The sequence below is a fragment of the Haemaphysalis longicornis genome, unplaced genomic scaffold (assembly GCF_048455015.1).
Source record: "Haemaphysalis longicornis isolate Haplotype H1 unplaced genomic scaffold, Haemaphysalis longicornis Haplotype H1 scaffold_2, whole genome shotgun sequence".
NCBI classification, from domain to species: Eukaryota; Metazoa; Arthropoda; class Arachnida; order Ixodida; family Ixodidae; genus Haemaphysalis; species Haemaphysalis longicornis.
Window position 1 is genome coordinate 100,427,341 of NW_027526295.1, and position 144,179 is coordinate 100,571,519.

Genomic DNA, 144,179 nt, shown 5'->3' on the forward strand with positions numbered 1-144,179 from the left:
CCAGCCGACAAATACACTACCAACACTGGCACGGCTTTATTTTGCGTTTCCAAGCTGTGTCAGGTTATTACAAAATTTCATCACGACTTACTTGCAACAAATGTTACCCACAAGAAAACTGACCCGCTTCGGGCACCAGGCAAAACATTTCACTACTCTATTGTGCGGGAAAAATATACTGTGTTTGAATGTATACGTTAGGGCAAATAATGGTGCAGGATTAAGATTGTGATGGCTTCACATTGGGGATAGCCTGGAAATCGGGAAGCAGGTATGTGTGCGTGAGTGATATGGGGAGTGTACGGTAGAATGTAAAAATTTTAATGACTCTAGACGTCGGCCTGAGGTAACGAAGGTTAGATTCAGGGACAAAAAACAGACGTGGGTGAAATGTCTGTCGGAACGACGGCATATAAATCGATAAGGTTTTCTTTAGACCAATTCGTTTTGGTTATTTGGAACTGCCTGTGCGGGTTCCACAGGGGTGAGGTGTATTGAATAATTCGAAGGATTATTGACTTGTGCATGAGTTTATGATTTGGACATCAGCGTGTTATGTGCATGCATAAAGCAAACCTAAACAATTTTATCGTGCATTCATGAGATAAGGTCAATTCACACTCTATACAGAATTGATAACAAACTACGTGTGCCAGCATGTCAGTACCGTTTCCTGGAGCTGTACATTTATGGTCTTTTGTTTGCGGAAAGTACAAGAGAAATGTTAGAATCAAAGGTAATGCTACGGCGGGAAAATCGTACTTTGAGGAAAACGCTAATCCCCTAGCAAGGCCAGGCACGTGCCGCAGTAATCCTTTTTCGAGACGAACGTCTCTTTTCCTTGGATCTTCACCTCAGAGTGTTCTGTGATAGACAGAACGATCGTATACCCACAGGCATTCATCACCACATCGTCCGAGCAAAGGTAAGTGTTTTCGAAACGTCATACTTGGTTTCATTAGTGCTGTTGGTCTGCAAATAACTATTACCTACTGTAACGACGCAAAAGAAAACGAGCTCTGAATTTACTACCTGAAGCATAAGTTTGTAACTGGCGTCTTTACAATCGTTCTCTTTATTAACACCAGGAAGGAAATATTGTGGCTTCGTCTGCGAAGGCGACGTATAGTGAAAGCGCGAGGTTTGTAGATGTGCTGTGCTGTGTGCCATCTAATTGGACCGACGTAATATACTACATTCACAAGCGCAAACCTTAAAGACGCACGGTAATGACCTAACTTCACGTTTTATTCTCATGCGAGCTTCGCAAAGCGGTTCGGAAGTAAGATTTTGTAAAAGCAGTTGAAAGTCTGCTGGTAGCCTTGAGTGGTGGTTACCTGTGATGCCTGAGATAATAGTGAACGCCGTAGTCGTTTCCGAGAAGTTATATCATTGTCTTACGTGTGCGCACCATTGCTAACCAGGGCCCTCGGTGCAGATTCACAGAACTGTCTGCCGGTAGTCTTACAAAAAAAGGGCAGCAAGAGCGTATGTACGATGCAGCAAAGAGCAACGTCATTTGCAATTTCAGTTGCGCTCTATAGGCTTTGTGCGGTGCGTCCAAGCTTTTATGACTTTCGTGCAACAACGAAAAAATATTTTCACTTTTTTCTATCAGTGTAGAGCTACAGAGTTAGATTTTAATGATATCTCTACTCCTTATCTCGACTCTGCCATATAAATATTCCCTTGATTTTTTTCGCCTATTTTGTTTTGATAGTGTAGAATCCAGATCCAGAGGTAAGGGTTCGCAAGCTCCGTGAAGGTGTTCATTACGCGCTGTTTGCCCATTAAGTTCCCCCTGCTGTGTTGGATAAAATATAATACATTTGAATTGAAAATATCATACAGTTGAATTGAAAAAAGTAATGCCTTTCTACGCCGACTACAATGATTGTCGCAAAACATGTTGGGATCTCTGTGGATGACGCCTAACCAGTGTTTTTATAATAAAAATAGCAGCAGTCTGGAAGGGAATCCTGATTTCAGTCCACTGTGCGCTGAGCTATTGCCGGTCTTTCCTCCCTGCCTTTGCCAAGTGCACCCCGTCTTGACAGGTTACCTTAAAGGGGTCATGAAGACAAGATACAAATTTGTTTTATTCCAAAGATTAGTTTTTTATACTGCCCCCAGCACTTGCCTGGCCGCAAACGGTGTTCTATTCACTGAGAAACTAAACAAGCTAAGCCATACTTCTGATTCTCCCGCTGAATCATGTGTTTCTGGACGTCTGCGATGACGTATCTAGCGCAGGTGCGTGAGTGAACGTATCTCGCTGACTACGACTGCAGCGAACGGAGAAACGCCTTGTTTACGTTTCAGTCATCCTAGATGGCGATACGATACTGGTCAGGACCGCTGTAGGCTCTCGCTGCTTTTTTGGCGGGCTTTTACCGGGCTGCTTTTTGTTTCGCTTAATAGTAATCGTCTGCGTGAAAGGTTAGGCACGCTCGGCATACAAAGTCACAGAACACAATGCCGCTTATGCCAGCTGGCCAGTGCAAGCTCAACGTGCAGTACGCCTCTGCAGCTCTAACTTTATCTGTGACTCTTGAACTTCCATCATTTACACCACCATTTTCGCTGCTATAAAAAGAATATGCATTTATTTAAGCGCACGTAGCTCGCTCTGCAAGCTTATAAACCCCGCGTAACTTGTGTTTGCTGTGTTCAGCCTCGCCGAATCGCACAGCTGTCCATAATACGTCAGTGGTTGTAGTTCCGAAAATGAGGTAGTGGATCGCATGGTCATTTTTTTCACTAATTATGTAATTATATAGCTTATTTGAGTAACGTTTGCATTAAAGTGGTGTCAGTGTTATTTTAACGACGCAATCTTTCGAATGAATGAAACTCTCATTTGGTCTTCATGGTACATTTAAACAGCTACTATTTTTTCATTTCACTATTTCTCCCTATCCTCCATAGGGAGAGCAGTAAAATACCTATAAGGAAGGGTGTCATACAAGGAGACACAATCTCTCCAATGTTATTCACAGCATGCTTACAAGAAGTATTCAGAACGTTGGATTGGGAACAGGTGGGAGTAAGGGTTAATGGAGAATACCTCAGTATTCTCAGATTTGCGGATGACGTTGCCTTGCTAAGTAACTCGGGGGACGAATTTCAAAGCATGCTTTCCGCACTGGGCGAACAGAGTAGAACCGTGGGCCTGAAAATTAATATGCAGAAAACTAAAGTAATGATCAATAACCTCGGGACAGCACAGCAGTTTGAGATAGGTGGCGAGGCAGTGGAAGTGGTAAGCGAATATATCTACTTAGGCCAAGTTGTGACCCCAGATCCCAACCATGAGGCAGAGATAATTAGAAGGATCAGAATGGGGTGGGGTGCATATGGCAGACATTCTCAGATAATGAATAGCAGCCTACCATTGTCGCTGAAGAAGAAAGTGTATGACAGCTGCATCTTACCGGTACTCACCTACGGGGCAGAAACTTGGAGGCTCACTAAGAGGGTTCAACTTAAATTGAGAACGACTCAGCGGGCAATGGAACGGAAAATGATAGGTGTAACATTAAGGGACAAGAAGAGAGCGGAGTGGGTCAGGGAGCAAACTGGTGTTAAAGACATATTAGTAGAAATTAAGAAAAAGAAATGGACGTGGGCAGGGCATGTAATGCGAAGGCAAGATAACCGCTGGTCATTAAGGGCAACAGAGTGGATCCCTAGAGAAGGCAAGCGTTGCAGGGGGCGGCAGAACGTTAGATGGGCAGATGAGATCAAGAAGTTTGCGGGGATAAATTGGTCACAGTTGGCACAGGACCGAGATAATTGGAGAATAATGGGAGAGGCATTTGCCCTGCAGTGGGCGTAGATAGGCTGGTGATGATGATGATGATGATTTTTTCATTTAACCCGTAGATTCAGAATGCAGCGCAGGAAACATTTTTACTGTATATTGCCCTTATCCCTGTCCGTTTTAAAAATCCAACACATATTCGTCTGCCATCTCCAATCGACGTTTCGATCTACCACGTAAGCACAGGTTTAGACACCAAGCATCTGCATTTCGCCAATCCAACTGCTTTAAATACATTTCTGCAGTTCTTTCAAAATATCTCAAACATTGCAATCCTTCCTGCTCAAAAAAGCTTGTTAGATGATTTATTTTATTTTCTGTCCAGCTCGTACTTGGTGGGAAACCTTGTTCGTTAACTTTTCTCAGGAAAGATTTTATTCATTTATTGCCATTTTCGAGTTTCTGAGGAACTACAACCGCCAGTGGAGACGCCGCTTCTTCTAGTTGCGCAAACGTGTTACAAATGTCTTTTATCAATATGAGCTACTTCTTATTCCGTTAGTATGCATGCTGTGGCTTTGAGAACATCGGGCGAAGAGGTTTTCGGTGCGTTGTTGGATCAAAGGTTCGCGTTATATCGCCAAAAAGAACCTTCACCTCCCAAAGATTTCGCTCAGAACGGCTTTGGTAACTCGGTGATCAAACAGGGGATGCGGTGACGCAGAAAGGACATCTTTAGCTCGTGCAGACACTGTCTCCGACAGCTATTTGTAGATCTTGCTCACGCGCTGCCCGGGTAGAACATGCGCATTTCATGGGGTAAATGACACATTGCACTATGTAAGGGCACGTCTAAACATATATCTACGCAGTTGTTTGTTTTCTTTACGTACTTTAAGTGAACCGGGTCGGATGCTCTCTTTGTGAAAAAGTACACCTTCTGGGTAGCCATCTTGTCAAGAACCGCGTTCAAATTTTCTAGGCAGCGACTATATTTTTAAATGTTTTGCTTCAGACAATTTTCTTATCACAGGTGTTTTGAATTAATAGAAGTATTGTACTTCAGAAAATATTCTTTCAATTTGTCCAGTTTATTTAATTTCAGCTCTTGTTTCCGCACGTTTTAGTGTAGTTGAATATTTTTAGACGCTACTGCAGTTTAATATTTTTGTACAATTCGCAGTTTTTTTTAGTGGAAGGTCGTTTTTGGTTCAGAATTCCTAGATTGGGTGGTTTTGACTTTCAGGTCGACTCAACTGTTCATAGCCAGTCCATCGACGGCCAGCTTCTCGGCAAGCCTTAAATGCCGGATTCTTCAAACTGGGTTTTCGCTATTTAGGAGTTATTTGGACTGTTCTTATTTGACATGGGATGCTTTGTATCTCATTTACGTTGGTAATCATTGTCAGACACGCCTCAAGCAGGCGCGTGCCTGTACAGTGTATGGATTGCGACTACGTCCTTCGGTAGGGGTCGCAGTGCATCGGTTGAAAGCATTGTAACGCCATGTGCTTTGTTGGGCCAGTAATAGTATACCGCCAGTAGTAGTAGAGAGGGTTAAGGTAAGGCGTTCTCGACACGTCGATCCTCCGAGGGACAGGACGTGTCATTGCAGGTGCGAGGTTGGGTGGGCTAGAATGGCTTGCTGTACGGTTGGGTTTCTTGACGACAGCATACTTCAGGACGAAGTAGACGAATGGCAGCAGCGGGGGAAATGGCCTCCAGTTCTGAAAGTGGCCTTAGCCGCGTAAGCCCGCCTGCTGCCGCTGGAACTTTCTTTCAGATTTGGTTGCCTACGAAGGAAAGCTGCGATTCAGTCAGTGCGGGAAACGCCTCATAAGCTGCTTCGTTATTGCTGCAATATTGTTCTATCGCAGGATTCTATGCTATATTCTATAATACATATTTGATATTCTTTATTCTAATAATTCATGCCCGAACCGGCTAGCCTGTTCCGGATGTTTTCGGTAACGACCATGTTAATGGGCGGTTGTAGTATCTCTCAAGCATATTAATGGCCTTTCCTGCCTAGGTGTTTCACCGAAAAGCTCGGCAACTGCATCCCGAAGATTCCTAACTAATCTAGCAAAGTGCGACTGTATCCGACAACAAGCGCGAAAACCATAGAGCCTTTCTTTTCGGCATGCGATAGTGGGTGTTGAAACAGCCCCTTTTTTAATCGACAGACGCGAGATTATTCATTATAATTTGCACGAATATACTGGCCCGTTTTTTTTTTTTTTTCGTGGCTATACTAAGAACTGTCGCAGATGTCATCTAAAAATCACGCCTTTTTGGTGGGATGTCTCATTGCCCTCAAAAGCCAGTTCTAATAACTGTGCGGGGTAAAAATGACTGCGTTTTAAAGATTCGACGCTCTTTAAGGGCCTTTACCCGATATTTCTTCTTTTAAATTTCTTTCCCTAGTAATCAGCGAAAAGATTTGGGCTCACAGTGGCACTGCCGAGACACGAAAAGGTGTCACTCGCAGCGTTAATTCCCGTTGCTTCTTCCCGCAGAGCTTGAGAATTAGCTGAAAGACCTTTATCTTCGGCTACCTCTTTTTGTCTGTTTTGTGTGCTTACCGTGGAATAATTAAGGGTATGTAAAACAAATCATCAGTACCTGCACCAAAGCTGAAGTTAGGGATGATGAAAGGTTCGCTAGTAACTAGGCGTTTGTCGCGCGTCCTGACCAGCAGAGAAGATGGAAATGGGAAAGCGAGAGGAGCTTGGCAAAGGATATTTATCGTAAAGCAAACCTCGAACAAACCAAAGCACAGCAAACAAAACAATTCACACACGAACAAAAGTTAATGAAAAAAAGTAGAATTACGTGCCGAGGAAAATTGAGTAGTCTCCTACTATATCTCCAAGGTCTCCCAAAGAGTCCGTAAAGAGGCCTACCCAGTGACCGACGCTGATGTGGAAACGTTTCGTGGCTTTGAAGATGTCATGACGAGGTAGATGTCCTGAAGACGTAGCGTTGTCGTCGTGGTCTTGTGGCTTGATTCTCGGCGTCGCCGTTGTGGGGGCCCGTCGTGTCCTAGGACGACGGTTCGATGTCGCTGACCGAGGACACGCACCCGTCGCCGATGGAGCCACCAAGGCGTGGGTTGGCGGAGCGTCGGGAGACCAGAGCCGAAGCGTCGTGGGCCCGCTCCCGTCCAGGCTTGTGTGGCGACGTCGGTGCCTTGGGACGTGGCCCCCCAGGCTTCGCTCTTCGGAAGCCCGATGTCGTTGCTGTTGCTGTTGTGGTTGTTCCACTTCTAGTGGCACATACCCACTTGGGGGATTGGCCAAGAAACAGATGTCTTCCTCAGCCTCGATCCCTCGTCTTCCATGTTCCTTCTTCCACCTTGTTCTCTTGGGTGTCATTGCGGGGGTTTGACCTTGACTCATGACAGCGTTATTGAGTTGAGCTGGGTACTAAACAATGATGATGAAATACGAACCGACAACATGCCCTGCAACAAGAGTTCTAACTCTTGAATTTATTCTCGGCCTAGTTACGCGTGCTAGAGGGTTAAGGCCTTTCCCTATATAAAAGTCGTACCAGCCTTATACTCCAGCAGGATGGTCACACACTGTTGTTGTTAGGGAGATGTATCCTACGTTCAGGAGTGCTGTAGTGCCACTTCGGCAAATTGAAAAGAAGAGGCTTCGCTTTCTGTTTAACCCATGGTCCGTGACTCTAGCTTCTAAATTCTTTTAAGGCAGTTGACAAACTGGAAACCCTGTTATGCTCCCTGCACCAAGCCTGCTAGAACCGAGGCCCTCGATATGCATATTCATCCATATTCTCATTATTTTGTCAACCAGTTTACGCCTATTGCAGGACAAACGCATTTTCGACGTAAAAGGGTTCAGCCGAATACTACACAAGGATTGCCAAATCATGTTTTGCTCAGAGTTCTGTGTTTGTGCCTAGCTTTATCTCCAATATTCTCGCACAATCTTATATCATAACATCTCGATTTTATCCACCTGTGTGTTTTCCCTTCATCTTCCTTCCACGATAAATGGAACAGCACCGGACCCAATCTACAATGACCCGGCACTGCAGCATCACAATTGCAATAGCCATGCTCGTCGGGGGAGGAGTGCTGGTATCGACAGATCTGCCAGAGAGAAAGCCCTACCTGTCGCCTTTTCAGGACGCATGGAAGGTATATTTGCTCATAGGACTAACCGCTTGTTATTGAGGATTTTGAGAGAAGACCAGAAATAAAGAGAAAACACAACTGCCAACACTACGGAGACTAGCGCAGCGAAAGTGGGCATATTACCCTTCACCTCACCTTGGCTTCATTTCCCCCTCCGACTCAAGCCGAACCAGCCGTCATTTAGAGTGTTTACGTGGAGATGTTTTACAACATGGCGGGTGGAAATGCTTAGGGGAGGCGCCGAAAGGCATGCCCGCGGAGTGTCGACGTTAGGACACGACCCAGGCGGTATTTCATTGTAGGTGGGAGTAGATGGGAGAGCTGAAGTGAGAAGCAAAAAAGGGCGGGAGACCTCGCGAGCGTGAGCATATAGGACAAAAACTAACCCCGCCAAAATAAAACTTCCTGCTTTTGGGAAGCGGTTTTCGATTTGTTTTTCTTTTGGTGGGATGAGTATTGTTTGTGTTATTTTGTTTTTAGTTTTATTTTTGGCTCTCAGAAACGCCTTAGGATAATTACCTTCATTTAGACCGCTATGACTTCTAAATGTAGTAACTTGAGCAATTACGGAGTTTTGTGCAGAGGGGCGGCTGCAACACGCTTCTTGTTTTCCACAAATTTTGTTTGTAATAAAGTGAAATTCTTCATCATTTTTATACTTGTTTTCGTCGTGCTAGGCCCCAAAAATGTTTTTTTTTATTTACGATGCTGAAAAAGTATGAGCGCTAACCTTGCCAATTATGCATTTCAGTGCGGATACAAGGCTGAGTCTTCATGTTCCTATACGGCTCTACTCTACAGCAGTACTCAACACGGGTGGACCTGTAGAGTACTCGGCCATAAACTCCTTAAAGAATCAGAAGCGCTTAAGTTCAATAGGACATCGAAAGTCAAGCATGCCTTTGGTTGCAAGTTTTTTTTGTATTAACATTTACGACCTCATCTGTTTAGACGCGGTGTGGCAGAACAAAAAATGATGACGATTTCTGTGATATGCCGAAAGCAAAAACAAAAAGCCAAAGCAGGCGTGCCGTTGCTGCTTACGATGCGTACTGTATTTGCACGCGACATATATGATTTGTGATTAAGTTACATGACCGCTTGAAATGACCGAATTCAAAATATCGGAACGATCGGCCAGTGCATATACCCGCACTAAAGTGTTTTGCTTACTTTGAAGCGACAAATCTACGCCTTCCCTACATAATACTGACCTTGTGGAATCTACATTACAGTATGGCCGTCTGCCAACCACGGTAGATGTAGGCGAAATCACTTCTGGGTTATTGTTTGTGAAATATTTTTAGGTGCACACCGGAAAATTTTACCGGTTAAAAGCATCATCATTCCTTTTTTTCTAAAGTACACTTACGTAGAGGCACACACATCCGTCTTTGCTTCTTGAGCGTTCATTCGAAAAGTCTTTACCAAGACGTTTGCAAAAGTATAAAACATTTTGAATTCTTTTGCTTGTATTCTTACAAAAAAGCGGGTAGACAGCTATAGAGAATTGTGCCATTTCTGTACAGATATCTCGTTTGGCCAACTGTTAGGTGGCTCTCTTGCACCCACTTTGATCTTACTTGGATGGTACAACATCAGTTGCCTTATCATCGTCCTCTATTATTGTAGGAACTAGATTAACAACAAAATCATTTACAAACAGCTAGTCGTCAACCAAAAATATAAACCAACATTCTGCAAAGAAACAGAGGGTGTAATCGATGCGTGTGCTTCGATAAAAACCGCAATATTCTATTTTTTTATATTGCGCACCTTATATTACTATATATGGTAAACCCTTATTTCTAAGTTCCCCTTCGGCGCCGTCGACGTGGGTTGTGGCCAATAATTTCGGCCGCACCACACCCTCCCTGCCGTTTAGCAGGACTGCTGCAGATTCTTGCTCTTTCTGAGCGGCAACTTAGTGCGGGCCCAACGCACAGCGAAACGTTTTTAGGTATTATTGGCTTATGAAAATTTTCTAGTGTTTAGTTCTGCTGAACTGCAATGCCGTCTTTCTTTCTTGTTACAGACTTTCCGCCAAAATTCTACTTTCGTCATCTACCAGCGGACTTTTGAACACGACCCAGTCTACGATTTGACAGGCCGGTGTGTGCACGGAGCCGTGATTGGTTGGGACGAGGAAAGAAAAGTGGCAAACACAATTATGCGGTTCTGGTCCAAGAATAACCAAAAATTGTGAGTGCGACATGTGAACGCAACGGCCCGATTTTCTTTTGTGCGCAAAGATACAAGCGCTAACGTATGAAATCCGAGTTAAAGCGCAGGGCAATGGACTTATGGGTATGTGTCTGGCTGTGTAACACTGTGATGGTAAAATCCAGAGGGCAACCGTTGGCTAATACAGCTCTGTGGTCACGTGCCATCACTCCCTCAGTTGGTCCTTGAAGAAAAAATACAACTTTGTTCAATTTTGTAACAATTAGCCTTTGGTAACTCACTCACGTCCATTCCAGCCACGAAAGTTGTTCTTTTAACTCAGAAAAGCCAGCAATATTTAAACTTTTCAAGTTTCGTGCAACAGAAGTGTGTTATGGCATCGGACACTTCATGTGGGCCAGCATTAAAACATAATTATCGGCGTGTCATTGCACCCCAGTGCTCAAGTGAGGCGATAGAGCGGAATTAGAGGCCCCACTACAACCACCCAGTCGAGGTTTTTGGTGGTCGCTTGGGTGAGTGGCCGCCAATCGCAAAAAGAAAATTCTGTGACGTCATAGCGAAATTGCGGGAAATCGTCTGTGCAGTCTCCAATGCTGCATCTGTTTTCATTAATATCTCCTTTATTTCTCTGGAGTTCGCGATAAAATTGGTATCAGTTCTTCAAGACCAACCAGCCTTCTTAATGACCCGATCTTGTATGTTGCCTTCAGGGCCTCTTTAAACAAGGATTGTTTCAGTTAGATCTTCTCTGATTATTAAAAAATACCGGGAGTCCTAAAAGTCATTGTGGGGAACCATACATACTCACTGCATTCCTAAATTCACAGCGCAAAAACCAATTCCTTTGGACCATAGCGTCTCCGAGAACCTTCGTGATGATAATAAATGGCTCACACTTTTGTGACCCGAACGAAACAACAAAACCTTATGGTGTGAGCCGTGCACAGCTACTGCGCTAAAACCAACCTGCTAAAGTGGGAGAACGTCAAGCTATCAGAGCTGTGCCCCGAATCTTGAGAACTGCAGTGGTGTGGTCTGGTAAATGCACATGTCCAGGTACCGTTCACAAATTCCGCGAACATGAATAAAATTAATGCCCGCTATTTGTTCGTTCCCAGCAAGTACGTTTTGGCATTCATGGCCACTATTTTTTCCTAAATAAAACTTTTGTCATGAATTCCACCTTCTTCCCAAACGACAAAGCACCCATTCATAATTTTCGGCACAAATACAGAAACTCCGCAGGAAAAACGTGACCTGCAGCTAGTAATTTAATAGTTCCCGTGACGTTTCTGTTCGAAAACGCAAAGCCGTTAAGGTGTGCCTGCTATTAAGTGCGAATGCACTTCTTAAGCGACCCTGAATCACGCGTCCACCGCCGTCCGTCCATCCGCACCACATACCCACTTAGGGCGATTGGCCAAGAAGAGTTTTTAAGTGCGAAAGCGACCCCACCACATACCCACTTAGGGCGATTGGCCAAGAAGAGTTCCTTCGCTACCCATTCGGCATATCTTCGTGATACTAACCACTTCCTACGGGAAATTAACAACATAAAAATCCCTGATGGCGCCTTCCTTGTAACTATAGATGTAACTTCTCTGTACACAAATATACCTCACCGAGATGGGATTGAAGCCCTGGTTGAATCCTATAGCATACATCGGGATCACGAGGCGCCAAGCCCACAAGTCATTGAAACTTTGACCAGGCCAGTGTGGTATAAATAGCTTTTATTTCCACAATCAGTATTATCTTAAGCGACCCTGAATCACGCGTCCACCGCCGTCCGTCCGTCCGCACCACATACCCACTTAGGGCGATTGGCCAAGAAGAATTTTTAAGTGCGAAAGCGACCCCACCACATACCCACTTAGGGCGATTGGCCAAGAAGAGTTCCTTCGCATCACCCGTGCATTCGCACTTCCCCATGCTCCCCTTCGGGGAAATGCGGGTGAATTTTTTTTCTTTATCACAAGTGTCACCGCCCTATCGTTACTGCTGAAGAAATCCTCTACACTGCCGGCTATTTTTGTAGATTGAGAGCCCTACCCGAGCTCTTTCTTTACTCAACGACCATAGTAGTTCTTTAGCCAGCGATTCAACGGTTTTTATCCCTCACCTATTTTTGGTATTTTTTTATTAGTTATGCTATTTAATGCTTGAGAGCTGCAGCTACGCTTCATTCGCTCACGACAGTTCTAGTTTTACATTTTGCCAGGTTCAACTTCCAGCTGGCGGTTTGTCTCGAAGCAGTGATTCATATCAACCCTAGCGGTATCATTGCTCTGTTCAATGCCTTGTTCAGCTGCTAGTGAGTACACGGTCATGAGTTTAGTCGTCGATTAAGAGGATGTTCTGTAAACAAAGCAGCCCGTTCCCGGTGAGCCCTATCTCAATAGCACTTAGGGCGTTTTGATAATTACTTTTAATCCATTGTTTATGCCGTACCATGCATGAAAATATATCCAAAAGATGAATTATATTTTTTGCAGAACGCCAGATTATGTTAGCTAAATTTGAACATTGACATTGGTTCTGGCGCATTAAAAATATCGGCCTCATGTGCAAATTTCCTGGTGTCATCCGAATTTTTACATTACATGACAAGCAATTTTACCTTCTTCGTTACTCACCAGCATCAGGCGGAAGAAGAAGAATCTTCCACTGAATGTCGCCATAAAAATTTCACAGAATATGAATGTACCTAATTATACACGTTACATGCATCGAACAATAGGAAATACCTAACCGCGGTAGTGGCAAACCTCTCCACATTGGAGTCGAAATGCTTCCCAACAGAACGTTACTTCTCAGTTAAATTCATAGAAAGACAGCTTGGTACAGCAGCCGAATAATTTATTAAATGGGATGGCGCGAGGAATTATTGGGAAGAGAAGGTTGGGAGGGGTGAAGTGTGGCTCATTATGAAAGCATCGTAGGCGAAACTGCGAAACTCTTTACTGAGCTGAGTGATTTTTTGGTGTCAGTTCTTGCCCGTATCCAGTGGTCGTAGGACACTACCGACACGGGCGGATGCTTGCCACGAATAGACTTGAGACCCTTACACTCCCTTACAAACGAACGAGGTGGCGCATGTCAGGAGTCGCTTCATTGGCACATCCGTCACACCGCGTTGGAGATGGGGGCTGTCGGCGCTTTATTGACGAAAACTTCGGCTCTCAAAGATAGCGCTCGGAGTAACTTGTCGTCGGTTTTGTGTATGCTAGCTAGAAGGTTGTATCGGAGACGTTTCATTTTCCGCCTTTCGGTTGAGCCCGTGGGTGGGGTGAGAGAATTAAGTTGTGCCTGCCTCGCCAGCCCGTGTGCCCGCTGGTTACCGGGGTTACCTGCGTGACCTACCACCCACTTGATCTAGAAATGGCGGAATGTGGTTGTTTCGCTTTTTTTACCCCTACACTGCAGAAAACGCAACATTTTGAAGTAATTGTTACTTTATACCTGATTAACCAAAAATAGCAATCGAACCCGTCAAAATAAGTGTTTTAAACGACGTCATCATGAAATCTAGTTCGCCAGAGCAATTTGTTACAGGCTTCTGAAGTGACCTAGTTTAAAACTGACACTATTTTTGACATCGCCATTGTGACTCTTGTATGGGCTATAAAATATATACGCCCTTCTGCAGTTGTAGAAGCGCACACGAAGATTTACCTTATACAAGACTGCTGCTCCTAATGCTTCCTTATTTATAGTTTTTTCGGCAGAACGCTTCCGCGCCACACTCGTCTTATAAATAAGACACCACACTCGTTTTTATAAATAAAAACAACTTTCCACTAAGAAACGCTACAGGACTACAAATTCGATTATTTACGATCTGCGTATTTGCAATGTGAAACATTGGATCTTTCGTAAAACATGCTTTCCGCTTTAGCATTTGCTTTCCCTAACTTCTTGCTCTTTTTTTGTTTCTCACGATCATCTTCTTGGTCTCCGGTAATAAAGAGGTTAATATTTTTACATACTCTACACTGGAAAAGCTGAATTACTACATCAGTTAGTGAGCCTCATTTCTTGCGAAAATTATTGTTCGACGGTGGCCTTTTTTACAGCGCGAACCGAAGCGTGCCCATGACCCTGCACACTACAGACGGATACACAGTGCCCAATGGCTTGTTTGCAAATCTGGATGACGGTAAGGTAGTCAAGGCGACAGCCCCTTTGCGGCCATCTCTGGCACCCCGCTCCAACGCACCTCACCCGCATGTCGATCATTGTTTTAGGACTAGTTTGCCCCTTTGGATTTCACGCTAGAGAACAGACGTAAATAGTGAAACTTTTCTTTCTGTAATTATTATTGTAAAACTTGATTTGATGGCGCAAGGGGACTGTGGCCGAAAAACTCCATGTCAGGTGCCGTAACACGAACCAGCGCGATAAGACGGCAGAAAAAGCTACCGTTAACAGTTGTGTATCAACACAAATCTTAAGAACTCTGGGCGAAGTGCAGCGAGCCTGTCATATCGAAAAAAAAATTGTTATAGAATAGGTGTTGCATCAATTGTATTTCCAGAAAGGTTTAGAAAAAGCCGTAATAACAAAGTTCGCAGTCACCCAGACCTCTATGGAAGTAAATCTGCGGCCATCGTCCAGGCGCTACCAAATTTTCTAGCACACATTATAGCGGCGTAGAAACTTTAAAGCTCTTTAGCTGGCTTATTTGCTGGTGTTCACTGAAAGAGAAACATAAAGTGTAGACGCGTGTTCGAAACAGTTTACAAATCGTGCGCCAGTAGGATAAGCCAAAAAAATCTGGCGACTCGCTGTACGTGGCTAGGGGCAAAGCCGACACTCACTGTTTTCCCCAAAGACAATTTTTTTGCCAAGACCGGGCCCTGTTTTTTATTTGGCTAGTACAACTTTGAAACATTTTTTGTTTTGCCTACTTACCCTTACCACACAATAAGAAATACCTATTTATGTCGGTTTTAAGCTAAAAACCTTACATCTCTCATCAAATGCTAAAGTTCATCCTTTTCGACGTCGACATGAGTGGTACCAAAATTGCCACAGCATCAAAGAGAAAATAAACAGCTTTTGGGTAATTGTGGGGTTTGGTTTCCACACTGGTCACAAGCGCGTGGGCCGGGAGAGCTACTACTACAAACTACTCTCTCTCGGCACCCTGATAGAGGGTGTACCAAATCAACCTGATTGTGTACCACGTTGCAGGTGGACGTAGCGGCACGTGAGTAATCCGAACCGCAGAGAGCTTTGATTCTGGAGGTGGTGCCGCACGAAGTGTGGCCATTCTGCCTGGTAAAGTAATTGGCGCAAGAACGGAGAAACGAAGACGAAGGAAGAGATGCAAGCATGATGTAGCTGTAAAAAATTATTTGACAATCGCTAAACCTTCACAACACATAAGCAGACTTGAGTACCGGAGCAATTTTGTGCCACTCCTCGTTCTTTTCAGCCTTCTAATGCACAAGGGCATTGTTTAGCCTTGTCTATAATGCATATTAATTTTGCCATGCAATTTTTTTGGTATGTTCATGCGACACTGTCGCGAAAAGCGCGTGCGTCGCGACTATAAAGGCAATTTTCCTCGCCAGTGGTTGCGTAGCCAATTGAATGGTGCTTTCCCGTGATCCCATGAATTCGGAAGCGGATTGGATTTTATGTTCTCTAAAGTGCGAAATTGGTGTGTACGCATAACCTTCGTTCAATTCTCAGCCGCTTCCAGCGAAACTACATTGCAGTGTTTGCATAACAAGCCGAGCGTACAGTATTTTTTCTTTGCAGATATGATATTTTCTATTGAATACACATTTGTTGTGTCCGAGTACGAAAACTGCGACCTACTGCGGGTGCCCCATCGCTCCAATGGTGAGTTCCGGGTCACTGAACAAGCTGGGCGTCCCTGCTACAGGGGCTGCACTGTGTAATAATTATTTATTTATTTATCATAGTACCCACGGCGCCTTTTCAAGGCATTACAGGAGGGGGGGGGGGGGTGGAAGTAGAAATTTGTACAAAAATTCAGGCAAAACCGAAATATCACCTAAAAGACAATGACAAGCCAAAAACCAGCATGTTCAACGAAGGTACACTACAAAGAACACGAAAATACGTCATTACACATACTTGTCGCTACATTTTTTGATAACTTGTTTCATTCGCAATTAGGTTTGTGGAAATAGCATGCTTAAACAATGTGGTTCTACAATGTATTTCTTTTATTTTACAGGAGTAGTCTGTCCTTAGTGAAACGTAGTCTGGACTCATACATAGCAACTTCTTTCTATCTCTGTTTATTGTGAAATATATTGTGAAACATTTTTAGTCTGGGTACTCTCCTACGATGATGAAGTGAATCCCAACCTAGACTACACTTAGCAGCAGACACACTGAAGTTCCTTGAGTAATCTCGAACAACAAAGCTAGTAGCCAAGTTTTGAACACTTCCTAGTTTCTTGATATAAGATTTGATACGTGGATCCCGTACCGTACAAGCAAATTTTCGCAGCTGACTCCGAGTTTCTGCACAAGTTTGGCATATCATTCTGAGATGCTGCTAGGCGAGCTATTTACTTTGTATTATCCATCATGCGCACTACACAAGAGCTCCCATGCACCACTGCACGTTTAGTCACGTAACCTGGTTTCAAGCAGCTGTGGCAAGCCTATCGTGAAGCTGGTTCTTTGTGTTCAAACAGACAAGAGTGCCTCTGAGGTATCGAAATACATATTTCCAGCTAGGAAATTTGGGAGAAACGTTGACATCAGCCTTAAATATGATCTGTTCTTTCGCGGAGCGTTGTGTTAACTTTTCATGAAGTAACCACTGAGGAGTTCACAAGCAATCAAGTTAGGCGATTAGGTTATCGCGGTTTCTGTTTACCCTATTCCCGATTGCTGCACTTCGCTGAGGGAATCTAAAATTTCTGGATACTAAGGAGGGGCGGGGATTAGAAGCAAAATCATCTCTAAGAGGTTTTTTTCAATTCATGACGCGAAACTCGTCACTGCCTTTTCATGTCATACTTGTGTGAAAGCACCAACCATTACCATTTTACTGCCGTATTACAAGAGCCAATTGATTATTAAGAGCGTTAGCAGTTTTTAGGCCTAAGGACGGGAAGCTGGAAAGGTGATGATGAATCAAGCAAATTTGCTTCCATCGTTACTGTGGTTGAAAATGCGGAGAGAATTATAACTTTTCATAGTTTGAATTAAAAAAACTCGATATGTACGTTTAAATTTATATGACATTACTGTTCATTTGCTTCAAATACAGGCTGTGAAATGTGGGTCCTGATTGATCGAATGCACGAGGTCAGCAGCCTTTGCCACTTCATATACGATTTGCTCTGCGGCATGAAGAAGTATCGCAAGTATGAAGAAGAATTCTGCAACGAGAAGATGAGGATATCACAATAAACAAAATTTTCCCAAAAACATATTTGTAAGGGCGAGTAAGAATTTTGTTCTATAAAGTAATTTCTACGTAGCACGTGCGCAACAAGTGGTCCTGCTCGAAAATAGTCTATCATAAATCAACACAAAGCGACAATAGGGGAAATTCAGCCACTATGCAGGGGACAACCTTCCGGTTTAGTTAAACAGACAGAAGATCTGTTAACTGTACTGCTACAGATCTGGGTGTTGATACCGTAGCCTCTTCCTTGCTCACAGGCACGTTTTCTTATAATCAAAGTTTAGGTTTCAGCGAATAGTAAAAAAATGCGTCGTTTTCAGTAGATGGCCCAGAACTAAAACCATTAAGCGGCACAGGCGCCATGTTCCCGCTTCAGACGCCGATTTCCCAAAGCCAGCTGCTGCTGGTTCAACCGCGTACTAACGTGGTCCACTTTGTTAGGGATCTGAAAGCTAGCAGACGAAACGATCGAGCCAGTTACTAGGTACGGAGAACTCCCAGCGGCAAGTTCCGCAATCTGTGAGGTGCAAGAGCCAGGTCCCCGACGAAGGGAGAGGAACCTCCGGCTCTGCTGTTTCTCCAACCTTACACTACAAGAGCAAGTTGCACCAATTTGTGTAACGTAAGATATATAATGCGCTGCTATTGTAGATGGCCTGTCAATTTATCTTTGACGGGTAGTTTTCCGTGTAATAAAACAAGTAATAACACCGTTGGTGGAGCATTGGGCTGCTACAGTGCAGACAGGGGTTCAAATCCCATTGATTTACGCCGACGTTTTTCATTGATTTACTATTTGCTGTACCGGCCATTTCCTTGACCGAACTGCAATGATAAAAAACACTAGTACAACAAGAACAGCCGCGCTATTTCGCCGAATGAGGCAATATAGTTTTCGACTTCAGAAGCATGTGCTTGTTTTACGCTATCGGCATGCGCCGGCGGTAACTCTCGCCAGAAACAAATAAAGAGTGTGGCCTTGCAATGCCGTGTTGTTTATGAATTTTCGAACAAGGTCTCGGAAAGAAGAGAGCTGCATGAAGAAAACTTGTCGCGATGAAGCATCTACGAGAACGTTGGAAGCGCGACGATCCTCTGCTATTGTGCATCGCCAAGCCACCTTTGAGAAACGAATTTTGATGTCACGTGGGAGCATTGAGGCCCTAACGCTGAAGATTCGCTTCGCGGAGCTATGGAGCGTGGCGAAATCAGTTGGCACAGCTCCAAGAATGAAATCTACGGCAACCCTATCACCGCGGTATAAGGTACGATACGCTTGCCTAGAGTGCGTCAAATTCAGGACAAAAACTGAGTGAATGATGACAAGACGACGAGTGGAAGAAATGCTGTGCCCGAGGACGCGGGTTCGATTCCCGCCAGCGGTAGCCGTTTTCCTGATGGAAGAAACATCCCCCTCGCGAGGTGCACGATCAAATGCAGAGCATTTCCGGGGGCGCACGACGTTAAATAGTTTGCGTTACGGTAATGTTGTTGCACTTGTGGCAACTGCTGACGAGAGAGCGCGGCGATGAGTGCATTCCAGCCTCGCCGACAGCCGCCTTTATCACGCCACGATCGCGCCACGCGCGCGCGATGCTGACGTCACGATTACGCCACAGATGTTGTTGATCCCGCGACGCGCGCGCCCCCACCTGTTGGGCGCGAACCGACCGTGGAGAGAGCGCGCGATGCGAGGGGAGAGTAGGCGAGGAGGAGCGGGGCTGACGAGATAGCGCGGCGATGAGCGCGTTCCAGCCTCGCCGACAACCGCCTTTAGCACGCCACGATCGCGCCGACAGGGCGCACCTGCGAGCAATGCAGACAACTACGGACGCCAAGAACGGGTGACATGGTGAGTTAAAGAAATTCTCTGCATTTAAAATAAACACTTAGTCAGTAAAAACAAAAATATGGTCGACATCCCGCCCTGCGAAAGTGGATGTCCCCAAAGCTGTTGTAAACTACTACAAATGGTGGTGGAGGGGGGTATGAAATAGTTCTCTTCGTCTCGGCGTACTTGTGGCTTGCCCTCGCTAGTGTAACTAGACACGTTTGACGCCGAAACCTTGAAACAAACATATTTTCCGTGCCGCCACCGCCATCATTGGCCAGTTCGCATTACGTCACATGTTTACACTTCGACCGTTCATGGGCGCCATGTTTATGCGTTTTAGTCGGTCAACTCTGGTGGCTCAACTTCTCCTCCATGCTAAGCTGCTGCGCCCGACCGACGTCGTTCCGAAAGCCAGTCAAAGGTAACGCGTGTAGCAGCATTTCAGTAGCAGAAGTGGGTTCAAAGATGCCGTTATGATGCATCTTCAGTAGTTAACGAACGACCCGGTCAAATTTTACGGCGTGGCCGTAGATGCAGTAATCTAGCAACATTATCGAACAAAATGGCCGCGGTTGCTAACTTGCGTGCCTCAATGGCGGTTCCAAAGTACCTTATTGCGCTCCGCTGAGCCCGGCTTCTCTGGCGACAAATTCTGGGTCCTGCCTACCCTAAAGTATGCGCTCGGCGTCTTGGGCAAGAACTGCTCTGTCTAGTGATACTAGTCCTGCCTCACCTTCAAAGTTAATCTGCAAACTTAATCTTTACCAAACTCACAAGGTGCGGGGGTCACATTGTTCACAGGCGCATTATCATTCATAATGCGGTTTTGATGATTCTTATGTGGTTTCCTTAAATGAATCCGGCGCTATATGTTGTATGCCTGATTTGCCTGACACATGCGATTGGCGTCATAGGCGTTGGCGTTTTTCCCCAAGGAGACGAAACAGCTGGGGGATAGAAGTATAAAGGTGTGCCTGAAAATACGATGCAATTACTGCCGTGAAGGTCGATGACGAGCGCGGCTGCATAGCCGCGTAAGAGAGCTGTGCAGGGGGTACACGTACGTCTACGTTTGTCGCATATGGCCGTGGGACAGCACCGTGCAGAAACGCATGATTATACCTTCCGCACTTCGAGATGCCCACGTCAGCCCTTCTGTGAAAGGCACGAAGAAACGCGTCATTTTGTATATGTGCGTGCGTGTGTGTGTGTGTGTGTGTGTGTGTGTGTGTGTGTGTGTGTGTGTGTGTGTGTGTGTGTGTGTGTGTGTGTGTGTGTGTGTGTGTGTGTGCGTGTGCGCGTGTGCGCGCGTGCGTGTGTGCGTGTGCGCGTGCGCGCGCGTGCGTGTCCGTTCATGTGCGTGCGTGTGCGTGTGTGTGTGTCAGAGAGAGAGAGAGAGAGAGAGGGGATAGAAAGAGAAAGAGCCTTTTTTTCGTGCTGCTATTACATCTTCGCCAGGTTTCGATAGTCAGTGTTCTAATTGCTTCAATAATTCTCGCAGTCTCGCTGTGCCCGCCGCCTGTTCGTGTTCGGCGGCCTCGCCTAAAACGCCATCGATACTGTCCCCATAAATTACTGAGGCAATGTTACTTGTCGTGATAACGCTACCATTGCGTCACTTCAAGTTATAAGGGGCATCACTGCGCAGAATTCAGGGATTAGTCAAACGGATTGCTTTACATTTGAGACGCTTTCCAGGTTTCCTAGTAGTCTGACGCCAAAACCTTAAAGCAATCCAGCAGCGCTGGTTTTAAGATAGTGATAAACACGCCGCTCGTAGAGACGTCCGTCGTCCGCATTCATTCGTTCGATGCAGTTCTATACACCCTTATGAAAATTTCTTTGTCCAGTAAAAAGACAGTCTACGTCCCGAAGGAAATAGACTCTGTACGCTCTGTGTGTCCTCTGTATTTGAATCTGGCCTCAAACTTTCTGCGACCTCCAATAATACTCTATATTTCCGTCCTCTACGTGTCCCACAAGATTCCACCTTTTGAGTGCCCTTTGCCTGCAGTCGATTACAGCGCCCTACAGCCAGCTGCATGTAGAAAACGTCAGGCGGCGCAACAGTCACTGGTTCATGCTGCAGTTATTTCTGTAAGAGCAGGCTGACGAAAATCACATGAAACACATATGGCTCTTGGAAACTCACGATTTTATTCAGGTTGGATCCATACGTGCTACTGCCGCCTGCCGCACCAGGTGTCTCCTTATCTTTACCCCTCACAGGATGGAATGGTCACTCCCACACTTGAACTTGAAATGACAAACGCAGTAATCGCATATGAAGGGGTTTAAACAAATATGTCTCTGGAACATTTGCTGGTTATGCTTATAAACATGAGAGAGTGTTTCCATAAAAAACTGAACCAAGAATCCTCAAGGACAAAATACAGCTTCTAGGCAACATAACCCAGAAATAAATAATGTTTAGATTCATGACCTCCTCATGAGTGGCATTCATACAGCCTCGCAAGAACATTTGAGAGATGAGATTTTTGCGGTGGCACTGTGGGAACAAAGCAATACAAGGGGGTCGGGGAGATAGCAAGAATAAGACAAGGTGTTGATCAGTCGTCATCACAAGTAGCTTGTATTTACGTGTTCGTTAGGAACCTATAAAGGCAGCAGTTCTATGATGAATTTCCATTAGGAGACAGTGCTTGCATTGTCTAGTTTGTTTTTCGTGCCCACTGTGCTTGCTGTCAAAAAGTAAAATGTTCGGATTTGAGGAAACACACATCACCATGAACTAACCAACCACTAGGTTGGCTCCTGACTTTTCATATTCCGTTATCTTCGAAAAATGGGTGAACCAAAACATGGGTAAATAAAGCAGAAGGAAGTGTACCCCCCCCCCGCCTTTTGAATTCCTTAATTATTGCTAGATGCAAATACAAATTCCGCCTTCAGGTGTTCAGAAGGTGCACATGTACACCTGAGATCTAACTAAGGGGGGGGGGTGCTCTTTAATAATTAAATAATTATGTATTTACAGATATGTCAGCGGTATTATCTCTTGCACTGTTAGGGGTTTCTGGCCATGACACACAGTTAGGGTCGGATTGGTTTCCGGAATATCAGGGAAGGAACATAGTGATTTATTTTACTACGATAGCGTCTGGAACATAACGCGTCGAAAGGAAAGAGCCTGGGTGAGAAATCGCCTTTCCGGATATTTTCAGTTTGCCATGCACGCTTCCGAGACGACGACCCTATCGTTTCAACATCAGAATCTGACGCTGTGTAACTCACACCCTTTCCTCAGATGGTAAACTCTCAGAATGCAAATTCGAGCTCAGCTTGTATTCGAATCGCAATCGAAGAAACATCGCTCCTCTCCGCAGTCGAAGGCCCCGCGCGGTCAGCCATCAGAAAGTAACCGCGCGCATAGAGGGAACCCTTTCAGCAGCCCGCACAAGGCATAGAAATGGGCTGAAATCATGATGGTAGATAGAGATAAAAAAGGGGATACAACCTTGATGCAACAACCTCGTGTGCTTGTGAAACACGAGGTTGTTGCTGACACGAGGTGTGCGCTGGGATAACCTGGCGCGTCGTAGCAGACCCAGAAACAGAAATAAAAAACCACCCTAGAAACCCGTGGTGGATGGCACAACAACCCTTGCACCCGTAATCGCACGCGTGCCACGTGGTCACTCATCCAGACAGATGTACACCGCACGGAGCAACGAAAGCTGGGCGCGGTCGCTGTGTACTTTGTGAAAATACACGCTACCAGAAAGATTCGACAGACGGCCCCAACAGTGCAGGTGTACCAACTTTGCGCCATGGCGCGAATTTTTCAACGCGCAACAGAAAACGCACCGGTACGTCAGTGACACAGCGGAGGGGAAATGAGAAAACGTACTAATACGTCAGTGACAGCGAAAGATTTAAAGCGGTCGAATACACCAAATTTAATTTCACTGTTTATGCTTCTCGGCCATGAGGAAAGCTACCGCGGTGAGTAAGTGGAGCTGACTACTCTGTAACGTACACTCGAATGCTAAAAACACACAAGCGTGTTTGCATACGTTTCCACGCAAAAACTTCATACTGTTCGATAATCATACAGGTTTTTCCTACTATATCCATCATAATATTGCCCCCAACCGTGCCTTTTGATTTGTTTACATATAGTTTTGTTAAAAGAAGCTGGCCACACCGTGCAATATTATCCCCTCTTAAGCGAACCGTCTTTTTCCCCTTTTTCCTTTGTATGCTGCAACAGCAGTGTTGTTTGATATGGAAAGGGTGTTGCTTTTCGATCCCTATCCTAGCTTTTCCTGCTTTATTGAAAATGTTCTCGATCTAAATGGATGAGTGCAAAAGAAACCCTGCGGCATTCAACTCGCCAACGCCCATCCGTGCACGTCCCTTTGCTGACTCATTCAAGGCTTGTGTTTTTTAAAGTTCACTGCGGAGCACAAGCTTGCTCCAATAAACTATATTTCTACAAAAACCCTGCATTGTCCGTGGCTACATGACAACATTCCAAAGAAAGTCTGACACACAAACCAGAACCCCTCCACAGCTTTTTCTTCAATTGCCGAGTATCCTTCTAAAATTAGGACCATCATCAAATTTGCTAGAGTAATTAAATGTCGGGGGGTGGGGGGGACGATGGCCAGTGAGACGCATTACACTACAAGAAACAAAGTGACAGAAAGGCACGCAATACACCCCTTACCCTGCTAGGTACAGGTTGCGTCTAGGGCATTGAAGTGAATTCGCCTAAATTTTATTTCTGGGTCCATGGAATTGTTTCACTCATGTAATGTAATCCATAATATCACTGTCCAGTAGAAGTCTAAAGATCTAGTTCATCTGTACTAAGCGGTAGAAGAAAAATCCCCACACACTCTTTGTGGCCACCACGCAACTACCACAGTGAACAAAGCTGACAAAGTTGTTATTAAATCATGGAGTAAAAACACTGCCCTGATAGGACAGAAAAATGATAAAGGCATCAGGAAGTTCATCACCCTCATCTGTTACTTATTTTTTTATCCCACTTCCGCAATGTTCGTATATCTTAATATCCCTAAGGTACCACAAGGATGCCACAATGGTTTTCCACGTTTTCATTTTCTCTCAGCCTTCAAAATAGAGATTCTCATGCATTTTACAGTCGTAATGAACTCCACTTACTGGTCGCACAGGACAGATCGGAACAGGAGGCAACCCATTCTTTTTGTAGCTCACAACGTACATCCTCCATATGAAACACCTGACCCTGTAAAAAAATTAAGTTCAAGTAGTAAATAAGCCGCAAAAATACAGTGTTATAACGCCGTGAAATACTCGCTCTGACGCTCTGACAGGACACGACACAATTTCTTTTTTGGTAGGTTCAAAAAAGGCACCTTCAGTTGTTTCAGGCTAAAAAATAAGTACATGCATGACAATCCTTACAAGGCTTTTAGCCATACTTTAAAAGAACAGAAGCAGCCTTACACTAAAATAATGTTACACTAAGCCCATTAAAATCCCTAGGCGGTAGAAATCTGTGGCCCCAGATTTCAACTGTACAAGCATATTCTCTGGTTCAGACGGTGCGAAAGGTGGTTAAGGCTTTTAAAATGCTCTCATATGCACATGGTGAACGTATGAGCGTGCCAATACCACCAAGGGGTAGGCAAGTTTAAATGCTGACGAAACGAAAAAACGGGATGGCGAAGGAGCACAGGGCCAAGCCCACACCGTGTTTGATCTTTTTCGCACCGTGATTGTACCCCAATCACAAGTAAGAATCAGCATGTTGAACCCATGCTCTACACGTTACAGTTAACACAGTTTATGCGAGCCAGCTACAAATAACGTGAAACCACACAAAGCATTTCTGTCCGATCATGAAAGTGCTGGATGGGCTTAGGAAGGTGGGAAAATTTGTTGCATTTAAACAGGGAAAGCTTCCCTGTGACTGCACCAGCAATGCAGGCTGGAAGAGTATGTTTTCATGCTGCGACGTCTAATTAAACATCCGGTCAAATGTTCACTGCCTAAAGAACTTCAGTGCATACGGTACTACTTATTAAGTTGCAAGCAATGCTCAAATGTTCAAAATTCAATGTATGTACAACTCTCACCTATTATAACTACAAATTTAATGCAGCATCCTTGCGTTTCCTTGCCCGTAAAGGAGAACTCGCTGTCAGAACTATGCTGAGCTGCCTATGTGCTGTAAAAAGTATAGGCACGTTGCAGCGGACAGAGGCCGCTGTGAGCTCAGCACTTTTCATATTAAAGTTGTCTGTAGCGCACGCTAGGGCATCGGTAAAGGAGTTGCGATTCCTTAACACATTATCGCTCACTCCCTGCAGCATGCCGTGCCAACTATCTATAGGGTTCACACTGAAACACGGTGTACAGAACGACGGCCGCGACGAGTGCATAGGTTCCTCCGTGCCATTTGTTTTATCTGCAATCTGACTGGTCGGCTACAATATCAACAGCTGACGCATTTTCGTCTGCACCACTTAAACTGTTCGTTCTTCCCGGCCTTGTTATCATGACATTATCTTAAATGCCTTTTTTGTGTGGGTCCCCGTGCGTGACTGGTGACTATCCCGGCTGTTTCTGTCTAGGACAGGGCGCCGACACTTAAGTTATATGAAAGCTACGAACCGAGCCCGTGATATGCGTGGCATATTTCCTACAACAAATGAAATATAAAAAACGGCGCTGCTGCTGGCAAGGCAAACATGAGCGCAACGTGCCTATACTGCGGGTAAACTGCCTCCACAAAAAAAAAAGAAATCGGGGAGTGGGCACCTTGTTTTACAACTATTCACGCAGTTTTCTTTCTTTTTTTTTCCATGCAACAAGCTTTATCGGCCAAATCAACCGAAGCGGCGACCGCTAGGTTGTAAGCATGATAACATTCTCGTTGCCGGCAACTGCAAGGGGTCGATCACTCCCACAGCATAATGCCCGCCGCTTCTAGAAAACCATTCATGTGACCGCGCCGGCGCAGCCGGTAATTTACGACAAAAAAAGCGGGACGAGCAGAACACCAAGCAAAATACTAAACACGTTTAACAAAACGGCGCTGCGGCAACACTGACGAAAATTTTAACATGCATCACAATAAACAATCACTTACGGCAGAACACGAAGCAATTTTCACACGTCGCGCTGACAGCCTGGAACTTGCAGTAGAGGCTCTTGATTCAAGCAGGCACACACAACTTGTCAGGTAGTTTTGTCAAATGGCGACCTCGATGTGCGTCTGCTACCGCAGCGCAGTACGGTGACGACAAAGGCGCTTTGCCAGCACTCACGACGTTTCAGGTGGCACAACAGCACTAACAGGTAATATTACGGTAATAGATGCACGTAGCAATTCACGTAACACCAGCAAATCGAAATCAAACCACTGAAACCATGAACAGCTAACCAGCCACGTTTCTTTTGCACACCGTACTGACTGCATATACGCTAGTCTATACTAGACTTATTACTACAGTCGGCTTTATAGAAGGTATTCTATGATCGCCCTTGAATCAAACTAGGCAGACGCTATTATATTATTTTGTTAAAGTTGATAATAGCAACCATATATACATAACGGCAGTATATATTCTAATAGCGAGCAACGTCTTTTGTTGTCGTAAGTTGCTGTTACGAAAAAGCAAATAAAAATCGATTAAGATAGTTATTATCATCGTCATCTACACCATGAGTGACTGTTTTGTGTTTTGTTCTGCGTACAAGCATACACTTCTTTATTTTTCCTAAGCAGAAGGGGGCGCATAAAAAAATTATTCCCCGCACAACCATCACGTGCTCCTTTCTTCCCGTTCAATGGCAGCAATAAACGTTTTTCCTGCTTCTCCTCCTCCCCACAGAAATACGCACACACACACACACACACACACACACACACACACACACACACACACACACACGCACACACACACACGAGCACACGCACGTCACAAAAGCACCGTGCGTCAAGTTATTTACGCAGGCAAACAGTACACTAAAACTGAGGCTTAGCAAGGCTGTGCACTCTGATATATTTCAACCTACGTTTACTCGTCGCTCGCTTTCTGCTTCTATGCCGTTGAGGATTAATTCTCGCTCACTGATCCAAAGGGCCATGGTTCGAATCAAGCCAGATGAACCCTTTTATTTTCAATCGGTGTTTGAATTGAGGTTTTCTTCCCTTAGGTTGCATTTTGATGTTTTAAATTATTGCTCTCCTCTGGCTGTGTCCCTTGCTTTTTCTGCCACAACATTTTTCTACAACAAGCTCTACCCCGATAAACAGTACATGGCTTCAGCATTTCGCTGCAAGGATAAGCTATTTTACAATGACCTTGAAGGAAAACACAAAGACTAGGGCAATCGGAAGACACATTTTAGGTTGTTTTTGTTTTCATTGCTTTGTTTTCTATTCAGCTTTTTGTTTGTTGCTTTTTCTGCTTTATATATTCTTCTCCATCCCATTTTTTCGTAGGAAGAGAGAGGAGGCACTTCGAATACCCTCGCTCAATATGTATACTGCTTGCGCCACTGTTTCGAACAAACGTCCCAGTTGGCAATATTAATTCTACGAACTTAATACACCTCACTAGCACGAAATAACATATACAGTGCTGCAACAATTTCCACAAGTCATCGGAATTGTTTTTTACCATCTCTAGACAAGCTAAAAAACTTAACCTTTCGGGTATCATTAAGGCTTACATGCTCGACTTCATATTTGCTTCTGTAAACACAACAGGATTGCTTAGTTTACGGTACTTCAGAAAAAAGAATGTAAGGCAACAAATAGTTCTATCTTCCACCCAATGTCCTAGAGACAACACAAAAGACATAAGTCAGTCTTTTGACTTTATTTTGCCTTCAGTACACCCATGGGCGACAGCATTACGGCACACAGGAAAAGAATTAATACAGCAAATTTAAGTTCTACTTTCCACCCAATGTTCTAGAGGCAACACAGAGGAAATAGGCCAAATTCTTTTTACTTCAATTTGCCTTGAGTACACACATGGGCAATAGCATTGCGGAACTCGGAAAGAGAAGAAAGCCAGTCAGTATTAAATTTTTATACTTTTCGTCAGTAATAAAATCTTCGTATAGCGATTTAAACTTCCTTTTCACCCTAGTACATATAAAGGTAAAATACCATGGCTGTTTGTCCGGCAGTCTATTGAAATTACACAGCCTGCTGATGCCCTAGAGGTAACACAAAGGAAAAGTCAAAAGAAAGGCCACATAGTCCACATGCAAGAGACACAAAGTAAACAGACAGGAAAAATTCATTTTCATGACCGCACGAGCAAGTGTATCCAGGAAAAGTAAACTCCGAGAGTTTTCCTATTTACCAATGCTACAGAACAAGCAGCTGCCTGTTTCCGTCGCGATTCCGGCCGAAAAGCACAACCAGAACAAGACTAGCCGTGTTTCCTACCGCTAGCTTGTTCGAAGCTTTCGAGTGAACGCCGCTTTTCTCCTTCAAGACAGAAATAAAACGACTACTTTTGTATTGCGAACCCTTGGCTCTGTGCCTTCTCGCAATTGTTTTCATTAGGTTATAACACAGGACTAATGATTGCCATGGGGCAAAGGGTGAGTGCGCCGCTACTGCGCAGTTACAAACAAGCAAAAACCACATCTTCCGAGTCTTCTCAATAACTCTCACAGTTCAACTTGAACCGGGTCACCGGTTGCGTGCGCGCAAAGAATAGGTAGTTTTAGAATAGGGGAAGTCGGCGCTGGGGGCCCCCACGAAGTTAGGGGAAGCCGAACGCAACGCGCTCGCGCGCGCTGAGTTTTACAAGAGGGGCGTCCCTAAACAGCCCGCTACTGGCTCGCGTTGGTCGGGTCGGCTCAAGTGATGGAAACTTCAGGCTTAGCATCGTGGCGGATATCGCCGCTATTTGTGCAACTGCAAACGACTCTCCCTAACACAACTTTTCACCACACATCATCCGCTTTCTCGCATGTGGAAATAATTGTGGTTTGAGCGTTTGGTGACCAAGACATCTGCGTAGCGTGTTTCAACGCTTCCGCGCAGGTAGCGCCATCTTTCGCCCTGTGGCCGCACCGCGCGCCGCGATGCCCAATCGGCGCCGAACATCCGCGGCCGGTAAGCATAGGCTTAGCATCGCGGCAGATATCTGATCCCCGCATTTAAAATCAGCGCTCATAACAATCCCTAGCACTATGTTTCACCACAGTAATATCTACTTTCTCGCATGTGGAACTTCTTTTCGGCCATCAGATTGATAGGAAGAGTGGCGACAAGCTGCTGCTACCGTGGTCTGCAGTTGTTCGAGCCGCTTAACGGGCTGAGCGGGCAGGCGCGGCCAACGTGATCGCGGACCGTTTCAGAGGGCAGAAAACACTCCACGATTGCCTGCTTTATCCATTTCTTGCGAAGAACGCGCGGAATCTGTAAACTCAGCTCAGCGGTCGTAGTTGATTGGGTGGATCGGGAAACGAGCCGCAGGTTTCGCTTCAACCATGGTCACAGGCAGTCTCGCTGGCTACGAGAACGGCGCAAGAACACAAGCTCCCGCTTTTGGGCGCCCGCTATTTCGGTAAAATAGTGTGCGTACTAAACGCAAACCCCAACGACGGCTTGGGTTCTGCGCACGCGCATTACGGCGCTCCAAACCGCTTGGGGACCCCAAAGCGTTGGGAACCTCTATTCTAAAACTCCCTATTGATGCATCAAATACACAATCATGCGAACAACCCATCATCGTCATCAGTCTTTTTATGTCCGCTGCAGGACGAAGGCCTCTCCCAAATTTACATTCCCTTCTACGCTGTGTTTGTGAAGTGCATTCTTTTTCCACAAATGTTCTTACTCCTTCTTAAAATCGGATTCCGTGCCTGCAGCTGTTCCGTTTACCGTCCGTTGGTAAACGCAAGCTATGCCCCCGTAATGAGAGCGGCATAATTCCCATTTAAGCGCTAAGTGCATATACCTCTCAAGCAAGTGCAGTGGCTTTCTTCATCAAAGTTATCGCAGTATATTTCCTGGGCGGAAAGAAATCCCCGATTGCGTGTATTCTACGAACCTGGCAAAAGAGAGTACGAGATTTCTTTCTGGTTAACAAATGCGCATATGCGACGCAACTTTTCCTTGCGTCTCGACGAACGGTACTATGAATGATAAAATAAGTGTAGACGAAAAGAATCGCCAGTCCCAGAGAAACGCGCCAACCGCAGCTAGACATAAACAGCGTAGCGTGCCCGCGACCGCGTTACTTCCTCATACGAACAGAGGTTTTCCTCGAAGTAACGGACTCGGTTATCCCTGAGACGCTACGGAGACCTGAACACCGGTCGGCTGAACAGCATGTTCAGGAGTGCCCCGTGCAGGTGAGTCCACATACTGCGTTAAAGTTCTTTGTTCAGCCAGTTCCGATTTTTGAAATGAGGAGCTGCACCCCACAGTATTTTCATCAAGAAAATTGTGCACCGTAACATTTCCAACGTCGAAAAAACAACAGGCTGAAAACTAGCGTTTTTATCTAGGCCAATTTTTTTTTAAACACGGAAATATGTATTTTTGCTAGTATAACTCTTGATGTGTGAGCGTTTAACTGCATACGAAATGATTATCATAAGTGGCGGAAGGGGAATACTTTCCCAATAACGCATTTATGTATTGTTTTCAAGAAGACATAAGTGCACCGGGTGTATAGCGCTTGTTTCAGACGGAGGTAATGAATGATTATATGGCTTTTATTTGTGTGTACCAGCAATGATTCGGTGTGTGACAGTGAAGCCAACTTTAACCAGACTCATTTTGTACTGGAGGGACATTATTATTCGCATTTATATAACAACCCTCACCCAGATATTTCTTTCTAGGTGAGGTGACGCAAGCCCATTTTATTGTGTGGAGTGAAAGTTCTATCCGTATATTATATTTTATTATGTTATCTATCATGCCAATTATTTGGCATCAACATCAGCAAATGGCTATCTACGACTATGTAAGACATATGAAGGTTCGATTCCGTTTCAACAGCAAGGATCTCAAGCTCCCGCTGTTTTCTTTCTCGTTAAGGCGTATTGAACAAGCCGATCCCCATAGTGAATGCACACGGAATACTTCAGACACCCGAGGGACGCAGGGAGGGGGGTTGTAATTGAAGTGCGCAAAATTTTTACATGCAGCTTTATTTAGTTTTTGTCGCTCCAACAGATAAATAAAAAGATGAGGCACGACATCATGCTCAGTACACCAGGGCCTTAGTGACTGAGCCGCCCACTTCCTTATACACATATTCAGCGCATATCAAGGACCTGCATACCTACGACCCTTTTTCAAAAAAAAAAACTCAAAAAGTAAGCAAGATTGCTGCAGTGCTTTCTTCTGTTACCGAGCTCACGTGACAGTGGACCTCGTGAGGAGCGCCCGGCGTCAACCAGGTCCGCGGGTTCTATCACGTGCTAACGTGCCCCGCTGTGGGAGAGATTAGAAAGCCTGCGAACAAAACGATCCGGGCCTGCCAGTCATGGAGAACGTTCAGTTGCAAGCTCGAAAATCCAGAAGGTGCAACAGCCAGGATTGAGATGAAGGGAGAGAGGCCGCCATCTCTGCCATTTCTCCGGCTTTACGCCATTAGTGCAAGTTGAGCCAATGTTTTTCCTTAAGGCGTTTGATGTGACTTTGCTTATCATCATCATCGCTTTGTCAAACCCATTGTGCGAATTTGGCTTTGCTGCATGTGCTTTACTTGGACGCCGACGCCATCAGTAGAGCATCGAAAGCTTCGCTTTAATAAACATTTTAGAGGTTACCAACTGCTAAATACCGAAGCGCTTAACTCGAGTGAATTTAGCCTAATAAGCTGTATGTAAGGGCGAGGCCGTATTTCCTAGTGAACGTTCGCTTGCAAAGAAAGATACGCGAACAGAGATGAGGCCCACGGCCCAATGCGCATGAATGGTATAGATATAGAAAAATAATTGTATTTGCTGATGTTTCTGTTGTTATCAATGACCCCATGCTACTCCCAAGACCGCTACTAGCAGTGCTTGCGTATTAGGACGGGAATAAAAACACTTGCGAAGCACCGGGCATATACATATATCTATCAGTATTTACCTTCACAATTACGCAATAGGCAACTCTACTATACACTTTGCACCGTGGTGGGCACACTAGAACTACAGTAATACTTTACTTTCCCTTTTTATATTCTACGAATTCAGACCCGTCTACAATAAACGCTTTCTAGCACTTACGGGCGTGACATTTTGCTTCGCTTTACCGTGCATGGTGTTAGTTTTCCCGTGCCGCAAGTTGACCTGTTTAGCAACCCATGCAGTGTTTATTTTCGGATCGAAAGATAGCAAACAAAAAAATTACGGTGCCAGTTTTCCATCATGCCGCGTCCATGTTAATTAAGGTAATTGTTGTCGTCGCCTGTAAGTATTTCCTGCCATTCGTAATTACTTTTTCACTTTACTAACACAACACGTTGTTAATAAAGAATTTATTCCGGTGTTGACAACGATAGGCAAAAAGGCCACCCTGCTTTCCAACCACTATGAACCTGCTGCAAAGCACGATCTTCTGCTCTGCGGTCATCGTTGTCTTCGCAAGGTTGTGTGGGGCCTTAGGGGAGCTACCAGAAAGGCAATTGTACTTGTCCCCTTTTCAAGATGCCTGGAAGGTAAACAAATTACTGACGCTGTTATGTTGTCTGCGCGTAGTGGACAATTAATTTGCAGGACAAATAAATAAATAAACGGAAGGCAAATCTTTTCGCTTGAGGCATTGTGTCTCAAGGATTGTACCAAGAGTAATGAGCAGATACCATAGCGATATCGGGCCATTTATTCATCATTTATGTCAATCATTTATGTCAATCTCGAATAACAGCTTTTACTAGCTCATTCGAGAGAAAAAAATCGCAGCAGATAAATAAGCCCGAACAAATGCGCTGATCCCAGCTCTGTCGTTTGCGCCCTTGTACGAATTGTCTCATCTTCACGTTGTTCTCTTAACTATCATATAACAACGATGCACGGCCACGTTATAAAAAACCCCCTTTCTGTTGACGTCGTTCGTTTCTTTTTCTGCTTTTATAGGTGTTAAAATGTTAACCAAAGTAGGTCCGGTGTCAAACAAGTAATGCAGCATCGTACGTAATGTCTATTGCTATCGAGCAGCCGTTGGAGAAAGCGGTGCAAGTTGTAACGACGTTGGCTGTGAATTCACTCTCTTCCGGCTCTTTTGAGTTCGAACAAACTGGAATGCATCCAGAAGTTTTCATTGGTGAAACGTTTAAGAGAATATGCACTAAAATAAATGTAATTGTTAGGCATTTTGTGAAAGCCATAGCATCTCTTGCTGTAATAGGCGCATTTTGTGCAGTTAGAGCTAACAGATGCCGTTCTAGCAGCGAAATGACCGAGCGTCCGCAGCGACCGAAACTCTGACCGACAAAGAAATCACTACAGCGAAAACGACGGACGGAGAAGCTGCAATTTCATAATAACGTTGTTTTCATTGGGTTCTTCTTACACCACTAGCGAGAGTTCCTTTCACTATCATTCGTCTTTGTTCCGCATGTAGTACGCGGATTATTGACGATTTTTTTTCTTGCGCTCTACCCTTCACCCTCTAACTAATCACTTGTTTACCCGCACACCAGCCATCTCGCCTCCTCCCATCTCCCTCCTTCTCCGGCTATTCTCTCCCAAAATTCTCTCTCTCACTCACTCTCTCTCTCCCTTCTGGTACCGACCTTGGCGGCTCCCAACAAAATCCCGCCGATTTCACAGACGAGGCACTTACACTTCAAAGAAGAAAGACGCTGGTGTTGCATGGAATACCCAATCTTGAAAAAAACGGGCCGATTTCTCCCAAGTGTTCGAAGGACCTGTGCAGCCTAATTTTTTGTTCGAAGCAGCCACCACAATAAGCTCTCCGACATAAATAATTTACAGGTAGGATCAAAAACAAACGGCCACACTACGCCAATTTCGCTCGGCTCTAGGCTAGATGGTTTGTGTACACTGTGCCTTTGCTTTTGTCATCAGAAATATAAGTAGCGCTACTGAAGGGGCCAGTTTGAGCTCGCAAAAAATCCCGGCCCTGCATGTTTAATGGCAGTTAATCTTGAGTTGTAATTCCACTTTAAAATTTCAGGATTTTTCCCTCGCATGAAATAGATGTTGTTTCCTACCTCCATTTAAAAAAATAGCTTGTCTGAAAATCATTGGTTTTTTGTTTTATTTAGTCAGGTGTTAAGACATTACTACACCATTTATTATTTTTACAGAATCGGAGCGCACCAAACCTGTTTTACTTCATTCAGCCTGTATTCAAACCATACATCAGCGATAAGGACCAACTAAATCCGATTGTGCTTGACAACAGAGGTTAATTTTCCTGTCATTAAACACGCCTCAAACCTAATTTCTGAACAATTGTTGGTAATCTTTAGCGTACTCAGCTTGGCAACATAGACATAATTTTCTCCCTTTAACCACACCTCGAAACTAACTCGTGGACTAGTGGTAGTTTTGTCGCACGCAACTTAGCTCACTTAGATATGTTTACTGCTGTAAAGAAAATCATGTTTTTGTAAGCTTTCTCGCTACAAAATTGGGTCCTGTGTTTATGCGCTGGCATAAAGAAACGTATTTTCATTTTACCTCTGTCCTCGCGGCCGCGTAATCGGAATGTCGCACAGTTTGAATATCGGAGTCAGTGTGGCCTTTATGTAACCACCGCTTTATCAAATAAGCCCCCATGTGGGTTGCGTAGCGCGTTGCCTGGAGGGCTCACAGCCGTCTTAAGTCCTGTTTTCCGCCCGGACGGCTGCCAGAACCGGGGACACGTTCGGCAGTGACAGCCTGTGTATGATATTTGAGCGCTCCTGAAGCAAGTGCATTTTGCCCGATACCACATCCTTTCACGATGGAAACAGTGAAGGATCACGTGGTGAGAGTATCTGTTGGCCCATACTTGATTATTTGTCCACTAATAAAGCACCCCTTTCAGAGTTTTCTTCAAAATTCGACGTTCGTACTCTACCAGCGTTCGTTCGAACACGACCCCGTCCACAACTGGAATGGCCGGTGCATCCACGGACAAGTGGAGGAGTGGGACCACGAAAAGAAAATAGTGTCGTCAACAGTGCGGTACTGGGATAACGTTGACGAAAGATTGTGAGTAACGTAACGTGCGAATAACAGCTTGTTTAGAGAGCCTCATTGTTGCAAAGTGTGCGGTGTGGGGCCAGAACCACTGACACAGCAACCCGTCGCAAAACGTAGTCGTAAAAAGACAGTACCGGAGCATTACTTCGCAGAGCTGAAAATCACCCGCATGGCCCTTGCAATTCAAATATTGCCGACTTCGTAAGAGCTCCTGCCAATGGTTCCATTTTATATCCTTGTGCGGAGTTACAGCTGCAACTATACTCGATCACAACTTTCAGTGTCTGGAGACCTGTAGCTGTAAGTTCTTCATCAAAAAGGCGTTGGATATTTAAAAAATGTTTGCGGCTCACGTTCCAGCCAACATTTCAACGCCATTTGTCGACTGGGGTGCCAATATCCAGGTAAGCAGGTAAGGGATGGAGGACGTATGAGCCTCAACCCCTACAAGTCGCGAACTGCATTGCAACCAGTGACGGGTGGAGCAACTAAATTAAAAGTGGAGACCTCATCAAACAGGAGTAATCTCAGTGAACTGCACCAAGCGCTTCACAAGTCTTTGAAGTAATACTGAAACTGTGTTACGCAATATCTCACTCCGAATAGCACCATGGGTGGAAACTTCGTGCGGCGGGTCAACAATTTGAGGGTATGTAAAAGCAAAAATCATAAAGGTAGACCGGAACCGCCATCTACAGTGTGCAAAACGATTGTCTACAACACTCGAGCGGCCTGCTGCTCGCTGCACCAGGACATCTCTTGACAGCGCCTGGTTTGAGACTTGAAGCACCTGAATATGCGGGGCACGATATACACAGTTGCCGTCTCTTTTTTCGCTTCGCCGATCACTTTTCTTCGGCAGGTACTTTCGCCGTAAGAAACGCAGTCTGCGGTTTCGTGCCGGGAGACCAAATATAAAATAACCCGCCTCAGCGCACGCTGCGCTGCACAAATTCTTTGAGTGCATTGTTTTTGCTGGGCAGCCTATAGTTGCGTCATCATTCAGCCAATCCAGTGCACGTGGATTTGCGTGCTACAAGTTTCAGCGTATATCGTTACAAGTCTATGCTTGAAATGTCTTCGATCGGAGAGGCCTCCGCACCCTTTCTCTCACGCCTTTCCCCAGCCACGAGCAGTGGGCAGGAATGCTAGGAAGCACGGACCCGTACGAGCAGCTTCGGCTAGTCGAAATGGCCCGCAAGGCAGCGGCCACCCAAGGATATCTCGACAAAGAAAACTCCGATCGCCATGGGTCTAGAAATCTAACCAATCTTTGGTGCAAATGAAGCTTACTCTTCCTGCTGCAGCTCCTTATTTTCTGCTCCTTTTCTGTCAATCTATTTAACGTACGTGGCTACATGCATACTGCACGGACAGCCGTCTTTATTGCATAAATTAATAAACTGAATGGTTCACATATAACGCGGTCGGTCAATGATCAATGTAGTTTTACTCTCAATAGTATCGTGGTATATGAAGCAAAGAAGTCATAAAGTTTGTCTGCACAGAAGAATTTAATGACAGGGGATGCCAACATTCGCCAAATAATTCAATCGAGCACTAAGCGCATCCTAGTGAGCAGCTGACAGCGACAATGTGGCTTCTTATGTAAAGTTAGTGTGTTTTAACAGCAGAGGTGGTTAAGATACCTCCAAGGAACAGGCAAAATACCAGAAAATGCCCAGCGCACGTGACTGAGAGCCTCGTGACGTTCCTTGTAACGTGACACGCACTCAAGTGAGAGATTCGACCGGAATCGGGCATAAGTAGGGCTAATGCGCCCGCTACACAAAACTGTAAATTATAAAGATAAGCACTTGAATGAAGAACGGCCATATAATCACAAGCGAAAATTTATTGCGCCGTGAATGAACAGAAACACGTGCGCTACCTGTCGTCTGCTCTTGACGTCACATTCCACCCTATAATGCCGAAACTTCGCAAATTGGTACCACCGCCAAGCGGATCTCTGCGTTTAAAATGCGAGCGGACCGGTCTGCTTAGGGATGCGGGCTTCCTCTTCTTCGTTCTGGTTCTTCTACGTGCAGCTTTGCTTTTAAAGAAGCTCATTCAACAACGAAAGGCCTTTTTCTTGTGACATTTCGTGGCAGCAGAACTCTCTCCGACGCTGTGCCGCGCACAAGGGAGATGGGGCGACCAAAGAAAATCCGGACGCCCGAAGGTGACGGGCCCTAAAGAACAAGAAGAAGTAGTGCTGGCCTTCAATGGCGAGGGAGCATTCGACAAAGACTTTTCGGCGCGGACGACGAAGAGGGCACTATACAAATAAGGCACTTATATACTTTATTTTTCGTTCGATTTTGTCTTCTGGTGACGAGTGCCATATGCACAGGGCAAATGGTTTTCAATTACGTATATGGCGCTCGCCGAGTTTACCTTAACGAGACGAACACAACTCTGTTATGACATCAAGCTTGCAGCAATGTGCGAGCTGGCTTACATTTTAGGTGCAGAATACCTTAGGACCGCACAATGTCCGTCCGCGTCGGTGCGCATAGCATTTGCAATCGCAAGAAATCACACAGGCACCGGCACGATTCGAGCCTATGTCTGACAGAGTTAGTGTCAGTCGTCTTACCCTGGGCTACGACCATGAGTTAGTATCCGAGAGTCAAACGGCTTACTCCCTCGCCTGTAACGGTGCGGAGTACCTTAGGACCTCCCAATGTCCGCCCGTGTCCATCCCTGCGCACACCACCATCAAGCGAAAATCAAGCGAAATTAGATTTGAGCCGTGAGTTGCTGTTTAATTTAGGAAATAATCAAGGTGCAACTCATGGCTCAAATCGAATGACGGTCGGGGCGCAAATCGGATGTCACTAAGGGGGCAACTTGGATGTCATTTCAAGTCCCCGTACTCCGCACCCTCGCCATCATCAATGGGGTGAAGATGCTGCAATTTTTCTATAGTATTTTGTTAACTTTCTGCGCTATTGGTTTATTACCTCCAGTTTTGTGTTTCGTACGAAAATATTTATGAGTCTTATGCCATGCGTGTACTTACCAAGGCATGTCATACCAGTCCTGAAGTCACTCAGCCTTACACAGAAACTTACTCACTTCGGCCAAACTTAAAAGCTTTCTGCCAGCGGTTGGACTCCATTCCCGTTGGACTAACGTAACATGCAAAGTTCACTTACAGCGTCAACAGGACCGTGTACCTGGTTCCTGGCACCACCGAAGGATACTTGGTTCCCAACGTCCAGGTTTCGTTTCTTGAAAAGGGTAAAGTGGTTAAATTTATCATGGTCATTCCTTTGTAATTCATGAGTTAAGGTTTTATTGCGTGTGCTAAGTAATTATTTTTGCTCTCTATTTTTATTATAGTGAAAACCTAAAAATAATAAATTGAGTCCCTCCTTGTCGCCCAGTGCGGGCAATGGTAGGTGAAGCCCTTCGCATTGCGACATTCTTCCCAGATGAAAAGTACATATGGCGCGAGCAACCATATTTTACCTGGGAATTTGTAAGAACAGCAAGGCCTTATTCCTGCTGGAATTTTCTGAAGCATAAACCACTTGGTACTCTTTCAAATCAAACACAGCCAGTTCTCAAGCCACCTTCTTATTGTTTCTTTATACATATCTCAACCAACAGAGAATTTATGCGGTGCCAATGTGTCTCATTTAAAGCAAGCTATCAAGGACAATTTCATAATAAATGCAAAATGAAGGCCTCCTGTTAGAGACATGCGTTTTACCGCTTTGTTTCTCGAAAGTCAGGGAATGATCTGATGCATCGCGCATGGTAAATATATTAGGCTACCATAAGCCTAGTCTGTTTCGTCTAGAGAATCAACTCGACTCGTGCGGTAAAACAGTCATTATTTTGGGGCGCAGCTATTGCTGTTTCAACATTTTTAATGGTACCTAAACGTTTGCGAGAAACATGGATAATTTAGTGGGGCGGGAATTTTAGTGATTGCTGCTTAGCCAAGACGAAGAAAATTAAAGTTACTGAAGGATGACAGCTACCCACGAATTGTAGTTTACCTGTAAAAGCCAGATGAAAATATGGACAAACTCTCTACTCATAATTACATGGTTTCTCTCGCTTTCAAAGCCCGCAAGTCGTCTTAGTGTTAGGTTGTTGTCAAGTTCCCCATGGTCATCGAACACATATCCCTGAGGTTTCCACCACTGTTTTTGAGTACATCCATCCAACTACTCTTTAATTGCTTGCTTCATTGCATTCTCTCCATTCCTTCTTCTAAATTGCTCTCAGAACTAACTTTGGGCGCCATAAAGCGTGTCTTCATGTAAAGTCAACAGGAGACGATGCGCTAACAACATTTTGATTGTTTCGACGTGTTGTTTTTCTTACAGATAAGCTGTTTTACCTCGATCACCCCCTCTTGGTGTCAGAGTACGACAACTGCGACATACTGCGTGTGGCTCACCGATCAAACGGTGAGTTTACGTGCAGTTTTTTATGCGGTTTATAGTTTTTTTCTGGCCACTGTAGGAGTAGTTCAATGTGTTATAATAGAGCCGACATTTCACGCATACCATCAAGATAGTTCTGCGCATGGATTATTAGGCTAAAAGTTTTACCACACGATCTTTACGAGCTACAGAATGTTAACACGGTGGAGTCACCTCCTCTTGGCGATGACAATAAAATGCGAGAACGGAATATAACGAGGTGTTACAGACTAAATGGGAGTAAATGCTGGTTTGCTCGATTTCAAAGTAAATCCTCACTTGGCTTAAACAACAAAATGAGCTCCCTTTTTACATAGACGTAATGGTACGGAGGTGTCGAATCAACCTCCCCAAACAACATAAATCTGCAAAAAATATATAGGATGGCAGGATAATCTCGCTTCACTTCAGCAGTCTCAACCCAAAGAAATTATAACGGTGTGATTGTGTGACCAAAGGGCGCGTCCATCTACGTGATGCCTGATGAGCTGGGCACCACATGTGTGCAAGTAGCCAAGTATCCCACGTATACGCGGTTCTTGGAAGAGTCAAGGATGTTTTATGCCAAATCGAGTGTTCAAATTACCGTGTTTGTACTTACTTACTGCAACGGAAAATGGAAATCAAGCTATTTCGTTTTACATATCAGAATGAAAATTTGCCATCCCTTCCTGTAAAAAGTTCAGCGAAGCGCGAAAGCTAAAAAGCCCGTACACCCGTCGCTGAAGGTGCGTTCAATCGATCGTTAAATATTAAAAGAACAAATCACAAACGATGAACAAACTTACACATGGTAAAAAGCGCACTAGAGGGGGACAGAAGAAAAGACAGTGACACGCGACGAGCGCTAAACATCAACTGGGGCTTTATTGACAAGTGTTTCTGGGCATTTGTGTGTATGTATATAGCCTTTCTTGCCACTAAAGCCTCAGTTGATGTTTAGCGCTCGTCCCGTGTCACTGTCTTTTCTTCTGTCCCCGTCTAGTGCGCTTCTTACCATGTCGAAGTCGTATCACCGACTAGCCCAAATTTCTGCGTTGAAGAACAAACCCATGCGACGATTTCGACGATTTTTCGCGCACTGAGCAACACATTTACAAAATAAGACGAAAGTATGCTATTGTACCCCTTCTTCATGATCGGTGTGCGTATAGCCTTATCTAGAAGCGTTCCTTCTTCGAGATTTTCAAGTAGCCGCTTTGAGACAATGAAAACCATGTTTAACGTGCTTCTTTACACTTGCCCGATGTGTCTAATGCCGGCACACACGTTTGCTCTTACGCTTGAGCGCAAACCTGCCCTCATTGTTTCGGCAGCTCAGCTGCTTGCACAATTTTGGAAGGCCAGTTTTCAAACGTTTGTTCTTTCCGTGCCCTTCGGACTTCCTCCTCCTCCGGGGCAGCTCCGACGTAAGGGCCGCAGTTTCTAATTAACGGAAATGTGCCGGCTTCGCTTTTGCCGGTGCTCGTGTTACGACGAGCACGGCTTCGCCTCTAGAGATCGGAGGCATCGAATCGGGGTGCCCTGATAACTGGCTTTTCTTTCGTGACGGCGGGTGGTTTCTCTTCCACCGTCGAAGTCACAGGATCGTCGCCGACGCTTATTTACGGCGAGCTCTCTATGTGGTGTGCGGCCCTGCTTCGCACGTGGACTTCAACCTTAACCATAGAGTCGGTCGCTTTGCTGCTCGAGCTGTCAGCTACGCACACAGCGCTATTTTGCCCAGCGAGTTCGCAGTCTTGAACTGGGTCTTTCTGCATAATAAGCGAACTTCTACCCGTGTCTTTCGGAAAGACAACGGTTTCCTCAAACAGTCTCCACGAAATATCGGCTACAGTTTCGTCTAGGGCGTTCGGCCCCGACGTCATGATGGTATCCACAACCGGGATGTTATCACCACGCTCCAGCTTCGCATCACCTGTAGAATCATCGTCCTTCGAGGTCTGAAGTGGTGTGCTTTTGCACATATCTGGGGGCGTTTCCTCCCTGCGGATCGCAAATAAATCCGCTTCTTTGCTTCCAGGGATATCCTGGCCTTCCTTTGTCTCCTCAGTTTTAGTGCTTAGGCCACTTTTCTCTTCTTTCGCATTTTCCTCACATGATGAGGATTCCGCCTTCAACCACCATATCTCGAGTCGCCTTTTTAGAATCTCGATTTAAGCTTTGCATGCTTTTTCCTGTCCCTCTCCTTTCGCTCGCTCATTTCGGCCTTTGCCTGGCGGGCTTTCTCTTCTCTCTCCGCTTTCTCTCGCTCCCTTTCAGCCTCTGCCTGGCGGGCTTTCTCTTCTCGCTCCGCTTTGTCTCGCTCCAACTGAAGTTGTCTCTGAAATTCTTTCTGTCCTTCTCTTTCAGTCCTCTCAGCCTCTTCTTGTGCTGCCTGTCTTGCTTTCTCTGCGTCTTCTCGCACTGCCTGTCTTGCTCTCTCACCCTCTTCACAAGCTTTTTCTGCCTCTTCTCGCGCTGCCTGTCTTGCCCTCTCAGCTTTCTCGTTTTCTTTTTGTCTCTGCGCGACCAGCTTTCGTAGTTCGGCCCCTGACAGGCCCAGCTGGCAGCCCAATGATACGATTTTCTCTAAATCTATGATTGCAAATGTATCGCAATCTAGTCGCAATATTCTAGCCTCTAGCTAGGTATTATGAAACTCAGATAAAGTTAACAAGAGCCCCAACTTATAAAGGCAGTAGTAACCTATGCCACAAAAGTTCCAGGCTCTTTCTCCTCCTTACCGCTCACATCAGACGTCCTGTCGCGGACGCCAGAAATTGTCACCGTTTCCTTATGAGGTGCACTGTTAAAAGATGTGGGGAGTCGACTCAAGCGAGCAAACAACCCCACCGAATCTACAGGGCACAGGGGACTAAGTGGGTGGCCGTCTGATGTGCGGCTTTCGCTGACCAGAGCGGTACGAATGAGTCAGAGCCTTGAACGAAAACAACACAAAGACCTATATTTCGACAGGCAAAACACTGTACAAGCACGAGGACATGTAACGTAAGCGAGAGGTAACTTAGAATGAACACAAATGCGGGAAAAGTACAAATACAAAATCTACAATAAGAAACTCTAACAATGAATATTAGGAGGTAGAAAAGTGAACTAAACGAAAACAGTTCGATGCATACTGAGAGACAGAGCCCCACAATATTCACCGACCAGGCTGGACGATGCACCGCTGTCGGAGGCGATTCGGCTACCTGTGAAGCGTGGCTTCATCGTGGGACAGGCCGTCCGAGACGTACACGGTGATTCGAGGCCCGGGATTACGTTGGAGTCCTCCAGGACGCGGGTCGCCGATGGTGTGGTGTACAAACTGGCAGAAGCCATTGTCACATCACGACGTCCAAACGTAGCTGGTTTGCTTGGGCGCAGCTTCTCTTTTTATAACCGTGCCGGCGCGGAGAGAGAGAGCACAACTTCCCTCTTTCTCCCTTCTGGAATCATCGGAGCGCCTCAGCACTGGCAAGGCCACGCTCGCCCCCTCGAAAGAACTCGAAGCTTCGGTGAAAGCTGAGCGGCGGAGCTTTTATTTTGGTATTTTCTTGCCGGCGAGTCAGCGAGTGGTCGGGGTTGCCGCCGCTTCGTTCGAGAGAGTTGCAGTGTTTTCTCGGGGCGAATAGAACCAAAACTGAATGCAAGGCGTTGCGCTGCTGAGCACGAGGTCGCGGGTTCGATTCCCGGCCGCGGTGGCCGCTTTTCAGATGGAGGCGAAAAGCAAAAACGCCCGTGTGTACGAGATTTCGGCGCACGTTAAAGATCCCCAGGTGGTCAAAATTGATCCGGAGACCTCCACTACGGCGCGCCTCATCGCCTGCGTTACGTCGGCGCATTAAACCCTACAATCAATCAACCAAAACTGAATGAATCGAACGACTGTAGCAAGAATTAGGCACTGTACACTAATATGAAATAATTATACGGTACTTTTAAACGTCGTACGCTCGAGTTTGTGGCAGTTCTATAAGGAAATGTATTATTTTTTCGGCAGAATTCCATCCGTAGAAACTAAAAAAATCTTTATTTTTTAATAATGAAGCAAAGCACATCTTCATTACTCGCATTTCATTCATTATCTGGAGGTTTAACGCAGGCACAGAAGCACCCACACCGACGCTATGGAGAAGATGGGGACCTCCGACAATACCGCGTATGATATTGTACCGCAATAACTCTGTTAGAATGACAAGTAACAACAGAATAATGTGTATCAAAAAGGGGCTTATTAACTTCGAATTTCTCCGCGCGGTTTTACCGGAGTATAACCTGGCTCGGGACCACACCTCTGTTTATCTACGTTTAGGCGTTGACGTGATACGGTTTGCCGCTTTTGCTTCATCATTAAAATTCGGTACACCATACATAGAAATTATAATAAACTTGCCCTCCTAAAATACGCTCGCTGGGAAAACCTTTGGGACTCGCACTACTTTTGTGACAAGGATTTCATTATATCAGAACTATTTGTCACAAACACAAAAACATTTTTTACACTTAATTTACAGTCGAGCAACTAGTACATAGCACGCGTTGACCAACAATAGAGCTAACTATATACAAAAACTTCCGATGACCAGCGAGCTTTTAACACGAGTTAGTGTAGAGTGTAGAGCCCTCAGAAACAATTCGACCATCTTCGTGCAAAAAAAAATCGTTGGCATTTTATTTGCGTTTTTCCAGCAACAACCTCCACTTCTTTTAAAGCAAACGCGATGTACTCTTTATGCTTCGTACGTAGGCAAAAATGAATTATATGCTTCCGGAGACGAATGAAGTAATTTATTCAGACAGGTTAGGTCAAACGCATCGTGGTTGGTAAAGGTCCGGGACGAAAACTTAGTTGGCTGCTGGGGTCCAAGCCCTCCAATCATCCACCCTGTAAACGGGCTATTTGAGGTCACTTTAGGAAGGTTTGCGTCTTTTAAGGAAGACCCAAAGGACATATCTCGGTGTTTTGTGGCTCTGTTGGTTCTAAATTCCCGTTTAGTATGTACGAACATATATACTGTCGTCATCATGCTTGCTGCAGTCTTGTTTGAGGTGTTCAACGTCGCGTCGGTTGTCGTTGCACATGGTGTACTGATGAAAGAGCGGCGGCATGGGAGCAGTGCTGTCTTTTTTGTTTCCTTTGGCGAAACCGTTATTATTTATCTTTTTTTCGCGAAACTGGGAACGCATGTCCCACATATATCGCTAAACCTTCGCGTCATAGTGTATTCACTCTGAGCTTCGCACAGTAGAATTTACACGCCCCGAAGCCGAACCACAGGCCTTCCAACTAGTTAGAGCACTGCACGGGCCGGATTTTAAGGCCCGAGCCCGGCCCGAGCCCGCTTTGTGAAGCCCGAACCCGACCCGGGCCCGTAACACCGAGCCCGGGCCCGGCCCGGGCCCGGGCATTCATAAGTGAGCCTAGCCCGGGCCCGGCCCAGGCCCGTCGTTTCAAGCCCAGGCCCGGCCCGGGCCCGTCGTCTCAATCCCAGGCCCGGCCCGGGCCCGTCGTCTCAAGCCCAGCCCGGGCATGGTCTTGTCTTTTTTTTTTTTTTTTTGAGCCTAGGGAGGGCCCGCATGTGTGTGACCAGGCCTGGTCTTTGACGTTGAAGAAAATTTGTTTATTATATTTGGTCGAGTGTCTTCATAGCGGGAAATCAGACGGAGCATCTAGTCTGTACAAGCACGCCCTGAATTGTAACGCAAAAAATAAGGGTTTAAAAGTACACGTACTCACACCGTCTGCAGTTCACGCCACATGGGCGTAATAATAGCTCGTATTCTTACACGAGACACACCATCACCTTTGATGACCAGACTCTTGGCAACTTCATGTGGTTGTTTCGGTCACAAGTTGGTATTAATGAAATTTCTTGCTCTCCATTTGAATCCACGAGTATGTGCGTGCGTTGAAATATTTTCCCTGGAGTGGTTGTTAAGCGGTGGCGCTTCTCTAGCACGCGAGTTTGATTTCCAGCCACGGCAGCTGCACTTAGATTGGTTCGACATCTAAAACACATGTACATAGACATAGGTACACAGCTCCAGGATGGCTTAATTAATTCCTTCCCCGCTGGGGCATTCCTTGTAACAGTATCTTTGATATGTTATACACCAAAATCTAAAATCTTGATGCAGTACATGAAATGTCATTAAATTTACAGTATAGTGACTATCAGCCCTAGCAAAACACGTTTTTAAAACAATGTGTACAACTAACATCAAGAAGCGCGTAAAAGTAAACTCAGAGTATTCAATTTTATGCTCTTTTCTACACTTCACGTCGGAACTATTAACGGCCGGGCCTATGAATTCAAGCCCGAGTCCGGCCCGGGCCCGTGGCGTCGAGCCCGAGCCCGGCCCGGGCCCGCGGCACCGAGCCCGAGCCCAGCCCGGGCCCGCGGCACTGAGTCCGGGCCCGGCCCGGGCCCGCCGATAATCGACTTCGGGCGGCCCGGCCCGGCCCGCGGGCCGGGTCGGGCCCGGGCTTTTGGGCCGGCCCGGGCCCGTGCAGTGCTCTACAACTAGTTCTCAAGGTACTCCGTAAAAACATTGGTAAAAACTGAACAAATTTAGATACACAGATCTACTCCAATAACAGGTGCTTAATACAAAACCTCCGCCCCCGAACTGAGCAAGCCTATTGACCCTCGCCATCCTCACTAAACTGCGGTAATTGATCGATTGCCAGGGCGTACTCGTCTTCTGCGTGTAGATCCTGTACATTAGGTCAACACACGCAACGAGGCCACTCATGACACAGCATCTGTCGCCGATCCCGCCCCCTAGGACATGTATACTTTCATCACTTTGTTGCTTCCGCCGGATGTCAACGAAGGTGCGACAGCGATGAATATTTGCCATAAAGGTAGGCAATGAACACTTGAGAAAAATACCCCACGATCTTACCGGCCCATAGATTTGTACTTCCTAAGTGAATTTCTGTAAATATCTCTACATGAATGTGCGTGCTACAAGCAAAACGTTTTGTAACACCTGTAGGCTTCGCATTTGCGCATGATACGGGATAGCTCTTTCGGACTCCGGTGGCATCGCATGAAAACTTTTGGAGCGGTGAATCCTTTCCACTCCGTCTCGCACGCTATCTGTGGAGGGAATCAGTGCTTTACATTGCAAAATTTGGTAGCTCTGACACAGACGAGGACGCTGAGATGGTCACACGAAGTGCAATACTCGAGCATTTTTATTACGCGACATTTTCCTATACGTGTATGCAAAATTTGACGCACGCGCCAATACGTATATAATCACTGATATCCGGCACAGAATTAAAAGTGCCGCCGAAACAGTGCTGATGCACTGATCGTCAGCGTTTGCTGTCATTTTAGCCTGTTTTTGCCTAGTGCGTGAGTTGATTTTCATGTTTTGCCGCAACTGTACACTTATCGTTCCGAGAACTTCCACAACATTGCTTGAAGTGTATCGCCAGCCATCCCACCGAGCCATTCTTTACTTGGTTGCTGCGCTCCCTGAAATGGTGTTTTACAATTTTGGGTTAAAAAATTCACAAGCTCAGTTGGAGGGTACCCGTTGCTCGAGGGAAACGTACTTCGGGCGTTAACCACAAAGTCGTTCGTAGTAAGAACCATGCCGTAATCACCGTATACCATTGAAGGAGATACTAACCGATGGAAAATTTCTCAGTCTACGACATCTTGTTTTATGTTTTGAAGGCGAAGGCCTAGTGATTATCAGGGTTCATCAGCACCGAGTGTGCGCCTCCTTTTTTTCCTTTCTCCGCCGTTTTTGCTCGAATTACTTCCACACGCAGACAGGCTACGCTTCACGCGACAGCTCCCAAAGAATGAGAGCTCGCCGTAACTGGAGAGTGCAGCTGCTTTACTTGCGGGGGGTCACTTTCTTCTGCATGCGGCACGCGCGAGGCCAACTCTTGTTCCCTCTGTGGCGGTGTGCCTAGTCAGCGCAACGGTAACTCTCTCGGCTCCTGCTCTGGGGACATGGGTTCGAATCACGGACAAGCCCAAATGCGTTTGTATTTATTCTTTCTGCAGTGCCGGCCGGTTTCAGTGGTTGCCGGTAGCTGGCGCTAAGGAATATTTTGCCTTGAAGTGTAGAGTATTTTGCCTTGAAATAGGTATTAGTGAGAGGAATGTGGAAAGGAGTAATAGTTCCTGGTCTGACATTTGCAAATGCACTACTCTGCTTAAACTCAGACGTGCAAGCAGGCCTTGAAGTGAACCAGAGAACGGTAGGCCATTTGGCCTTTGGAGCGCATGGAAAAATAACTAAAGAAGCAGTGCAGGTATATATGGGCTGAGCGTCGTAAAACGTTCGAGAAGCGCACAGTAAAATATGTTTGGTGAGGAGGTTGAGAGCAATGGATCAACGTAGGTGGACAGGTAAAGTTTTTAGGTGCCTATTCATGAAAAGCATGAACACGTAGTGGCTAAGGTAGACTAGAAAGAAGTCTAGAAGATGAAATACGGAAAGAACAGGGCAGAATCCAAGACAGCCAAGGTAACCACAAAAGAGGCAAGGCATATAGAAACTAATAAATGGAGAGAAAAAATGGAAACTAAAACTTCGTTAAAGATGCACAGGGCTGAAAAATTAGTTATGAGAAAGTAAAATTGCTACGATAATTCCAAAGGCAGGGCTTTGCCTTTTGAGGCTAGAGCAGGTTGCTTGCGAACTAAAACCTTTGTGGGGAAGTACACACAAAATGAGGGGTATCTGTGGTCCGCGGAAAAGAAACAGAAACTATGCGGCACATAGTCTTAGATTGCGAGGGTATTTATCCATGTCTACATGAGAGAAATATTCGGCTTCCGTAAGCCCTAGGAATGCTGGGGGACGAAAAGCAGAGAAGCGAATGTTGCCTAGGACAGCTACAACCTGAAACCGGAAAAACAAGTATTTTGTGCCTAATCAGTTTTTGTGCCTGTATTTTGAGCGCTAGTATTAAACGAAGAGTGTAAAACATAGGCATATTAGTTTCTTTCTAGTTTTTGTTTCTAAATGACGCGTCATCACCCCGCTACAAAGAGGATACCACTATTATTCATCATCATCATCAACCTCGCGGCCAACTTCGCTGACAAAGCGGCGTTTTCTTCTACACGGTGCGCTTGTGGCTAAGCGGGAAATACTTTGACTACATGAAGAAGCGTTTATTAAAGTTCGTCTGGAGCGAATACAGTGGCTCTGCACGCAATTGCTTCCTGTTTGTCTACGTCATTACTTGCTCTATTAAGCGCGGATGTCGCCATGACTAGGGCAAGCAATCTCGCTTTTCGCAAGATGTAAGGGCTCACCTTGCTATCCGGACTCCCTAATCACAAAATTAACTATGAGTTTGATTCGTTTGGGGACGCAGAAGGTTACAATGTCACGCGACGAGTAGCACTATTTATTCAACAGCTCTCTAATGCCTCATAAACAACTTACAGGTAAGCAATTCGTGCAATGCAAGCTGCGTTATTTAAGAACTCCTTGCTGCTTACCTAGGTGCTTCAATTACAACGTGCCTTGATATAATTACTGTGGGGTGACATGTGTAATCAAACGTCGAATGTGCGAGACAGCGCAAGTGGCTTGTATTTCGGAATCGGGAATTCACTTTTTCGTTTGTTCCACCCTGAGAGATTCGTTTTTTTGTAATGCAGGTTGCGAGATGTGGATAATACGGGAACGAACGCACGAAATTAGCACCCTTTGCTTCTTCATCTACGATTTACTTTGTGGCGCCAACAAGTTCCGCAACTATGAAGAAGAATTCTGCAACGAGAAAATAGCGGCAACACCAAAATAAACCATAAATTGTGATTTCAGTTCTTCCCCCCCCCCCCCCCTGCCTAGTTCAAGCCACTCTTTTATTGAAATAAACCGCTGAAACGGCGAGCGAGTCGTACCTTTTTCTACAAGCTACTCCAGAGCAAAAGGTTTGTTTCGTCACTCTTGAAAAAGTACCCCTGTCAAGCCCTCAAAATCCATGTCCCTCGACAGCTCAAGACATTCTTGTAAAGTGGTAGTCGGCTCGGCATGTTGCCGACTTCAGAAGCTATTGCGTTATTTCGCAGTTGCGTTATTAATACAAGCAGCCAGAAGTTTCCAATGCTGAAAAATAACGAAGCGGTATACCCAAATATTTTGTGGCAGCACGTGGGCCTGATAATATGAATTTTGATTAAAGTTATTAAAAATCGAAAGTGCAAAAGTGGAAGCGCGGACACGGGACCGGTAGCAACCTAACGCGGGAAAATGACATTATTTGACCAATACCCTCGTTCTGGCTAAAAATGGCCCAGTATTCCTGCCTGGCTATTGTCAGGGTACAAACAATACTGCTAATAGAAGCTTTCATTCACAAGGGCAAACCGGCGCCGACTAGAAAGCAGCAATGTCGGGGGTGGTAGTAGTAGTAGTAGCAGTGACTTTATTTTGCCCAAAAGTTGTGGTGATTGCACCACTGAGCTGTTCGATCAGTCATCTAGACAGCGAGGCTCCCGGTGTTTTGGGAGCTCGGTGTCTTCAGCCAACTGGGCGAGGGCGTATTGCACGTGGGGAGCTGGGCTAGAGATGGCAGCCTCCCACTAAGGATATGTTATGAAGGATGGGATGATTTCTTCTACGTGATGCGGGTATTAATGGACATGACCAAATGATATGGTGAAGTGATGCTCGTTCCACAGAACAGAAGGGGCAAGCGTCCTTAAATTTGCCAGGATATATGATGGACATGAGATGTGGAGTGGGGAATGATAATGTTTGGAGCTGCCTGAGAGGGACTGCATGCCTTCGACTGAGCGATGGTACCATTCAGATTGTTCTTTTGCACTCGGCGGTATTGCCTTCGACTTATCTTGCCACTTCTTCGTCCTCCTCTTCTCTTCCTCGTTCCCCTGCACCCCTTTCTAATCTTCCAGTAAGCGATTTGTCTGGCCACCGCGTAGTTGGGCAAGTTTGGCAGCAACAGTGGCTGTTAGCTATTTACCCACGGGAATGGCGGTGAATTTTAAGCGAATCATGGGTCGTGACACTGTCTTCAACAACTTAATAAAATATTACAACATCTTCAGTGTTCACTATTTTCTGTGTCATTTTTAGCCCGTTTCTTTGAATTTGCTGCTGTAAAAACCAACCTAACTCGTATTTTAATTAACTCAGCACAGCTACTTCCGGTTATGCACCTACTTTCTGCCTCCAGTATGCCTTATGTTGTTTTCGCTTCAATTAATGTGTTCTGTCACCCATGCAAGCGGTTCTGGCAGTTTAGACCGATCCTGCCATTAAATAGTTCACCACCAAGTGTTCTTTTACCGGGGCTTGGCGGCTGAATCGGGTGATAGAGAGGAGGGAAGAAAGCAGGCCACAATTGTCGTGTTTGGGCAGCCCACGAAAGACTATAATACTTACCGAGACGCCTGCTCTGTGCAGTAATTGCTGTTGTGCATTGTCAGGAAAAAGATACATTGGCCGTTTATCCGTTTGCTCCGCTACAAATGTCGTCGATAGATTGTAGTCGTCTGCCCTCTGCCGGCTTAACACGCTCTCATCTTTCCCTTTGTCATGTTCATGCGCGTGTCGTCGCTCCTCATTTCTCGGAAGGTCAACGAAAATGTCAATTTGTAACATTTCAATTTTCCCGCGCTTGCACGTCCCATATGCACTCATCCGTATGTACCGCACTGTAATGCCGCAAGGCGCTGTGGGTATAGGTAAATAAATAAAATATATTAAATAAACAAATCTTATCCTCTAAGTCTGTATCACCATCATAGTCAGCAGGAATGCACATTTTTCTCTGCACTAACAACACATCGTTATCCTATACCACGCCAGATTACTTTTTTTTATTTTCTTTTTCACCTGTGCTTCAAACCTGCCTCACCCCGCACCTTAATGACGACGACCTATTCCACCACACAATGCATGCTTTCCGCTCAAGCGCGCCTATCAACTCAAGATGTTGATAGGCGCGCATTGACAAGACAAGACAAAAACAAGACATTGACCACCTCTCAGCAAAACTCATCTCAGCACCACCTTAGCCCTCGAATTTAAAGGAGCCATGAAGAGAAAACACAAGTTTTGTTCGTTCAAAAGATTGCCTCGCTAGAATCATACTGACATCAGTTTTAATGTAAACGTCGCTCAAATAAACTGTATAATTAGGAAAAAGGGAATCACCATGCGACCCACTAGCTCATTTCCCGCAACAGAACCTACGATGCCATAACAGCCGGCTCTGCGATTGGCGCAGGGCGGCAAAATCAAACTCAAATTAGGCAGAGCTTATAAACTTGCCAAACGAGCTATTAGCCCTTAAATTTAGCGCACATTCCTTGTAAAGCTGTAAGAATGGTGGGACAAACAGTGGAAGTTGCGAAAGCACACGTAAACATAGAAGTACCGATGCGTACTGCTGTTGGTACTGCGCGCACTATGCTTGGTTTAGCTGCACAGGATTGCGGTGCTTTGGGGTTGTCTCAGACGACAGTAGCCGATTGACGCAACCAACGGTGTCTTACGTGACCAAATTTGCTGAGCGAGCACTGTGCTTAACGAAACGAACAAAAACAAGCCAGCTTTAAATACGGTCACAAAAAAACCAAATGCAGGAACGACTTGGCACGGTATGGTGGCGGCATCTAGGTTCACTAACAGTAAACAACCCTTCCCAATCACGGCCGGACTCGGCTTTTCCGAGCGCGGGAGGAGGAGAGTCGAGTCCGGCCGTGTCCCAATCGGCTGCACAGTGATAGGTTCCTGTGATGCTATTACAGACCACGAAAACGCAAAAATTTAGCGGAAACTTTTTCAGTGAATCAAGCGTCGTTTGCATTCGAACAAGTGCTGGGGTCACTATAAAGCACGAGATCTTTCGAATAACACAAATTTGTATTTTGTCTTCATGGCTCCCTTAAGGGCACTTTCGATAACGCCACATACGAGCCCTATAGAATGATTCAAAAAATTAGATGATGTGCGTCGGAAAAGAGATATGTGGGGTCCTGTTTTTGTGACCACACCGCCACCCTTGGCAACGGACCTCTTCACTCGGACACGCTCCACATACCTCCCAAAGGAACACCACCAGGCTCTGTTTTTCACCCCTCATGCTCAAAATCGCTCTCCTCAAGCTCCCTTCCCTCCTTGAAACTATACATGGTCTTTCTCGTGCACTGTAAAAACAATCCGTAATTTTACGGACAAATTACGAACCAGATGGCCGTAATAAAACAGAGCCGTGTTGCGTCTGATGCAGAACAAAGAAAACACCCGTAATTTAACGGAACTCCGCTCCGTCCCTCAGTATACGGATGCTCTCTCCGTTACACGGCAAACGGAATCTTTTTCTGCCTTGCAAAATACGGGCGTTTCCTCTGTATGATGCAGAACAGAAATAGATCAGTTTATTAATAACTGCAAGAAATATATTGTGGTGTCGATCGTCGGGAATCGATCGAGAAGCGAAAACTGCGCCCCCACAACATTCGTGGTGTAATGAATGCGGCTCTGTTTCGTTAGTGTCTAAAGTGTAGTAAACTTACTGAGGACCATGAGGCCTATACCGCTCAACACGAGCGCTTTATCTTGTCTTTACGACGCTCCGGCGACGTCGCTGCCCCGGACCTGCAAACTGCACATGCGTGTGTCACCGGCACACTTGTAGAAAATATAAGGTCATTTGCGTGCAAAAGCAGAGTTGCAGAAGGTAATTAAGTTCTTAAGGAATCAATATCGGCTGAAGTATTTAGCCTAAAGCTTAAAAACAAAGCAAAGCGAGCACTATCCATGCAGTGCGAAATTGCAGTCACAGCCAGTCACACACATTTTTGCGAGGGCTTTCTCGAAAGAGCGGACTTGATGGCGATCAACTATTATGGCGGCTTCGCGGAAACTTACCGTAAAAACCCGCGTATAATACGGACCCGCGTATAATACGAGGTGTAATTCGGGGACAGCAAAATTAGAAAAAAAGTTGGCATCCGCATATAATGCGAGGTAAAGACCACAGAAAACATTTATTTGCACTGCAGTTACCGTTCAGTCATTGTCAGTTTTCCCTGGCACTGTCTCCCGACTTGAGTTTAGTCATCGTCAGGTTCGCTGCCGCTGTCTCCTGAAGTCGCCTTGTCGGAAATGTCTTCCCACAGAAAGTGGTCCTCAGTGCCATCAAGGGCGTTTGAAATGCCGCATTTCTTAAAAGAGCGACTGACGAGCTCCTCTGGGATGCTGGCCCACGCATCCGCGATCCAGCCACAAAGCACCGCTGGAGAAACCCACGTCAGCCATTCGGTAGCTGTCACTTACGGGTCTCCTGACCTCATCCACTCTTGGTAGCAGGACCTGATGCAGCCTTTGAAAGGCTTGTTGATGGAAACGTCTAGCGGTTGTAGCTGGGATGTCATTCCTCCTGGCATGACAATGAGTTCGCTGCGTGGTTCGCGCAACAACGTCTTCGCGGAATCGGCTAGGTGGCAGCGAAATGCGTCCAACACGAGCACTGACGGGAATCCCCAACAGTGCTCCAGGCCGCCGACACCACACAGACTTTATCCAGTCAAGCACCAGTTGCTTTCTCCACCCACAAATGCTGCCTTCGGTGACGCCGATCTGCCGTCCTGCCGCGCAATTCCTGATGGTCTCGGCACATAAAATAACTTTTCTTTTAATTGCAGCCGAATACTGTTTTGGAGCACCCGACATCGTGATCGACTTGCGGTGAACGTTCCGAGATCCTTCACGTGGTCAAAACAATCAAAATGGCGCCGGCTGAGAGAAGCAGCAGCCAGCTTATTCCACCGCAAGGTGGCGCACCCTCCGGTGAAACCGAAAGTGTAAATTTTCGGCTGAAAACTTTGGGATCCACATATAATACGAGGCACAAATTTCACATAGTAAAATTTGGAAAAAAACCTCGTATTATACGCGGGTTTTTACGGTACTCTGCAAGCGCTATCTAAGATATCGCACTTTATCAGCCAGGAAATCTGTAAGCCAGCTAGTAAACATCGATGTATGGCACACGCATAGTGGGCATCCATGTAGTATACAGGTTGTTCGGCACAAGTGCAGCTATGTACTGTGGAGGGCCCGGCCAGGATGTGCTGAAAAGGGTGAAAAGGATGCAAGTACAGGCTGGAGTAAAGTCTCTTTTCTTTCGGATACACACGAGAACATTATTAGTCCGGACTTTTATGGAAGAAAGGGGGCTTTTTGTGCCATTGAGGGCAGATTTCTTTAGCTGCAAATCGCCGGAGACGATAGACCATGTTTTTTAGCATTGTTCGGAGGGCGTATTTTTTTGTGATGTTTTACAGAGGACACTTTGAAATGATTTCCCGCAAAACCCTCCTGGCATACGGTATGAGGGTTTACGGAAACCCTCATACCGTATGCCATAAGGGCATACGGTATGGAGGTACCCGTACCGTATCTCTCTGGTATGAGAGTTCCCGTACCGTATCTCCCGTACCGTATCTCTACGTAGACAAAGACGGTGGAATGCCTTATGACGTAGTCATGGCGCTGGGCCTCCACAGCATATGGCGCTCACGCACAGCAAGACTGTAAAACGGCGTAGATGCCCGTTCCGCAAAGCAGTACTTCAGAGAAAGTGTAGGTCGTTATGAGGAGGTATTTACATCTCAAGAGGTCTCGCCTGTGTGGCTGCCAAAGATAGAGCAGCTTAAGTCATTGAAATAATTTTAAAGGACATCACTAGCCCTAAGTCGGGCCGCCTCACCACGTTGTTGTTGTATATCTTTTACGCTGTTGATCTGTGATGTGTTGTGAATTGTCGAACCAGGCAGTAAAAAAAAAGACAAGAAAGTGCGGTCGCGCAGTGGTCTCGAGCATCGTGCCCGTTTGATCAACGTCGCGGGTTCGATTCCTCGTCGAAGTATTTTTTTTCTTTTCTGAAGGTTCTATCAATTACGGAAAGACGTGCTTTTTGAAACGGAGTGTTTGTTTTTGTACGGCCTTTCCGTACTACGGAATGTCCGTTCTTAAAATTATTTCCATTGTCTAAATTACGGAAATGTGTCCGGCAACATTTTACCAGCAGCTTTCTGCGTAAAATTGGCCATTTTTTTACAGTGTGCCCTATACGCTGCAGGTTTAACACTTAACAACCACCACCTCACCTGCACCTCAACGAGGTGCACTCCATCAACCATCGACACCATCTTGGCATATCTACGGCCTCGAGGCTTCATGTCTGCACCCAGAAAGTGAACACTGTTCATCCTCCGCTTCCGCACCCAAGCCTCACCTCCGCCTGTCCTTGCACCAACAACCGATTCTACACCAATTCCAAAAGTGGGTACTCTACGTACACCAGGGGTCCCATTAATCAGACGACTCTGGGGCCGTAGTCCCTTTCTCGCTACAAGGCACAGTCACGAGATTAGTTCATCTGACTACACGCATCACAAACAACAGCCGAGGCCCCGAAGTTGATGCAATCCGAGCACTGCATGTACTGCACGGCAACTTTGAAGTGACAGTTGCAAGGTTACTTCGAGGTGCACCTTATGTATTTCCAACGGTGCGCTCGATAGAGAATTGGTTCGAAGGCCTTCTAAATGCCTTTGAAATGGTCGTGTAGTACAGGTGTAATTTAAGAACTTTCTTCCCCTTTGCACCGCTATGAAACCCGCAGAACGAGAGCAAGTTTACGTCGTCATAAAAAAGGCTTATAATATACACTGTAAAAAAAATGGCCAGTTTTACGGAGAAAGCTGCCTGTAAAATGTTGCCGGACACATTTCCGTAATTTAGACAATGGAAAGAATTTTAAGAACGGGCATCCCGAAGTACAGAAAGGCCGTAACAAAACAAACACTCCGTTTCAAAAAGCAGGTATTTTCGTAATTGGTAGAACCTTCAGAAAAGAAAAAAAAATACTTCCACGAGGAATCGAACCCACGACGTTGATTGAACGGCCACGACGCTCGACACCACTGCACCACCGCACGAACGCTGCACTTGTGCCGAACAACCTCTAAAATACAGGAATGCCCACCCGGCGTGTGCCATACATCGGTGCTTACTAGCTGGATTACAGATTTCCTGGCTGATAAAGTGCGATTTCTCAAATAGCGCTTGCGCAGCAAAGTTCCGCGAAGCCCCCACAATAGTTGATCGCCATCAACTCCGCTGTTTCGAGAAAGCGCTCGCAAAAATGTGTTGAACTGGCTGCGACTGCAATTTCGCACTGCATGAGTAGTGCTTGCTCTGCTTGGGTTTTAAGCTTTAGGCTAAATACTTATAGCCGATATTGATTCCTTAAGAACTAAATTACCTTCGGCAACTCTGCTTCTGCACACAAATGACCTTATATTTCCCACAAGTGTGCCGATCACACACGCATGTGCAGTTTGCAGGTCCGGGGCAGCGACGTCGCCGGAGCGTCGTAAAGACAAGATACAGTGCTCGTGTTGAGCGGTATGGGCCTCATGGTCCTCACTAGGTTTACTACACTTCAGATACTAACGAAACAAAGCCGCATTTATTACCCCACGAATGTTGGCGGGGTGCAGTTTTCGCTTCTCGATCGATTCCCGACGATCGACACGGCAATATATTTCTTGCAGTTATTAATAAACTGATCTGTTTCTGTTCTGCATCATACAGAGGAAATGCCTGTATTTTGCAAAGTAGAAAAAGATTCCGTTTGACGTGTAATGGAGAGAGTATCCGTATACTGAGGGACGGAGCGCACTTCCGTTAAATTACGGGTGTTTTCTTTGTTCTGCATCAAACGAAACACGGTTCTGTTTTATTACGGCCATCTGGTCCGTAATTTGTCCGTAAAATGACAGATTTTTTTTAGAGCGTAGCACTTGACCATCCCGTTCAAACGTCGGTTTTCGATTCGTTCAGCTAAGAAAAAACAACATTCTCTAAGAGCTAGAGGAAGCCCAACGCAACAGCCAACCCATTCTTAACACCATCGCCCGTTACGTACTCCAGACCAAGGGTTACCTGGCCCCGCCTGCTTCGGAAGGCAATGCATATCGTCTTCAGTCCGGTCTCAGAATGTTGTCTCCTAAATGACCAATAAAAAGTTGTGGTTGATCCCTCTTTCATAGGAATCGGTAAAACACGAAAGTGAAAGATGGCTTCACGGGGACAGTTGATTGTTAAAGTAACCTCCTTCATCTGTGAAGGGTTCGCGAGTCTAACCCCGCCAGGCGAAGTGATGCCGACAGGCAGGAAACAAAAAAATAAACGGTTCATTCCGGGACAACAAAACCAAAAATGACATGCACAGAAACAGCAGCTTGAAGCATGGCGGTCATGGGAACAACGTGACATCGGAGGGTGCCTCGATTCACGCGCGTCCCCCGTACACGAAGGCGCTGGCATCGAGGCGCCAACTGTCGGCGCTCATTAGCGTCATGATGCGCTACTTCGCTTTGCCTCTCCTAGGCAGCAGCACCATCTGAATGAGTCATAGCAAAGGACATAAGGCGTGTTCGTAGAGCTCCTCACGGCTCTGCTCATAGCGCAGTGGGCAAAGCGCCACGAGGCGAGAGGCGGCAGTGTTCGTGGGCTCGAATCCGGCACTTCGTCTGCGACGTCACTTGCAAGACCGATATGGCGTCACTAAAATCTTGGTGTACCCGGGGATAAAATACTTTCGTGTAATATACACCGAGAATTCAACCTAAGCAGAAGATTATCCCAGGTTAAACATCTTCGATCCAAATTCCATTTTATCCCCGCTACCGGCTATACGAACGTCACCTTCTATACCTCACACAAAGCTCATACTCTGGAGATTGTCAACTCGAAAGTCACGCTGCTGACCACCCTCGCCACTCCCTCTGAATCCACTAAGACTGTTGAAGAAATTGCCAGAGCCCCTGCCACTATCATTGGCATGGAATACATTGCCATTATTACAGATCATCAGCAAGCCTGCCGCCACCTTCTACGTGAAAGCATCTCACTTCCGGCCATACGGATGCTGACATCAATCAACCCACTCCGCTACCTCTATATTCTGTTGTCCTCTGGCCACTTGTCCTTGAGGGATACGAGACTTCTCACGCAAATGCCCATGCCCTTTCGCACCGGGCTCATTTAAAGCGAAGGTTTAGCGTTCTCACTCATTCCGTTGAATACCAAACTCCCTGCAGGAAAGCCAACTTTCTCTAACGATGATGATGAATGGTTGTGGGTGAACTGAAGGGAAAAAACGCTTCCCGTGCCCGAAATCGAAATTCTGTTCCTCACGTCATGAAGCCGGCGTCCGCCCGATTGCTCCATTTCGACATGGTCGAAGCGAACGCCAAGCAGCAGGTACCGATGCGCGCCGTACAGCCCGACACCAAATGTTAGGCCTAGAGAATGCACACCCGAGAGTTGCAGTGATTATTATAAAAAAGTGGTTCGTACCTCCGGAGTACCAAACAGTCGCCATGCGGGAGTGACCAACAAAGAATTCATCCCGAGGAAGTTTTGTGTTCAACCCTCGTCGTAGGTAGAGGGAGGGGTGCACGATGTTTCTATTGCACCTATTACAACACACCCTGTCTCCCGTACGCGATACCTCACCCAATATATCTGCCCTACCAAATACCCCCTCAGCTGTAAATTCTGACCATCTTGACAACACACGCCATATCTCCCCAGCAATCGCAAACCTTCCCCCGAGTGGTGGGAGGGCTTGCTGACCGGTTTCCGCCCTGCCGACCAGATCACTCTGTTCAACCGCAGCAAACATGCAGCAAAAGTCCAAAGATACGTTCAAAGGTAACTCAAAGTATTCCAGTCCATCCAACCTCACCAAGATGCTGCGCAACCACCCCTTTTGCTTAAATAAATGTCTTTTCTCTCCCCCTATCTCTCCTCCTAGTTTTCTGTCCTGCTTAACTTCTGGATCTCTGCGTTCGAACTAGGATGCCTTGTGCGTCAGTATTTATCAGGAAGTATTGCTTAATTATGCTGGTCAAAATTAGGGCGTCCATGGTACACAAGCTGGGTGAAAGCCTCCAGGATAAAGAAACGTAGGATGCTTGCATATCTCGCACAATGTGAAGGCAAAGCCTACTTAGACGTTATGCTGATCTGCTCGGAATCATTGTCTACAACTTTGCGAGTGCGCTTGTGACCACTTGACCAGCCACCTGGATAGCACCCTCCGAAGCTCGTTCTCCTCACTCACCTACTCGAGACTACTGTTCGCCCCCGTCGGTACTCTCAGCAATCCAGGCAATTCGAACGGCACGAGCAAAAGTTGCGTAGCCTACTCGGGCGCTGCGCTCTGTCGCCCTTTTGCAGGGATCTCTTCCTAACTTTCTCCGGCGCTACTCTTTCTTTACCTTTCCTGTTGCGCTGTGTCCGGCTCGAGCTGTTTTGTGTGACTCCTAGTTTTCTGTCGAGCGTGTTTGAAACCGGAAAATGTACGGCTTTCGGTATCGAAATTTAGACCGGACGTTTAAAATAGCAAGGTTTTATTAGTGTCAGAAGAACAGAGGGCGCGTAGCGTATAGCCGTTTAGGATTAAGCACCTTCTTGTATTCACTAGGTGTTCCTGCGGTCTTAGCTTTGCTTCAAGCGTCCACGCTTTCCCGCTCGTGCGTTGACAATACGGCGGCGTTTGCGTAGTGGTCGGTGGCCCCGGAGTGTTGGCTCGAAGGATGGCGCGGAGTTCACATGGTTGTGGCGATTTTTCTCGGCTGCTGTGGCGTCTTCATTGACCTCAATTGTAAACTCGGACGTCACCTCATTAGTTGCTGCTCTTGCGCTGACGTTTCCAGGTCTATGATTTTCCTGTAGGGTGGTAAACGACGTCGTCTTCTTCCCTAGAGCCTTTGTTGGTGGAGCTTTAGCTGACGACTTCGTGGCTGAAGGCACCAATACCACGGGTGCTTTATGCCTTTCCTCTGGGTGCCCCTTTATCACGAGGTAAGCAGTTGTGACGAGGATCACGGTGCCCATTCCTGCCATAATGGATAGGAAAGCAAACATGGGCACGCTGCGGCGCTCTTTTGGAACAGCACTGTGTACACGTGGGCGCTTGGGCGCCGTCGGAACAGGGGAAGAAGTGGTGATTGAGTGATCTTCGCTGACCGCGGCCTCCCAGCGACTTGGTGCCGCTGGCTTCCGTGCAGCCACTGCTGCAGGAGCTACCGTAGGGATGGCCGGTGTGAAGTCGCCCGGGGCGTAGCGAAGGCGTGGGGCCGAGACGCCGGCTTCTTGCCGCTTGTTCACCGCCATTCTGGACGGAGGTAGCGTAGTCAGGGGGAATGGGGGACGTTCTGCGCGGTTCTTTGTTTCTGCCGGTCTCGCTACAAGCTTTCAAGATGATAATAATGATGCTCATGCCGACGGCGATGACGGCACCGGAGCTGCCTCAGTACCATGTTACAGCTAAGCTCTCCTACTGTGTAAAAGTCATTCCCGCGAGTAATTACTTTTCATCGTGGAAGACTTAACTGCTTCCTTCTGCGAAAAAGCGGGCTTGTGGTTGTTGTTATCCAGTGAATAGAATGGCCGCCGCTGAAAAGAGCAAATAAGGGCACTTGTGTTATCCTATGGTATTTTAACCACGATCATCCTTTTACCAACTTGGTGCACAACGACTGAGGGATCTCCGCACATTTTTGTGTTTATTCGATTCAATTTTATGCGTCATTAATTTCTCCAGTTTCTAATCCCCCCCACCAGAATTGGGTGAAGATAACTACGAAAAAGGCCAAAAGTTGCATGAGTACTAAACTCGTAAAGCCACATAGTTTCGCTACACTGAATCACATTCACTTGTCGAAGGCCCATAACATTCCGAGAGAAGTAGTCATACACTGTCACCCACAATGCCAGCGGAATAGCAGAAGTTGTTTTTGCTACGTTTCTTTGTTGCACATATTCACCGGGGGGACTGGGCAAGAATCTAGAGATTTCGAGGGTGATGTGCCCGCTTGCCAAAATTCACAACCATATGAATTAAAAGCCTACGAGTTTTAGAATAGCGTATGACGCGCGACAACTCAACGTGATAGCACGTGAATAGAACAAGTGCCTCCAAGCCGAGCAAATTCTGTCCTTTGAGAGAAGCTGTGGCGTGTTTCCAGTATACTTCTAGACGTAATTCGCGCTGTAAAAAAAACACGAAAGCAGCTGGCGTCCTACGAAGGTATGAAAGCTAAGAAGGAGCAGCAAACACAGGGTAGCAGAAACCAAGCCGGCCAAAACAATTCATGGCAAAATCCCCCAAAAAAACGAAGGCGAGGAAGGAGACGCAATTGCGATGTAGCAGTAACGAAGTCGTTTATAAGTATCGCCAGTTTTTTGCCCTCAAAACAAAAAGAATATTGTCCCAAAACGAAGAAGTGATCCAAAGAATCCATTCCAAAACTCAAAATTAGGTATGCCCACTTTTAAAATCTACCTTTTTAGAGCAAGGGTAATGAAGTAAGCCCTAATATTGTACGAGACCCTTCTGCGAATGACAGTGCGACCTTCCAAATTTTGTCTCTGCGGCCGTACGTGTGTAACCAACGTGACACTGTGTGACCTATGTTCCCATAAACATCCGCTGGTTTAAAAGAATACCTGAATGACAGTCGTGCATGTTGCGAAGTGAGTGGCTCAAAAATGGTGCGTAGAGGAAAACGGAGATAATGACTCTCTTAAGCGGGATGTGTGGAGGTATTACAGGACATCACATCATCAGAATTGGTAGCCCTTCCTGTAACTGCTTTTGTTAGGCCTGCACACGAGCGCCACCAAGGAGGTGATCCGCACTGAAGCAGCTGTACGCGCAAGTGTAGTGAATCCTACTACGGGATGGAGCTTGAAACGCGTATAGAAAATAGACCTTGCCATTTCTTAGTCAAATAACCCACAGCTTACGTTCTTACTCATGAATTAGGGACGATATTTTTATACACCCGCTTGTCCACCTCATGTTACATCTAGAACGTCGGCCAATCTCGCGGCAAAGACAACTTTAGGGTGAATGCTGCGTAGCCATCGAACTAGTGTAATATCTCGAAACAAAATTTGCTGCATTGCCCCGTAGGAGTACTTTATCATTACACCTGCTTTGATTTACTTGTCTTAGCTAGTTCACACTGCTGTAAACGCTGCATAATTCCGTACTGCCGTCACTACACGAGTACCGTCAATTCAGCCGTATTGTTAGAGAAAACGCCTGTAACGCTTTTTTTATCTACGCTATTCAAACACAAGTGGTGCGATGATTAGCTATAGGAAACCTCTAACAATAAATCGAGTTTCATTTATTTGCCGCATTTAGTTGGAGCCCAGTCAAGTTGCAAATGTTAAAGAATTCCTGCCTGCTGTCAGCTTAGTACCCTTACAGAAGACAGTTTAAGTCTTCTTTTTAAAAAAACTATCTTTAAATAAATAAACAAGCCACGAGTGTAACGTCATGCCGAGTGTCTTTGACATTTGGTGCTTAACTAGTTCACAATGCAAATGTAAATAGTCGGCAATTCCCCATTGCTTTCAATTCATGGGCTTTTACGGGAAGCAAACCTACAGCACAATTGTGTCCGCTAAAAGCTGACGTCGTTCCGATTTCTATGCAGATTTCCGATTTGTAAGAGCATTCGCAACCACCAAACCAAACAAACGTGTTTTGTTTCGTGCATTTCTTGGGGTCTGCCGTAGTCAGCGGTGCCACATACCGCTTCGCTGGTCATCTACATTGACAGAGTAAAGCGGCACTGATTCTTTAAAGACGATTACCTTTTTTGAGCTACTCAAACGTGAAAATATCGATCTCCCTGTGTCTGTATGTCTTTCGCTCGATTAGGCCACGCGGTAAAGACTTAACAGATTTCTTGAAAAAGTGGTTTATGTCGGCAAAACCTTTCCAAGCTATTAAATCTGATATCGTAATGATTTGGTACCAAACTAATTAGTGTGGTAAAATATCGAAGAAACCCTTACGCATCTTTGAGGCAAAACATCGATACACTACGCGCAATATCGGTACTTTTGTAATTTGAAATGGATGTGCGGTCAATATTCGAGACAAAAGTAAAAAATCGAGTCTAAAACAAACTTTTCATCCAATATACAAACAGGGCTCGCGTTCGAGCCTAAACATCCAGGTCGCATTAAAAGTAAGAATAGTAACGAAACATTCAGGTAGATGGCGCGTGAACAACGGTACCCGGGGTTTGAATTGACGTTACCAAATAATCCCCGTGTTTATCGCGCGTACAGCGAGAACGGAGACGAAGAGTGTGAGAGGTAGGTGGGGAGAGCAAAGAGGAAGCTACGTGGGCAGGGGTTGCAGAAGACTAGCTTCTTCGGTCATTTTCGGTCAAGTCAGCAGATACGCGGCCAATTTTTTATTTCTCATTGCCGACTGTATTGTCGATTCTTCTTAATCCCGACAAAACCCCTAAACGGGAATTCTTTTAAAACTGCCAAAGCTGCACCTGTGCTATGAGGCCCATCATAATGGACTGCTACGTAGTAATTTTGACAATCTGCTGGTCCTAACCTTCTCTTAACTCTCTACAGACTTGCAGTTTCGTTGCTTGGCGGTAGCAGCAAAACGCCGCTGCGGCCTGGACATTAGGACCACCCCCATAACGCCAAACAAATGCACCCATTAGTGTTTTGGTTACTTCATCGTCAAGGGATTCCACTACACTTCGTTATAGGAAGGTTGTTTTTCTAGAGAAGGAATGCTCACCAATGCGGAACTACTTTTAAAAACTTATGGCGTACGATTTTTGTCTAAAGCCGAAATATTACATTATGACCCGCGTTAAATTCCGTGTCGTAGGGATATAGTGAATTATATTGCTCCAATTGTTGAGGAAAAGCCTAATGATATTAGGTGTAACATGATGATAAGTGTAACATTAAGGGACAAGAAGATTGCCGAGTGGGTCAGGGAACAAACGCGGGTTAAGGACATATTAGTAGAAATTAAGAATAAGAAATGGACGTGGGCAGGGAATGTGACACCAAGGCAAGATAACCGTTCGTCATTAAGGGTAACAGAGTGGATCCCTAGAGAAGACAAGCGCTGCAGGGGGCGGCAGAAAGTTAGATGGCCAGATGAGATCAAGAAGTTTGCGGGGATTAATTGGTCGCAGTTAGCACAGGACCTGGATAATTGGAGATTAATGGGAGAGGCCTTTGCCCTGCAGTGGGCGTAAATAGGCTGTTGGTGGTAATGATGATGATGTAAAAACAGTTGTTATTGTATAGTGGGATATGACAGAATATTTACAGGTGTCAGGCAGATCGCATGGCGCAGGGGATGCAGAAAACATATTGTCCGAAAAAGGCCATCTAGCCAATACCATTCACGGAATTTACTTATATTAGAGAGTGGCCAAGGTTTATTTACAGGTGCCTAATGGACGCAGTGTTCAGTGCCCTGGAACCGACGATTTGGTGGTGACCTTTCGCTATTGTCGTCGGTCACGGAGGGATCGCTAACGGATGCATGCTCCCCGTGGTTCTGAGTTCCCGTCTCTGTGGCTGTCATGGCACCTGCTGGGAACTCAAATGTCATTTATTTCATATCTAACGTTTCCTCAGCGTTCATGTCATTCTGCCCTAGTCGTGGTCGTCGACGTCGCACTCATATATGTCGTGCCTGTGCGTTGTTAGATCGGTGTGTTATCCGTGTATGACACCTTCAGAAGCCTGGGTCGCCCTTGTTTTCTCGTAAATGGGTCGTGCAGCGCAAGATACGTGGTTACGGCCAGTGTCACGACGCACGGGACGACCACGCAGAGCACACACAGGATACACAGCATTTCTTGAGGTGGTTTGTAACTGCCACAGTCATCATGGCAACGGTCTTCGGCACCATCGGCGTGCTTAGAGTCACAGGAGCACTCTTCGGTGTCGAGCTTACGTGTGGTCCACTCACTACTGCGGTGCAACGAGGCTGCCCTGCCAGCCTCCCTCTGCGCTCTGGGAACCGCTGCAGTGCCCCCTTTGGGCTTGCCTCCCGCAGCTGGAGCATGATGTCTAACCTTCACGCCAGGATCTTGTGACTGAGTCACCGCTGTCTTCTTGCGAGGAAGGTTAGTCAGCGGAGAACGAGCCATGGGGACTCCTGGAATCGCTCCTGGGATTTTGATTATTGCCCGGCTCGAAGGACGCCTAGACCTTGCTCTTCCATTTCTTCACGCTTGTTGGTCTGCCGGTGAGGCCAATTGATAACACGTACCCCCTCAGGTGGTCCCCACATATATACTGATCTGTAAGTGGCAAAATAGCAACAAACTAGATGTCACACTAGAATAAAGCAAAGAAAAAACTCAGAATGATGCAGGTGGTTAGTCGTGCAACGAGGCAGTTGTCTCAACAGCACACCCTTGTTGCAAACAACCAAGGCAGGAGCACAAAAAAGAAGGAATTCGCCCAGTTGAAAAAGAGAGTTGTAGATGACGAGTGCTGGACACTTGACACATGCGTAGCATTGACATACCTTACCGGAAAGAAATTAGTATTTTGAAGTCCTCACGAATTTTAAGAAGTATTTAGCCCTAGCCAATCCCCTGTTGTTGTACGTGCCAAAAACATCAAGGACATAGTCATCAAATGTTCGCAAACGTAAAAATGAGGGGTGTACTGTTGATTGATTGATTGATTGATTGATTGATTGATTGATTGATTGATTGATTGATTGATTGATTGATTGATTGATTGATTGATTGATTGATTGATTGATTGATTGATTGATTGATTGATTGATTGATTGATTGATTTGAGGTTTAACGCGCCGTCGCTACACAGGCGATGAGGCACGCCGTAGTGGAGGCTGTTGCATACGAGAAGGTGGTGGTGGTAAAAACATTTATTCAACAGATTTGCGCTTGAAAGCGGGAGAAGCCATCAGTCCAGGGCCCCTGCAACGGCTGCGGTCCTGCGTGCCCGGTCCACCAACTGTCGCTGGTCCTCAGGGTCCGAACTGCACAGTGCGGCCTCCCACTGCTCGAGGGTGGGGGTGCGAATAATGGGGGCTGCTGGTGTGTTCTGGCAAGCCCACGTGGTGTGGTACAGTGTTGCATGTTCGCTGCAGTGTGGGCATGTTGGTGTATATATTGTGAGGTGTATGATGTGCAGGAAGATAAGGTGGGGGTATGTGCTGGTCTGTAGTTGCCGCCAGGCTACAGCCTCTTCTCGGGTAAGCTTCTGGTGCGGTGGTGGCTAGGCACATCTGGCAAGGCGGCGGTATTGCATAAGTGCACGGAACTGCTGCTGGACAGGCTCTGGGTCACGGAGCGACTGGAGCGGTGCCTGGAGGGTGCATGCTCGGGCTGTAGCGTGTGCTCGCTCGTTTCCGTCGAGCCCTGCGTGACCTGGTGTCCATATCAGTATGGTAGGGTTCAGGGTATCCTTGTGCTTTTTTAGTAATCGGAGGGCGGATGTAGAAGGCGTCCCCAAGCCAATCTCCGTGGCCTCCGTCATGCGTGTGGCAGCGTGGTGGCGAGCGGCCAGCAAAAGTTGCGGCCTTGCAGGTGACGACCAGGCGCCGAAGACAAACTTGACTGGAGAGATGAGCCGAAGCAAGACAAGAACAACACCACTCCGGGTGAGGTTACAGTGCAGTACTCGAGCACAGTGGCAGCATTGATTCACTGCTCCAAAATTAATGCACGTTGGCGCTTGCACATCCCGCAGGCAGAGAGGCGCCCGCCTTTCGGCCTTTCTCAGGCATGTTTTGGCTCGTTAGGATCTGTTTGGCTGTCGCTGGAAGCTCGATTCACCGACCGAGAGGCGCACGTAGTGGTGTTTCTGTTACAAAGCACAGCAGCACTGCATGGCCCCTGAAGCACAGCGGCGCGCTGATTCGTAACAAGGGCTTCGAATTAATTTTGGCTCCCTGGAGATTTTTAACATGCGCCGAAATCTCAAACACGCGTGCGTTTTTTTTTTATATTTGCCCATATAATCTCTACGGGGGAGCAGAACATGGGCTTCCCAGGAACTGATCAAACCTTTTCTGAGCAGGCCAACCTAGGAGACGTTTTACAAATTAAAATAAATGCGTTGCAATGCGTCCAGTCCTTCAGCCGCGCCCAGCGCCGCCGGACCCCCTTTTTCGTAGAGCGGAATGCCACTGATTTTTGATGCATTCATCGTCGCCTTCCGAATCACTGGCTACTTCGATCTCATGTCAACGATGGGTAGATACTAATTGCCTGAAGGCCTTGTAGGCACCATGAAACTGACAGTTATAGATTTTTTGAATTATTATTATACACTGTTTATTAGTGTTGAACTTAATGCCGATAGTCACTCTTTCATCCATAGAGATCGTGAAGGAAAGCTTTTGAGCGGGCTGCGGATAGTGAGCGTTTCATTCTTCGTTACCACCTTTTTCCGCTTTGGACGCTTGCCACTCGCACTCGGTCGTTTTGTGATTAGTCTTAGTTTTTGTCGCTCTCTGCGTGTGGATGGAGATGCCTAAACGCAATCCAGCAGCCATAGTTGGAATTACCACTAGATGAAGCAACAATTTCATACTTTCGCGGCTTAATTTGGCTCAGAATTATAATTGCAACAAGAAAACTCAAGATCTCCCCGCAACTGGCGGGAAAATCGCTTTACGGCTCTACGACCCTACCACGAGAGAAAAATGGAAAGCCGCTATAGATGTATGGAGAAAACCTTACAGTTGGCAACACTGAGCCCCTTACAGGACTCGTTTTCCTTTGTGCCTTGGCACTCTCAAAGTGATCTGCGCATGCTCTGTACCCCAACCCTCGCCCACGACTTCGCCAATGCTACCCCCTGACCGCGGAACGCCGTTTCAAAAAACAAGGTTTTTTCGGTGAATTACCGGTATCAAATATATCGGGACCGTTTCCCGCGTCGAGAACGCTGCTACAACAGCGCTCAGATAAAAGAGAAATTCGAAAGTTCACCTTTTTGATGAATTCCGAGGGGAAAATAAATTGGTCTCTCCGCAAACATATTAGGTCTAAAACTTGTTTCGACCGATGTACCTACCAAATCGACGTTTCAAAGATATTTTTTGCTGGCTGGGTACCTTAACCTACCCAGGCGACTCGTGATGACCGTACAGAAGCAGCCTAGCCACCTGCGGTAGTGCGCTCCATCGCTCTCTCTCAGAGCCCTCCTCCGACCACCCTCCATCACTGCTGTTTTTCTTTCCCAGCACGCGTTCCCGGCACAAGCTCCTACTTTTTGTACCCCATGATTCTCATTGCATGACCACGTCCTTGTCTGATACACCAAGATGCAAAGCCTCGTTTGAAAATGTGAGACACACCGCACCAAATAAACAAGCTTTATTATAAACGCCAGAACCATAGGCAGCCAATAGCGATCCAAATTGCGACGGCAGTCGCTGCTTATATTCTATAGCTCTTCGCTTGTTCCTCTATTTTCTTCCTGTGTTCACTTTTCACCGCTCTAGCCCTGGCGACATTGCCCTGACGTTTGCGAATTTGTCGGTGTCCCCATATAATTGTCTTCGCGGATGGCACGGAGCTCCTGTGTTTGACGTGCTTTCCCTCAGCTGCCGTAGCGGCACCTTCGGCGTCTGTTTTAAACTCTACCGTCACCTCGTTAGTCGCTGCTCTTGGTCCGACGTTACTGCGTCTCTGGTGCCCCTCTACGGTGGTAGTCGACGTCGTGTTTGCAGTCAAAGGCTTTGTTGCTGGGGCCCCAGTTGACGACTCCACGGCTGACGGCACCTATACCACGCGTTTTGTCTGTGATTGGCCCCGAATCACCAGGCACGCGGTTGCGACGAGGATCAAGGCGCCCATCGCTACCATTATGAATACGAACAGAAACATGGGCGAGTTGCTGCGCCCCTTCAGAACGCCATTGCCTGCACGCTGACGCTTGGACGTGTTTGTGATGCAGGCGAGGGTGGCGCTTGAGCGCTCTTCGCTTGCGGCGGCCGCCCATCGACTGGGTTCACCTGGCGTATCGGCGGCCACTGCTGCTGGAGCAACCGCCGGGACCGCTGGGGTAATAGCGCACGGCGCCACGTGAAGGCGTGGGTCCGAGACGCTGGCTGGTTGCCGCTTGTCCTCTGCCATCCCTACTGAGCGTCGTGGAAAGCGGAACTCAGAGAGGTGCTGCCTGGTTCTTCGTTTCTGCAGGTCTGGCTACAAGCTATGAGGATTGCAATGATGATGATCATGGTTGCTATGATAATAAACGGTGACTGACACATAATCAGTAAACAGTGGTTGCACAGAAACTATTCTTAGCCAGCTACAGTGCTGGTTATCGTTGCTGTACGTGTGCTTATTGGCAGAAGGGCATCTGAAACCAACGTAAGCCATGTTGATGTATAATATTTCAATGCCTATAAAATAGGGGTTACATAGGGGTCACGGACGCTCAACATATTGGTGCAGAGGGTCCTTAATCTGAAGCTTCAGGATGGTAACATCAAAAACTAAAGTTATAACGCAAATGCGGGAACGATCCGATGTTCCGTTCCTAGATGTCCACAAGCCCGGTCTTTGCGGTGCGAAGCATAACGATAACGAAACGTGTGGCTGGACATTTCATCATCACCATCATCATCACCAGCCTATTTACGCCCACTGCAGGGCAAAGGCCTCTCCCATTAATCTCCAATTACCCCGGTCCTGTGCTAACTGCGACCAATTTATCCCCGAAAACTTCTTGATCTCATCTGCCCATCTAATGTTCTGACGTAAACTAGAAAAATTCATAATCGCACTGTAGAACCGACATTCAGCTCTTACCGAAGCAGCAGAGTTTACGACACAGGAAGCCAGCGACAACCTTTCACGCTTTATCACGGCGTGCGCAGTAGAAGTTGGGGGCACGATGGCTAGACAGGATATTGGTAAACTTTCCCAGGAGACGAAAGATCTAATTAGGAAACGGCAAACCATGACAATCTCCACCCCAGCTGACAGAACAGAACTAGCGAAGCTTTCGAAGTTAATCAATAAGCGTAAGACAGCAGACATACGGAACTATAATATGGAGGGGATCGAATACGCTGTAAAGAACGGAGGTAGCCTCAAAGCAGTGAAGAGGCGTCTTGGCGTGGGGAAAAATCAGGTGTATGCAAAAGACAAGCGAGGAAATGTCAACACAAATAGGTATAAAAGAGTCACAGTAGCCGAAGAGTTCTATAGGGATTTGTACACTAGCTGGGACATCCAGGATAATACCGAACGAGAACGTAGTTCAGAGGAGATAGACATCCCACCAGTAACGACCGAAGAAGTAAGGAAGGCTTTGAAAGAAATGAAAGGGGGCAAAGCACCTGGTGAGGATCAGATAACAGCAGACCTCTTGAAGGATGGCGGAAAAATTGTACTTGAAAAACTGGCAAACCTATATACGCAATGCCTAATGACGGCAATGGTACCGAAATCTTGGAAGAACGTGAACATCATCCAAGCCATAAGAAAGGTGACATGAAGGACTTCAGGCCGATCAGCGTACTGTCAGTCGTCTACAAGGTACTTAGCAAGGTAATCGCTAACAGAATTTTTGCTGGACAGTTATATTGACCTAAACTTCTGAAACAACCCGTATTTACAAAATGAAGCCTCTATATGTTGCTAAGTGAATACTTTAACCCTTTGAATGTATAACGAGCAGAACTCGTCCCAAACAAGAAGTCCTCATGAAGTCTTGGTGAGCAGAGCTCATCCGACGAGATAGGTTCTTCTCCTTAATGTTAAGGGCAATAAGCGCTCGTATACGGCTTAGAGCTGACGCCAGAGGCCAGGAAGCTTCTCTGGGAGTGTCGGGACAGTGCAGCACGATGTGTTGCAGCGTATTCGGTCGGCCTTGACCGTATTGGCATTGGCGCTGGTACAACCATGTGTGTATCCCATTAGGTAAAGTGCCATGTTGACACGTTTTGGTTTGTAAACCGCATCAGGTGGTATGTTACTCTCGGTTGAGCTTGCAGTGTTATTTCTGCTAGTGTCAGAGGAGGTCTTGATAGGTGCAACGTATCGCCTCTGAACTTTGAGTCGCTGGGATTGTAAAGGCGGCAGAAGGGAGTGCCTGGTGTATGTGACCGTGGGCTGCGGCTTGGGCGGTTCTGTTTGCGTTTACCATCGCAAGTCCTGCCATCCAGACAACAAGTCCTGCCATCTTGTATATGCTGGTATGCGGGCAGAGTAGGGCGCCGCTGCCCATTATCATTGGTTCAGTTGTAATGGGTAAATATATGCCATAGCCAGCTACTGCGATTCCATGAAGTTGCGGGCTTGGTTGGTTGCTGCCGTAACCTGTTCACCACGGGCATTAACCACACAGAGGGCGTAGCTCTTGTGCTGTGGATATCTCGCAGAGTCCCTGTAGAGTATTTCTCTGGTGTGTTATGTCGTTCATTGTTGCTGCAAGTGGCGCCTCTGCGGCGTCATTATTAGTCGTATTCTGGGTGCATGTTGCGTGGGATGTTGAATACGTAGAATTTTTCTCTTATGCGGGGTAAGCGGCATCTCGCTTGATGGGAAGCAGATTCTAGTGCGTAGCCCGGTCGACAAAGACGCGCAATCTCCGGTGAGCGTTAGTTGTAGACGGTGCATCTCACCTGCTAGCTGCGCTTTTTCCAGTTCTTCCGCGCTGGTTCGATACATTGCATCTCATACACTTAGACAAGCAACATAATATTCTAAGCGTAATAGTCGGACACTGTCATCGCATCAACGTCGGAGGGCCTTACAGCTATTCTACTTAGCCATATGTCATCCAGGCCAGCAGCTCAGCTTGGTGACAAGGCAAACCGTTTAGAATTTCTATGGGCAGCAACAGTACACCAAGTATTCTGAGCCAGAAAACTTTTGTGAAACCCTGGAACCCTCAGCAGGACGCGACACCATGCTGCGGTGTAACAGAATGTTGTTGTTGTTGTTGCTGTTCCTTAGGGCATGGCACAAATCAAATGATTGATTGAATATAAGGTTTAACATGCCGACGCTCCGCACGTGATTCGGCGCTCCGTAAGTTCGGGATCTGGGTTAATTTTTACGACCTGGTGATCTTTAACGTGCGCCGAAATCTCGACATACGGGCGTTCCTGCTTTTCCCCTCCATCAGAAAATCGGCCACCGCGGCCGGGAATTGAACCGGCGTACCCCGGCTCAGCAGCACAACGCCTTAGCCACTGAGCCACCGCGGAAGGGTACAAACCAAATCACGGGATCGGCCAAACGTCAGAGGTTGGAGAAGAAAGGTCTCTTATCTAATTACAGAGCACTGTATAAAGACACTTTTACACGGTTGGCAAGCAATTACGACTTGGTAAATTAGAAAAAAAATAATGAAAACTCTAAAGCGAGTAAATATAGCAAATTATACAGAAAATCGAAGAGTACTTTCATTAAAGCTCAGGAGAGCATAGCAAACGTCTCGGAGACTGGGGCCCACCTCACAAGCCCTGAATGAGAGCAATGTCCCTGCTGACAGTCAAACCCAAGGGTGGGGAGCGGCACTTCAATCAGTCAGCACCTGAGTCTCGAAAAATGTCGATAGGATAATAGGAAATGGTCTACGGAGTTCTCTTCATTGCAGTAACTACACTGAGGTGTTAGAGCCAGACCAGATCTATGAATGTACCTGTTTAGCTTGGGCATTCCGCATCGAAGCTCTGTTAGTATAATCTCTAGGCTGCGCGAGGGGCACCAGTAGGATTTCCAGGAAAACGTAAAGTGGCAGGAATCTCTCATGACGAATAAAACTGATTTCTGCCGTTTTTGTACCTTTACAATCCTGCGATATCTTTCAACGATGATAAAAGTTGTTGGCGGGACGACATCTACGACGGGCACAGATAGCGCTATTCTGGCTAAAGAGTCAGAGGCTTCGTTTAAAAGATCCACGCATGCCTAAGTACCCAAGGAATGTGGCTCCAATCCACGCTGTAAAAGTGGTTGAACCGCGAAGCTGTAGACGACACCCGCAACGATTACTCATGCGGCTTCACCTGAATTCTCACACGTGGCTCTATAAAGAGTGAAACCAGAGACAAGGGAAATGTACTTAATCACACATCCTATTGCTGCACAATTGCATTCACGACTGATTTATTTTCTTGTTCTTCTGGCGTCTTTACCTTCCGTGGCCTACCCAAGGCAGACTGGAATGGCCTGAAGGAAGTGCTATACCGGTCTCCCATTTTATCTATGAAAGAACCTTTTCTTTCCTCCATGTATGAAAGAGTAGGGACGTCACTACGTGATTTCTATGTGGTTGGGTACTTTTGCACTCGAAGTAGCATACGCAACCGTAATCTTTACCTGTATGGCCAGTTCCCCTGGGCAGGTATGTGCGTACCTTCTTAATGGTGGTGGGACGGAGGCACGTGCCTCAGATGCCGTTCACACGCCTCGCATGGGCTCCCGCTTCTTCGACCTTTTCAGCTCACAGAGTGCATCGATGGCCCTAAAACAGACATCGCCGCCTTCCTAACATCACGACCGAAACGTCGGTACCAAGTACGTTGTCCTCCGAGTAAGCGTTTCCTTAAAACTGCTCTTCGAAGTGACGACCACGCCGAGAGCCGCAGCTAGGCCTACCCCCGCCCCGCCGGCTGCCGCCGCAGCTGCGCCGGTGCTCCCGTGGCACGTGCACCACCGGCGCCAGCCTCCTCCGACCGCAGCGCTCGTGCCTTCTCGCTAGCTCCATGACTACCGACGCCCTGGCCGAGCCCTACCGTCAACCTTTCTACCAGTGACGGCCGCATGGAATACACGGTAGACGGTGAAGACATCGACCCCAGCGAGCTCGCTACTCCAGGATGGCTCGATGTAAGACGGAAACAATCATCGTTTATGGCAGCCAACCAAGCGCCAGCGTCTGCTGCAATCTCCCAACCATCGGCCTCGGGCTCCAGTCCCAAGCGTGGCCAGCGCTCCCCTAAACGTCGGACGCCGGTGACTCCATTACCAGCGACCGACGTGAAAATAATTCTTCGACCACGCGGAGGCCTCGCCCTTGCTACAGTATCTGCAGCGGTTTTAGCCGACACCATTCAACGGCAGGCTGCGCTACCAATGATCCCAGACGACCAAGTGCGAATACACCCGGTCTCCAACTTCATCGTTGTGAGTACGCCCTCTGAGGAGCGAGCACGATCCTACGAGAAGCTTGAAACCCTCCTCCTAAATGGGAAACAGTATCCCGTGAGCACACACATTGCCGTACCGGCGAACACCGTCACCGGCCTCATCTTCAATATCCCCCCGGACGACACCCCGGCGCAAATAATGGAGAGTGTGTGCAACTATAACCCTGACCTCCAAATACTAGACGCCAAGCGTCTAAACACTTCGAACATCGCTCAAATTCTCTTCCATGGCACGCGGGTTCCTTTTTGGATACGCTACCGCTCCGCCACCTACCGCTGCAGACCCTTTCGCCGCAAAACTGAGGCCTGCACGACATGCTGGCGGACAGGCCATCGCCAAGATGTGTGTCCGAACACCCAGACAACCCCCCAACGCTGCCCCAAGTGCGGACTTCCCAACGCCCCAGAAAACCACCCCTGCTCTCCCAAGTGCATTGTGTGTGAGGGCCCACATGTCACCGGCACAGCTGAGTGCCCCCGCCGCTATCAGCCTCGACGCCAGCCTCCTACGTATGCCCAAGCCGCCGCCGGTAGACTCACTGCATCGGCTGTGACTGGCACCCCGTCTACTGGTATTCCCCCCATGCCAACCCGCCAGTTGCAGTTGAAACGCCCCCCTGACGGCAACAACCAAGCGAACACGAAAACGCAAGCCTTCAATCTGCCAACCAATGTGCAACCCCATCAGCAGGTGAGCACCCAGCGTTCCTCGCCCGGTGGGGCTCCGTCTCGATCCTCCTTTCCACCCCTTTCCCCAGACCCTTTGCTAGAAGAAGTAATGAAGGAGCTTCGGGCCCTCCGCGCAGAGGTCGCTACCCTGCGTCAAGAAAATGCTGCCCTTAAGCGGGAGCTCCAGCTTGCTAAGCTTCCCCCCTCTCATGCCCATAACCACCCGCCTGATGCCTCCGAGCCAGCCGGTACTCCCCCTACTCCTCAGACAGTTGATAACTCCGACTCTCCTCCCCCTAAGCGCATAGCGGTCTCTATCAATGAGTCACCATGTGCGATCGCATGTGATGAGAAATTTGCTATTCTTGAACGTTCCCTTGCTAGTCAGAGGGATGAATACTTGCACCTACATAACACCCTTCTAGCCAACCAAGCGGTGATGCAATCCACTTTGGAAACGATCAACCATAACCTTCGGCATTTCTTCGGAGCCCTGGACACCGCACAGAATGTCCCCCTTCCCTGTAACGATGGCAACGATGAATAGGCATGGCAACCCCCTTGTCGCGTGCCAGTGGAATTGCCGCGGTTTCTTCCGTAAGCGCCAAAATCTTCAACACCTAATTTCTGCTGAACCCTTACCCCCCGCTGTTATTGCCCTGCAAGAGACTGGAAGAGAGGTCAAACTCACGGGGTATCAAGCTTTCCATACTCCTGGTAATAACTCAACGGCGGTTCTGGTACAGCGTAACATTCCCGCTGAGCACCACACATTTGCCGATATTGCGATACCACATGACTTCATCACCCTGTATCCACCAAAACGCTCTGCCTCTTGCCTTCATATACTTAACGTTTATAGTGGCCCTAAAGCGTCTAATCATACTTTTGGCACCCTTCTGATTCGGGCCACAAAAGCGGCAACTGGCCACCCCCTTCTTATACTTGGGGACTTTAATGCTCCTCACACAGCCTGGGGCTACAATCGCGTCACTAAGAAAGGCCGCTTACTTTGGGAAGCAATTCAGACTCGACGTTTAACAGTAGAATCTGACCCCTCTATTCCTACCAGAATAGGCAACAGTGTACAGGCAGACACCTCTCCTGACCTCACACTTTCCTTGCGCGTTACTGACCTGAAATGGCAATGTACTCCCCACAACCTAGGAAGCGATCACTTCATTATTCAGTCCACTTTGCGACTGCATTCTGCATTTACTCCAAAACTGCGGCAGACTCACATCACAAATTGGCCAGCCTTTCGGCTCTCATGTCAAGAACAAGCACCCCCTACCGATGATACTCCGGTTCAGGATTGGCTTAAACATCTACTCGAGATTAAGAAGGCCCACGATTCATCCTTAGACCCCGACATTCCTTCGGAAACTGTTGACCCTCACCTTCAGCATCTTTGGGCAGCGTATCAGGGCCTTCAGAAACGCTGGCGCCGTCAAAAGCACAATCGTCGTCTTCGACTGCGCATTGCTCATCTCCGCATCACTATTGACAACTATGCGGCTGAACTGGCACGTGCGCAATGGGGTCATTTCTGCGACAGCATGCGTGGCAACCTTAGCATGCGGCGCACCTGGGCCATTCTTCGCCACATGATTGATCCTTCTCATTCGAAATCAACCAGCACCAATCGTCTTACCACCCTATTAAATAAATTTCCCGGCACAAGCGATCAGCTTCTCGCCCGTCTCAGGGAGCTTTACCTTGCCCAGGGCCCGCAGGAGCCCCTTTCACCATACACCGGCCAGCCCAATGAGACAATGGATCGTCCCATTTCCACAGCTGAAGTTCGCGCAGCCCTTCTTAAAATTCGCCCAAACTCAGCGCCAGGAGGGGATGGAACAACCAACAAGCTCCTTCGAAATCTAGACGATCAGTCCATAGAGGTCCTAACAAAATATTATAACAGTCACTGGGAGTCTGGGGAGCTCCCACCCGAATGGAAGCATGCTAAAGTATCTTTCATTCCCAAGCCGGGTAAACCGCTCGCTCTTGAACAGCTTAGGCCCATTTCCCTCACATCGCGTGCGGGTAAGGTCCTCGAGATGATCGTACATGCCCGTTTGACCCAATATCTGGAGAGTAAGCAACAGTACCCGCACACAATGTTCGGATTTCGAGCCGGCCTTTCCACCCAAGACGTCTTGTTGCAGCTCAAGCATGATCTTCTCCTTGCTCCCCCTACTGCCGACTCATCAGCCGTTCTAGCGCTAGACCTCCAAAAGGCCTTTGATCGGGTCTCCCACCACGCCATTCTGCGCCATTTGGCTGCTCTGTCTCCTGGAGCCCGCACCTACAACTACGTACGGGCTTTTCTCGCTAATCGCACGGTCGTCATTCAGATTAATGATCTACGCTCCGACGCCATTCCGCACCCCTCCATAGGCACCCCACAAGGAGCAGTTCTCTCCCCACTGCTCTTCAACATCGCTATGATAGACCTCCCTCGTCTTCTTGCTAATGTGCCCTCGCTTCGCCACAGTTTGTATGCTGACGACGTCACGCTGTGGGTTCCAGGCGGCAGTGACGCACACATTGAAACCACCCTCCAGCAGGGGGCAGATTGTGTTGCTGCCTATGCTCGTGATGTCGGTTTGACTTGTTCGCCTGAGAAGGCAGAGCTGCTGCTTCTCTTGCCCAACAGTCCCAAACGCGCCCGCGAAACTCCGAAAATTACCATCCGGCTGGATGATCACCCCGTTGCCCGAGTGCCCTGCCTTAAAATCCTAGGCCTCAATATCCAACAGAACCGCGCCAATACCACATTCCTCGCCAACCTAACATCTCAAGTCAATCAGACTATCAACCTTCTCCGCCGCATCACCACCCGCCACGAAGGGCTCAAAGAGGCAGAGCGATTGCGGCTGATACAGGCTTTTGTAATAAGTCGCATTACTTACTCTCTTCCTTATCTAGCACCGTCCTCTACGGAACTCAAAAAGGTGGATTGCCTCATTCGAAAAGTGTACAAGACGGCGCTCAGGATTCCGCAGAGCGCTGCCACCGCTCGTGTAGAATCGCTTGGTGTCTACAACACCGCATCTGAGCTCCTCGAAGCTCATCTGGTGAGCCAGTACGCCCGCCTTGCAACAACCTCAACAGGTCAATCTCTCCTCCGGCGACTTGCAATCAACTTACCTTTCGCTACAGAATCCTCTCTTGCCATTCCTAGCACTATCCATGACCTATTCATCGTTCGGCCCATTCCCCGTAACATGCACCCGACGCACAATCGAGCCCGCAGGGAGCAGCGTGCGCGGGCCCTTACGAAGCGATACCCAGTGCATCCGGCAACTGTTTATGTTGACGCGGCTAGCTACAGGCACCATGACGCCTACGCGGTCGCAATCATCAACGCTCCCAACAGTCCCCCTCTTACCACCCTCACCCTTCGCACTTCTTCCCCCGCGACTGCGGAAGAGGCGGTTATTGCTCTTGCATTAACACTGCGGCCTTCCCCTGCGATCATAATCTCCGATTCGAAGACGGCCATACGAAATTTCGCGCGGGGCCGCATTTCTGCCCTGGCACTCAAAATCCTTCTTCAAAATCCCCCTGACTCCCCCATCGAGCTGGTATGGACCCCAGCCCACACGGGCGTGGGAGGGAACGAGGCAGCACACAGAGCCGCTCGAGAGCTCACCTTCCGAGCGGGTCCTAGCCTTGAACCCTTCCACGGAGCCCTGTCAGCTCGAGATCGGCTCCTTTCCTTTCATGAGATTACGTCTCATTACCGCCTCTCCCGCCGTCTACTGCCCCCTGCACACCCGGCACTCTCTCACACCGAAGAACGCCTATGGCGCTTAGTGCAAACGTACACCCTTCCTTGCCTGTCCCGCCTGCATCGCTCGTACCCCAGTCTGTACCCTTCACCCCACTGCCCCGCTTGTGGGGTGGTCCAAACCATGGATCACCTCCTCTGGCAATGCCCCCACAACCCATTCCCCCCATATCGAGACGGTGAGCACTGGGCGAGGGCGTTGGGCAGCTCGGATTCGGCGGTGCAAGATGCCATCGTCGCCCGGGCTGCCAAAGTCACCGGGGACCTTCCTCCCTCGGTCACCACCCCTCCCCAGAATTAGCCCTTGCGGCAATAAAAGTTTTGTCCCTCTCTCTCTCTTAATGATGGTAGTTTTCTGCGGACATCGCCACGAAAATTTCCTGGAATTGTACAATGATACTGTTTAGTTGTAAAATGGTGGATTTCAATAAGATGCTGTGGCAGAAGCGATTCAAACATGAATTGGAGAGGATTATCTTTAGGGGCAGTAAAAGGTAAGCAGCCTGATAGCGAATCTGAAGTTATAATTGGGCATACAGTTGATACATCCAGTTTAAAGAAGCCCAAGACAATTGCTAAGAATTCAAAGTGGAATATAGGGATAAAGTCTACCAGACCAACTGAAAACGGCCGATTATGGGAGGTGTGAAATATACCTCTTCCTGACTTCCCATTTCTCAGAGAGGCGTCTGTATAACAGAACATACCCATTTAGGGAATTGGCAGGGAATCTAGAGCTTTTGATGGCTAACGTGCCCTCTTCCCAAACTTCACCACAGTGTCAATTAAAAATGCAACAGCTGTGGCACAGTGCATCCCACGTGCCACGTGATTGTTATAGCACGTCAGTAACGGGTACGCACCAGCCGCGCATAACCTTGATTCTAGGAAAGCTGAAGTGTGTCCCAAAGTGCTTGGTGACGTAATTAACGCCTTAAAAACCAAATGCGAAGAATGATATGCAAATATGATGTAGAAGAAAATTATTCAACTGGTCAAAGTATTTCGCGCCAAAAGACAAACAAACCAGTGCGAAGAAAGCGATTCAAGTATGATGTAGCTGTGAAGAAATGGTTCATGAATTATGCCATGCTTTCGCCTTCAGAACACAAAGAAGACCTAAGTTACCCGGGGAACTTTTTTAGAACTTCGAATCATTTACATCCGCTATTACAAACTGGCTTTTTATAGCGAAAGCAATGAAGCAAGCAGTACGTTCAAGCTCTAATAACCTAAAACACTTGTGAAAATTACTGTGTTACCAACAAAGATTTGCCACTGTATCCTTAAGTCTGTAATTAACCTGACACTGTCTGCCCTCTGTACATATCAACTTCCGTTGGTTTAAAAGCACACCTCGAAGCAAGTCCTGCACATTGCGTCGTGGCTAGGTTGAAAATCGTGCTTTCAAAAACACGAAACTTGTGCATCTCCTAAGCAGGATCTTTGAAGCGATAACAGAAAATCGATCAACCAATTGAATAATTCTAAGGTTGGTGGACGTTGCACAGGCGATGAGGCACGGCATAGTGGAGGCCTTCTGGTTAATATTGACCCTCTGCGTATCTTTAACGTGCTGCGAAATCTCAAACAAATGGGCGTTTTCGCTTCTCACCTCCATCAGAAAAGCGGCCACCGTGGCCGGCAATCGAACCCGCGACATTGCGCACAGCGCCACAACGCCTTAAAAGAGAAAATCACGTCATCACAATAGCGCGACCAGAATTGCAAGCCCTTCCGCAGACGTGGTGACACCACTGCTTCTGTGGGCCTGAACATCAGCGTCGACAACTCGGTGCTCTGCAGGTAAGCACTAATTGGTGCAAAAGTAGCGGGCTTGCTCCCGGAGAAAGGTTGAAACGGGCAGAGAACGCAAGTTTGCCTGTTCCTGTCCAATAATGAACACCCCGACACTGCACTTCGCACTCGTGATTTGGGTACTCGGCACTCTACTTGTCTGTTTTTCTGCCTTGTATTACAGCAGAGCTTTTATAGGCTAGGCTCTGACCAAGAACAGTTGCGTCGACGCAAAGAGCGTCTCGAAGGTTTACAGGAAAACCAACTCTCTGGTGAATTGCCCGTAGCTCTCAGTCTGCCGAGGTAACTACAGAAAAAGTAGGCTGCGTTGGCCGCTAGGAACACTTTATTATTACGCTGCGCTTCATTTACTTGTCATAGTGCAAACTCCAGTGAAGGTTACAGAATTTCCGGCTTCGGTCAACACACGACCATCTTTTAAGGGTGTACGGTTACAGAAAACGGCTTTAACTGTTTTTTTTTTGCCAAGCAATGGTATCTCTAACATCAGGTCGAGTTTCATTTGCTTGCCGTTTTTAGAGCGTGGTCAAGTAGTAAGAATTACAGAATTCCTGCTTGCTGTCAGCAGACGGCCTTCTACGGGGGGAGTGTGGTCACAGAAAACTGTTGTAACACTTGTTTTGTTGCACCTCTCTCGAAATACATTATATAAAAAAACATCTGGTATGGCGTCTGCAACATCATGAAGAGTGTAATTCACATTTTATGCTTAAGTATTTCACAATAAAATGGTAAATACTGCGAAATTTCCGTTCGTTGCCAATACAAGAAATTGTTGGGGGAGGATGTACAGACCACTCTTTTTCGGCTAAACTAAAAATCCAGTCCTTCCAAGCTTAACTGAGCCAGTTAACTAGGACGTACAGTGCGCGTCAGGCTTGTCTAGGGCAAGCGAGCGCGCTGCTTCGAAGCGTGCTGGCGACATCTGCTGATAGCGGCTGGGATAGAGATAGCTTGCCATTGCGCGTGCGCGGATCTCGAACAAGTTCATGTCGATCGTCATTTCGCATAGACCACTCTAATGTGCAGACGCCACCACCCTCGAGGGGCGCTTATCCTCTACAGTGCCAGCCCTGATCGCTGACAGGCCAGGTTATCCCCACTGGCGGTAGCGCAATCATACTAAACGACCTCCGCTAACCTTCTGAACCTCAAGTTTTGTAAACGAAAAGCACGCAACAATAACTCACTGAACCGCTTTCTGTCGAACCTTTTGTGCGGTTACGTAACAGCTGCACTGGTAATACATCCCGTCAAATTACGCGCTTACCCCCCTTTCACCGCCTACGGCTGGCACTGCATAACAAAAGCGCCCCTTGCGGGGTGTGGCGTCCGTAGGTTTGAGTGGCCCATGCTAAAATACGACTGGCCGGAACCTGTCGGAGATCCACGCAAGCGCAATGACAGGCTATCTCCAACCCAGCTGCTATCAGCAGATGTCGCCAACCTGCTCCGAAGCTGCACGCTCGCTTGCCCTAGACAAGCGTACGTGCACTGTAGGTCAATCGCACAAACAAAGATGTTTTGTTTCGTGCACTGCTTGAGCTGCGCTCTTATCAGCGGTAGCACTTACAGATCCGCGGGTCACCCACCTTCACGGAGTGAAATGGCGTTGAATTTTCGATGACGACAGTCACGCCTATGCTGCTCAAACTCAAAAACTGGGGTCTGTCTCTATGGCTGTTGGTCTTTCCCTCGATGAGCCAACGCAGCTAACAGTTCAAAGGAATCTCGAAGAAATAGTGTATAGGGGCAAAACCTTTCCAAACTAATAAATCTGGTGCCGGATGACAAACATGTCATAATTGTTGAGCAAAAACATCCTTTGTTATATTTCAGGCATAACATAAATACATCCGTTATTATATAGCAGTGTTCTCTCGTTTAAAATTTGTCGCTGGGTAGATATTTGCGATAGCACATAAAAAAGACGTATAAATCAGCTTTTTTCCAGTCCAGTCAATCCCCCTTGCTTATCTTGGCAGGCGAAAGGCTCGTGGCTTGGAATGTTAGCACACCTGTTCTTATTTACCTTGTGGCGACTCATATTCCCACAGGGGCATTGGCCAGCTTGTGGGGGTGGCTTAAGTTAAGGAATGAGATTGCAAGAATATGAGTACAAAGGACAGAAAAAGCCCTGATCATTACTATACTTCCTAATGCGAAGTTTGCGCGCAGCGCGAACTGCAGTTTTCTCGGTCACGTCACATAGCTACTTCGTTTAAGGAAGTGATCGCGTGATCAGCGAACGCACTTCGGTGCGGCCTACTCTGCCGCTATCTCGCAGCGCGTCGTTGCCGCGGAGTATGCTGTTTCAAATCGTGTTTGACCCTCCCGCTCAAAAGTCACGTGGTTCGAATAAGCCGCAAACGAAGAAGAGCGTGGCGTAACTGTGAGGGCGAGGGCGCTCCTCGGCGGCGACACACGGCGAAAGTGTGAGGGAGAGTCAGTGACAGAGATGACGCCATAGTAGCGCGTGCCGCCCTCCCACCCACTCTTTCGTCAGACGCTCCTCCCCCGTTTTTTGCTGCCTTCAGTGCCTCGTCTGACCGCCGCAGCCAAACCACGGCACCGGTCGCCAAAGTGCTGCACACTAAAAGGCGTATAAAGCGATGTTTTTTCTTGGGCTTCAAAGAGGGTTCGAGCCCGATCAAGGCCCCGAGATGGCATTTCAAGTCTAATAGTAATGAAAGGCTCCAGTAGATGGCGCGTGAGCAGTGCAACGCCGGAAGTTTGAATTGACTTGACCACACTTTCACGATGTTTATAGTTAGAGGAGCGAGAAGGGAAAGAAAGAACGACGTGTGAGGTAGGTAGGCGGGGGACAGAAGGGGGCATATTTACGTGGTAGGTGCGGAAGAAGAGTATCGTCTTTGGACATTTGCGGTGAAGTGAGCTGATACGCGGTCAATTGTTGCTCTTCAGCGACGACTGTGGTGTTGATTCTCCTCAGCCCCGCTACATTATTATAGTCCCGCTTGGTTACACTTCTTATTCAACTGTTAGAGGTTAATCCATTTGAATCGCGAAAGCTGCACATCGGTAATGAGGCGCACAGTTATGGAAGGCTAAATAATGATTTTGACTCCCTGTAGGTCTCTCACGTTCCCAGAAATCTCTAAACACTAGCATTTTCGAGCTTTACAACCACAGCCATTGCAGCCTGAGTCGAATCCGTGACACTGGGTTTACCAGCATAACACCAGACGAAGATATCCATTCGTGGTTTTGGTCAGTTCTTAGAAATGGCATTTCGGTTTGTTTTTTTGTAGGTAGAAGTTTCTCTTGCAAAGTAATGCTCACCTACGCATATCGACTCCTAAAAGTTTCTTTCCGACAACTTTTGTCATGAAGCCCGAGTATGAAAGTACTTCCTTCGCGAAAAATGAGCCATGAGGATTTGCTGTATTTTGCTTGCGGAGTAGTTAAAGAAGACGTCTTAACGACTTTGAAAACAGGTGTTGTTGTAGATCGCGATAGGTCAGAAAATTCTCAGGTGTACTGGGGATCGCGTAGATTAATCGATTAAGAAAAGATGGGGTCCAAACAGACGCTCATGTAGTCAGCACCAACTACGGAAATTGCGTAAGACTCACGGGGAGCCAAGGTAAATTTCAAGTTTCTTAATGGTGCTACTGTTAACTTCCCTTGAATGGACGAATTTCCAGTGAACTTTCTCTTTCCTCGTCAGCCAAACAGAGCTCGGTAACAGATGCATTGACGAAGAAATGCTCCGTCCGCGGTTCTCAATTCCCGCATCTTTGGCTTTCTTGGCATCCGATGTGAACTGCAATGTCACTTCTTTCATCCCCACTGTTTTCTCAACATCCATGGCATTCTGCTCCGTGTCGGCCGTGGTCGTCGACGTCGCGCTGCTATGTGCAATACCTGTGGTTTGGTTGCCTGTTGACTTCTCCGTGCGTGGCACCTCTAGAAGCACCGGCCACCCCTGTTTTCCGTAAAGCGACAATGTGCCGCCAGGTACATAGTCACGGACACGATAGTGACGCACAGCACCACCACATAGAGCACACACAGGAGGCAGAACTTGTTTCGGTGCGGTTGGGTACTGCCACTACCAGGATTGCCGTGGTCTCCTAATTGTGGAACGTACGTGTGGTCCGCTCACGGCGGCCGCCAAACAAGGCTGTGCTCGCTTGCTAGCGCCTCTGGGTGTTATGGGAACCACCGTAGGGTCCACTTCGGGCAAGTCTCCCGGGGAAGGAGCAGGGCGCAGGATCTTGACAGCTGGTTCATGTGGCTGAGTCATCACTGCCCGTCCTAGAGGGAAGTTAATACGGGCAGCGCCGGCAGTTGGGACTCTTCAAAGCGCCGTTTGGTTTTTCATTAATTCCGGGCTAGAAATATGCGTCTAGACCTTGTTCTTCAATTTCTTCTTGATTGCTATCGCGTTGGTAACGTCAAACCGTGACCCATAGCCACGCTTATGGTTGCTCAAAAACATATTTCCTGTTTTTTAAATGATGAAAACCAGAGAAGAAATCAAAGATCACGCTGGTATCAAAAAACAAATCGTTGGACACGTGTAGCTAGGCGGGCAACGAACCGGTCATCGCAACGAAATAATGGCTGCCGAATAATACACGCAAGTGGGAAACCCTGAGGTAAGAGTAGCAAAACTGAAAAAGATCACTGTAACAACGAGAGGTATACAATACGCATATGGATATACCGTTCACAAAAATATTCGTAAAATTAAAAAAATAAGTAGGGGACTCCTGAAACATCCCCTTGGTCAAAGGTTTCTACCTCTACCAGCCACCGGTTCTTTCGTGGCGTACGGGACAAGAAACTCCCAACTTGGCTTGGCAGGCGGAGGGCGCTTTTCACTCACGCAGCACAGTGTAGATGGCGCGGCGATAGGGCGCTGTTACCCAGCGTTTTCCGTGCTTACTACGGCAAGCGCGTCGGCTTTGTCGTCTACTTCAGCGAAGGTGCTGGACCTGTTTTGGGGCAGCTTGGCGTCCGTTGCGTGGCTACTTCGCACGGCTTGATTAACTTGTTCGACAGCACCTCCTGGGTAACCCGGACCTGACCGAATTAAGTGGCCGTACTGCAAAGACACGGCAAGGATTGGTTTGCAGCGCGGCAAAACAAAATGCAGAGACCACACAGACACCTGGCCGCTAGTAAAATGCCACCTTTTGCGCACTGCTTGTCACGAATGGGACTGCGTTTTCTAAACTGGTGAATACCTATTCGTTTGTGTTTTACGAGGTATTACAAAAGGCGAAAGGAGCGAATCGTTCTGATAACTAGCGATTATAAAAGTTCTGTCAGCTTTCCCGCAATTTTCAAACTTACGAAACTATTTAGTTTAAACCTGTATAAATGGGGATCACTAAGCTCCCATGACGATTGTTTCGGTGTCTGCGCTTGTGTATCGGGTTGGTCTACCCCCAGCTAAAACATTACTATGGCTAGGTTCCGCTGCCTTTCTGTTCCTTTCTGTTTTCACGCTCCTTTCACGCTCCTTTCTGTTTTCTTTCCTCCGACGCACGGCCGGGCTACAGCGGCTGCGTCCACCGCTCGAGCCCTGCCATGGCTGACGCTGCTGCCTTCGGGACGGCACCCGTGCGGACTCAAGGTAATGGCTGATGGAATCTCTGAGTTCACTCTTTCTAGAGCCACATGTGTGAATTCAAGTAACGCCGCTTGTGGAGTTGTTGTGGGGGGGTTCGCATCTTTGCTTTCAAGCAACCTTCACAGCGTGGATTGGAGCCAATTTTTTTTTCATTATTGCCCGGCTGGAAATATGCGTCCAAACATTGGGCTTCAACTATTTTTTTGCTTGCTACGTCGTTAGTTGGCTCGTTTATTTCAGATGAGGAAGAAAGTTAAATGACCCTCTGTAAATGCTGTATCTATCTGTTAAAACACTCAGAACTTGCGTACCCTGTTGTAGGAAGTACTTTTTCATTTCCAGCGGTGAAAAACACAACTCCAGCCGGCATACTCAATTAGAATAAGAATGCTCCCGTCGGTTGCGAACTCACATTTTTCTCAAGCATGCGCAGGATAAAGTCAACATGTATGACACATGTCAATGATAACTCTTTCGTTTATAGATACTGCTTCTAGAAGATTTGCTTCAACTTAAGGCCAAATTTTTAATCAAGTGACCCAGAGACCAAACTTTTAGAAAGCAGGTCAGCAAACAAAGGCTATAGCGTTTAATAGAGCCCGCAAAAACCATCCCAAAGTAAAACTCATTAGACATATAAGGCCAAACAGTGGAGTACCTTTAGCAGTTGCAGAGAAGAATAAAAGGAGCGTTGCAAGCAACATATTATATAACGCTGGGTGAGAACAGGAAGTGCCTGCCTTCTACCGATAGGGGAACGGTATCTCGCACATGCAACAAACCGAAATGCCGGGCTTGGCCTATACATGCTTCAGGGTATGTGCAACTGACCAGAACCATTTTCCAGCAAAAATGAAAGGCAACTAGAACGAAGCTCACAGGACAACCGCTAATTGACCTGTTTGCTTCGTTCTAGCAAACATGACTATCACTAGCAATTGTTCAGTTTGCTTTCTTTGCTTCGGCCAACGCTTTGTTTTTAGTTGACATTAGGCTAAGCGTCATCTTCTGAGTCCGAGGATATTTACTGGTATCTGCAGCATTAACTATAGTCGATTCTATGTTCCTTGGCGCGTGTTTATGGAGCACGTTTGGGCTGCCTAACGTAAAGCCCAAAAAGGTCGCCAGCTAAGGCTGAAAGTTGGGCTAGTTGGGGTTGACTTAGAACCATTTCACCTGCGAGAAAAAGGCAAGGACCTAGAACAAAGGGGGAACAGGACCATCCCTAGCGGTAGCACTGTTTGCAATTACCAGCAATATGAAAGGGTACACAGGAACGCGTAGAAAACACCCTCAGACCCAGCGATGAGTGGTACGCAGCGGCCGCCGTCAGAAACAGAGTGGAAAGAGGGAGGATATTCTAACAACTGCTCCCATTACCGCCGTGCGTCTTATCGGCTTTTGGTCGATACAATATTATCGGCGAAATGACGTAAGCTCCTTAGAAATGCCATCCCGGTGGGAGTGCCAACAGGTAGTGAAAGAGCGGCGAACTTAGACCAGAAGATTCAAATCTCCCTGGTCAGCAGAGCTGCCGACGTCGCTGCCCGGCATAAACCGACAGCCCCAACAGATTCTAACCGCGCAAAGCTCAAATCAAGCGCTTTCTAGCTCTTCTCTTCCCCTTTGTTTTTCACAGCGCCATCCGCGTATCGCTCCCAGCAGAGTCCTTCAATGACCCGCCGCGGTGGCTCAGTGGCTAAGGCGTTGCGCTGCTGAGCACGAGGTCGCGGGTTCGATTCCCGGCCGCGGCGGCCGCTTTTCTGATGGAGGCGAAAAGCAAAAACGCCCGTGTGTACGAGATTTCGGCGCACGTTAAAGATCCCCAGGTGGTCAAAATTAATCCGGAGCCCTCCACTGCGGCGCGCCTCATCGCCTGTGTTGCGTCGGCGCGTTAAACCCCAAAATCAATCAAAGAGTCCTTCAATGCTTCTCTGGTCATGAAACTCCCGGCCAAGTTTCGTACGGGGACAAAGGCTACCGCGAGGGGCGCAACCGCAAATCGGAGGGCATCAGGCGACCGCCGCTGCTCTGCAGCCAGACCGGCAGGCAGAAACGCTGTAGCAGCATGCCCGTTCGCACCAAATTTTTTCGCCACTCACAAAATGATAAGTCCATTTGAGCGGCCCACGAAACGTAAAGCGAAAGCGCACTGCTGATAAGGCGGCGAGCGTCTATTTTATCTTACTCTGTGGTCCGTTCCCTGCCGAACGCGCTCTGACCACGCCCCGGCTGCCCTCCGATCAACACCTGCGCCGTGGCATGGCAACGAACAAAGCTCTCCCATAGCGTGACGGCGAAGTTTCATGACCAGAAAGGCATAGAAGGACTCTGCTCCCAGTCTGTTTCGAGGCCGTTTGCCACGCGTTCCTGTGTTCCTTTTCATATTGCTCATCATAGTAATTGTGGAAATATAAACGATAATCAAGATAATAAAGGCTAATAAGACAATAAATGATAATAAAAACTTGATGAAACTGATAGAAGTGATTCGAAGAAATCCTGGAAGCGTGCTTGGATTCCTACTTCAGTAGCACGCGGTAAATGAAATCGGTGATGTGCTGGATAAAAACTTGATGAAATTGATAGAAGTGATTCGAAGAAATCTTGGCAGCGTGCTTGGATTCCTACTTCATAGCACGCGGTAAATGAAGTCGGTGATGTGCTGACCGACATTATCAACCTTACTGGAATCTTTCCCGACCAACTTAAGCTTCCACGTGTGACACCCATCCTCAAAAATGAATCATTAATCGAAAATTATAACTATCAGCCAATATTGATCCTGGCTGCGTTTTCTAAAATCTTTCGGGTAACAATTTTTGACAGACAGCCAAATTTCTCACTCAAGCACAACGTTATCGCGGAGCGTGAGAACGGGTTTCCATAAACGAAATCTACGAAACAGACGCTTCTAAGCACTGAAGGCAAAAAAAAATGAAGAAAACGTGATGAAAACTTTTTTGACTTGGTTCTTGTTCGACTTACACAAAAACGTCCATTCCGTTGGCAATGAGATCTTACAAACGGAGCTAGAAAATTCTGGGATACAAGATATTGCAAATATTCTTCTGAGCAGTTACTTATTTAATAGAGCAGGGACAGCTAGGGTCAGTTTCGTCCCCATTGAACATTCAACAAGGTGTAACACAAGGATCTATATTAGGTTCTTTGCTGTTTGTAATTTACGTCAAATATATTATTTGTATACAAGACTCACCTGAACATGTTATTTAGGCAGATGAGACCAACGTTTTCTTTCCTTCCTTTGATGCATCTGAACTAAAATCAGAGGCAAACAAATACTTAAGGCATTTGTGGAAATGGCTATTTCAAAACAAGCTGGTGTTATACGTAAAAAAGACAACCTACATAGTATTGAGACCACGTTTTACGAACTTGCAAAAGAAACACTTGATTGAATTCGATGTCATCACAAAAGAGCCAGTGAAAGAGCACAGATTCTTGGGTGTCTGGTTTGAAGAAAATTTCATGTGGACTAAACACATCACGTAGTTCTGCAGTTAATTGTCTAAATTGGTAGGTGTAATATTTAGAATTGCATACTTCATACCGCTTCGGCTGAAGGAGTGGTAATAAAATACACTTTCCTACTCGAAACTATGCTTTGGAGCATTGGGGTGGGGTACAACAACAAACATAAACTACGCAAATCTAACTCTTCTACAAAAACTGATGGTTCGCATATATTGCAGTTACCGTGGTCGACGTGCGTATCTGTGAACGGTGCCGTTGTTCGCGCGCTTTGCTATGGTTGGAGATTACTGGATAAATTTTTTGAAGTTGCTGAGCCCCCTACATCAATGTAAAATACAACACACTATTGTACTATTGTAACAACATGCTATGTAAGTGAAACATACCATGTAAAATACAACATGTTGCTGTTGTAAAATACAATATACATACCAGCACTATTTACCCCTATTTTCTCTGGCGTTACTGCCTTCATCCACCAAGAACAATTCTATGCAATTATTCTGCAAAAAGTTAGAAGTTGTAAGTTTCAACGTTTCAAGTTTCAAGTTTCAAGCTTTATTATTTCCAAAAATAAGTTGTTACAAAATCTAGGATATACAGATGAGGGTCCCAGAGCCAAAGACTTTAGTGGGACCCTCGGTTCGTCGATACAAAATGACGGTAAAATTTATACAGAGCAACTGAAAATTCTTACAAAATACGGACATGAAAATACACTTTTACATCAAAAATCAAGCCAAAAACACGCAACATGGTATAACAGGAATCGAAGAACAAACAAGTCAAACAGGTAAACGGTCACAATTAGGGTTATTCGAGAAAATGTTTTTTGACAGACTTTTTGAACAAAGGAAATGAAGTGCAACACTTAATACTAGAAGGTAACGCATTCCAAAAGGATATCGCACTGGAAGCGGAAGTTTTTTTCCCATAATTAGTATGAGCTGGGGGTAACAGGAAATTTTTATTAGCCGCAAACCTGGTCACATTATTATTCTGCAAAAGATCAGATGCAATAAATGGAAGTGCCAGTTGATTATGAAGCAATTTGTGGAATAAAGTCACGAGATTCAACCGGAACAAAACATTTACGGGCAAGATATTGTAAGAGCGTAGTAATGTGTAGGCGTTCGATTGCGAAGAACTAGAAGTGACAATGCGTATTGACTGATTTTGAATGTGCTGTATTGATGATAAGTGACAAGCATAAGTGCTGCCCCATGAGACTATACCGTAAGTAATATGACTATGAATGAACGCAAAATACAGCGCCAGTACAGCTTCACGGGAAAAGAAAGGGCGAGCTTTGATTAATGCGCGGATACCAAACGCCGTCTTCTGCTTACGATGGTTAAAGTGACTGCAAAAGGTAAGGCATGGGTCAAGATGTATGCCAAGAAAGACGACATCAGAACAAGCAGAAATGGAATGAATACCAAGTTGTATTACGGGACTGGTAGATAATGACCTCTGAGCACTTTTATACACCATAAATTTAGTTTTTGTGGGGTTGATAACTAAGTGATTACTGCTGCACCAATTCATCAGGGCACTTAATGCAAGATTTAACTTTGAGATAAGAGCACCAATGTTTTTATCAGATGAAGATATCGTTGTGTCATCTGCGTATAAAACGCACTGACCACAGTCAGAAGAGCTAAGAACATCAGGAAGATCATTCATATATAAAATATATAGCAAAGGACCCAATACTGAGCCCTGCGGTACTCCTTGGTTAACATATTTTATTGCAGAGAAGGTATTTGCGGCGTGTACTGTGTACTGTCGGTCAAGCAGGTAATTTTTTAAGAATGTAAGCGCAGGGCCAGTTATGCCATAGGACTGAAGTTTATGCAATAAGACTTGGTGATTTACTGTGTCAAAGGCTTTTGTGAGATCTAAAAAAACCGAACCCACTAAATTTCCCGAATCGATACTTTTTTTTATGTAGTCAGTTAGAGACAGCACAGCTAGATTTGTTGACCTACCTGGACGGAAACCAAATTGGCTGTCTTTAAGCAACTTAAATTTAAATAAATAGCCATTCAGACGTTTAACAAACAATTTTTCGACTAGTTTGCTAAGGCAGGAAAGAATTGAAATAGGACGGTAGTTCGTAACTGTTTGTTTATCGCCTTTTTTAAAAACTGGAATTACTTTAGCTTTTTTTAAGAATGAAGGAAATAAACCCTGTTTAAACATAACGTTGATAATATGACAGAGCTTGTCGGAAACTAAATGTGCAACCAGTTTTAAATGCCTTACACAGATGTCATCTAACCCAGGCCCTGTATTTTTAAGATTAGCAATGGTGGAAAAGACTTCCTGTGGTGTTGTTGGGAAAAGAAAGAATGACTGCGTGGTACGTCCCAGAGAAGTATACGACTGCGCATGGGGGCGGTGGTTAGTATAGACGGAAGAAAAGTATTCCGAGAAAGCATTGGCAATTTCCTTAGGCTCGGAGAGGGTGGATAAATTGTAGTCGATTTTGGTTAGAGGGACATTAGCAGATGACTTGTTAAGGAAGGAGTTGAGCAGCTGCCACTGCCTTTTGGGGTTAGTCCTATTCTTGTCGAATTCATTTTCCTAGTACCTTTTTTTCGCTTGCTTGAGCAAGGTGTTTAATAGATTGTAGTAGGACTTGTATCGTTTAGCCAGACACATATTAAAGGGCTGACGCTTCTTTTTTTTATACACGTTTTCTTTCTTCCTTAAACTTATTAGAAGACCATTTGTCTTCCATGGGCTGTGCGGATACTTGTATTTCTTTTTACATTGGACAGTACGCGTGTTAGTCGACACGGCGAGTAAAAATGACGAGCAAAATACTTGCAAGGCTGCATCTGGGTCAGACATAGACATAACAGGCACCCAATCAGTTGTACTGATAGCCTTAACAAAGGACTCGAAACTAAATACAGGTGTAGAATAGCTAATATTACGTGTGTGGGTTATCTTTTCGAATGTGAGGAAAATAGGAAAATGATCGGTGATATCGGTGTCAACAACCCCCACGCAGGGTGGTGACGCCATGTTGGATAACACGTGATCAAGGAGTGTACCGGTACCGTGAGATGCTACCCTAGTTGCACAATCAACAAGCGATTCGAAGCCAAATCCAGTGAAACAATCAGTGTAATTTGCATAAGAAGTACTGTCCGTGTCAAGCAAGTTAATATTAACATCACCTACAACTACTACGTTCTTAGATAAAACTTAGATAAGATAAAAGCTTAGATAAAACTTCACTGAGACTGCGCAAAAAATCACAAAGGGAAGACGATGGTGAGCGATAAATGCAACCTATAATTATGTTCTTTTCATTATTAAGGAATGAGCGGTCAACCTCTACCCACACCGACTCGCAATGATTCACATTTAATTCAAGGTCACATCTGCGCGTGTAAAAGACATCTTGGTAAAGAAAAATCGCGGCACCCCCATGGCTATCATTTTGGCGATGGCAATATTCAGCTTGATAAGACGGGAAACAGGTCATGCCGTTGTCGGTGTCACAAAGCCAAGTCTCTGATATGCAGATGAACGTGAAGGCATGCTGAACTGTGGAAATGAAGTTCGTAATTGCATCTATATTCTTACGAAGGCTACGTGCATTGAAGTGAATGAGGGAACGACTCGTTTTGGAAAGTTGACGCTGCACAGACTCCGGAGAATGCAAGGCTATGAAACGAGAGAGTGAACTATACCTTCCTTAGGGTATAAGCGAAAGGAAGTTTTACAATGCATCAAGTGAAGATTCGAAGATCGGACTCAATCGAAATGCGATACACTCTGCTGTCGTCTGCTTTCCGGGCTTTTATCTGGCAGTTATCGGTCCACAAGTGCTTCCACTTGTGTTGCTTTTTCAGTGCCAGTGCCTTTGAGAACATTTTCTTGTTATCAAGAGTTAAATGGTCATTAACATAGATTGGCAGGTTAGTGCCACCAGAGAAGCCGATATTGTCAGTGCGCAGTCTGGCTCTGCAAGCCTTCCTAATGAACTCATTTTTTTTTATCACGCGAGCAGAAGCGAGCAATAATGCTCTTTTCGGTGGTCTTAGAGTTAACACGGTGAACCGTGTCGATATCGGCGGGTGAGACGGGGCACTCGACAGCATCGCCGATTCGTCTCACAATGTCTCCGCAATCTTCACCCTGTGATGAAGGCACACCCTTGATCTCAACATTATTCATCCTAGAAGACTGCTCGAGATCAGCCACTCTTTTTTCGAGTGCTTCATCGAACAAGAGCACTTTGTTCGAGGCCAGCAGATCTTCCTGTCTCAGCTTCATTTCGTCAAATTCTTGGCTCATAAAACGAACACTTTCACAAAGCGAAGCATGCTCACCCAGACCAAGATCTTTCAACTTGATGTTAACTTTAGACACCAAATCATCAATCAGTGAGTCCAACTTCTCATTCAAAAGTTCTTCGAGAGATTCAATTTTTTTGGCTAGTTGCGCTAGAGTAGGCATAGCGATACTAAAAAACAAGGGTTTGGGCAGCAGTTGCGGACAGCATAAATTTCAAATAGGTGCAAAAAGTAACCAACCAACCTGTTGGCAGAAGAAATTCGTCTTAGAAAGGGGACATGCCGCCGCAACTGCTGCTGCCAAGTGAAGTCCGGGCCAACGGGCGCGTGCTATATGGTCCTCGTTGATGGTGGTGTGCAGTACGCGCAGGCGCAGCAGGCAGCACAGGGGTCAAGCACCTCGACGCCCTGCGATGGGTCCGTGCGCACGTGGACGATTATCCACGGTTGCCACTGACGACGCGGGAAACCAAGCACGAGTACGCCCTGTTGGCAGAAGAAATTCGTCTTAGAAAGGGGACATGCCGCCGCAACTGCTGCTGCCAAGTGAACGTTTCTGGAAAATAAGTCAGTAAAGCAAGCTAAACAACAATTTCTCACTGCCAATCTATGAATTCTTGAATAGAATAGAATTTTTCTGTGCATTTGTTTTCTTACTGTTTAACTTCTGCGTAAAGATTGATAAGCATGTTCTCTCTGCTTTTATTACCAAGCATTTATATAAAGGAGACATGCTACCGCCCCTGGCTCAGATTGTAAAACGGTGCTTTTTGAGATGCCTATAATGTTTTTCCGTACTACCATTTTTTTTCATAGTACGGTTCATACTACTGCAGAAATGTATATCAAGACAAACACTGATTTCTATTTATTTTTTGATGATTCATAGTTCTCTGAATTTTTGTGCTGTAATTGTTTTTTGTTTCGCTTATTTCTCACACTCTCTGACTGGAAGCTTTATCATTTTCTCTTATTGCCATGTTCCTGACACTTATTGCTCTGTTCGATTGCAGAGAGTAGACCAGTGTACTGAGATACGACCTGTGAATTCTTTGCTGACGTTGCAAGCAGCTGACACAGTGGGTGGGGGCTGAGTACTTCCGCCAGGCCGTCTGTGCCTGACGAGAAATAAAACGAGAAATAAAGGTTTTTGAATGGAATTTAATTCAATATGAACATGACAGGTTCGAAAAAGAGCTAAAGAAGCAAGACTCCGAAACGCATAGGACCAAATCATGCAACTTTATGACTTTTTGTCCATGCACCAAAACTAAATCTATGGTGAAATAAAAGAAAAACATTCGCTCAGCTCACAATAGTGGTGTAATACTGGAGAAACAGCACATCTGGCGGCCCCTCTCCCTTCGCCGGAAACCTGGCTGTCGTTCCTCACATCGATTTCTGAACATGCCGCTGAAAGTTCTCCATGACTGCCATGTCCGCATCGCTTTGTCAGCAGGCTTTCACGTCTTTCCCAAAGTAGACCGCGTTAGTGGACTAGAACCTACGTCAACCGCCTTCTCAAACTCGGCGTCTGTGTCTCCCACTTCAGGCGCGTACGCACGTGAGCTGGTGAGGAGAACAGCAGGCGAGAGATCACGCCATGAGCACTGGGTAGTGTTCTCGAAGGTCGAGCTGGGCGGCACTTGGCGCCCATCACTAGGCGCACGCCCACTTAAGCTCAGTATTTTTTGCAAGCTACTCACTTGGCGCCATCCCACGCGCAATCCTGGATGACGCCGGGCGCTTACGGCGGGCGCGATGACGTCGCCTCCCTCCTACCCACCCAGGCTTCGACGTCTCAACGATCCTGCCCTGGAATCGCCAAGCTTAGCCGACCAAAAACGTTACATGGGCAACACAGAAAGACTCCGGCTCTAGGGTAGCCCTTTAGCGCCTGGCGCGTAACGGGTCAATGCGCAGGAGACGACGACGACGAAGGCGGGAGCTCCTCATGTGGAGAAAGTCCACGCGCAATCATGGGTGACACCGGGCGCTCCTCACGAGACGCACTCTGACTTGGGCGCGGCATTTTTTTTATAAATCCACTGAGCGAACGTCGTGCCGGGTGCCTCGCGCCGGGTTAGTTTTCTCGAGGGGGTATTTTTTGCAACGCCAATGAACCAAACACAGACTTAAACAGTCAAGCGGTTTAAACAATGTCTCTATTCTGAACTCATGATAAACAAATTAAAGAACCGTGTTCGTAAAAGATGCATCCCTCAAGTCAACATGAGCGAGGTGTGTGGGGGAGTGTTGCAGATAAAAAAAGCAAGCAAACAAAAAGCCATGTCTCGGGAGTTTCTGGAGGAGTGAGGAATAGAAGGCAGCCTACTATTTATCACACCCAGCTCGTGCTCTGGCTTTTGTAACTCGAAAATCACACTCGTGACCTCCCTCACCACTCTCTCCAGAACCAACCTTTGGAATAAACTGCTATGTCTCTCGCCGCTACCACGTGCTCCAAACAAAATAATCGCCTTTGTTACAGCAATCCAGCAAACCTGCCGCAACGTTGGTGGCGACGACGACAATATGAGAGCTCGGCGGTACACTGTGGCAGCTCCCATACTGCGTATAAGCCATTCTTAGAAGTGGCTACTTTTTTGTGGCGGAAGAATTAGCTGCCCTATTTTGAGAAAAAGCGCCGTTGCTGTTGTCGCCTTCGTTGTTGTTGTTAATACAAAAAATGCACACCGCTAAAAAAGGTTAATAAAAAAACCTCCAAAATACTTGTGCCGTTTTCTTCCGTTTTACTGCCGTTTCACCGTCTCTACTAGAAATGAATGTTCGCGTCACTGAAACGCCGCACATGCTTACAAAAAAGCGGTGCGTATATTTGCGCATGCGTCGCGCCTATCTTAAGCGAGACCTTTTGTGCACAACACGGCCGAATTTATTCCAGCGGCCCTAATATGCCTGCGATTTGTAAGGTCATTCGCTTTCTAGGCGATTTTTTTAACATCGGAGCTCTTGTTACTGGGCGTAAGTTGGTCCTTGAAGCAAAAAATAGCAATAAAATGCCGAGCGCTGTTGGGCGCGTGCCTCGCGAGGACTGCGAAGCGTCTCCGGCACACGCGGTGCTTAAGCAACAAAAAACTGGCAAAAACCCCGAGGAGCGAAAAAAATGGCAAGGTCTATCGCGTGCCTCGCGGCGACTGCGGAGTCCCCGTATCCCGCAGTGGCTATAGCAAAAAAAACAGCACTAATGCTAAAGGTGAAAAGATGAAAAGGTGGCAGTTCCAACCACAGAAGGCGGTTTGTAACACGTGCAATCGTTGCTGTGTATACATTTCCTCTGACTTGCCGATAAAAAGTACGTTGGGCAAACGGGCCGATGAGCCAATGAACGTTTTGAGGACGCGTTCAAGATCATACAGCCGTTCAATACAGCCATTGAAGATCATCTCCACATTCATTGTAGTGAGTGCAGCTGTGAGCCCGGCGTATTCAGTAAACGCGATGCCGTCTACAACAACCTGAACAGCTCACCCGTGAAATGGGAGTACTATATCGGATAGAGCATCTGGTTACCCTCTGTATCAGCATATCATCGATCGCCCTTACTAAAACCGAACTTAACTGGCTTATTCGCAAAACGGGCTCGCAAGTACAAAAAGTGAACCCGCATTTCGGTCATTGGTACATAGTTTCCGGTGATTTCTACAAAAAATATTAGTTTATTACAGTGCCTATCCGGTGCCCTTTGTTGTCCGTAGTTCGTTTTTTGTGCTTTGCAGTCTAGTCGCACGTGTGTTATCTAAACAATTTTGAAAAAAATATATATATATAGAAAAGTCCCTAAGACGAACATCGTGGCACGTTTCATTTTCACTTTATATTTGAGTAGTCATGGAGGTGAAAGTATTGGGAATTTCCACTCTGGTGCCAATACATGGGCTTTAACGAGAGAGAGAGAGAGAGAGAGAGAGAGAGAGAGAGAGAGAGAGAGAGAGAGAGGGAGAGAGGGTGGGAGGGGGGAGGGAGGGAGGATAAATAGTTTTAGTTATCGAGCAGAGGCTGATGTGTGCGCCTCGCTCCATGGAAGGCGTCCCTAGTCCGGGATGCCTTGACTTCGGCTGGCCGTCCGTCCTTGGGCCACCAGTTTAAGCTGGGTATCCTTGTACGGGCTGGCCAGGGACGAACTCCAGTGCACGACGGTGGGGTCGGGAAGTGGGGGCAAGTCTGGAGTTCGTTGGCACTCCCATGCTATATGGTAGAGGGTGCCAGGCTTGGGACAGTAAGCGCAGAGGAAAGGTTGTTGGGCGGGGAAGATGAGGTGGAGGCGGGCGGGACGTGGGCAGCTATTCGTCTGGAGACGCCGCCAAGTTGTAGCTTCCTCTCTAGAGAGGCGCCGGTGTGGTGGTGGGAGGGTGCGGCGAGTTTGCCTGTTATGGGAGAGAATCTCTGTGTAGCCACGCAGTGGGTGGGGTTGAGCTTGAGGGGGTAGACATTGGCCACCGTCGGCAACGGCTCGGCGTATCGAATCGCGAGCCGCGGTATGGGCCGCTTCATTGTTTGGGATTGCGGCGTGTCCAGCAGCGCAGACGATGCGGATATCAGGGGTTGCCGAGCACTTTTTGAGGATGAGTGGGGCTGATAATGAAATGCAGCCGATCTGGTAGTTTCGGCAGGCTTACTGCAATCGGTGAGGTTAGTAACTTGACTACAGTGCGAAGAATGGCTATTTTTTCAGCGACATCGATTGAGGTTGTGGTAGTAGTGGGGTCATTGATGCATTGGCCAGTATCTGTAACTACACATGCTACGTGGCCGGCGCACCCAGGGTAGGGGGTAGCATCTGTGTACAGGACGCTGGAGTCGTTCCCATATCGCGCAGTAAGGACTCGAGCCCGAGAAGTCCAGTGGCGAATGTGGTAGTTGGCGTGCATATTTCGAGGGATTGGGGCCACCCGGATGCGATATCGCAGAGCTAAAGGGATGCGTTTTTTGTTCTCTCGGGGGTATCGGGCGGTTTCCTAATGCTGTAAGAACTTGTCGACCTGTGGGAGTCAATTGCAGGCGCCTTAGTTGAGATGAATGATGGGCTTCTTGCAGCTCTTCCCGCGCGTTGTGAACTCCCAGAGCAAGTAGTTCTTGGATCGCAGTGGCAACGAGAGAGAAATGGACAGCCCCATCTTTGTCTGCTAGAAAAAAACTAATGTCCTGGCTATTCCATTCGGCGAATTAACAGGAGGTACGCTAATTGGCAAATTACAAACGAGCGTGTTTTTTTCGTGCACTCTTTTGGCTGCGCCCCTGTCAACAGAGCAGATGTAGCTCCGTTGGTCATTGAATTTCACAGAGTGGAATAGCACTGGATTTTTAAAGAATATAGCCTTTCAAGGGGAATTAAAATTGGGAAATTTTAGCCTGTCTGTATGTCTCACTGCAGCTCAATTAAGCCATCCGGTCAAAAGCTAAAGTAATTGTTGAACAAAGCAGTTTATATGAGCAAAACGTTTCCAAATTACTAAAATAGCGTACCATATGCCGTACATGACATCCCTGTTATGAAAAAAAACGGTTAGACATATCTGATAAAACCATTAATACACAGACTGTTACTAGCCGTGGGCGAATTTTTGGGATTGCAAAAAAAAGAACGGGCTGAAAAAAATGTGTTTACCGAAAGTAAAAAAAAAAGGCCGGCGCCCGAGTATACATCTTGCGGGGAAATTAAAAGTCCAATAATAATGAAGGTTGTAACGCATGATACGGGACTAGCGGAATATGAGAAAATTGAAGCGAGTTTACCAAACCTCTACTCGTTTGATATATATATATATATATATATATATATATATATATATATATATATATATATATATATATATAATGTATGCAATATAATAATGTATAAAACCTGAGCACCGTTACCTATCGACGAAATATCTAGATTGCGGCGTCTTCGTTTTTGGGCTCCATCGCGGCAACGCCCCTGCGGCCTAGACTGAGCTCGCCACCGTGAGCACAGCACCACAATGACAAACCAGGACATTTGGGATTTTAGGTGCCTTTACTAGCAATGAATTCATTTCATTTTGTTGCAAGAAAAATGGTTCGCCATGAAGGAATTCTCGCCAATGTACAACGACCCTAAAAATTTAGTAAAAAGAATCGCGGATATGAAGCCGAAAAATGTATTTATTATTTATTCCCTTTGTGAAATACTAGCTATTGGGATACCGTTTATTGTGCGCTAAAGTAGTAAGAAGGAAATGCTACAAGTCCATTATGGTAGAACACAACATAAAAAAAAAACGTATCTGTCCGGGGCATGCAAATCGCTCACATTTGTCGGTTCAGAACACCTACTTTACAAGAAGGGACACCTCTAGTTGCTTGGGTTCAACGGGGGAATACATATTCATCTGTTTCGCCCCGGTGCTACGGCTCAGGGTCCTGGAACTCACGAACTGGCGGTTGCCTTTCGGTCTTGTCGTCGTCCAGAATGAATTCGCTCGCCCATTCATCGAGGGTAGAAATGTCTGCGTGGTTTTCAGATCCTCTCTCTGTGGCTTCTTTGCCGCCCGCTGCAAACTGGAATGTCACCTCGTTCAGGCCAACTGTTTCCTCAACGTTCGTGTAATTCCGCCCCATGTCGGCCGTTGTCGTCGACGTCACACTCCTGTGTGTCGTACCTGTGCTTTGGTTGCCTGTTGACGTCTTCGTGGATGGCACCTCCAGAAGCACGGGCCGCCGCTGTTTTCCCGTGTGGTGCCCTTGGGCTCTCAGATACACAGGTACGGACACGATCACGCCGCACAACACCACCACATAGAGCACACACAGGACGCAGGGCAGGTTGCGTCGTGGTCGGGAATTGCCACCGCCCTGATTGCCATCGTCTTCGCCTCCACGGGCGTGCTTTGGTGTCGCCGGGGCACTCTGAATCTTCATTGTCGAGCTTCCGTGTGGGCCGCTTACGACGGCCGCCCAGCGAGGCTGTGGTGGCCTTCTACCGCCCCTCTGTGCTCCGGGAACCGCTGGGCTGCCTGCATTGACCAAGTCACCTGCGGCGGGAACAGGATTTGGCGCCCTGACAGCGGGCTCGGATGGCTGACGCATCGCTGTCTTCCAGGGAGGAAGGTTAGTCATGGGAGTAGGAGCCAAGGGGACTCCTGGAGGCGCGGATGGGGTCTGCATTACTGCCAAGACAGAAATACGTCTACACCCTGTACTTTAACTTCTTCATGCTTGTTGGTCTGTTGGTGAGGTAAAAAACATGTTGCCGGTCTGGTGGCTGTTTAATAGCCGCTTTCTGTTTTGTATGTGATAAAAACGAGCACAAACAAGTACCACCCTAAAAAATTTGCACCCCTCCGTCTAACGACGCTCATGGTTGAACGCGAAGCTTTCTCTTGATGAATTGTTTGGTTGACCAATCCCACTCTGCGAGTTGTGCTACCCTGGATGTACGCACCACTTTTCTAGAGAGAGAGAGGGAGAGAACATTTTAATGAGCTCGTACCTACAGGAACTCTCGGTTGTGCACTCCGAAGGCCTAACGGTTGGGTTTGGGGTGTACGACGCAAATCGTTAACTGCTGCTTGGCGTTCGCTTCGACATTGTAGAAATACAGCACTCGGATAGACGCGGGCTTCATACCGCGAGGGAATCAGGTTCGGAAGCGTTTTTTTTACTTCAACCACGATCATTCATCATCATCGTCAGAGAAATTTTGTTTTTCTGCAGGGCGTATTGCAAAAAGAATACAAGATCCGCGCCGGCAATACGTGCGTCGCACGGGCTCTCGCTTTGGAGACCCATTTCTCGGCAGGTACGCCTCCGATTTGCACGAAATGTGCCTCATCAAACAGGTTAAATCCCCCGGAACGGTCCGATACCGGACACGACCAGGGGCACCGACTACTAAACAGGAAAGCGACGACCAAGACATTGTCATGGCTGACTCACCACAAGCAACATCTAGCGATGCGAACACTTCTGCTCCACCGCCTTGCGTTCCTCCACCACCATCAACTGCTACCGCTCCGACGACCGCAGAAGTAATGACATCCTACACAGCGAGTCCCGTGGCACAGCCCACACCAGCCACTGTGAATGCCGGCACAGATGAATTTCCAGCAGCCTTGACCAACTCTGTCACCGATCACTCCCCTGAATTTTCTGACTACCATGATGACATGGAATTCGACACAAACAGCGGTCGTACAATCTCCCCGCCAGGCCCCTGGCAACAAATTATCTCTAATCGAAAAGTTAAAAAGGCTCAACTGGCCCAAGCTCGGCAACACCGCAGCGCAAAACCACCCGGCCTACCTCGACTGACATAAAACGACTATAAAATCATCTACCGCCCACGCACCGGCCTGAACCTCTCTGCCTGAACCGATCGAGTCATCACGAACGGCCTACAAGCCGCTAGCGGCATTGAACACACTGTGTTCCAGCAATGCGTCATTGTACAAGTGCAGAGCTGGCAAAACCTCATGATCACCAGCACAGCCGACGAGGCATGCGCCCTCGCGTTAAGCGCCACCACTCACGTCCAACTCAACCACATTACTTACGACCTCCAGCGATACTTGAAACCTCCACCCGGCGGCCCTCGGGATGTCATACATGGATTGGAACCGACAACAACCAACGCCGACATGCCCAATGTTCTCGCCTCGGACGACGCACCAATCCTACATGCACGATTCCTAGGCTCCACCACGTCAGCTGTCATTACCTTTGTCGGACAACGAGTGCCCTTCTACATACGCACGTACGGCGATTTCACCCCCTGCCGCTCTTTCTGTCACACCGTTCAGCTATGCACGCCTTGCGGCGACCTGGGTCATCGCCGCGACGTATGCCCAAACCCCGACACGGGCATCTGTTTTCTTGCCATGTTAAAAATCCCTTCGTCAACCACATCTGCAACCCGCAATGCCAACTGTGTGGGCTTCCCCACTCTACGGCCAGCAAGGACTGCCGTCGCCGACTGTGCCCGCCACCACCGTCAGTTCACGCCCGCACCAACCAGACGTACCTATCGCCTCCTGCGCCACCCAGGAGTGTGCACACGTCACGGGCCAACGTCGCCAATAGAGCATTCAATTCCAGGGTGAGCTGGGCTAGCGTTGCCAAAACTTTCCCACTGCTCATGACCGCTTTCCCGCACAAACACCCATTGATCAAGACCTATTTCCCCCCCCCCCATACCCACCAACTCCCCATCCCCCGCAGAACTCGCCCTTCTAAGGAAAACACAGAATTAAAAGAACGCATTCTGTTCCTTGAAAAAACCGTCCACGAACTGCTACAACATAATGTACGCCATCCCACGCGCTTTGCTCAACCGCCTCACCCCTCCTCCACACTTTCTACCAACCCCCGTGCCCAAATCCGCTACCGTCCGCACCCAACCTTTCCCTCTCCCTCACACTCCCTCCACACCACCAACCACTCTCCCAGGACCAGACTCTTAACCGTCAGCATCAACTCTTTCCCATGCCGACTGCGACAAAAAATACCACCACCTCGAAGAAAAACTGCATGTGTCCTTTACGGCCACCATTCTATCCACCACCGTGACCACCGTTACCGAAACCGTCGCCCGCCTCCTTGAACCCCTGGCTGACCGCCTGACCAACCTTGAGCACATCATTGCTGAACAAACCCCAGTGACCCAGGAATAGGCCGAACGCATCGTACACTTGGAAAAAACCATGCCCGCTCCTCACGAAAAGCCAAGACGACGACTTCTCAGGTCACCCCACCTTCCTGCCAGCCTGAGCCCCTCATCTAACGTATCTACAAGGCCTCCAGCGTCCCACCCATCTCCCTCAGGGCTCACTATTTGGTAGTGGAATTGTCGTACGTATAAAAACAAGCAGCCCTCCCTGATCCATCTAAGACAACTTCACTCTCCTGATGTGATTGCTTAACAATCCCTTCGTAATTACATAACGTACATATACTCACATCAGCCTCGCGCCGCCATACTCGTTCATAAATCCCACACTGCACAAGCACACACCGTACCCATTAATTGGCAATATACCTTTGTGAAAAAGTTATCACCACCGTCTTCCTCCGTTGCTGAAGATGACGAGGAATACAGCTAGATGCGACGAAAAGGCTGAGGGCATAGCTCGCGCTGAGCGCTGGGTTCTCGCGGCACGAGGCTCGCCCCTCGCGCAATCAAACGTCGAACGCCCGTCCTGGGTGCCAGGCAGATAAATCCTGTTCTGTCTGTACCTCGGAGAGCTTCATTTCTCGGTTCCCGCAACGCCTTGGCTCAACACCTTCATTGAACTCATCCCGCCTAAGAAAATTCTCGAAAGTCTCTTTATTCTTAATATCTACAGTCCCGCGCAGCACTCCCTAGCTTCTATAAATTCCATCCTTCAGAACGTTAAAGCTACGACGAAACATCACCGCCTAGTCCTTCTCGGCGACATAAACGCCCCTCATACTGCATGGGGTTATCCCAAAACCAGTAAAAAAGGAGCGCAAATGCACCACGCTGCCCAACAAGCTCACCTCACGCTCTGGACCGACCCCGCATACCTCACCCGCATCGGCAACAGCGTGGCACTAGATTCCACCCCCGACAACATAACACGAGCCACTTGGACACGCCTCGACGAAACATTAGGCAGTGATCATTGTATCATTAAATTCACCATCAATCACACTCGCATTCCTAAAAAAATTTCCCACGCTAAACTCACAGACTGGACATCCTTTCGTGACTCCCCTCTCCCCACCCTAATTGAAGACATTGAAACATGGACCCAGATATCCTCAAAACTGTCGACGCCCACACCCACACCCTAGCTATAACAGAAGATTACACTTTGGTGGGCATGGATCTCCTTCATATGTTGGATCTCCTACATATGTGGGAAACAAAAAAGACAACAAAAAAACTCAAAACACGCATCGCCCACATCACACAACAGGCAGCCGACTATACTCGCACCTACTCCGTGCTCGCACGTTACACAAACAAAACTGGACACAATTTTATAACCGCCTTCAGGGAACTCTCAGCATTCAGTCCATATGGAACATCCTCCGCTCCATGCTGGGTACTAAGCCCAGCAAAGCACACACCGGCCGCACTATCCGTCGTCTAATCCACAATCACAACGTCAATAAAACACAGCTGCATACACAACTCCGCACCCAGTACGCAGACCACGCAACACAACCACCAAACATTCCACATCGCAATTACCAAGGAAAAGAAAATCCCCACCTTGACGCCCCCTTCACTCTCATTGAACTCACCTTCGCCATCAGCAACCTCACTAGTAACACCACACCAGGCAAAGACCAAATACACAACCAACTACTCCGTAACCTCAACCCCGAATGCCCAGCCGCACTGCTTGACTGTTTTAATCATTGCTGGACAACCAACTATCTGCCCTCTCAATAGAAAAATAACGATAGCACCCTCATTTCGAAGCCTGGGAAGCCCGTCACCGTAGAAAATCTTCGTCCCATATCCTTAACATCTTGTGTAGGCAAGTTATATGAACACCTAGTTAATAATCGGCTCACAGCGTACCTCAAAGAAAACAGCTTACTACCTCATACCATGTTTGGCTTCCGCGCACACCTCAAAGGAGCCTTTGACAATGTATCACATCAGGCTATACTTGCTGGACTCCAATTAACTAACTGCGGCACAAGTATATACAATTACATAGAAAACTTTCTAACCGATCGCAAAGCCAACCTCAATCTCGGCCCCATCCGATCCATCTCCTATCGTGCCCGACCGCGTGGTACACTCGAGGGGTCAGTCACTTCCCCACTCCTCTTTAATCTTGCCCTGCTACAAGTTCCGCCACTTATACAACAAATTCTACACATACAACACGCACTTTACGCAGACGATCTCACTATTTGGACCACAGGGGGTTCGATTGGGGAACAACAAGACGCCCTCCAAAAAGCCATTCACACCACCGACAATTAACTTACAGCCCGTGGCCTCAATTGTGCACCAGAAAAATCTGTCCTTCATGTCCTCCAAAAACGCACGCAAGGCTGTAAACGACAACTCCTCCCAAACCCACAATTAAGCCTACATGATTTTCCCATCCTAACCACCCCTACAATTCGTTTTCTATGCAATAAGACGGAGCAGGCATTTCTAATATTCATAAATTACAAGGAACGCAATTACAAATCAAACACCTCATAAAACGCATTGCTAATCGTCGACAAGGACTGAAAGAAAACGAAATCGTGCGCCTCATTCAAGCCCTACTAATTAGCCGCATCACATACGGAACTTCATATTTGGCTCCCAAAAATATAGAAATCCAAAAACTCGACATAATAATCCGGCAAGCCTATAAATTAGCACTCGGGCTACCGCCGACAACTTTCATTGACACATTACTACAGATGGGACTTCATAACACCTGGCATGAACTTCGAGGGGCCCATCATGCCAACCAGATCGAACAGCTCAAGCTCTCACACACTGGCTGTTGCCTCCTCCGTGACCTCAGCTACCAACTACCTGCCACCCATCACCCTCGCCAACGCATCCCTCTGGAACTACGCGATTGCATCTCCGTCACCCCAATACCCAAGAATATGCATTCCCTTTATAACCAGGGTCGCCGACAAGCCCGAATTCGAATGCTTCGCAAGATGCTTCAAGCCAAGCCACGAGACCTCAGCTACGTTGACGCCGCCAAATATGCCGATAAACCAGCCTTTGCAATTACAACACTGGACCAGCCAGCAATTGAACTGACTTCCGCAACAGTAATTGGCAACGACTCCCCAAATTGCAGAAGAAATCGCAATAGCCCTCGCAGCCACTACATCTCAAGACATTATCACCATAGTCACAGACTCGCAAGCTGCCTGTCGCCATTACACCGCTGGTCCCATTGCTCCCTTAGCCCTCAGCATCCTACAGTCCATTCCTAACTCTCCTTAGCTCTACATTCTCTGGACCCCGGGACATGAGTCTGTGGAGGGGACTAAGGCTTGGGATTGGGCTAGTTGGTTTGACATCTGAGGGGGAAAAAAAAGCGTAGAGACGGGGACTAACGGACGAAAAGACAGTACAAGCGCTGACTAACAACTGGGGGTGCTTTATTGCGTTCTGCAATTTCTACACGAGGAAAAAGTGACGTCACAACCCTAGGAAAGGAAAATGAACACGCTGAAATGATTTGCACTGTTAGCGAACAATGAGTTTTTCAGAACCTGACAAGCGCTATCTGTCGATATACGGTATTTCTTTTTGAAGAAGTGCGACTGAGGCCTGACTGACACATTTCTGATACAAACTGACACAAAAGGAAAAAAGAAATGTGTCAGTCAGGCTTCAGTCGCACTTCTTCAAAAAGAAATAGCGTATATCGACAGATAGCGGTTGTCAGGTTCTGAAAAACTCATTGTTCGCTCACAGTGCAAATCATTTCAGCGTATTCTTTTTCCTTTCCTAGGGTTGTGACGTCACTTTTTCCTCATGTAGAAATTGCAGAACGCAATAAAGCACTTCCAGTTGTTAGTCAGCGCTTGTACTGTCTTTTCGTCCATTAGTCCTCGTCTCTGCGCTGTTTTTTCCTCCTGTGGAGGGGAATGAGGCGGCTCATGCTGCCGCCCGGGCGTTCCCCTCCAACACACCAGCGTCACTGTCGGAAGCATACCATTCTGTACCTCAAAAATTCAAACACATCCTCGAACACTATCGCCTCGAACGCCGCAACTTTCCCCCACCCCACGACAAGTTGACTAAGGAAGAAGCCACCACCTACCGCCGCCTTCAAACCAACACCTACCCGCACGGCACCTTCCTCCACGCCATCCACCCCACCTCCTACTCCACTACCTGCAAGTACTGTCCTCAACCCTGCACACTCTACCATATGATTTGGGCGTGGTCCCACATACCCCCTCCCTCTATTTCCTCCCCCAACCATGAGCAGTGGGAAGGCATGCTAGCCAGCCCTAGACCCCGGCAATCAGCTTCGGCTGGTTGAAAGGGCCCGCCTGGCAGCGACCGCACAGGGACTTCTGGACTGAGAAGACCCCCCGTTGCCACTACTCCTGAACTAATATAGAAATAAACTTTATTCCTCCTCCTCCTACTCTGCAGGGCGTATTGGCATACAACGGCCTCAGTGAGGAACACTAAAGCTTTGCTTTAATAAAGCCAGATGTTTTGAACGACACAGACAGCTAGTCGGTATTTGGTGACGAGATCGCTACAAAATAATGGCCCACGAACAATAATACAGCTTTGTGGCAAGACCCGCAGGAGCGAGCATCCGCGGTTACTGCTGCTGCAACTTTTATTGCCTGAGAAGTATTCATTCAGCGAACGGAGAAGGGGTGGGTGGGTGGTTGGTATGGGGCGTTGCAGCCACTGCCAGTTCTGAGGATCGTCCTCGGCGCAGCTTTGTAAAGCGTTGACTATAACTGAGGCGATGCTAAACCTTTTCTGCGCAACTCGGCCACGGAAGGCCCTGTTCGCCGCGACAGCGCCGTATGCAAAAAATGCTAGCGGGCCGCTAGTCGTTGGTGGAAATCGTCAGCTGCTGTCTTCGGCGAGCGCCGTATGCAAAAAAGGCTAGCGGGCCGCTAGTCGTTGGTGGAAATCGTCAGCTGTTGTCTTCGGCGAGCATGTTGCGTTTTAGGACTACATATCAGGCCAGTAAACGCTCATTTCGCTGTTGCAAAATTGACGGGACTGCCACTTCGCCGACGGGCGGGCCCACACACCGCAGCCACTAGTGGGCGGAGCATGCGCGTTCGCCACTAAAACATCATGAGATACTGCAGTGAGGAGCAAATTACTGCGCGTATCTCGAAGGAGCAAAAGCTTGGTCTGCTTTATCTATACTCGGATACAAGTCAAGAAAAAGGGACGTCGCCCAGTCATGTACCCCTTTCCACCCAATGATGTCGCTCTATCAACGTGACGTCGCGGCCGACCGCCTTCCACCTGCAGGCAGCGCTCGGAGCAAAGCGTTTCTGAATACGTTCGTGACGAAAAGTAGTTCTTCAGGGCGCATTCATTTTGAGCGGAGATAAAAATGAGCTCTTCATTTTCCCGTTATAATGAAACGGGTGAAAGAACTTACTCGTAAGCTGGAGTAGTGAGTTTCAACTGTATTGCTGATGGGGAATTTCTGCTTTTCAGGGTTTTTCCTCAACAGCTCGCTTCTGGTTTTAAGCATTTCCGGTTCCCTTTTCCGGCTGGGAGCCTGAAGAAGTCGTGTCTCAGTGAGCTTTATCGTTCTCGACTGAGGATTGTGGTGCGTTGCCATCCACGCCACGCCGATAGTACAAGAAAAACAAAAGTGGCCGTGTCATCTGCAGCTGCGGACGGGAGAGAGAGAGAGAGAGAGAGAAAACTTTATTTAGTGGCCCGATAGTGTTCAGAGGGTCAGCGGTTGAGCCCAGCTTGGACCCGACGGTGACCCCCTGTGGCCGGGCCGTTCATGGAGGTGGTTGCTGTGGCGGATCTCGCTGAAGCACTGGAGGTCCCGCACGGATCGCTAGAGCCACAAGCGCCTTCTGGATGTCCTTATTGGGGCTGAGCAGCGCGGCCTCCCAGTCTGATTCGTTGTGAATAAAATTGTCGGTCTGCATAGTGGGGCACTGCCATAACATGTGTTGCATGTTGGCCCAGACACCGCAGGATGGACAGAACGGGCTGTATAAGCTAGGGTGTATTCTGCTGTACAGTGCTGGGGAAGGAAGGGTGTTCGTCTGGATTTGACGTAGTGTGGTCGCTTCGTATCGAGTGAGTGAGGCGTGCGGGTGTGGGTAAATGCGTCTAGCGTCCTTGTAGTAAGCTAGGACATCTTGAAAGCTAAGGAGGGGTGCTGAGAGCAGAGTAGTGGCCGGATGATCTGACGTGCGGATGGGAGATGATCCGGACGGGAGATGATCTGAAACGTCGACTGTTTAGATACCGTGGAGCAAGCACTCACCAACAACGCGTTGCGCTCCAAGAAGCAGGCTACACTCACGCAGTCCTTTGGTACCAATAAATGATTGTTTCCTTTCCGAGAAAGTGTTGTATCACTAGTAAACTGCAGGGTAGTAAGTGCTCAGCGTTAGCTCGTGACTCTGCCGGCAAGATTCCTCTCATGTAAGTTTTTTTTTTTTGCTTCATTTTCTGTATCTAATTTTTGCTACATCGAACTATTTTACAATCCTCGCGTTGTTCGATATAAGCGGGCTCTACTGTATTTTTGGGAAACACACCCATACATATACTGCAACTAGCTGTTCTCTTGTAATATAAAAATAGATATGTGGCCGATTTTCACGATTGCAAGTAAATAAACGCAGTCAAAAGATGTTTTCACCAAAACTACAAAAACGGCACTCTCCCGAATGTAGATGTCCAGGCAGCATTCCAAGTCCAATAGTAACAAAAGGTTGTAATAGACGGTGAGAGAGAAAAGGAACGCGAAAAAACGGAAGTGCGGGTGTTGACAAAGCCTCCATTATTTTCATCGTGGGAGGGAGCGAGACATGAAAATATTGAGACGAGGTAGACGCGGTTAGAATTAGATGTATTTACGCTATTTACAAAAGGGGGAAATCAGAGACACAGCTAATGACCGTTTTAGCTCCTGCCGGGTGCCACACCGATCGTCGTCTTTCTCGTCCTCCACGATTGGCCTCATGCCTTGCAGGGGGATTTCCCTTCATAGCAGTCGCTTCACCACTTCGCAAACGAAGGCTGAACTGCAACAATATCGTCTTTCTACCCCCTTTGAGACGAAATGAGCAGATAAGTAGCAATTTTGTGTTCCTGTTTGTTGAATGTGACCCTGATCCTTCCAAATGAAGGGAGTTCATAATCCCCATTGGTAAACTGCGTGTTCGGTCGTTAAAGAAGCTGCAGCTGGGTTATAAGGCGCAGCGTAGTGGAATGCAACGTAATCATTTATACAAACTGTGAATCATTACTTTTCGCTGAAATATTTACATAGGGGCGTTTCGATTTCTGCCTGCATCTCAAAAACGCCTCCGTGGCCTCGATTTAACAGGCTACCTTGAGAACAGCAAAACAATGCCAAGCGAAGACATGTAGGATTTGCTTGTCTTTAACAAAGAATTTATTTCATTTTGGAGCAGGGTGAAAGTTTCTCCATGAAGAAATGCTTGCCAATGTACAACAACTTTGAACAATTTAGCAAGAACACTTGTCGCAGTGAACCCAAAAATGTATTTATTTCCTTCGTGCAATATGATGCATGAAGATTTAGTTGATAACGCGCTAAACTAGGTAAGCATGAAGGGCTACAGCAATGACACCAGCTGTTTTTGCAGATCACAATATTTCGGAGAAAAGTAACAGTGAGTGCCGAGGAGATTGCTAAGATTTTTCGCTTCAATAAACCAACAATTCGAGAATGGGTGTTTCTGACCAGTTTCAATTGCGGAAGTTGCTTAAGTTCAAAAAGGGAGTAAATCATCTCGAGGTGCTTCCTGGTGCTACTGCTCAGTGCCCTGGAACTGGCGAACTGGCGCTGTCCTTTCGATTTCGTCTTCGGTCAGGGAGAACTCACTCACTGATTCATGGAGGGTTAAATTTTCGAGGTGATATTCAAATCCTGTCTCTGCGGTTCCTTCCGCACCTGCTGGGCTCTGAAGTGTCACCTTTTTCATCCTTACTGTTTCTTGAATGGTTATGTCATTCTTCCCAATGTCGGCCGTGGTCGTCGAGGTCGCAGTTCGATGTATCGGGCCCGTGGTTCGGTTGCCCGTTGACGCCTTAGTAGAGGACACATCTAGAAGCACGGGTCGCCCCTGTTTTTGAGTAAGGTTCGGGCCCGTGGTTCGGTTGCCCGTTGACGCCTTAGTAGAGGACACATCTAGAAGCACGGGTCGCCCCTGTTTTTGCGTAAGGTTGCTGCGTGCTACCAGATACATGGTTACGGACAAGATCACGCCGCAGATGATCACCACGTACAGCACGCACATGATCAAAGGCATGTTTCGTCCCGAGTGCGTAGTGCCAGTTCCCTGATTTCCATTGTCTTTGCCTCCACCACCGTGCTTGAGTGTCGCCGGGGCACTCTGGAGTGCCCAGCTTGCGTCTGGTCCGCTCCCAATAGCCGCCCACCGAGCCTGTGCCGGCCTTCTACCGCCACTTTCTGCTCCGGGAAACTCTGCATTGTCCACTTTGAGGAAGTCACCCGGGGCGGGAACAGGACCTGGACTTTTCACATCGGGTCCGTGGGGCTGGGCCATCGCTGTTGTTCAGGGAGGAAGGTTGCTCAGGGGAGCGCGAGCCACAGGGGCTCCGGGAAACACCGCTGGGGTTATCGTTACTGCCCTGCCGGAAATGCGTCTACACCTTCTTCTTCAACTTCTTCAAACTTTTGGTTTGCTGGTGACGTCAAACAATAACATTCCCACGCGGGTGATTGTCCAAAATGCAACTTCCTTTTTTGTTTACTATAAAAACAAGCAAAAAATAAATACCACTCCAGAATAAAGAAAGAAACGTAGACGGACAATCACGCCACGAAGCCTTTACCGCAACAAAGTTCTGGCTGGCGAACAATACACCCTTGTGGCGAACTATTGTGGCAGGAGGCCTAAAGGTAGAACACCGGACGTTGAAAAAGAGGGCCGTAGACAATTAGACTTAAACATTGGACACTGAGCAGCCGCCGACGTTCTATGTATATGTTATAAAAACATTACGAAATCTCCAGTTTCAGGGAAAGTACGGCAAGCGAAGTGTGCGAAGAATTGGCGATAACCCAATTAGACCACCAACAGATAGGAAGATCAGACGGTGTCCGTTGTCATCAGCTGACTTCGGCGGCACTTCTACCATCTGGCGATATTTGACGTTGTGCGTTCCGCTCGGTGTCCGCGCTGCGGACACAATGAAACATTAAAACATGCATTGTTTCACTGTCGTGTAGCGGCAACGTTTTGGGCTTTGTTAAGCAGGATGTTCGGACTCACACTTCCACTGAACACTGGTTTAAATAATTTGTTGATGAATATTCTGATGTGTGCTGGTGCTTTTGTTTTGTGGAGAAATCGTGATGCTGCATGTGTTCGAGCCCGACCGCAACAGCCAATGTTGCCACTGCTGTGGCGTGTCCGGTCTATTCTCATGAGTCACTTGGAGCACGAGTGGGCAGCTCTGGGAACGAATCTTTCCTTTTGCACTGGTCTACGCGCTTTATTGTCGTCAGGAGCAATTTACTCAGCGTTTCTGTTGTGGCGCATTGAGGTCAGCCTAGTTCATGAACTCTTTCTGTTAACCTGAACTCTCGGTGAACTGATTTACTAGTAGCTTGTTGTACATCCCATACAACAGCTGTGCAGTGTGTAGTATGACCATGTTGCATGAAAGCTGACTGGATAATTCTGTTTGTAGGGCGGCGCTGTTACCACTAGTCGCTGCGCCCTGATCCATGTGAGTTATAATAAAATCCCTCACCCCCCCCCCCCCCCCCACGTGCGTAGCGTTGACAAAAGCGCTCGGCAACTTAACCTTAAATGGTGTACTGCTTCTGCTGTGTTTTAGAAACGGGGTAAGGTTAACTAAACTTGTGGAAATAAACATTTTAATGTGGTAACCATACGACGAATGTTTCTAGATGTGGCTTGCTATTTGCAACCTACAGATTTGACTGAGCTTCCCTCAACCTACAGGGACTATTGTTTAAGGATCGCGTTAGCGTGAGAAGAGCGTTGGGAAAAAATCGAGGAAGCTCACACTAACACGTAAGACTTGAAGGTAACGAAGCTGTACGCAACCTCCATGATCATCACGAAGGTTTAAGTGAACGATTTCAGCCGATTTGCTTCTTCTTCGCTGCCGCAACGAGTTTTACTCCAACATTGTTGCTATAGGTGTGAGCTTCGTTCATTTATTTAGAAATTATAATTATTGGACCGCGCCTTGTACTGGCGTACGTTATGTCGTGTCTTTCTAGCTCCGAGCAATTGATGCCACGATTACGGCCAACGCTTGATTTTTTTTTTTTTGGCTAATCAAGGCCGATCTCCCTAAATCGGTGTGCTTGGCTTGACAAACGTGCGCAAGAGGCGGTGGGCGGTCGCCGTGAAGCACGCACACACGAGCGCTAGGCATTTTCTTGGTTTTGTTAACTGCCAGGCGGTCTTCGCGAGGCCCGTGCTCAAGTGTGAGCGTTCTTGGAAATTTGTTCGTAATTTTACTGCGGACACGACATAAACAGCTTCGCTATTTAAAAAACCTCTCGGTAGGCAAATTGAATGGCGGCCACCGTTAATAAATACCGAGCCAGCAAGCAAGTGGCCCGGCTATTTTTCGAGGCAAGGCCAAGAGATTCTCACAGAAGATCATGTTCTGCGAAAGAGGCTTCCGAGCCAGCATTAGAGTTGTGCGCGTCTGTTTGCTTGCCGGAGCGTTTCTAGCGTGGCACTCCGCTGCCTTGTCCAGTTGTCCGGTGGTAGGTTTTTTTGTAATGTTTGTGCCTAGTCCTTTTAATTTGGGCAGAGATAAGCAGAACCTTAGGTAGAAAGTGTCGCAAACCACAGTTCGATCGTTTGAAGTCGTTTAATATATAGCCCACATTTGCTTCGCTAACAAATTTTGCATTCAACTCACCCCCCTTTACACTCATTCAACCCCTCGGGAGAGTCTGTCCTTGATAGATGTGTTGAAATTAAGCTGTATATCTTACTTTAGAACCAACAATGTCTTCCATGAATGCATGTGATAATTCGAACATCTTAACTACGGTTAACACAACTACAACCGTCCTCAACAACAAATTTACCACCGGAAACACCACATTCTTTCTCCCTTTCCAAAGGCGTCCACGAAACAAAGGCACGAAGGTATCCTTGCTGCTGGAAAACTGAGGTAGAGGGCTCACAAAGAGAGAATTGAAGATAGAAGACTTTTTCTTCCTGTCAGCGACACCCAGTTGATAAATATTGTAAAAAGGATTCCCTTCGTGAATATTGTGATAATCTGTCTGATAGAAAATTTAGAGCAATTACTTAAACTGCAGCGTACAGGAGAAGTTATGGATGTAGTTAAATCGAGTTTCATTTCATCATGTGGGATTTGAGGTTCCACCACTTTAACGTTTGAGCAAAAGAGTGCTCAGAATCAAGGGCGTTTTTTTTTGTTTTCTGTGGTTTTCGGTGTGACAGCACCCCAAAGTCGACAAACACAATGCGTATTTCTCTTACAGGCACTGTGAGTGCCAGCGTATGTCATAATCACTAGCGCCACTGTCAGGGCCATTACGCCGATGCAGCTCCAGGTTCATGCGAGATCTGGGACGCGCTCACTTTTTTCGTGCCTTTTTTCTTCCCGCGACTGGCGTGGTCAGTTGGTCAGTCATGTTCTACTATGTGAAAATAAACGTTTTGTTTTCAAGAAGTCTGATTCGCCTCGCTAGCCTCTTGAAGACCCCAGCCTTTACGCCCAGCGCTCCCATCTGGTGGAGTCGACACCCGAGCCTCTGTGCAGCCATGGAGCCAAAGTAGTACGCCAACACGGTAACTAAGCTGGCCATCGTGGTTCAACACCCGGTGCGCCATTTTGTCTTCCTCGCCCGAACGTTTCGCACAGTTCGCTCGCTCGCCTTCTTGTGCGCGTCTGCGTGCGCTAGCTGCTGGACACACCGGTCACATTGTTTTGTGAGTGTGAACGCCTGCGTATAGCTTGCTTGGCGGAATATCATGCCGGGAATTGTGTGGAGCGTGTCGAACCGGTCACAATGTCGCGCCTAGGCATCCACATCATACGTGAAGAGTTTGCCCCGCACCAGCTGGACGCTGCCGCCTCCAAAGAGGACCTCATTCTGCCACTCCAAGCCAACATTCGGCAGCAGCCTGAAGCTGCCCCCCCCCCCCTTCCCCGGTTGAAAGAAAAGCTTCTGCCTCGTCTGCCGCAGCGCATTTGACGCTAGACCCAGCCACGCTACAGAGTCTTGCCTTGCTGTTCCAGCAGTTACCTCGCCCAGCAATGATGGTGACGACACTGCCCGACCTGTCATCTTCCATCTCACAGTTTGACGGTCCGCGCAGCTGCAGCATCAACGTATGGCTTGATGACGTGCGACGAGTGCAGCAGCTTTCTTTGTGGGACGACGCCACCACACTCCTGATCGCTACTAGCAATCTCCAAGGTACGGCGCGAAACTGGTATTTCGCGTTCAGTAACCAGTACGGCACTTGGGCCACTTGTAGTGCAGCTCTTAAAGGGAAACTGAAGTTATTTTTAAACATTGCGGTACTACTGGCGCAAATTGTACGCCGGAGTCTGTAGGCCATATTTCTACCACTGTGAGCCCGTTTACGAGAATTTATTTAGTAGAAAAATCAATTAAAACATTCTGTCCTCCTGTCCGCCCCCTCGCCCATTTTCTGTGGCGTTTTCGTGTGACGTCAGGAGGAGATGAGCTGGCAGTTGGCTGCGCTACTGCATGGCTCGCCGACCTTCCGACCGAGTCAGTCAGCCCAGCGTTTCAACCGCCAGCCGCCGACGGGTCGTTGCAATTCGCTCGCTCAGTTGAAACTAAGCCACAACACGTTTGTGAATTGAAGAATGTGCCTTTCTTTACTTTGTTAGTTTGTACACTGTATCAAGCTCCAAGTCCGGGTCGCTCCACACAAGCGCTGCACAAGTGCACATGCGACACTTCGCTGACAGGTACGCCAGTAGGAAAATCTAAGCCCACTTGAAGGCGGAAGAAGTGTCAGCGAAGTCAATACAGGTACTAAGGAAATGGATTCAAACTAAATTTTTACCGTACAGCGCAAAACTAGGCCACAGGAAGCACTTTTTGCGCTAGGTGAACAAGCACAGCGGTCAGCAGCACGACCACACATCTGCGAACGCTTTTCCGTCTACGAAATGCAATTGCTAGACGTGTAATATTCGGGTAGTTTGGGGGACACTTACTGCACGAGCGCTATACAACAAATAGTCACCGAAGGTACTTTAAATACTAAATATAAATAAAAGTGTAAACTGGTTGTACATTATACACCTTATATATCCAACCTCGGCAGCGCTGGCTCGTGGCCGAGGGGTCTGCAGTGCTAGTATTATTGCTTTGCGAGTCGAGAGTTCTAATCCCCGAGGATGCATGTTTTTTTTTAAGTTGATTTTTTCGTTTGCGGCCGGTGTTTTCAAAACTGAGTTCACTATTTTTGGGCCGTAACATTCACTGCTCCACGAGCGAGTTCGCGGAAGGCGCGCAGACTGCCACTGACGCGCTAGCGAGTTCTCGTTGGCGTGCTGTTGCCACAAGCACCCACTACTTGCGGGCAGTGGGCACAGACCAGAATCAGCCGACCCTTGGCCTGGTGCGAACATGTTTTTTTTACGATACAGCCATGAGTGAGGCAAGCTCTGAATATGCGGGAAAAGGGCATGCAATTTGAGCGTCTGCGGTGACGCGGAGGGTGTTCATCCACTGCGTAGGCCTCGGCTAGTGATTGCTACGATTCCAAGGCGTCCTGGTAGGCTTATCTTAGGCATTTTACGGGCGACAACAAGGCAGAAGTGCGGTATGACGATTACTGAGATATCGAGAATGCCCATCCAACAACTCCGTCGGATGTCAAGCATGTTGTTTTACAGAACCGAAGCCGAAACTTGTTTGAATGGTAACCTTGGACATCGTCCAATCAAGGCGCATCTCCTCCTGCCGTTACAGCCTTTAGTTGGTGCAGCCGCCACAGACCGCGCATGGTAGTTGTTCTTCTTTCCCGCTGTATAAAATAATTACCGGCTTATCAACCGGATAAACGATGAAAAGTGCGGTAATTTGAGCCAGGCTACGCAGTGCAACAAAATCCAGGAGCTTAACAAATTCACTTCATTGTCCCTTTAAGGACACATTTTTCACAGAATTGACCCTCATCGCGCGTCAAGAACAGGTTATGAAGGTATCCCAGGCACCATGTGCAACCTTGCACCAGTATTCCTTTGCCAAGTTGAGTATTATTGAGCCTTCCCCTGTAGAGCTCTCCGATGCCAAAAAGATGGACTATCTGCTGCAGGGCTTACGCGAGCAGTACATCCTCCCTGCCGTAGCAGCCAATCGGCCACCCCCGGTATCTGATGTTATCGCCACCGGCACTAGCCTCGGTAAGAACACGCAAAATCTCCATGCCAAACTAAGGCCGCCACCAGTTGCCAGTTCTGTGAAGCCGACGATACAACCGTTTCGTGCCTTTAAGCCTGCGGAGCGTCACCAGCCCCACCCACAACCATCACCACCACAGCCTTCTCGAGGTTCACCAAGACCACCCATTTCAGAGATGCCCACTGATCAACAAGAGGCCGTTTATGCGGCTATTTCGGCACAGTATGGCACCCCTGCTTTTTGTAGCGTCCAAGACTTGTCTATTGCCGTCTGCTACCAATGTCATACTTCGGGGCACTTGGCATCCAAATTCCCTACACGCACCAGCCGCTTGCCACTAGCAGTATAATCAGCGCCGCCAACCACGCCCAATACACAGTTGCCTCCAGCAGTCCACATTGCACCCCTAACTCTTCATGGCTTGCAGCAGCAGTGCCCATTTTTCAACGCAACTTTCATGGGAGTTGGTGAATGCGAAAAGTTTCGTGACTCGGTGTCCAAACTGACGCTGATATCTAAAGCCTCGGTCCCTGCAAGCATGGTCACCCCGTGGACTGAACCGCCTCTTGCTGTGGTCGGAGAAGACGTATTTCCTGTTGGTGCTGCGTTTTTAAAGATGTCCATTTGCCCAGTCACAGCAGTTGCTGAAGCGCCTGTTTTGGAGCATAATGTACCCCTCCTCATTTTTCGTCAGGGACTGTTTCGCGGCAGCACAAGCACACCTCATCTTCGAGCCACCGAAACCAACGCAGTTGCAGAATACAGCACCAAATGTCACTATTATCGCAAACCAAAACCAAGTCCCAAGAATGGCAAATGCTGTAATCCCAGCTAGGTCAGTTCTTTTTCCACAATTCAAACCCAGTTCCAAAGACTGCTTGGTACATTATCATTTGCCTGTGCCGGAGTGAGTGGACACCATGGCAAGTGTTGTCAGCCCAAATGTTGCCCTCACGCAGTACCCCTCCCGCATCAGACTCCCTTGCGTCCGCACGGTGTCCGTGCGCCATCATCCTGATATTCCATCGTCCCGCATTGGCCCCAGCCACTCCCAGCCAGCACGCAATTATAAAAGTTGTATTGACCGAAAACAAAGCTGTTTTTGCTCGCCACGACGATGATCTTGGCCACTTCAGTGATATGAAACAGCGCGTTGAACCTGCATGATGCAGAAGGCAAGCAGTTCCTGAGAACCCAGGTGCCCAAGCGAAGCACGGCTTTCAAGAAGGAATGTAATAAGCTACAAACCATCAAAGCCATCATCCCTGACTTGCCGATCGCAGCAAAGCGATTGCTAACTCTACCTCAGCTTCTGTGCGAATTCAAAAGCAGCAAAGGCCAGGAGCTTCCATTCAAACAGCACGGCTTCTGTGACTCCGTCCGCTTTCTTCTGAGCCTCCCGGATACGGCACGCTTGATCCGCGTGGATGACGAAACCGAGTTTTAAGTCAGGCCAGTTCTGACAAAGGAAGTTCAGCCCATGCAGAATTCTTTCAGCAACAAGAGAGGGACCATACCGTCGGTGAATCGCCGGCAATTGCTTTCAGCCCAGCCAACAGCCTAAAGGAAGCCCAACATGCCCAGAACTTTGTCAATGGCCATGAAAAGTGCAAAGCGCTCGTGAGCCAACCGCCTACAGGTTTCAAGCCTATCAACAGCGCCAATCAGCCACGGCCTGTTCAACAGACACCTGCTCAACTGAAGCCACCACCCAATTCGCAGCCATCTGCGGTACCAGAACAGACCAAGGACAACTTGCGCCAGCACCTGGCTGACCACTTCGTGAGTGGCATCGATGCGCTTCAGCTGGACGAAGCCCATGCCCGAAAGTTTCGCAGCAGCATCGTCCATTCAACCTTTAGCTACAAGACGGGCAAGGACTTTCGGCTTAGCATCCGTCGCATACTGTGTCGCATACCTATTGGCAGTTCTCTCCATTACACGAGCCCCCGACTCCACAAATTTCTCGGATTAGGAGAAACAAATGCAGTTTTAAGCAAATGTAGGGCGTTTTATAGGAGTAGGTGCTTTTACACGACATTTTAGTTCAGTTTTCGTTTTCGGTTTTGCCCGAGCAGATTTCTAGTCTTGCTAACGCGATGTCCTCAAGACTCCTGCTCATTCAAGAACATTCAGGGAAAGACCAAGAACCTCTCTATCCTAGAGCCACCTCGTCTTATCCCATCGTTTAACCCACTTCTCCCAACAGACTTAGTCCATCTTGCCTCCAATAAATTCTCGACTCTCCTCTACCTCGGGCCTTTTGATTTCGTAGCATCCATCGTTGAGTACCTCATAGCCAAAACTGTGTAACGCCCTGCATTTCTCCGAAAATGCATAGATGGTGAAATAAACACTTTTAATAATTGTAACAGCGTAAACGGAAATAATTGGTCGAATAGAATTCTGAGAAGCCCAAACTAAGAAACAGGAAAATAACATTTTTACATAAATAACTGACAAAATCGAAGCCATGCCTAACGGCTAAGCTAAAAAAACCCGCAAAAGAACGTTGAAAATGCGAATACAAACAGGGAAAAAAGGCAAGCTGTGTAATGCCCCGCATTTCCCCAAAAATGGAGAAACAGCGCAACCACCCATGTAATTGTTATAATGGCGTAACTGAAGAAACTTAGTCCAAGGCTATTTAAAAAACCAAAAAATGCAGGAACTAACAGAAAAATTTAAGTTTACGCAAATGAACTGGCTAAATCAAGAACATGCACCCTATAGATATTACTCCGAAATCGAAACCAACTTTACCATGTTCGCAAAAGAACGACGGAAATGCAAATGAAAAAATACCGAAAACCGACCAACCTTGCACTATGCTTGGCATATGCGAAAAAACACAAAATTGGGCGAGAAATTACATTTAACCGCTTTGATGGATTAAATCTACATCATTGTAGAAAGAAAACAAAAGAAAGCATCGAAATCAGAAAAGTACCCAACATATAGCGGAATCTGGCTGTAGATAACCCGCAATCTAGGGAAGCAGCGTAAGAATGTACGCAGTAGCAGACAATTCTTCAAATATCTGCAGGTAATTTTTCACTTTTTCTTTGTCGTGTGGGAAGGGTTTGTAAAATCTGTATGTTCGATTTTGGGAGTTCATGCTTATATTTAATATTTTCAGACTCCTTTGACATTATCTTCGACCAATTACCTCCGCTCCGAATTACAACCATACACATGGTACCTTCCCCAATTAAGCACTTTGCCTAAATAGACACATTAGTGTTTTTTTTCACATTTTTTGTCCTCTATTGAAACAAGCAAACCGCAGAACACGCGATGCCCAACGTGCAGGTTTAGTTTTTTAGGTGCTGAGCCATTTAGGCGCTCGCCTTGTCGTGGTAGCTCGCTCGCTGGACTGGACCCAAGTAGAGCAACATGGCATTCCGTTGTAGCGCTGTCGCCTCTGCGTACCCCAGAGGCTTCAAAAGCCAAGCGGTTTATATAGTCATAAGCGTTCGAAACTCGTGAACCGCTGGCGCTTGTCCTTGTTGTCTGAACCTCCTTGCTGTTTAGCGCAAAGAAAACGGTATGCACATTCCAGGCAAAATCTTTGTATATAACCGGCAGCCCCCGCGTTCCTTTAGTTAAGAACGCTTGTTGGGTTGGTTTTAAAATAGTAAGAAAAAAAAGCGGCCGTGCAAGAAACAAATGGCGCGTTCTAAATGACGCAGAAATGCTCCAGCCGTGCAAGAAAAACATGGCGCGTTCGAAATGACGGAGAACGGCTCCAGCCGAGTAAGCAAAAAATTACGCGTTCGAAATAAGGCAAAACAGCTGCAGTATACGAAATTAAAGCAAGCACAAAAAGAACAGAACTCCCGCTGTCGCTGTTTCAGGCAGGGAGTGCCCGAGCACTGCGAAGGCGGGAAATGTGAATTGCATGGTGTGGTAAATGGCGGTACATCCAATTATGTCGAATCACTGCTCTGCACTTCCAACAGGTTTCACATTGAGTGGAATGGCTTTAATTTTCTTTTCAGCATTCAGCATTCCTAATCACACCAGGAATTTACTTCTGCTGCCTTCGTCACAAATGCGAGCCCGTTGCTGTCTTATCAAATCTCAATAGGGCCAGCTTTAGGGGTAAAGGAACCGGTAGCACTCCCGATAAATGCTTGCAATTTTCCTTCGCGCCCAAAAGCACTTCAGAAGGTACAGTTATCACCCTCACAAACCACCACTCTGTGACTAGCTCGTCCCAGCAGACTTGCCTTCCAGTTTCCGCTTTGCTATCACTGAAAAGCGAGGCTGTTTATGGGTGTCGGCAAGGGGGTGCAAAAGGGGCACTTGAACTCCTTCCCCCGAAGACAAACCAGAATATTTTCCCTTTCCCCTCACCCTCTCCATCTCCCCCCCGCAGCACAATGGGTTTGCCCCCCTTAAGACAAAATACTTCCGACTCCCATGATGCTAACGTATGAATTCATGCAACTCTGCACAGGTCTGGCGTAGTCCACAACCTTTCTAACTGAAAATGATTTGAATTTCTTGCATGCTACCATTACTGCTGCCGCAGTGGAGCTGCAAAGTCCAGGAACGGCAACACCGGCCTAGGCGATTGGGGAAGAAAGGGTGGGAGGGAGCAATTCTCTGGTGTCTATCAGTGAGGAATAATGTAACGACATTTCTTGGAGATCGTTGCTAGTGGGCCCTGAAGCTACCGCGTCGCTGCTGGGGGGGAACGTGAGCTGCAGGCGCAGTGGCGAAAAGGGGCACACACGTTGGCGGTGGTTCCTTTCGATAATTAAGTACCGCTGCAAAATAAGGGTAATCATCGCCCATATCCATAAACGAAGACCACTTAGTGGGCATTTTTGCATTCTTCTAGGAGCTGTCTCTTTCTAGCAAGTGTCGTAACAACAAGAGTCGTTTTCTCAAGTTGTAGAAGCACTTCAAAAGGTACTGTTATCACCCACACAAGACGCCACTCTGTAACTAGCTCGTCCCAGCAGACTTGCCTTCCAGTTTCCGCTTTGCTAAAGCGATGCTATCCATGGGTGTCGCAAGAAGGTGCAAAAGGTGCACGTGCCACCCCCTAAGACAAAACAGCATATTTTCCCTTTCTCCTCACCCTCTCCATCTCCCCCCCCCCCCACCCCCCGCAGCACAATGGCTTTGCCCCCTTAAGACAAAATGTGTCCCACGCCTATGCTGTTAACGTATGAACTCATCCAACTCAGAACAGGGCTGTCGTAGTTCACAACCTTTCTAACTAAACATTATTCGAATTTCTTGCATGATACCGAATGTCCAGGATTGTCAACACTGGCCTGGGCGATATGGGAAAAAAAAGGGGTGAGGGAGTAATCATGTGGTGTCTATGAGGGAAGAATAATAGAACAAGATTTCTAGGAGATCGTTGCTGGTGGGCCCTGAAGCTGCCGCGTTGCTGCTGACTCGGAACGTGAGCTGCAGGCATGGTTTCGAAGAGCCGCAGAGGCGTTGGCGGTGGTTGCTTTCGATAATTAAGTGCCGCTGCCAGGGAAGGATAATCCGCGCCCACATCCGTAAACGAAGACCACTTAGTGGGCATCTTTGCATTTTCTAGGAGATCTCTCTTTCTAGCAAGTGTCGTAGCAACAAGAGTCGTTTTGTAAAGTTGTTTTTCTAGGGTAGCTGTCATAGATTTGTAATCAGTGTGATTGCTCTTCAGCTTGTACATAGCATTTTTCTGCTGAAGAACTCTGCAGTGTGGGCATTTGCACTCCGGCTTGTTGCCATGGCTCGGATAATGGAGGTGTTCTTTTTAATGGTCGTGACGTCCACCACAGCAAGGGTACCGCGGAGGAAACGTGCACGCGCAATTTGTATCATGAGGGAATTTTCGTCGCACATGTGAAGGGCGGAGAAAGCAAGCGGAATTAAGAACCTTGCCACAGGGGATGCGCGCTCAGCAACGATAACCAATAACCAACGATAACTAGCGATTCTCGCTTTACCCCAATGAAGAAGAACAAGGGTTTTGGGGGACTCAGAAATCACCTCCTTGTTGTACTACTTAGCAGCCTGGGGATTGCTCATTTAGTGCTGGCTCTTCCTCGATTCGGAGATTCAGAGCTAGAGTTCTACCACCGATAAACGTGCTGTATACTATTGAGCATCATTGAAAACTGCTGACGTTCCGCTTCATTGGCTGTGTTTCTTCTCGCAACTTAACGAATTTCTTTTTATTTACACAAATCTGCTCAACATTTTTGTTTCACCACTTTAAATTATAGTATTAATGGTCACCGTAGAGTGCCAAGCACATGCTTCACCTATAAATTTTAGCTGTCTTGAGTGAGCATGTTACACATGAGCCATCACCGATAACATCAAGGATTGTAAGAAAACATGTAAAAATAAGGAAGCGAGCGGCACGTCCTCGTGCCCCGCTGCGCTGTCTCTCGGTAAGCTGGTGAACCCGCAGCAATAAACCGGTGTCTCGACTCCGCGCCTTCGCCCGACCCCGGCCACCATTACTCCGGCGATCCCCGCGGTGACTCCACCTGCAGTGGCCACCCGCTATCAAGTGGCACCCAGTCTTCGTGCGGCCACTGTCAGCGAATAGCACTCAATCATGACTCTCCGAGCCGGTTCGTCGGCGTCAGAGCGTCACCGGGGGCGCAGTAGTGGTCCGAGAGTGCACCGCAACAGAACCATTAATATATTTGTATTCATTCTGGTAGAACCGGGCGTCGTGGTTCTCATTGCAACTCCGTACATTGTTTTAAACGTTCAATAATAACAAAGTCATCACGCCCCCGTGCTAGCGGCGCCCTCAGTGGTCAAGTCGTCAGCTGGGGCACCAAGAACGAATGCAACTAAAGCGTTCAGAGAAATACTTCGTCGTATGCCACCGTCCAGGGACAGCGGATGCGTAGAAAAGTCGCATCAACAGCAGCGACGAGTGACGTGGCGGTGGAATTTAAAACCGACGCGGAAAAAGCCACCACGGCCGCCGGGGAAAAGCGTCACAACACGTGAGCTCCTTGCCATCCGCGGAACCACACTTTCCGGGCCGCCAAGTAATCCGGAAACATCAAAACATCAACGGAACAGCGTTGGCATAACAGGGGGGAAATGGGGAGGCAGAAAGCAACGACGGATGTACGAGGCGCTAGCAAAAGTCTGAAGCGGCTGACGTATAAAGTCTGATCCGCTATCCGCATTTATATTTCTGCCGCTAATAAAGCTTTCTATTTTCAGGACACTGGTCTAACCTTTTTTTATAGAAACAACTGCGCAGAACCCATTTCTATTATTTATATCCGTAAACGTTGTGTAGTTTAGGACACCAGCAATCCCTTCATTTTCAAAGCGCTGCGTTAGTAGGCGCATATTTAGATGTTACCGTGGACTCTAGCCTTCCGGTACAGCCGTGTTCATTAAGTTTTCGCGGAAGTAGGGGATCACTGCCAACCAAAAGATACAACTGAGTCAGCCAGATAAGAAGGCTCGGCTAAATACGAAATACCGCGCGGCAGTAACTCAAATGTGGGTAGAACCAGAGTCCTTCAATGCTTTTCTGGTCACGAAACTCCGGCCGAAGTTTCATTCAGGGACAAAAGTTGCCGCTAGGAACGCCCCTCTTTTAACGTGAAGGCTTCGCCGGCGGGCGACGAAGATTGCGGGCCGGCTGTTTCTCCGTCAGCAACGCGACTACTTTCATCTGCTCTTCATTTCCACCTGTAAAAACGCGAGCGAAGTGTGTATGTTTTTGAGTCAGTTGTGGTCGCGCAGCTCAGCTGTGAAATTGAGGCAAGACCACGGGTGTTACTGAGGCGTGTATGTTGCAGTGTTCGTTCGTTGCGGCAGGCACCGCTACGTTCTCGCTTTGAGAAGGCGGACATCTGACGTTATCAATTTTTGACTGGCCTTTGCAGCCGCCTGCATGATTTGAGTTAACTAGCGCCAGAAATAAATGTGTATTCAGCCCTGGGCGACATGCCACGCTGAGCAAATAGGTGTGCAAACATACAGCACGTTAGGTTAGCGATGTGTTTGCGATATTTTATAGCGCTCTAGCAGAGAGTTTTAGCATAGCGTTACCGTGCTTAGGTTACCGTTTACCGTGTTTGCGGGAGTCGATTACGCAGCGCGAGAGTTACCGCGTACGGTAACTTACGGGCACAGGCTTCACCGTCGCCAGTGTCTTCCGGTAACACGGAAAACGGTAACGCAAACACGGTAACGATATACTAAGACTGCCTAGTAATGTCAAAAATATTCGAGATTCGGAAAGTGAGCGTGGAAAGCAGGAAAAAAACGCTCAAAAAATGGAAGCAGCATAATGGGCACGCGGAGGGGCCAGGGTAGGAGTAAATGCTACAGCCTTGAGCGACTTTCTCGCCTGTCCTCATAGACATAGGGTGTAAAAACTCGCCCGCTCAGTGCCTGTCACATCCCTCCCACTCAAACAGCAAGTTAAAAAACATTGATTGATTGATTATGAGGTTTAACGTGCCGACGCTACACCGGCAATGGGGCGCGCGCCGTAGTGTAGCGCTCCGGATTAATTTTATCCGCTCAAGTATTTTAAACTTGCTCCGAAATCTCGAACACAAAAGCGTTTTCTCTTTCCGCCTCCATCAGAAAAGCGGCTGGGAACCCGCGTCCTTGGGCTTATCAGCACAACGCCTTAGCCACTTGGCAAGCGCGGCGGTCAAGTTCCAAAAAAAATATATGCAGGCAAAGATAGCCATGCTCCGCTTTCCAAATTCAAAATGTCTGATTGGATAACCAAAATCACAGTAGCTGCAGTCCCATCGTTGTTCAGCGCCTAAACGCGAGGACATTTTGCAGACGGATTTTCTCGTTGTGAGCGCGACCGTGGCTTCAGCGTCGTAAAATACGCCGGCAGGTTTTCAAATATCCGGGGTATGCATCGACGCGGAGCTTGAGCTTCTCGCGCTCCAGAAGCACAGATTGCCCACTTATTTTGAACTCATCGGCTCGAATAATGTCCGTAGGGTCGAAATGTTTCTCGCACACACGAACGGCCTTCGAGTCGAAGCTGAAAGCGTCCGTCTCCTGCCGTGTAATGGCTCGCTTCCACCTGTCCCGTTGTTCGCGGTCGCTTGGGAGTCACAACAGCAAAGCGTTTTCCGTTGTACTCCGATAGCCAGAGCGGCAACCAGGTACACAGCACGTCAGAGGCATGGTAGTTCACATAATTTGCCCTTCGTGATGAGTGTAGAAAGCTATATCACACAACAAACACCAGCAAGCTCGCGCTCCAAAGCACTGCAAATGCGGCCGCCGGTGTTAAAGCCGCCTTCACCTAGAGTTCCTGTATATGCTCCCTATGCTCCCGTGGGGAGCATATACAGGAACTCTACCTTCACCGGACTCGTAGCGCCACCGCGCGGGAGCTTTGGCCCCATATGAAGCTCTCCAATAGCGTTACGGAGAAGTTTCGTGACCAGAAAAGCATTGAAGGACTCTGGTAGAACGCAATAATACTACGGAGGAGACGAAACAAAGTATACGTGATTTCAACAGGCGCCGGGCAAGCGCATTGCAATTCGTTCTACACTCTGTCGTTGGTAGCATGCTCTGCAGACCCGGCTACGAGCTGTGCTCTTAAATGACCCATAGGCTTAAAAAGCATCTTGTACTGCCACGAAAGGTTTTGCAAATTCAAATTTAAAGGAATGTTCCTAACGGACTAGGTTGCTTTTTTAAGAAATATATAAGTTCTTTACTGGGATTAAAAATAAATAAGAAACACATTTTTGGTTTATCCACTTTCCACTAAATAATGCTAGCTGTCAAGCAAGCTAGAGTATTTTCTGTTTATTTCAGTACACAAGGGATATATGCCTAGAATAACCAACCTAGGCCCTTGTGTGCAGTGATATGGATTTGTAAATGTTTTCGTAGGGGCACACGATGGTTTTTAAGTCCCTGGGTTATAAAGGGATGTCAACTGGTGAGCCCCCATTAACTGACACCAACACACCAAAGCGCCTCACTCGCCGAGAGAGAGAGAGAGAGAGAGAGAGAGAGAGAGAGAGAGAGAGAGAGAGAGAGAGAGAGAGAGCGACGAATTAAGGGAGGGAGGGAAAGAGAGGACTACTGTTGTTTCGCAACGGGAAATTACGGGGAGATATGGGCTACGCTCAATCGGCTTCGGCTACTGCGAGGGCCCGTGTGGTTAGAGTTTTTTAAACCGACAGATCCGAGTGCCCAGGCCTGTTTCCAGTTGGAGGGTTGGGGAGGGGGAAAGGGGTCGTCTGGGCACTCTGAGTGCGAATGAAAGCGAGTATCTCGTTGGCGGCAATGCAGGGAGTGTTGTGTTGGAAACTAGTAAAAACATAAGTCCATCTGTAAAAAAAAGTCAAAATTTTGTTATAGTAAACACCTAGAAGACCGTACGGTATTTTTGGCTCTCACGCATGATACAGTGGCATTGGCTAAAATTTGATATCAATGCCCAGCCTTGTAAGCTTCAGACCTTAAATTTCTTGGGTACTTTTCTGCTAATGTGTAAGAGCCCATGCAGTGTAAATGTAATTCTTACCTATACCATAACAAAGGAATGAACGCGGCCCCGTATCTTATCGCATGAAAATGTCGTCGAAAGACAACAGTCGTCGGGAGTCACCACCCCTTGACAACCTCTCCTTTTTCTTCACGCACCTATCACGCTCTTCCCTCCCATCTCTAAAATCACTACAAGAATTCAATGAAGGCTTTTGTCAATTCAATTTGGTTTACCATAGCTGACGCGCTATCATTTTCGGCCACCCTCGTACCTTGGGTGCTGTTTCAAAAGCGTTCGGTTTTGCAATAGTGAAAACTAATCCAGCGTGTAGTCCGAAATAAAAGAACGCTGGTTCTTCGCGTTAGTTAGTCCGTAAAAACCCATCGTCGTTAATAACTGCCCATAAGTTGTGCAGGCGTGTGAATACGAAGCCAGACGAGCGCGCGATACAAAACCTGTTTCGGCAGCACAAACGGCTGCAATAACAATGTACGTAAGTTTCTGTGTATTGCGGTTTTGCATACTTTTAAAAGGTTATCTTGAAGAAATCAGAAAAACCAACGAAATCATCCCGCAGACAACGATGGGTATGCAGGTTGAATGGCGGCTTTGTGACGCGGCTGCAATGAATAAAAAGTGGGCGGCTTCAGATTATTTATCATAAAACTTTCTGAACTCACGACATCTGTGGGAGTAAAACTCCTCATGGGTATTAAGTCGTCAAAGCACCTCGACGTACGTCCTTCGAATTGCTCCCAGATCGCCTGTTTCTTGTCCCCACGGCCCCCTACGTGTTCAGGTTTTAACAGCACATGCGAATTCCTAATTGTACACAACACCTTCAACGGACGAATAGCTCACTATGTGTTCTAGTCTATGGCATATTGGCACACCCGGGAATCACCAGGCAATGCTTCTGTTTTACTATATTCTGAAGCGTATTTTATATAAACATAAACTGCCATTTGTCACCGTTTCTCTGGAACCATAGATACAACACGACCTAGCGGCCAAAGGAGCGAAACCTCGATCTCAGAAGTGGAAGGCATAACTATTTACAATGTAAAACTGATAAACTAGTAGGCTCTCTCCTATAGGAGCAGATGTTCCTTTGTGAGAATAAGGATATTTTAGTTCCAAAAACATTTGGGAAATAGGACGCCAGCAACACCCTTCAGATGTCACTGATGCGAAATGTAGCTATTGAAAGCCGGCAATTACTAGGAAGAAAATTGTTTCTATCTTCGTCGAAACTAGTTGTCATCGGTGCGCACGGTGCTACAAACATCTCCACAACCGCAGCTTCAGCGCCGCACCAGGTTTATATGCTTACTCATGAAAAGCCGCACCACGATGTACCATATTCGTTTATTTTGTGCACACGCACAGCTGAATGCAACTCTTCCGTTGTAGAAACGCGTAGATGAAAAACAAAGTGACTTATTCGGGTACTTTAAGCATACGAGTCGGCCAAGCAAAATATTGCAGCACGCTAGGCTCATACGGAATAGCAAAACAGACACTTTTTGTATTTTCTTGCTAGAGTTAGTTTCATTCGCAGTTAAGTTGTTCCTTTAAAGTCGTGCGATTTTCCCGTTTTGTCGATGAGAGCTTTGCTGCGCGAGGAGGGTTAGTTTTGATGTCCTTATCTGAATAAAAGGAAAGGTAACAGGTGCCCGCCCTCTTGATTTCAATTTTCGACGTCGGCGCTAGAATTCCCTTCATCGTCCTGAGATGTAGGAGGACTATTGGGGATGCTTGACGGTGACGTCGATGCAGTGTTGACGATGAGCTGCCGTGGTTCTCCTATTCCTTTGCTGGTCACGTTGGAAGCAGTGTTTGATTCTGGCGGCAACGATGATGTTTTTAGATCCTGCGTCGTGTCGGTTTCTCTTCCCGGTTCCCCTCCGTGAACCAGAACAGCGACTAACAGAATCAGGGCCGCGGTTAGACCAAGAAAGATGAGCAAGCATGACAGTCTCATGACGTCTTGGCGCATCAGCGGCGTAGATATCGTTCTAGTGCTTTTTCCGTGCGACGTCCGGCGAGATGATAGGGTGCTGAGGGGGCGACTCATTGGAGGAGGTTCCATTGGGGCTTCCACCACGCCACCGAACGTCCTCTGTTTGTCGGCTACAAGGCCCGATCCCTGCGCGGATTTTACGCTTGCGGCTGACATTCCGGCGCGGAGGAGGAGCTTGTCGGTGGGCTGGCTTACCGTATTCACGGGGCGCGTACGTTGTGGCTCGATCATGTGAGGGCGGTCCAGTATCGTGACACGCCGCGGCTGTCCTTGAGGTCTGGCCGCGTTCTCCATCGTATCCGAGGTTGTGCTGCCTTGAAACGGGCGACAGTTGAGGAAGGCAATGACGATATTGATGATGATGGGGTTTGGTACGTACCAAGAAAAGTCATTGGCCACGATTCAAGCGTTGACTGCGTTTTGTTTCATTCCGTTAGGTCCAATGAATGCGGGATAGGCGGCGTCTCGTTCTCTAACCCACCGAAAATGCACCCAACAACATTTACTCGGGTAAACAATGCGTAAAACTGACGTAAGAGACACTTCACGGTAAGAAAGTCATACAACTTGGCCCGATCAAAACGCGCTCAATTACGTGTGGCTTGAAACTCAGTCGATCCGAACCCGCGAATTCACCACTAGGCGACGACGGCGACCAGCCAGGTAATTGTTTCGGTTGCTCGAAAAATAGTGGGAGTATTTAAAACAAACTAGTAGAAGGAGCTGGATGGGAGTGAAAGCGCCGCTCTTGTAATTACATGGGAATGGAATTTGAAATTACTGAGCTCTGTTTCAATTTGAAAACTGCGCTGCATTGGGTGTCAGCCGTGCATTTTGCCCCTATTATAAAACCAATATAAAAAAGCCATCTCTGAATTTTTTAAACATTTCACAAATACAAGCAAAATTGTAATCCATCACAAACATAAAAAACGAGTAGCACTAATTTGGTAGTTCCGCAGCTACAAAGCAGGAAATATGACATTAAATCTTTGTAGCTGTATTCCTCTGACATATCAGTGGATTTTAATGTATGCAGTTTAACCAACACGCCATTCCTGCTGTTCACCGGCGCAGGGCGTGATGAACTTCAACGTGGGCACCACGTACACTAGCTGGAGCGAGCTGTTTGCCAAGATGACCGCCATCCAGCGCAACCACGGGTTCCCCGAGTTCTCAGTGGGCGACATCACCCTCGAGCACATCTTCGTCGGGCTCGCGCGCCGCCAGATCCTCTTCGCGGGCGTCCGGCCGCACAGCCTTCTTAGCGGCTTCCCCTCGCGGGTCGCCTCGCGAGCCGCGTCGCGAGGCGCGTCGCGAGCGGCATCTCCGAGAACCTAAGAGCTGGCTTCCTTCGTGGTGACCGTAGCGCGAATGCCGCTGCCCAAAATTGCTATGCATTTCGCGTACTTGTACGGTCAGAATGCCTATTTCTTGAGCAAGTGGCACCGCTGAGGGTGCCTTGGTTGGACATTTATGGTAATAAAGCCCCATAAGACTTCCACGCATGTAAATGTTGCAGACCCATCACACGCTTTTGTGGAGTCACCAATTTTCACGTCTGTGTTAGAGCTGTGGTGGATTAATAAACAGCTAGAAAATTACCAAATTGTCTGGCATTCTGCGTTGTCGAAGTGGTAACCCCACTGTTAAAAAAGTTACCCAGAAAGCAACAAAGGGCGAAAAGTGTTTTTTGTCTTTTCCGACGATTTTAGTTTTAGTTTTTTGCAGCCTCTGATAACTGCGCATAATTTGTGCAATAGAATAATTTGCGGAGGCAACTTCAATTACGCAGACGGCTGTCAAGAAGCGAATATTTAAATACTTAAAAAGGTAAATGATTACTCATCCCGAAAGATTAATTCTGGCGATCCCTACGAAACTAGCAAGGCTCCGAGTGTGAAATTATCTGCAGAAAAATGCTCAATTCCTCGCATTCCTCGAACACACTAGTTTGCTGCAAACTTAGAAAAAAGGAATACTACACAAGGTGGTATATTTTAGAGAAATATAATAATAATCTTTATTCCATGTTCCAAGTAGTACATGAGGGGACGAAAGATAAAGCTGCTCTTGGCAGCTGACTAGCTGCCGACCCATGTTTACAAGAACAGCGTACAGCAACACATGAATAACAAGAATGTGCGATAGCAAACTGTCTAGGTTTTTGACGTCTTGTGAGGTAACAATCGGTGAAGGGGTTAGAAATGTTACAATAAACGGGGATGGAAACGCTCATAAACATATTACAAGAGGAATAACCTGATAATGGACATTGGAATTACATACGGCAAGGTGACGGCAGAGTAACTCACTGGCAGAGTGACTCACTGAAGTGGTATATTTATATCCGAAGGTCTGGCGTGGATGAACTACCAACGTGTAAAACCAGCCATATGTAGCGAGAACTGCAGGCAAAGGTAGTAACCATGGTTAGTAGTGAGACCCGCCGTGTATTCGCAATGACATGCAGTGTTCGCTGTCTGGGGATCGGCCGCGGTGGCCGTTTGTAATGAGAAAGCATTAGACTTCTGTTTAGAGATTGCATTGGTTGCGAGTTCGTTAAAGGCATACAAAGAAGTTCAAGTTGTGCAAAAAAATGACTGCGAACCAAATAGCAATCCACATATCTGATATGTCTTGCAACAGAGTCAGTCTGGTTCCAAGGCTCTGTCAACTTTTCCCAGACTTTGGCAGCATTGCACAAGACGTCTTCAAATATGTGGATGAATACTTGGTATTAGTGGACCGTGTGCATTTTGCCTGGTCTATTTTCGAGGTCTTCAAGCTGCCTAAACAAAGGGGCCAATACCTGAGCTTCACGTCTGAGGTTTCATGATTCTTAGACCTGTCGTTGCAGTGTCAGAAGGATAATGCCTACTAGTCATACTCCCCTCGATCTGCAAACCCACTGGTAGTTTTATTCGGCACATTCAAGTGTTGTGTTAAGAAGGGGTTCTACACTTCATGTCTCGGCTTACCGCTAAAATCTTGTCCACATGTCCTGCTGGAGTATGTTTCCTGCGAAATTGCCAGATTGGAAGTGGCAAGTTTCCCGCTTTTCACCATCGCTTCGGTGTATCAACTATCGTTAAATAGGTTGAAGCGACAACAAAGTTGGTCAGGATGTAGCGGCAGCACTCTCATATTGGTGAAGAAAAATCGCTCCTTTTCCTGTCGGTTTCTCCCGCCTGAAAAATATTGCCGGCCACTATGACGAGAATAAAGCTTTTCGTGAAGCCAAGAAGACAGGGAGTGTGTGAATGAGTGTCGACAGAAGTGTGCAGGTAGGAGAAGCAGCTACAGGTGGTGATAAATTCTCTATAAAGCACAATACACGTTTCACCAACTGCGTTTGCTGCTTTTGTGGCAAGAATATTGGCCAGATGGAACAGTGCGTAGAGGGGCCATGTAGACAAACTGCAATTTTTGTTCATTCAAAAGATTGCCTCGTTAGAATCATGCTGACTCCACTTTTAACGTACACTTCGCTCAAATAAGCTGTATAATTAGGAAAAAAAATTCCCCGCATTTCCCCGAGGGGAAGAATGTGAAAGTGCGAATGCACGAGTTGAATTTGCGCGGTTCGGTAATGTTCGCGAAAGAGAGATCACACACACACACACACACAACTACAAAGAAAGAAAGATGCATTTATTCACAGACACCTATTTGTGTTGTCGTTGTACTTGATTGCTAGAGCGGATCTCAGCTTTGAAATTTCGTGTCAGTACTCCTTTAAGCGGGTGCATTAGCCCTTCTCACGCCCGATTCCTGGCCAATCCCCCACGTGGGTATGTGCCATGTCAGCGGCCAGGCAGCGCGCGCCCATCTTTGAAATTTCGTGTCAGTACACCTTTAAGCGGGTGCATTAGCCCTTCTCACGCCCGATTCCTGGCAAATCCCCCACGTGGGTATGTGCCATGTCAGCGGCCAGGCAGCGCGCGCCCATCTCCCCCCGTTGCTAAGGAAGACGAGGAGCGCGCGCACCCGCAGCTGTTGCTATGCGGACTACGGCGGCGGACGATTCAGGCTCGCTTAAGAAGTGCATTCGCACTTAAAAGGGAATGGCCATGTGTCCTACTAGCTCATTTCCAGGAATACAACCTATAATGTTATACCAGCCATCTCTGCGATTCGCGGAGGCCGGAAAAAGCCAACGCAAATTAGGCAGATACCTACGAGCTTGTCGAACGAGCTATGCGCGCTTAACATTGAACATGTGTGCTTAACATTAACAGTGAACATTGTTTTTATATCAGTAAGAATGGTGGCACAAACAGTGGAAGATACGAAAGCACACGTAAACATAGAAGCACCGATCCGTACTGGAGTTGGTACTGCGCGCACTATTCTTCATTTAGATACACAGCAGTGCGGGGCTTTGGGATTGGCCCAGAAGATACCGGCCGATTGACGCAAGCAACGGTGTCTTACGTGACCATATTTGTCGAGCAAGCACCATGATTTACAAAGCGAATAGTTTCTACCTTAACAAAAAGAAGCCATGTTTAAATACAGTCACAAACAGACCAAAGGCAGAAAACCGCTTCCTGCGGTGTGGTGGCGCCATCTAGGTTTCCGCGTCACACCAAGTTTATCTAAAAGACCTGTTCTTGTGAGGTCATTGCAAACGTCGTCGAAACACATGTTTTGGTGCTAAAATCAACATCATAGCTTCAATTGAATAATTTCGCTCTGAATAAAGCTTCGTTTGCTTCGGGACAAGCGCTGGGGTCACCATAGAAGACGAAATCTTTCGAACAAAACCAAATTAACGATGATGCCCGCAAAGCGAACATTTTCATTTTCATCTAATCCCCATCAACTCATACCCCCATATATAAGCCCTGTGGCAAAACAAACGTTCATAAAAAACAAACTTGCATACCTTCTTCATGGATCCTTTAAATGTCCCGTCGAAAGTTCATTAAGGAAAACATGCTGGGTCTCTCAAGGGTGCACCGTCTTCTCACTTACCCAGCTCCTGTACGGAGGCGCGTTTGCAAATGCTACGCTGCACAGCTCTCCACGTGACATATGTGAGGTCACTGCGCGCGCTGTTGCAATAAGCTCCTGCTAAAATAAACGCGCGGTTCGGGCTCTGTGGTCACGAGGTAGAGTTCTTGGTCCTGTCCGTAACGGCCTGGGTTTGACACCCAATGGGAATGGTTTTGAATTTTATTGGAATTTTTAACTCTATTCTAGGAACTCTTTTTTCACATAAATGGGGATTTTTATGTTCTGGGTCGCTTTATGTTCTGCGCGCAGTCAATGAGAATGTTCAATTAGTAATCTACATTACGCCAATAGACATGTCACATAAGGCGATGTGCAGCAAAGCGTTTGGAAATGTACTGCCGGGAGTGCTGCTGCGTTCAAAGTTCAATCGCACAGTCGTGCTAAGGAGACGAAAATCCAGCGCACGCGGGAAGTTGCCGAAGCAAATGATCGTTATCATAATTGTCGTCAGCGTACTGAGGTCCACTGCAGGACGAAGGCCTCTCCCATTGACCTGCAACTGCTCCTGTCCTGCGGTGCTCGAGTCCACAGTTTACCCCCGAATTTCTCTATTTCATTCCCCTTCTTCTAGACCAATGGCTCGGCATTCACACAGTCACATAATTGTGCACCGGTTGTCGGTCCGTCACACCGCATGGCCAGCCAAAGTCCTTTTTTTTTCTTTATTTCACCTCTGATATCTTCTACTCGTTTGTTCTCTGATCCAGGTAGCAGGTTTCCTGTCCCTGAGTGGTACTCCTAACATTATTCGTTCCATAGCCCACTACGCCCACCTTAGTTTGCTTTTAGTTGTTTAGTAAGGTGCCACGTTTTAGCTCCCTATGTCATCACCGGCAGTATTCACTGGTTGTAGATATTTCTTTTGAGTGACAGAGGTAGCTTACCGTTTATTATTTAGGAGTGCTTGACGAGTGGTCCCCAACTAATACTTATTCACCGCCGGATGGATTTCTCTCCCATGGATGGCGTCAGCACTAACCATGTGTCTGAGGTTGTTATGTTTTTTTACATCTTCTAGCGCTTCGTTCCCTTAACTCAAGAGGACATTTTTTCAGACTTATTTTCATTGCTTTAGATTTTTCATATTCATTTTTAGCCCCAAAGCCGCGCTTTCTGATTGTAGTTCCTCTCGCATGGTTTGCATGTGTTCTGCAGTCTCGCTCAGCATGGCTGTGTCGTCCGTAAACATCAAATAGCTCAAGAGTTCACCGTTTATCCTTATTCCTATGTTTTCCCAGTCAAGCTTTCTAAATAGCCCCTCCAGGCATGGTGTGAATAGTTTTGGCGAGATGGTGTCTCCCTGTCTTACTCCATTTCGGAACGGAAACACATCGCTTTGCCCGTGGAGGTTATCCCACCCGTGCATTTCTTATATACGTCTTCCAAAAGTCGTATGTAGGTTTTCTCTATTCCCTGGTTTTTAGTGGTAACACGGCTGCGGTGAGTACAAAATCAAACGGGTTCTAATGTTCTATAAATGATATATAACAGGGTTTATTTTTGTATTTATTTATTTGATTACATCAAAGGCCTGCAAAACAGGCATTACATAAGGGGTGAGCTCAAAAAAAAAATCACTGGTAAAACCCTCTCGAGATATTAACAAAGAATTGACAAACAATTGATTTGAAAAACTACAAGGGAGGGCGGGTCACAAGGGAAAAAATATAAAGCGGAAGGAATGTCAAAGAGTATAGGGTATGTTTTTAGAGTAAAGAGTATTTTTTTTCTACCACATGATTGACGACATGGATATGATTCATGGTTGAGTACCCTTTGCTAAACCAAGCCTGCTCTCCCGCTTGTGGGGAATCCAGGCTGTCCCCTACGCAGATGTTTATAACTTTTGTGAACAGCTTGTAAGCAACTGAGGGAAGGCGAGGGATCTGAAATTCTTGGGGGTCTGAAACTTTAACATTTTCGACAGCAAATCTGCCATGTAAGTTTTAATCATTTCGCTGTCCTCTTTTATAATGTTCTAAAGCACACATGTAGCAAATTTCAACCTCTTAGCAACAATAGATTTACAGACATAGACGTTTTATTTTTTAGCCGCGGGGGTGTTCGCATTGAGGTGCACCTGCTATCAAGGCAAATACACAAAACTTAGCTACCTTCTGCGACAGGGTGGCCGTCTAAACATATACGCGCGTTATCGCGGGACAGTTGCGATAGCCTACAAGATAAACCAGCTCGCTAAGCGCATTTCTGGCAAAGGTACTAATAACATCTCTAATGCTAACAAAACATTCCCGTAGCCCTGCTCGGCGAAGCAGCCTGTGCAAAACTGTAGAATAAGCAGCTACGTCAACCGTCTGGGCCTCTAAACAGTTGAAAGAGGCTAAAAAACCTTCCGGTGCATCGCAAAAACACCTAGGAGCAAGGAAGAGCCGTATAACAACAGCACTCGTCGAAGCGCGATATGACATCCCCCCGTAACCACCACCCTAATCGGATTAACCAGCGGGGTCAAATTAAAAAAAAAAGAAGTTATTTTCTAGGCAGGGGTCAAAGATTGCTGGCAAAGCTCAATAAAGACCTTCCGCAGCATCACACACTATCTAAGTTCAGCACTACGTCAGAAACGCCGCGCCTATACCGTGCTAGGAACATGACAATGCACCCGAGTGACACAGGTAGCATTGCTGAATTTGAGTAACTCGAGAAACCCTGCGCGCACAGAAAAGTACAACCACTTGCCGTGACCGTCCGAGCAAGGGTTACCATGGTAGGTATATGGTTTTTGTGAAGAAAATATGAACCTAGTGTCTTTGCCGCCCTGTCGTGGTAGAGGGTACTAGAAGTTTTAGAGTGGCCTGACCGGCTGCCCGGAGAGGTGCTCGTTTCGCGCAGAAAATAGCGGCGGCGCTCGAAGGCCATTCGAGTAAAATGTCCTTCCAAGCGCTCGTGTAGCACAGGTATAAGCCAGAAAACCGGTTTTCCCGGCACACTAAATGGCTGACAGCTCAAGAAATTTAAAAATGAGGCTCGAAAAGTTGGATTATTTGGGTCTGGTTGGGATTTGAACAGGGGATTTCCGATATGGAAGGCTAGAGGTTTTCCCGCTCAGTTTAATCTCATAAAAAAGCCCACTAAGCTGCGCGCATAAGATATTTTGCACATAATGGATCAAGAAACAGCGCATTTCACCACACCACATGCTATAAAGTCCGCAAAGCTGTGCCTAATTTCCCACAAACCACTGCTGAACAAACGTTTGACAGCTTCATTAATTTGGTTGGCGGCCAAATTAAATTGGTTAGCGTTTGGTTTAAATTCGCTGGCACCTCGATTAAATTGGCATTTGGATTAAATGACATGGGGCTTTTGTTAAATTGGCTGTCACCTGGATTAAATTGGATGGCGATTGGATTAACTTGAGCGGGAAAACCTGTAGAAGACAGCTGCAACGCCGCCACAGCTTGGCGATTCTAGCTCAATAAATATACATGCCCGGGGAATGTGTTGTGGCTTTTGCCTTGGAATTGGTGCTGGAGACATCAACTGAAAACCATGCGAGTAATGTGAGCCTGGTAATTGTAGAAGGAGATATTAAGTGAGTGGCAGAGTGCGGCTGTGCTGTATGTCCTCTGTGTTTGGAGATGCAAATGCGTGTATATGCTGCGTCATAGTAACCATGAAAAGAAAAGATGCAAAACAAATCAAATCATGATATAATGACACGTTCAGCCATTGGACACTCGTGCTTCTGCTATCACTGTGCTGAAGTGCCCGTGTAATCTTTTGCTGCTGGGTAAAACCCTCCGGCACAGGGGCGAGGGCGGATGCTCTTATATGTATGTCAATTTAGTTTGATTCGGAACAGAAAGCAGACGGTCAAGTGAGCACAAACTTCCAGGCTCCATTGCTACCTGCCCTGCCAACCCTTTTAATGGAAGTGCAACACAGAGACGCGTGCGACTACATTATTTGCAGGAGCATTAAATACTGCACCCATTGTGTACAAATGTTAACCCCTTGGCTTCTAATGTAGAAAGAAGCTTGAACGAAATGGCTGCCTTTGCATGTATTGTTTTAATGGTACCTGGCTCCTATTTAGAAGCTGTTGGTTTATAGTTTCCAGAGTGAAACTCCAGAGTTTTTTATATCCTACTAGTATCATTTCCCTACTAGCAAATTTACACAGGACAAAGTATGTCGCACGTAGAACTTGATCCAACCGTATCTGCTTGAGCTTAGAGCACAGCTCTATGCCGTCTTAAGTTGCCACTATGCTTTGTACTTTATTGTTCTCCCACGTACTTCGCAGAGGATTACATGACAGCGGCGCACTTCATTGTTGCGGATTACGTGCCCCCTGCCCTGGCTCTGCACTGAAGTCGTTACTTGGGTACGTGTCCTGCACTTCACGTTACGGTGCCCTAGAGTACCCCTGCAAGCCTGTTTTCAAACACTCGATGTTATGTACTTCCGGAATACCTGCTAAGTCTCCCGATTTGGCTGGGAATCTTCGATTTTCTATATATCCTCCTGTGTCTACCGGCGCACTCATAAAGCTCCCAAAAAGCTGCCGAAACCGCAACGCAAAAACAAAACAAAAACAGGTCAAGCATCTCGGCGTCGTTGTAACTACCATCGTGGGTTAGGTACCCAGCCAAGGTCAATAGAAGTCGTATGCAAGCCAACTGAGAGCAGTTGGCATGTATGCCGTTTTTATACGGTAGAACCTCGATTATACCAATCTCTCGAAACTGTGAAAAATATTCGTATTATCCGAAATTCGTATGAACCAACACAAACAAAAAAATTGAGCACTAAGAAAGTTTTCGCTTATTTCTTTTCTCGCTTTCGCGTGAAGAACTATGTGATGTCTTTTCTACTTTTTTTAACCTCCAAGTCGCTTAGCAGTTTTTTTTCTGGAGCGCGTAAAACTTCGCTCTCGTCTCCTCACTGGCGGTGCCCAAGCTCATTACACGCCACAACAGTCAAGGCGTGGACCGCATGACGCGTTTTTGCAGGCTATTCGTTCGGCTCAGCGTTGCGCGTGCGATCTTTTCACGCCCGCGCCGTTTGCTCGTCCTCAGCAGCTTCTTTGTTTGAAAATGACGGGCGACGCGCATAGCAGTGGGAGGAGCCTGACAACCTGCACCAATGGGGGAGGTGCGCACTTCATGGTGGCAGTTCCGAAGTGCTCGAGACAGCTTGCTGGCTCTATCGGAGATGTTTAGGCTTAGCACCCCGGATGATATCTCATGGGCGCTTCACTAGTGGCGTGGATGATGTTTATAGTACCGTTTTCGCCCACATTATCAGTTCCTTTACCGCAGAACCATTTTCGCGATCCGAAAACAGCAGCCCGGCCATTCCAAGAGAAAGAGTGACAAAGAGGGGAGAGAGAGCCTGTACGGTGCCGCCGCTTGCTCGCTCGGCAGTAAAGCGCCTTGGATTACAAGGAGGAAGAAGAAGATGTGGCGCATACCGCAAGATAGGATCCTAGAGGAAGAAGAAGCAGGGCGCCGCACAGAGTTGGCGTTGGTGCTGTCATGGCCATGGCCACTATCTTGTAAATAGAGCGCTTCAGTATCAACCATTGTTCGCCTCATTTCTCCTGCCGTCACGTAACAGTATCATCTACCGGGCTGCGCAGGAACGTTCGTAACAGCCAAAATTTCGCCCATTGCAAACAATGCAATTTCGCCAGGACTTCTCAGAAATTCGTATCATCCCGAAATTTGTATCACCCAGAATCGTATCATCAAGATTCCACTGGAGCTCTGTTGGTGAATACTTTAGAATTTTCGTGTTTTTTGCCGTCTCGGAAAGGCGAGTAGATTGGATTGTGCATGGCTTGTGCATGCGACGTGAGCAGGGTGCGTGGTAATAAAGGCGATATAAAACTGCATTTGTCAATGGCCAAGCATAGCAACTCTGTGTGTGCCGCTTAGAGGCAGGGGACTGTGGAAAACTTCTTCCGTCAGTAGCAATGAAGACAGTGTGCGTGCCAAATCCTTGTTTGCTGGATCCCTCGTGAAGCACAATCTGCCGCTGATTATCAGCAATCTCGTTAGGCCACATCGGCGCGAGTTGTTCCCGAAATGTGGAGATGTGAAACGTAAAGTGTCGGCAGAACCAAATGAAGTGACGTTGTCTGAGAAATGGCTAAAGAGCTGCAGGTTCAAAAGGGAGAGACTACAGCTTAGCGCTGGAACCCTTGCAGCTGACGACAGCAATGGGGATGATAATCATCATCAAGCTATTTACACCCATTTCAGGGCAAAGGCCTCTCCCTTAGATCACCATCTATGCATCTTACCGGTACTCAAACACGGGGCAGAAACTTGGAGGCTCAGTAAAGGGGTTCAACTTAAATTGTAGACGACTCAACGTGCAATGGAAGGCAAGACGATGGGGGTAACAATAAAGGACAACAAGAGAGTGGAGTGGGTCAGGGGACGAATGCGTGTTAAGGACATATTAGTAGATATTGAGAAGAAAAAATAGGTGTGGGCACGGCATGTAGCGCAAAGAGAAGACAACCATTGGCCATTAGGGTAACAGAGTGGATCCCTAGAGAAGCCAAGCGTGTCAAGGGGCGGCAGAAAGTTAGGTGGGTAGATGAGATCAAGAATTTTGTGGGGATAAATTGGTTGTAGTCAGAACAGGGCCGAGATAATTGAAGATCTACGGGTGAGGCACCAATGATACCGCCTCCCAACTCTACCGCAGTGCCGACCTACTACATTGAAAATTTCCTGGTGGTTGGCAGCCCGACATTGCGTATGCAAGCAATTTAAGGAGAACCACTGAAATCTAGGCTGATCTCGTTCGTAAATGGTTATGAGTCCTCTCTAAACTGAGTTTAGCATCTCTCTGCCCCCTCCCCGCGGCAAATCCCCCAATTTTACGTCCTCAAATTGGCAGGCACGTTTACGACAATGCAAATATTTTGTGAGCCGCTCCGAGCCTACTGGAGACAAGTGAGAGTGGTGTGTCGACCTGCAGGAAAGGAAATAAATGGCTCAGGCATGGATTGCTGGTGATGGCTGTATTGCTGCAGCAAGCATTGCTGCGGCAGAGGTGTGGATGTTTCTTGACACAGAAGAGAGAAGAGACGTGGTTTTGCATGTTATGTATTGTACCCTGAGCAGCTTAAAACTAGAATGTTCATGTCGCTGTGGGCACGGGTTGTACATTTTTGCTGTTGACATTGATAGAGCGAAGGGAGAGCTTTCGGGTCCCGGCTCGACGAGTTCGAGGCTCAGCGAAGCCAGAAGTCGGTTCCACGGCGTTGGGTTCGCGCAGAGCCAATAACGGCGACCAGATGCGTCGGTGCAGGCATCGTCGAGGCCGACACCTTTGGATAAGAAGAATTTCCGGATTTCACGGATTCGTTGATCGATGTAGTAATTGTTCCCAGCCTCAGAATTTTGGGCTCGCTGATCTACAACGGAACTGTTTACATCACTGGAGTCCGTGATTGTTTTGCAGCCTTTTCGTCCAGGTATAATTTTTGTGTAGGTATAATATCCTCAGCCCAAGTAGAATTGGATTTCGCCCAGGGTGTTCTATTTGGAGTGCCCACATAGACCTTGAAAGTCTTATAAAACCTGCCCGTCGATATAAACAGGTTGCGGCTGTAGTGACCTTGGATATTGCAAAAAGCATACGACAGCGTGCAGTACCCTGTGTTAATGTCTCGCTTACAGAAATGTAAAGGAGCCATGAAGACAAAACACAAGTTTGTGCTGTTCGAATATTTCATGTTTTGTAGTGCCTCTAGCGCTTGTCCGAATGCGAACGATGCTTTATTCACTGAGAAATTAATGAATTTAAGTTAAAATTGTGATTTTCCCGCTAAATCGTGTGTTTTCGTGGTCTGTAATGAC

General features: G+C 47.2%; 2 protein-coding genes across 4 annotated transcripts; both read left to right on the forward strand.

Annotated features, from left to right (window-relative positions):
• Positions 1 to 867: 867 nt before the first annotated feature.
• LOC144169060 (male-specific histamine-binding salivary protein-like) lies at positions 868 to 17,541 on the forward strand. Its single transcript, XM_077698057.1, has 7 exons — positions 868 to 925; positions 5,010 to 5,055; positions 7,794 to 7,931; positions 9,964 to 10,130; positions 14,192 to 14,274; positions 15,885 to 15,968; positions 17,380 to 17,541. Exons 3-7 carry the CDS (start codon positions 7,812 to 7,814, stop codon positions 17,520 to 17,522), a joined length of 597 nt encoding a protein of 198 aa, XP_077554183.1. The 5' UTR covers positions 868 to 925; positions 5,010 to 5,055; positions 7,794 to 7,811; the 3' UTR covers positions 17,523 to 17,541.
• A 13,005-nt stretch (positions 17,542 to 30,546) lies between these two features.
• Positions 30,547 to 69,936, forward strand: LOC144169061 (uncharacterized). Of its 3 annotated transcripts, XM_077698058.1 has the most exons (7): positions 30,547 to 30,703; positions 32,857 to 33,012; positions 35,352 to 35,518; positions 38,673 to 38,755; positions 39,856 to 39,939; positions 67,410 to 67,483; positions 69,790 to 69,936. In XM_077698058.1, the coding sequence occupies exons 2-7, from the start codon at positions 32,887 to 32,889 to the stop codon at positions 69,919 to 69,921; spliced, it is 666 nt and encodes a 221-aa protein (XP_077554184.1). In that variant the 5' UTR covers positions 30,547 to 30,703; positions 32,857 to 32,886; the 3' UTR covers positions 69,922 to 69,936. The 3 variants fall into 3 exon arrangements, with proteins under 3 accessions (XP_077554184.1, XP_077554186.1, XP_077554185.1); XM_077698060.1 differs by lacking the exon at positions 67,410 to 67,483 and having other exon boundaries at positions 30,548 to 30,703; positions 69,790 to 69,821; XM_077698059.1 differs by lacking the exons at positions 67,410 to 67,483; positions 69,790 to 69,936 and adding an exon at positions 49,587 to 49,816 and having other exon boundaries at positions 30,548 to 30,703.
• The last annotated feature ends 74,243 nt before the right edge of the window (positions 69,937 to 144,179 follow it).

Excerpts from the sequence above, each read along its gene's own strand:
- LOC144169061 (XM_077698058.1), top strand. The coding sequence starts at position 32,887 with ATGAACCTGCTGCAAAGCACGATCTTCTGCTCTGCGGTCATCGTTGTC. Across the intron at positions 35,519-38,672 it reads GATAACGTTGACGAAAGATT|CGTCAACAGGACCGTGTACC; the intron begins GTGAGTAACGTA and ends GTTCACTTACAG. Across the intron at positions 67,484-69,789 it reads CAAGAACAACACCACTCCGG|GCGAGGGTGGCGCTTGAGCG; the intron begins GTGAGGTTACAG and ends TTTGTGATGCAG.
- LOC144169060 (XM_077698057.1), top strand. The coding sequence starts at position 7,812 with ATGACCCGGCACTGCAGCATCACAATTGCAATAGCCATGCTCGTCGGG. Across the intron at positions 7,932-9,963 it reads CTTTTCAGGACGCATGGAAG|ACTTTCCGCCAAAATTCTAC; the intron begins GTATATTTGCTC and ends TTCTTGTTACAG. Across the intron at positions 15,969-17,379 it reads GGTGCCCCATCGCTCCAATG|GCTGTGAAATGTGGGTCCTG; the intron begins GTGAGTTCCGGG and ends CTTCAAATACAG.